Source organism: Phoca vitulina, unplaced genomic scaffold, assembly GCF_004348235.1.
Source record: "Phoca vitulina isolate PV1807 unplaced genomic scaffold, GSC_HSeal_1.0 scaffold79, whole genome shotgun sequence".
Taxonomy (NCBI): Eukaryota; Metazoa; Chordata; class Mammalia; order Carnivora; family Phocidae; genus Phoca; species Phoca vitulina.
Window position 1 is genome coordinate 4,498,206 of NW_022589782.1, and position 140,984 is coordinate 4,639,189.

The window sequence follows — 140,984 nt, forward strand, 5'->3', positions numbered from 1 at the left end:
AAGCAGACTCTGCCAAGGCACCTGAGCTGAAATCAAGAGTTGGATGCTTAACTGACTGAGCCACCCAGGCACGCCAGTCCCCTTTATTTTTTAAAACCATGTGGAGTTACATCTTCTGTAACTTGCAACTTAAAATATCCTAATCCTAACAGAAATATGTAGTCACTCAGCTCTTCTTCCCCCACCTTATGTTTTTCTTTTTAAACTCCTTTTACACTTTATAGAAATATATAAATAACAGCAAAGGAAAAGGCTATATTTTGCTATCTTAAGTGCTACTTTATTACTGTGCATTTCTATAAACACATAAAAACATGAATTTTATGTATTCATTTAAATGGTTTACGTAGATATAATCGTAGCATCTAGACAATTTTTGAGTTTTGCTCCTTTTAGTTTGTCGTAAGTGCTTTTCCTCTATCTAGTTTTAACCATTATCCAGGGATGCAATATAATGAACTCAATATTACTATTGGACATTTGTATGATTTCCTACTTTTTAGTACTATAGATAGTTTTGCAAGTAACATATTCAGAGCTTTTAGGTTTTTTTTTCGGTTGAATTACTTTCTCAGGATAAATCTCTTGGTGGTTTGTCAGTTCCTGAAATTCATGTGTTTCCGGCATTTTACTCCTCCCCTCTGTTCTTCAAAACCTCCAAGCATGAACCTTGACACTTACATTTTATAAATAGCATAGAAGAAAACCCTACTTAAGCCTAAGATCAAACACTGAATTCAAAAGTGATAGGAAGGATGGTATCTCCTGGGAAACTCGTGGCAAAGAATCTCTCCTTGGAGCGTCCCTAAACCCTCCCGTCAGCCCCTGAAACTGGACCTGTGCTATCAGCTTTTTACCTGCTGCAAGATCGGTTGACAGGATCAACCACCTTTTATACCATGATCTCCCGTCCCCAAGGGAATGACGGAGGCTCTATAAGGAAATGGGATACAGGACTTCATGGCTTCCCTTGCAACGAACAGCCCAGGAGGCTTGTTTACAATCCGTGATTTATTGGTCAGGAGGAGTTTTACAATGGAGGAAGAAAGAAGAACAGTTTTTTTTTTTTTTTTTTTAAGATTTTACTTATTTATTTGACAGAGAGCAAGAGAGGGAACACAAGCAGGGGGAGTGGGAGAGGGAGAAGCAGGCCTCCCGCTGAGCAGGGAGCCCGATGTGGGGCTCCATCCCAGGACCCTGGGATCATGACACGAGCCGAAGGCAGACACTTAACGACTGAGCCACCCAGGTGCCCCAAGAAGAACACAAGTTTATTTATTTATTTATTTTTATTTTAAAGATTTTTATTTATTTATTTGAGAGAGAGAATGAGATAGAGAGAGCATGAGAGGGGGGAGGGTCAGAGGGAGAAGCAGACTCCCTGCTGAGCAGGGAGCCCGATGCGGGACTCGATCCCAGGACTCCAGGATTATAACCTGGGCCGAAGGCAGTCGCCTAACCGACTGAGCCACCCGGGCGCCCTGTAACACAAGTATTTTTGTTGGAAGGCAAGGATCAAGTCTGTATTTGCTTACTATTGTATCAGTAGAAACTATTTTAGTGCCTAGCTCATAATAGATGCTCAATAAAAATATGTTGCATGAATGCAAGGAAAAGGATGAAATCTACCCAGAGGAAATCGATATCCTGGACATCACCAAGACACGGAGTCCTCCGGCCAGCCCCTGGGGCTGTGTGTTGCACCATTGGCCAGCTTGGAGCACAATGTAGCTTATACTTTGGAATTTCCACTTGGCCGTTACTGCCTTGATTACTGCCCCTTAAAGCAACTGTGTTCAGCTACCAGGTTAAAGGGGGTTGTCAGGACAGAACCTCCATTTCCTGATCACTTCTGAGCTGGTCTTGACCTGGTACACTGCTCAGCTCTCCTCACCCAAATGCTCTGTTACTCCGGTCACCAATACTGCAATTCACCATCAGTTGTGGTATCTCTCGAATGAGGGGATAAGCATACATATACTCAAAAATTATCTCTTGTTTATTTAAAATTCAAATTTAACTGGGTGTCTTGTATTTTTATTTGCTAAATCTGGAGATCCCATCTTCAGCCACCATCTTAATGCCTCTCAATTGAGATTCTAGTTTTCTGTCTTGGTTGAGACCAAGAATTAGTCTCACAATTGGAGTCTGGCCATCCCTCGGCTAGCAGTGCTGAGCAAAAGGAGCATCCAGCCCTGGACATTCAGTTGGGGCTGAATTGTCTCAGGACAACCACTGAGACATTTTCAGAAAAGAGAAGCCACCTGACAACCTGGAGAAAAGGCAGACAAGCAAGAAATTACAGGTGGGCTGATGGAGGATGGCCCCTCCATATAAAATACACATTTTGTGCTCCGCTTGTTTATTTGTAAGCCACACAGAAAGAGGGTAGAGAAGGACAAGGGACAATATTGTGAATGCCTTCTCAGAGCTGTGGGGAAGAAATGAATGGCACTTCGTGGTAATGAGGCAGGGAAACTGGAAAAAAACTGCTTTTTTGCTCCTTTTCCTGCTCCTATTCTTGCTAGGAGCTGCACTCCTGTCCTACACATGGCTTACAGTACCGATGATATATGTCCTTCTTTTAAAGGTCAAGGAGTTAATTTATTCCTTTGGAGTCTTCCAGCACAACAGATAACACCTATGAAGTGACCGGGTGAGGTCATTCTGTACATTTTCCAAGACTGCTGACTGCAGACCCCTGGACACCAAGACCCCTAGCTCCAGGGCACAAGTGACTTATAGAGGACACCGGAGCACTCCTCCTTGTTTTGACGTGTTCCTGGATGCCTGAGAGGACACATATGCCAGACCACCACGCTCAGTAAAAACCCCAGGCTGCTGCAAGTAAAGATGAGACTCATGTTCCTTTTCCATTCCAAGTGTCCAAGACACTCTGTCTGTATGTGCTCTCTCTGTAACTTCAATAAACTCTGCTCTCACTTCCTCCTGGCTTGCATTTGATTTCTATCCTGCACAAAGCCAAGGACTCTCTTGGCTGGTCCTGCGGGACCCCCTCTGGGTCCTCGGATCCAGCCTGCCTACATCAGTTAGTGTCCCAGAGTCACTCTGGACACTAAGTGAATTGGGACTGACACTGGACTCTGTGAGGCACAGACATGAGTGTCATTCCAGGAGGAGATTCAGAATGAGAATATTAGATGGGAAGTCGTGTAGGCATTAAGAGTATGAGCTCTCAGGAATCAGGCTTCCTGAATTTCAGTCCAGGATCCATCTCTTCTAGCTGTGTGGTTTTAGGCTAGTTACTTAACCTCTCTGAGCCTCAATTTCCTCATCACGTAACAGAATCTACCTCAAAGGGTTGTCATGAAGATTAAATGAGACAAGGCAGGCCTGTAAAACGCATTGGATCAATTTTGGCCACTAGTATTATAGTTAACAAATAGGACCCATACAGAAGAACAAAGGGGGAAGTATTTCTGGCACAAGAGGTTTGAGGTATCAAAGTTCTTTATGTTGCAAGTAATAGTAAGCCCACCTCAAACTGGATCAAATGACAAAGGAGACTTCCTGGCCTCTGCCACTGTCATGTTCAGAGATGAGGCAGGCTTCAGAAATGGTTTGAATCAGCAGCTCAATGGCATCATCAAAGACAAAGGTTCTTTTTGTTCCTCACTCTGCCACCCAAGTATCAGCCTCATTCCCCAGACCAGCTTTCCTCCTGGTGGTGGGATGGCTGCCAGCCACCCCTGGGGCTTCATGCTTCCACGATCACTTCCAATGAGAGGGGAATGGGGAGGTTTGCCCTGGCATTCCCAGTAGGAGTGCTGAAATTCACTCTGTCCGACCTGAGTCACGGGCTCCCTCCTGAACCAATGACAGGGCCAGGGGAACAGAATGCACCATTTAGTGAGTTAAATGAGGCCCTCCTGCCAAAGCTTCGAGGGGGATCAGTTTCTCCCGAACTAGGAGCTGCTGCTCAGGGGAGAGGAAGATTCCAGATGCAGACCTGGTAATCCTAGAAAGGGGCATGGATGCTGGGTAGGCACTCAGTACGTGGGCATCTAATAAGTTGTTGTATCTGGAATGATAGGAATATGTCAAAAGTGCCCCCCCAAACTAGATGAAGCCCAGAATGAATGAAAAGTGCCACTGTGAAAACACGAGCTGCTTAGTACATGGCAGGAGTGTGTGGTGGGTGTCCTTCGTTTCCAGAAGAAAGGCAAATCTATTAATAAAATTCCTTCCTGGCAGCTGCTCCTGGTGTAGAGTCAAGGAAATGTATATTCAAAGGAAGGGGGAGGAAATTTTAGCCACAAAAGCTGCAGTCCCTAGTGCTGCAAGGTCACCCAGAACGGATGCAGTTCCTTAGGATGAGCAAAAAGGTGTAAAGAGAGAAGAGGCAGAGGCTCTCCAATATCACGGGCCCGAAACAAAGGAGGAGCTGGCAAAGAAGACCAAGTTAGGGCGGCCAACCCACCTTGAGAATGAGGAAAGAGGGCCACCAGGGAAGCCAGATAGAGGAAGTGTTTGCTAATCTCTTCAGGGAGGCTGGAACAGGGGAGGCCCCAGGAGGGGCCTGGAATGAGCATGCCACGGGCTCCACGAAATGTCCCCGGAGAACCCCTCATCCTATCATCAGCACTGACAGTGGACCGGCCCACCAGCTTCTGATGGTTCCTCTGGGTCAGCGACCCACCAGGGCAACTCATCTTCAGAGCCCGGTACAGATGGCGCATCAGCGACCAGGAGCTCCAGAATCAGCAGCGTCAGTAGCCCACAAAGTCTGCAGCCTGGGGCAGGGGGACCCCTGAGCCTGCGGTGGCAGAAGCGGTTCTGAACACTAGTCCGAAGCAAGGGGACCGGGGGGGAGGCGTCTGGGATACGCAGTTTGTCGCACTAACAGTGAGGTGGTTTGTCACAGCAGCTGGCATTAATCCCCCTGGCTCTGATGGTGCTCCCCAAGAGTGGGGTGGGGCCCCAAGAGGGGAGCTTGCGCAGCTGAGAGGAGTTCACACTGTGCTGAATGCAACCTTCTTTGTTTTCCCATAACTGGACTTAGCTTGGCTCCAGTGAGCCACGTTCCAGTGGGGCAGTGAGTCTGCTCCTCCAAGCCTCCCTCGTGAGTCTCCCCTCCTTGCCCACCGCTCAGACCCTTCTTTGGGTATGCAAGAGGCTCTTAGTCCCAGTGCAAGCAGTCCCACTCTCTGGTTTATAGTGCAAACCATAAGCTTTTGCAATAATATTTTTTCCTTTCCAAAATCCCCAACTTGACACCAGAAAACTAGTTTGACTTTCGGACATTTGTCTTTTCAAAAGACAGACTGAAGTCTACATAGGAGGTTGAAAAATAGAGAGGTGGCTCTTTCAGGGCTCAATCTCTGCCCCCCCCACCTGCCCTTTCAGGACTCCCTCCCCCCACCAAGGACGTTGATGATGGGGGAAGAGCCGTGGATAAAAGGAATGAGAAGAGCAACTTCTCAATATCACAAACTATTTGCCACCCCATTTATTTACATCTCCCTGTTGTATTCCAGGCAGGACTGGAGCTGGTTTACACACAAAACAAGATAAAATAACTTTAATGTGACCAGAGGGAAAACAGTACAAAAGGGAAATGAGCATAAGAAAGATGAGGTGCTCCGAGGGCTGATCCCACTTCTGTCGCGGAAGCAGGGTGCTGGGAGGGGCTCCCGCTAGCACGTGGCTCACAGACCAGCTCTGCATTGCAACTTCAGTCCCAAGACCTGTGCCGAGGGCTGAGCAGAGAGGCCTGTCTGGATCTGGACATGGTGGCTGTTTCATCACCATTGTACTGCTAACACTCCCCATGGCATGGCCGTGGGATTTACTGTCCCAAAAGCTGCTCTTCATGCCACCCTCCCCTTCGAAGAGTAATCCCAACAAGCCCCCTCCTTAATTCACACCAGACCCATGGTCAAGAAAACCCCCAACTCTTGCCCTGTTTGTTGCTAAGCCAACTGTCCTCCTGTCCTGTTAGATTGAAATGACTGTCACAACCAACATCCCTGACTGTGGGGGCTGAGTCTCCACCCACCGTCTTCCCCAGCATCCCAACATTTGCTGGCCCCGTAGGAAAATTCGTGTCCTTATCTGTGGTAGAGACAACATCAGGTGTTTGCCACAGTGCCTCCTTTTCCTGGGCACAGGGGAAGACTATACATCTCAGGCTCTTTTGAAGTTCGTTCTGGGTATTGAAAAAGCGAGCAGACGAAATGTAGGTCACTTCTGGACCGGGCCTTTAAAATATTCTTGCACAATCCTCTGGCAATCTCCTCCCCTTCTGCAGGGACTTCTGGAGAAGCGACCGCGTGTTTAAGATGTCAGAGCAAGACATGGATCAAGAACCCCGTCTCTTTTCCTGGAGGAAGCCCTCACCCCAACCCAGGAGAGCCATCCAAGCCGTGCTGGACTGTGATGTAGCTGATAAATGAAATTTTATAGTGTGAAGCCACTGAGATTGGAGAGTGTTTGTTACAGCAGCTAGCATTAATCACCTTAACTAATACACTATCCAAGTTGCTGATGAAAGCCATAACCTGGCCCATGGCAGTCATCAAAATGCCCTCAAAATGCCATTATGTCATTGGTCAACTTCAGTTCTCCTGTCATGGGTATGGACAATCATCTGGACCAACCCCTCCATCCCTCCAGCAGGCTGTCACCTACCCCCCGCCTTTGTCACCTGAGGGCACCGTGCAGATATACTCAGAGGCTTTGGGTAGTAGGACATGACTGCAAGATATTGATGCCCAGCTTGGACTCTTTCCACTCCGTCCAGAGTGGCTGGATGTGTCAGGAGGGCTTGGCATGGAGAACGGACACCAGCCAGTTTTAAACTTACGTCTGGGTTTTCTCAGTCAATCCCTTTCTGCCCTCCTTGGCTCTCCTTGGCCGAGGCCACTTACCCAGCTCTCAACACATCCTGAATGAAAGAATCTTTTAGCCACACTCATAAAATTTCACTGTGCCAGTGCATTAGTTTTCTAGGGCTACCATAATAAAATGCCACAGACTGGGTAGCTCAAACAATAGAAATGTATTTTCTCTCTGTTCTGGAGGTAGGAAGTCTGGGATCAAGGTTGGGTTGGCAGGGTTGGGTTGGGTTCTCCTGAGGCTTGTAGATGGCTACCTTCTCACTGTGTCCTCACACAGTCTTTCTCAAGTGAATGTACATCCCTTGGTGTCTCTTTGTGTCCAAATTTCCTCTTCTCGTAGGGCAAGCAACCATGTTGGGTTAGGCCCCGTTCTAACAGTCTCATTTTTACTCCATCACTCCTTGAAAGGAGATACAGTCCCATTTTGAGGTTCCGGGGGCTAGAAATTCAACCAATGGACTCGAGGGGACAAATTCAGCCCCTAACAATCAGGATCCATTCTAAGGTGTTCACGGTCATATTTCTGTGGATTATTTAAGGGAGGGGGAGCCTATTCTCATGGAGGAGTCAGATCAACACAGTCTTAACAGAGCACCAGGGTAGGGCTGGATGTTCTCCAGAATTTTCTAGAAGAAAAAAATTGGGAGGAAATCTATACCACCTTGGGTTTGGTGATGAGTTTCTAGATACAACACCAAAAGCATAATTCCCCCCCCCCAAATCTAATAAACTGGACTTTATTGAATTTAAAAACTCTGCTCTGTGAATAGCACTGTTGAGAGAATGAAAAGTTACCTACTGAGAGAAAATATTTATAAATCACACATCAGGTAAAGGACTTGTATCCAAAATACACATGTAAAAAAGCCTCTGAAAACTCAACAATTACAAGCAAAAATTTTAATAGACAAAATATCTGAATAGGTACCTCACCAAAGAAGATGCACAAGGAGCAAATAAGCATATGAGAAGATGCTCAACATCATTTAACCTTTGGAAAAAAAAAAACAATGCAAACATCAGTGAGATACCACTACATACACACTAAAATCCCAAATAACCTTTACAACACCAGTTGCCTACAAGGATGGTGGAGCAACAGGAACTCGCATTCGTTGCTGGCAGGATGCAAAATGGTGCAGCCACTTTGGAAGCAGTTTGACAGTTTGAGGAAGCTAAACTTTGTCTTACCATGATACAACAATTTTACTATATATTTACCCAACTGATTGGAAAGTTAGGTCTGCACTAAAACCTGTCTGCAATTTATTCGTGATTGCCCAAGACTGGAAGCAACCAAGAGGTCCTTTAATAGGTGAATGGATAAAGAAATTGTGGTACATCCATACAATGGAATGACACTAAAAAAAAAAAAAAAAAAAAAAAAAGGAATGAGCTATCAAGACACAAAAACAAGGATGGATATTGCTAAGTGAAAAAAAGCCAGTGTGAAAGGCTACGTATTGTATGATTCCATTTATGTGACAATCTGGAAAAGGCAAAACTATAGAGATAGCAAAGAGATCGGTGGTTGCCAGAGGATGGGGAGCAGGGGGGTTGAGTGGATAAAGCACAGGAGCTAGTCTAGGGCAGTGACACGGTAATGGCAGATACATGCAATCACACACGTGTCAGAATCCATGGGCAGTTATGGCACAAAGAGTCACCCTCAATGCATGCAAATTTAAAAATCTGCAAGGAAATTGGGGCATCCCAAGATGAAAGACAGAATGTGACCAAGAGAATCTAACCGAATTACAAATGTCTAAGGTAAGCTCAGTGAGGGGGATGAGGCAAAAGGGAGCTGACCTGAGTAAATTCAGGAGCGGATGGAGACCACATGGCTAGAGGGGCATGTGTCTGCTTGCCGTCAGCCAGCTGGCGAGAAGCAAGGACATCACAGCAGCAGTGAACAACACATCCCATGCCCAGATCTTAGTTTCGAATATTATTCCCCCCTCAGGATAAATCAAAGCACATTGGAGAAATGGCTGATTCTAGGGCTGGGATGAGCCTGGACCAACTTGTAATGCCAGTTGTAAAACACACGTATGCACACACACACACACACACACACACAGAGCAATGGAGATTTGCCAAAGGGACATAGGAGTGAACTAAAGGAGACTCCACTTGCCAAAGATGGAACACTTTGAGCAACGAAATAAATAACGTAGTACTAGATGATAATCCAAAGTGTAAAATAAATATCTGTGAATCCATACTCGATCATAACTGATCAAATAAATAGGGGAGAAGAGACATATTTCCCATGCAGAAGGATTCCAAATAATTTATATAGAGCAAAACTCTACCTTCTTAAGTGGGGACTGCACACGGTGACTTCCTTCCAATGAGGACAGTATGAGGGGGTGGGGGACAGAGTACTTTATAGTGGAGAAACTGACAAACCCAACCTCAGGCAGGTGATCAAGGTTAACAGCATGTAAATCAGGGTGATAGCCTGTGCCATTGATATGACGTGATTTATTTATTTTAGAGAGAGAGGGAGAGAGTGCATGGGGTGGGGGGAGAGGAGCAGAGAGAGAATCACAATCAGACTCCACACTGAGTGCAGAGCCTGATGCAGGGCTCGATCCCACGACCCTGAGATCGTGACCTGAGCCAAAATCAAGAGTCCGACGCTTAACTGACTGAGCCAGCCAGGCGCCCCAAGAATAGCATTTTGCTTCTGTGGTCTTCCTCCCCAAAACTATAACCAGTCTAACTATGAGAAAAATATCAGGCATACCCAACTGAGAACATGCTGTGAAATAGCTAACCAATACTCCTGAAAACTGTCCATTGAAAAAGAGAGAGAGAGGGCGCCTGGGTGGCTCAGTTGGTTAAGCGACTGCCTTCGGCTCAGGTCATGGTCCCGGAGTCCTGGGATCGAGTCCCACATCGGGCTCCTGGCTCGGCGGGGAGCCTGCTTCTCCCTCTGACCCTCTCCCCTCTCATGCTATTTCTCTCTCTCTCTCTTTCTCAAATAAATAAATAAATAAAATCTTTAAAAAAAAAAGAGAGAGAGAGAGAGAGGGAGGGAAGAGGAGAACGAGAAGAACAAGAAGAGTACTAAAGATTGTATTTAATAAATTTGTTAAAAGCTATTAAAAAAAACCTATCAAGGTAATCAAAACCAAGGAAACTCCCACATATTAGAGGAGGCTAGGGTGACATGATAACTATGTGGCATCCTGGATTGGGTCTTGGGACAGAGAAAGGACATTAGGTAAAAACTAAGAAACTCTGAATTAGTTAATAATAATGGATCAATGTTAGTTCATTAATCGTGACAGAGTTACCATAGTAACATAAGATGTCAGCAGCAAGGGACATTGGATGTGAAATGAACATTGGATACGTATATGAAAACTCTGTACTGTCTTTGAAATCTTTCTGTGAATCTAAAACTACTCTAAAATAAAAGCTTATGTTTTAAAAGATGGTCTGTAGCTTTTGGGAACACAATTGAATTGTCAGAAGGACATAATTATAGTGAATATAATAATAATCACATAATGCATACCATGTGCCACACTGGGGGCCTTCCTTGAGATTCCCATAAGATCACTTAGGGTGGGTCAGTTGGTTAAGGTTTTGGTTTCGGCTCAGATCATGATCTCAGGGTCATGATCTCAGGGTTGTGTGTTCACGCCCTGCGTTGGGCTCTCCATTGAGCAGGGGAGTCTGCTTCCCCTCTCCTTCTACCTCTGCCCCCACCTCAAATAAATAAATAAATCTGAAAAAAAAAAAAATCACTTAGGGCAGCCTTGGGAGGAGAATGCACTTCCTTCTGTTATAGGGCTGGGACCTCAGGGTAAGGTTTATTAATGTACTCACTCCCTTTACAAATACTGAGCACCCACTATGCGCCAATTACTATTCTAGGTTCTATAGGTATAGCAATGATGAAAACAGAAATCTCTGCCCTCCTGAGGCTTGTATTCTAATGGGCAGGAGCAGACATGAAACAAGATAAATCAGCAAACACATGGCATGTGGATGGTGAGAAGTACTAGGAAGAAGCAGAAAGCAGGGAAGGGAAGAGAAATAGGATGGAACAGGAGACATCTGAACAGATTTGGGAGGTGGGGACAGATTCTAGGTGGAGGGAAGAGTTAGTGCAAAGGCCCTGAGGTCTGTGTAAAAAGTCAGAGAGGTGCAAGAGGCCTGACCGGGTAGGGTCCCACAGGCCATGGTGAGGACTTAAGCGATGGGTTGGGTTTTGAGCAGAGGAGTGACAGGATCTGACTTTGGATTGACCGGATCATTCTGGATTCTATGCTGACTGCAGGGACAAAGGGAAGACCAGTGAGGAGGCTGGGAGACCAGTCCAGAAGAGGGATCATGGTGGCTTGGACCACGGCGGTGGCAGTGGCAGTGGAGAGAAGCAGGTGGGTTCTGGTTATAATTCAAAAGTAGAAGGTGGCATCCATAGGATTGGATAGTGTTTGAGTTTGACTTGTACAACAAAGTGAGGAGTCAAGGACACCAGCCCTTCTCAGCAGCACCCACCCAAGCGTCTCCAGGGGTCTCTTTTCCCAAACCTGTGGACACCCCTTCCTGCCCCCTAGGAAACCCACAGCTTGGCTCAACCTTCTGAGACTGGGGTGGGAAATACCAGGGCACATTTTGAGCCTTTTTGTTCATCCTGGGCAAAGCCTTAAAGAAGGCAGAACATGAAACATGGAGCGAGGATCCAGGCTGGACTGCATTGTCCTTCTGTGGTCAATGCCAGGGTCCTGGAACTCTATGTCTTCCCAAGGGCTGACAGAGGGTGGAGGCTGGGGAGGGTCAAAGCCTACCTCAGCTGCTCAGAAGCCAGTGTGACTTGGGACAGGTCCCTTCATTTCTCTGAAGCTCTATCTTCTCCTCTCTAAATTGGAGGTAACAATTCTGACTTTGTTAGGAGAGCATAACAAACAAATGGGATTTAAAAATATATGAAAATTGCCAGCCCGTGATCGGGTCTGGCTCAGTGTGTCATTTCCTCCATCTCCTGTAAGTTACAGGATTTAGGAGTATAGCCCTCAAGTAATTCAAGTTTTAAAAATCAACTTTAGGGGTGCCTAGGTGGTGCAGTCGGTTAAGTATCTGACGCTTGGTTTCAGCTCGGGTCATGATCTCAGCATCCTGGGATCGAGCCCTGTGTCGGGCTCTGTGCTACATGGAGTCTGCTTGAGATTCTCTTCTCCCTCTGTGCCTCCCCCACCCCCATGCTCACTCTCTCTCTCTCAAATAAATAAATCTTTAAAAAAATAAAATAAAAATCAACTTTATTAAGGTATATACAACAAACTGTATACATATGAAGTGTACAAGTTCTCTCAAGGTCCTTTGCAGTTCACCCTTGCCTCTACATTGGCCCCAGAAATCACTGATCTGCTTTCTGATGTTACAGATCAGTTTGCATGTTATAGAATTTAATATAGGGGCGCCTGGGTGGCTCAGTTGATTAAGCGACTGCCTTCGGCTCAGGTCATGATCCTGGAGTCCCTGGATCGAGTCCCGCATCGGGCTCCCTGCTCGGCAGGGAGTCTGCTTCTCCCTCTGACCCTCCCCTCTCTCATGTGCTCTCTCTCATTCTCTCTCTCTCAAATAAATAAATAAAATCTTTAAAAAAAAAAAAAGAATTTAATATAAATGGAATCATAGAGCCTCTTGTTACCAGCTTCTTTCACTTAGCATAACGTTTTTGAGGCTCACTCATGTGTATCAGTAATTCATTTCTTATTATTATAGAGTAGCATTCCATTGCATAGATATACCTCAGTCTGTTTATCCATTTGCCTGTAGATCGATGTATAAACTGTTTCCAGTTTGGGGCTTTTGTGAATAGTGCTGCTATAAACATTCATGTTCAAGTCTTTACATGGACATACACTGTTATTTCTCTTGGGGACATAAATATCTAGGATGAGTGGTTTGCATGATAAGTGTACATTTAGCTTTTTTTTTTTTAAGTAGGTCCCATGCCCAACGTGGGGCTTGAACTCACGACCCTGAGACTAAGAGCCAAGTGCTCTACCAACTAAGCCAGCCAGACCATCAAGCAGTGTTCCATAATGGTTTTACCATTTTACATCCCCATCAGCAGGGTCAGGTGATGCCATTTTTTACCATCTAGAGAAACATCAGTTTGTTAATCAAGAAGACAAAAGAGGGGCGCCTGGATGGCTCAGTCAGTTAAGGTCTTGATCTCAGGGTTGTGAGTTCAAGCCCTGTGTCGGGCTCCACACTGGGCATGGAGCCTACTTAAAAAAAAAGACAAAAGAGCGTGCCAAGTAAAGCCACCCGTGTGAGTATCACTGTTTATGCATAATTACCATGCAGCACAACAACTACATGGTCTGGTAGGCATTTGGAGCTGTGCTCAAAGGGGTATTCTATTCCAGCATCAGCCAGTCTTTGACCATGCTCTGTGGACACTGGTTCACTCACAGTTTTGGGGGTTTTCTCCCAAAGAGGATATACTGTAAACTCCCTAGCGGAGTTTGTAATGTAAATGAGACTAGAGAACATACACAGACATCTCTCTCTCTCTCTCTCTCTCTCTCTCTCTCTCTCTCTCTCACACACACACACACACACACACACACACACACACACACACAGTAACTTGGAGCACCTTTGGGTAAGCAAACTCTGGAAAACATCCAGCTCAATTGTCATGACCTATTAAGAGTATCGCCCAGGGGCGCTTGGGTGGCTGTCGGTTAAGCCTCCGACTCTTGATCTTGGCTCATGTCCTGATCTCAGAGTTGTGAACTCAAACCGCGGTTGGATTCTGCTCTGGGTGTGGAGTCTACTTAAGATTCTCTCTCTCCCTCTCCCTCTGCCCCTCCCCACCTCTCTCTCTCTCAAAAAAAAAAAAAAAAAAAAAGAGTATTGTCCCATCCATCTGATCCCCAGCTCCCACAGCCTGGGATTTAATAAAAAAATTTTAATTTTAGAATAGTGTTGGGTGTGCAGAAAAGCTGGGACGGTAGCTCTCCGTTGCCCCACACCTGATGTCTCCAATATATTGCTGGCGTCTGACGTTACTATGGTACGTTTGTCACAACTAATGAACTAATGTTGATCCATTGTCATTAGTTAGTTCTGATTCCTCAGTTTTTACCTAATGTCCTTTCTCTGCCCCAGGATCCCACATTGCATCTAGTCATCAGGTCTCCTTAGGCCCCTCCAACTTGTGACAGTCTCTCAGACTTCCCTTGTTTTTGTTGACCTCGGCAGTTTTAAAAGTCAAGTATGTTTTCTCTGTATCAGTATGGACCGGTGGATATTCATTTTATTTGGGTTATAATCCAACACTATTTTATTGACTTTGTTGCTCAAATTGTTCCAGCACTGGCCCCTGGGAGCCCTTTCAGCTGGCTCCTATGTCCCTTTAACAAACCCCATATTTTTAGAATGTCCCTCAATTTAAGTATGTCTGATGTTTTTCCTCCTCATAGCCGGACTGGTTATGGGTTTAGGAGAGGAAGGTCACAGAAGCTAAGTGCCATTCACATCACATCAGATAAAGGGCACATGCCATCAACCTGATTTCTCCCCATTGCTGTTAACCTTGATCACCTGTCTAAGGTTGTGTTTGTCAGTTTCTCCGCTGTAAAGTACTGTGACCCCCACCCCTTCATTCTGTCCTTGTTGGAAGGAAGTCACTATGGAAGGAAGCCCACACTTAAAGGGGGGAAGTTATAAATTATTTGGAATTCTTCTGCATGGGAGATATGTCTCTTCTCCCCTATTTATTCAACCATTTGTTTACATCAGTATAGACTCATGGATATTCATTTTATACTTTGGGTTATAATCCAGTACTATGTTATTTATTTTCTGCTCAAATTGTTCCATCTTTGGCCAATGAAATCTCTCTCAATTTGCTCTTGTGTCCCTTTGACAAACCCCATCGTACATGGGTGCATGCACTTGATGGTGAGGGGGTGTGTGTGTGTGTATGTGTGTGTGTGTGTGTTTAGCACTTGTGTACTCTCTGGCGCTAGAAGATGCTCTAGGCTCATCCTGTGTCCTTCCTGCCCCAGGCCTAGAATCAGTCATTTCTCTAAGCATCCCGGGCTCCTTTTATTGGAGAATGATATTAGAAGCCAAGATCTGGCACTAGATGTGCTCATTGCTGCCAGGGTACCTTGCTTCCACGCCCTCTTGCTGACAGAATAAGCAGACATACGTTCATATACTAATCTATGCATGTACACAGATCTATAAATATTTCTATATGTGTCCATCTGCAGCTGTAGTAAGCTGAGCATGAGTTCATACTGACGTCCCCGACTCTAATCCAGTACCGCACGGATTATTCTAACCTTCCCCTTTGCTTGCCTGTAACCTCCCACTCCACCAGAGAGAAACCTGGCTGCCACAGTTCATTTACTTAAGTGTTCGACTCCAGCACGCACGTGTGATTTCAGAACTGTTAACCCGCACCCCGTGGGAAACAGCTTCCCCAGCTGGAGGCGTTGTGTGCAGCTCCACATGCCTTTAGTTTTGCAGATTCCACTCACTTCCAAAGTTACTTCGGTGAGCATCTTTTTGCCCATCCAAACCTTTTTTCCTGGGCTGGATCTCCCCTTCTTCTGACGATAAATCTGACCGTCGGGGCTCGGGCAGTGATATTCTCCGTGGAGACCGTGTCCCCATGCCCTCCTGAGTCTCATCAGTCCCCTCTGCCATCGCTGGACTGAGGGACACCCCCTCATCTCAAAACAGCCTAGATGAACCCTCTCGACCCACCTGCCAAGCTCCATGACCTCATGGGTGGACCCAGCCCATGGCCCAGCTCCAGCCAGCCTTCACTCCTGTCTGAGCATCGTTGCTTGCCCCCCAGGACCACTCAGCAGGGGCCGGCCACTCTGGGCCCTGGCCAAGCTGTCCAGCCATCCTGCTGCTCTGCCTGGTAACTGGGGCCTTCTCAGGTTACTCGGAGGATCACTTTGCCTTAGAAACTCCAGCTGTCACCTCGGGTGCATCAGTAACTGACGCCAAGGCCCTGAGCAGCAGAGGGCTGGCAACAAGCTAGTGTCCTCAGGCATTCCACAAGCCCTGTGCTCTGTCCCTGCAACCACTGAACTTGCCAGTGAGGAAGGTGAGCAAACCTGGGAGCGTGGGGTTCGGCCCCCAATATTCTGGGACGGGCGGCCCTGGGATGCCTCCCTCTCATGCCCTGAGATAGTCCATCAGCCCTGCCAGGAGCCTGGATTCCAGTTTCTGGGTGAAGGTGAGAGAGCAGAGAGCGATCCACACCAGGAGCTCGGGGTGGGTGGGAGAGGGCTTGAGTCACTCTGCAGGGCTGGGGACACACAGGAGGGCTTGACCTGGTGTAGAAGCCCAGCAGGGTCCGAGTGATGGCAGCCCCTTTGGATCCGTGGGCTCCACAGGCTGGGTGTAGAGGAGCTAGGCATTGTCTGCTCTGGCCTCTGAGAGGCAGCCTTGCCACAGCTGTGTCCCCAGCCCCAAATTCAGAGCTGCCAGCCCGCCCCTCTTTGGTTGTGGAGGAGCTGACTACTTCTCACGGTACAAGAACTGACCTCAGGCTCCTCTAAGACGTGGTGATGCCCCATCTGGGCCCAGTGCACCCAGGAGTCCAGCGAAGCCACCAAACGACAGAGTAAGTGTCCCCGAGGCCCTGGGGCAGCATGGCCACCTGGCAGAGGAGGACCAGGTCCCCTGGGATGGGCTCGGGAGGCAGCTGGCCAGCCTTGGGGTGTGACAGCCTCCACCACACCCAGGTGAGGAGTGTTCACACTGTCCTCTGGTGTCCCGGTGAGACCGATTCTCCCTGGTTGTCCCTTAAGTGTCCCTGGTTCTTCCTAGTCCACATTGCTGCTGGAACCCCGGGTCTCCTCCTCGCCCCAATTCCCCAGCCGCTAAGACGTGTTCAGGTGTCTTGGGAGAGGGAGCTATGGGCAGATGACTCCATGTGGAGGGCCTTCAAATCCAGCCCTCAGACGTTCTCTGAAGCCATAGTCAGGAAGTCCTCAGAACTAAGGACCCTTCCCCGGAAAACAGAGCCTTCACACCACATACAGCCTACAGTTTCAGAGGCTGTCCGTGGACTGTGAACAACCCCTGCCCTAAACAGACCTACAGGAACACACATAGATTGTTCCATCCAGGACAGTCACCCTCGCCTCCCTGGGCTGAGTTTGTTAACCTCAAAAATAAAAGTTATTTTTCCAGGAAAAATGGGTTAACCCAGGAATGGTAGAGAATAGCAATTCAGGACAAGCAAGCTATGGCAAAAGCCATAGACGAGTCCAACAAACAAAGGAGAGGAACTTTATAGAGAAGAACAAGGAAGCTGGAGGGGTGGTTTTGAACAGAAGTCCATTGGAGAGAAGCAAGAGATGGGGGTGATCATGGTTCCTCATTGGCTGAGTTGCAGGGGCAGTCCTTTTCTTGTAGGAGAGGCAATGTACATCTTTTCCTGTTGGACTTGTAATCGATGATTCTTTTCTGTTTGATGATTCTTCTGTCGGGCTTTGGAATAGATAATCCTTACTGTAATTGAGGGAGAATTATATGGCTCCCCCTTCTGGCCTCCTGACTCTGTTTTAGGAGGTCTCCCTTTATTAATGTTCACTTTTGTGTCTCCCGCCCACTCACCAGCCCACACGATCTGGCCTCTTTTGGAGGACAGAGGCACCCCCTCCCCTAGACCCAGGAGCTCAGAGACCTCCAAATCAGCCATACCATGCTTCCCCAAGGAAGTCAAAAAGGAGAGTCATACAATTCAAAAGGCAAATACCCGCCAAAGTCAGTAGGAATTTGTGAGCTCATGTCACTGAGAAGTCCTTTTGTCACATGGACGTAGGTGAATTTCAGGCACAGCTGGATCCAGGAGTTGAGACACTATCTTAAGACCTAATCCACCCAGAGGCAGAGAGAAGCAGAGGCCCAGACTGGCGCATCTCCTGGGTCTTTAAGCGGCCTGCAGCGCGGTGGACAGGGCCAAAATGAATCCGCTGTGCGGTCTCTCTCTCTCTCCAGCCGCACTCCCAGCGCTGCCATGCCGGCCACCAACGAGGGCTGGCCCGAAGACTTCGGCTTCCGGCTGGGCGGCTCGGGCCCCTGCTTCGTCCTGGAGGTGACAGAAGGGAGCAGCGCACACGCCGGGGGTCTGCGGCCCGGGGACCAGATCCTGGAGGTGGAGGGGCTTGCCGTGGGTGGCCTGAGCCGCGAGCGCCTCGTGCGCCTGGCCCGGCGCTGCCCGCGTGTGCCGCCCAGCCTCGGCGTGCTCCCGGGCCCCGACGGCGACGACCCAGGCGCGGGATCCGGCCATGCGTCCCCGACCCCAGCCCTGCGGCCCCGAGGCCTCTCCCTGGGCCGCGAGCTTCTGCGCCTGGCCCGCCGCAAACGCCCCGAGGCCGTGCACCGGGAGCGCAGGCGCAAGGCCCAGGAGTTCAGCCGCAAGGTAGGACACACGAGGGGTGGGGCGTGGTTGGCAGGGTCCCCCCGGCAGCTGGGCAGGCTCTTCTGGGGCCAGTGTGGGCCCGGAGCTGAGGAGTCTTCTCGGGACATACTTACCAGAAATATGACGTGCGAGCTTCAAGGCCCTGTACCTAATTTTGTGATTCTGTGGGGTTTTGTGGGGGTTGCTTTTCTCTTTTATTGAGATGCACAGGTGTACAGTAAAGTACATTAAGTGTACAGCTTACAGGATTTTACAGATGCCCTCACCCTTGTAATCACCCCCTGATCAAAATGCAGATCGACAGAATATAGATAGAGTGTAGAAAACAGAATGATTCCTTCACCCCAGAAAGTTCCCGCGTGCTCCTTTCTCTGTCCACCCCATGAAGAGGTAGCTGCTATTTTGACTTGCGTCGTTATAGATGACTTTTGCCCGTTTGTGAACTTTATATTACTGAATACACAGCATGTACTCTTTGGTGCTGAGCTTCTTGTGCTCAACACTTTGCTGTGACTTTCATCCACGTCGTGTGGCCGTGGGTCATTCCTCTTATTGCCTGTATTACTAACAGCGTCTTAGTCTGTGGTGGCTGCTGTAACAACATACCAGAGACAGGGAGGCTTAGGCAAAACAGGCATTTATTTCAGTGTATTTCTCACATTTCTGGAGGCAAGAAGTCCAGGATCTCAGGGCCAGTGGATTCAGTGTCTGGTGAGAGCCACTTTCGGTCCATAGCTGGGGGCTTCTCACTGTGTCCTCACATGGTGGAAGGGGCAAGGAAGCTCTCCGGGGTCTCTTTTCCAAGGGCACTAATCCCATTCATAAGGGCTCCACCCTCATGACCAAAGCACCTCCCTGAGGCCCCACCTCCTAATACCATCATCGTTGGGGCTTAGGATTTTAAGATATGAATTTGGGAGGAACACAAACATTCAGACAATAGCACATAGTGTTCTTTTTTTTAAAGAGCCACACTTGTTTCAGGCCCCCACAAAACTGGGATCTGGCCCTGCCTTACACAGTAGTCTGGCTGGCTAGTTGGCAACAGGAGGCCCTGGTTCGAGCCCCCTGACCTTCCAAAGGCATTTCCTATCAGACTTTGGCAGGAACAGACCCTGAGGGGTGGCAGGTGGAAAGTTAGGGCTTCCCCGAGGACTGAGAGTCAGATCCTGGAATGGCCAACATCTTTAGCCACAAGAGGAGTCCAAGGTCTGAGTCACCTACAGGAAGCAAACGGTGGCCACCAGGAGAGGTAGAGACCCAGAGCTGGAAAAGAACATCTGAGCATGGAGTTGTCCTCCGGCCAGAATCCTGAGCAATCCCCGATTTGCAGAAACCTGGCTCTTTTCTGGACAAATCCAGGGAAATCCAAGAAACCTGGATGTAACACAGTCAGGGAAGAGGCTGACCAGTATGGTCCACTGGGGCCCCCTGGAAGGTGTCACCACAGCAGCTACCTCAGGCCCTCCGCCCTCATATACCTGTCCTCCAGGGCCTTCAGATGTGGGTGCCCAGCCCAAGATCTTGGAAACTCAGTTTGATGACTGGGACACTTGAGTTCACAGACACCCTCCCTTGTCCTCCATGGAAAGGGCACTGCTCATTCGTTCTCTTGGCAGAGCGTGGCCATGAAGTTTTGGGGGGCAGAGGGCTGGGAGCCCTGCTGTTAGAGAACTGGTTCCCAGCCCACTGCCCAGGTATCAGATCTACATTCACCTGGCCTTCTCCAGTGCCCAAGCTTGGTCCAGTCCTCCCTCCTTCTAAACTGAACCCCCTCAGGAGCTTCACCTCCACCATGTACCCTGACATGACCCCTTGTCTGGGCAGGACCCCAGCTTGAGCCTTTCAGCCCATGGCCCCGGAGCAGGCCAGCCTCTGTAGCCAAGTATATGCAGTCACTCACACATACACACACGACTCAGCTCTCGCCTCACCAGTGTCCAGCTCCTCAGAAGATGTGGCTTTCTTTCTATCCCCAGAACAGGCTTTGCTGTTATAACAGACATCAAATATCTTGGTGCCTTTGCACACCCCACAGGTTTATTCTCCATCCACACAAAGTCCTCTAAAAGTTCAGGCACTCTCCAGGCTGGCTGACCTCTGCACGAGGCCTCAACATGCCAGGCGCCCCCATCTCAAAGTGCAGCTTCAGGAGTTTCTGTAGAGGAGGAAGAGAGCGTGGAAACGTGCCCATCAGCTCTTAAGGACTTCAGAGAGGGAGCAAAGCGCTGCACCTGCAGCCGGCGCTCGTTGGCCAGAACTACTCACACCACTGCTCCCAAAGGGTGCCGGGAAATGCCGTCTTCTGTGCACCCAGGGAGGGGAGGGGAGCTAGCAATATTGATGAGCATGAGTGGCTCAGTCCGTCCCTGCTGCTGTAACAGAATACCAGACTGGATGGCTTAGAAACCACAGGAATGTATTTCCCACAGCTCTGGAGGCCAGACGTCCAAGATCAGGGTGCCGACATGGTGGAGCGAGGACTCTCTTCTGGGTGGCAGACCTCTCATGTCCTCACAGGAGGGAAGGAGCTGGGAGCTCTCCGGGCTCTCTCTCATAAGGGCACTGATCCCATTCACAAGGACCCCACCCTCATGACCTCATCCCCTCCCAAAGGCCCCATCTCCTAATACCATCACATTGGACAGTAGGTTTGCAACATATGAATGGGGGGGGGCAGGGCACCACCATTCAGACCGCAGCAACTGGTAATGTCTGCTATAATTCCAGATGACCTGCTACAGAACCCAAGGCCTGTCCCAGACTCCATCTGACCCCTGGAGAGTTGGAAGGGGGCGCGGTGAGAGCCCCCAGAGGGCAGGGTGGATTGCAGACCTGGCCGCAAGGCAGGGCCAGGGTGGTGAGCGGCTGCCCAGGCCAGCCAGGATGTGTGTTCTGACAAGGGGGAGTGGGAGTGGTGGGTTCTGGTTTGAGCTCACCAAGCACCTCCAAAAACTGAGAGCAAATCCCCAGAAGAGACTGCCTCAGGACAAGCAAGGGCTTTCTGACAATTAGCTCCTGGGTTCTCACCGGCGCTCTCCCTGCCCCAGTTTTTTCTCCTTGAAGATTCTGATTTTTAAGAGAAAATCCATTAGTGTCCCGTGATGGTGCCTCACGCTTAGATGTAGGCTGACACCAAAACCACACTGTGGCACAGGCCCCAGGGGGGAGGAACTATTTTTTCCTCTTTCTTACATAAAAGTCTTTCCAGCTAGCCATGTTCTCCTTTGAATTGAGGCTGCCGCTGACTTTGATCGCAAAACCACTAACCTTCCTCGGCACAGTGGGTGCGTGAGGCGGGGGCGCTGGTGCTGCGGCCTGCCCTACTCACCACCAGGGAAACTGAGGTCAGCAGGAAATGCAGCGAGAGGACAGCCGGCCATCTGTGGCTCTTGGGTTCAGCTCCATGAACATTCACTGAGGGCCTACTATGTGCCAAGCCCTGTGCTTGGGGCTGGGCGGGAGCAAGACCTCAGGTCTGGGTCTCAGGCCGTCACGGCAGGTCATGCCAGATGGAGGAGAGAGACAGCAACACAGACTTTGTGGGGTGCACGTGCTAGGACTCAGACATGAGGCCCCCGAAGCCCCCTGCTTCTGTCACCGCCTCTGGAAAGCCGGCCTTAACCCCCTTGTGCAACTGTCTAGGAAGGAGTTGGACATGCAGTTCTGAAGCTCTGGGGCAAGCTCTGGGCTGAAGATCGAGGTCCAGAAGTCACCATTTGGGGTCCTAGCCCAGAGTGTTGCCATGGAGCGCTGCCACTAGGGGGCGCCCTGCAGTGGGTCAGGGCAATTGGATAGAAATAGCAAATGTAGACAGCTTTGGGCCAGGAAAAGTAAGAGGATGCTCAGGTTGCAGGGTAAGAAGGACTTTATGTACTCATGTATTTATAGGTTGGGAGAGACTCGAACATTTATATAAGCTGAAGGGAAGGAGGTAGTAGAGACACTGAAATCCATGTGTTTTGCCATCATTGATGATTGGACCTGTGATGCCCCGGGGCCCCGGGAGACAGCTGTGATGAGGACAGGCAGGGAACCTACTCCCATGCAGCAGGTGTCCCTATGGGGAAAAGCCAGCGAGAAAGTGGACAAATGTATAAACAAGCTATCTGGGGATCATGATCAAGGAAGTGAAGACATAAACAGGGAGATGAGAGAGAGAGATGGGGGCCGCTTGGCCACAGTGGTCAGGAAGGCTCCCTGAGGAGGTGACTTTCGCGAGCTGAGAGCCGAGTGGCAAGTAGGTGGAGGAAGAGAAGGTGGGGACGGGTGGGGCAGTGGGGTGTCTGTGGACTGGAGGGCCGACCTTGGCCAGGAAGGCGGAAGCTCTTCATCCTCTGACAGCGGAGGGTGGTGGGGAAGGATGCTGTCTGTGGATGCTGGGGGTGGATGGAAGGTGATGAATGTGGTACGAACAGCCCTAGCTCTGGCTGAGATTGCGCCCACCCTACCCTGAGAGAGAGGCACGGCAAACCCACACACTCACTCCGTCGCCCAGCCTCCCACCTGTGCTTCAGGGTCAGCTCAGGGCATCGGTGTCCAGCTACACCCCAGAACCCCTGACTATCAAGGGAGGGCTCTCATGGAGTACGGACAGACAATGCTTAACTGCTGCATAAACAAAAATTAACCATTTCAGACACAAAAGCCGCATACTGTTATGATTCCACTCACAAGAAGTATCCAGTAGAAGCAAATCCATGGAGACAGAAAACAGATTCGTGATTGCCAGGGGCTGGGGAAGAGGGGAGTGGGGAGTGAGTACTTCGTGGGCACAGAGTTTCCATTTGGGGCAGTATGAAAATGTTCTGGAACTGGACGGTGGTGATGGTTACACCACGCCGTGGCAGGTACTTAATGCCACTGAATTGTACACATTAAAATGGTTACAATGGTAGTTGTATGTTATGTGCATTTTTACCACAGTAAAAAATAAAGGGGAAAAAAAGGAACAGTGATAACATGCCTTCCTTTTCCTGACTGTATAAGTCATATAAGCTCACTATATATTTTTTTAAAGATTTATTTATTTATTTGAGAGAATGAGAATGAGAGAGAGTACATGAGAGGGGGGAGGGTCAGAGGGAGAAGCAGGCTCCTCGCTGAGCAGGGAGCCCGATGCGGGACTTGATCCCGGGACTCCAGGATCATGACCTGAGCCGAAGGCAGTCGCTTAACCAACTGAGCCACCCAGGCGCCCCCATATAAGCTCACTATAGAAAAGATGGAAACCATTGACTTATTTTAAAAAACTCCAAATTACTATAAAACTTAGTGCATATTTCCAATTCCTAGATATATGTGTAATCATATATGTCTAAAAATATAACACTGTGTATTCCATTTGTAAACTGTTTTTCTCACTTGCCTGTTTATCACATTTTTCTGTATATTTTATAACAGCTTTATTGAGATAGATTCACATATCATACCATCTACTCATTTAAAGTGTACAATCCAGTGGTTTTGGGTATATTCACAGATTTGTGCAACCATCACCATGATCAATTTCAGAACACGCTAGTCACCCCAAAAAGAACGCCCACACCCTTGGCCATCACTCTCCATTTCATGGTTTTATTTTTTATTTAAGATTTATTTATTTTAGAGAGAGAGCAGGGGGAGGGGCAGAGGGAGAGAATCCTCAAGCAGACTCCTCAATGAGCATGGAGGCCAGCGCAGGGCTCAATCCCAGGACCCCAAGATTATGACCTGAGCTGAAATCAAGAGTTGGACACTCAACCAACTGAGCCACTCAGGTGCCTCTCATGGTTGTTTTTTGTTTTTTTTTTTAAGATTTTATTTATTTATTTGAGTGAAAGAGAGTGAGCAAGAGACAGAGAGCACAAGTCGGCGGGGGGGTTGGAGACAGGCAGAGGGAGAAGCAGACTCCCCTCTGAGCAGGGAGCCCGATGCAGGACTCAATCCTAGGACCCTGGGATCATGACCTGAGCTGAAGGCAGATGCTTAACGACTGAGCCACCCAGGGGCCTCAGCCCCTCATTGTTTTCGATAAGTATCTACAGCATCATTCTTTCTGGCCAAAAAGTACCACATTGCATCAAATTGAAAACATTGTCAATTGAAAGACATCCCATTTTTTTATCACAAAAAGAGAAATACCCCTGGCAATAAACCCATGACACATACTTCCTTATCACCTACTTGTCAGTTAATTTAGTAGTTATTAGAAAAGGACTTTAGACTTATATGAACATATTTAGTACCAGCAATGCACATAAGTCAGTGTAAGTAACACCTACGACCACATCCATATGCATGGCAGCTAGCCATAAGATACATCATGATTTCAGAGATTTTAGAATATGAAAAAATGCTCACCCCAGAATCAACGCTATCTGGTACTACAGAGTATCAAGTGAACTTGGCTCTCAAACAACAGACATTGACTCTGCTAACTTAGTCAGGAAAGGGATTTGTGGGAGGAACAGTTTGCAGAATCTGCGCTGGAGATCCAGCCTTAGAACCAGGACAGGATCGGCAACCTGGAGCCCAGCTGTCCTTCATCACCCTGTCAGGAAGAGTCTGCTCAGGGTGCACTGTGGGGCTTGGCCACCACCCTCAACAAGCTCTGCTGTCCCCGCATCTCTGCATCATTTTTTCAAGAGCCAAAACTCTGGACCAGAGCCTCCAACTGCCCAAGGCTTCCACATAACTGCCAGGATCCTGCCTCCCACGTAGCCTGGGGTTTCCTTCTTTCTTAGCTGAATAGCCAGGACTACAAATATCCCCCAAATGGATGTGCTAAAATGATTTATTCCATATTATCAGATATCTCTATTGCTTCCAATGTCTCCGTATTATAAACAATGCAGAGGTGAGCCTCTTCACTCAAATATCATTGTGCGTCATCCTGTCTTTCAGGACATCTCTAGGATACATTTCTAGATCGTTGGGTAAGGTGATGGGTGCATTTTCAGGCTCTGGACGCACTTACCAAGGCTGGCCTCCAGAAACATGGTGCCTACTTGCATGTCCCTTTCCAACGGATGCATGGACTCCGCTGAGTAGATGTACCTTGATTGGTATCAGCTGGTTGGTACACACAGCAGAAGAAAACAGAAGTCCCGAGGAAGCCCTGAGGGAGTCCGAATTCAGGGCTAGGCACACACTCCAGGGCTTTTCTGTGGAGCCAGAATGTTCTCTGTGGGCTCTCTCAGCACACAGTGTGGTGGAAAGGAGTATAGTGTTATAATAATAGTAACTAGCAATTACTGAGCGCCTGACACATTGTAAAGCTCTTGTATTGATTCCTTTGATCCTTATAATACTCAGTAGAAGGGCTGTCTCTGAGTTTGAGTCCTGACCCCGTGGCCTTGGGCAGGTCGCTCCACCTACACCAGCCTCCGCGTGCTTAGATGTAAATGAAGATATTAGCCATGTCCCCTTGTCTGTCTGTTAGGAGGTGGGTAATGTGATTTGGGTAGAGAGCTCACCACAGAGCTCAGGCAGTGCTCCCATGTCAGCTGTCCCATGGAGGTAAACTGAGGGCGGAAGGGAAGGAGGTGAGCAGTGTTCTGCTCTGGTCCCCTGTGGTCATTCACCAGACCCTTCCGCGCAGGTGGATGAGATCTTGGGGGACCAGCCGACTGCCAAGGAACGGGTGTTCGCCGCCCTGAAGCGGTTTGCGGCCGAGCAGCGGGTAGATGACCTGGTGTGGGCGCTCACCCTGGAGCTGCCCCGCGAGGTCTGCACGCCACTCCTGGACAACCTCAGGTACCCCGGTTGCAGGGAGGGAGGGGCAGGCAGGGTGTGTCTCGCCCGGGGGTGCCCACTCTCCCACCACCACCCCCGGCACTGCGCATCCTGCTACCGGACGGGGCCCCAATACCGACCCACTCCCAGGGCATCGCTGTGAGTGAGAACAGAAGGGCTGCTAGATGCTGGGCTGGGACAGGCTGCAGAGAGGACCCACCTCCTGCGGAAAGGACATCCCCGCGCTAGAAACAGTGTGTGCTCTCTGCCCTTTGATGATGACAGCTGTGTGCTGGCATCACCAGGGCCCTAGAGGAGCACTCTCTGGCTGGATCATCTCGGTGCTATTATTATCCCCATTTCCCGCAAGCAAACTGAGGCTCAGAGAGGTTAAGAGGCTGGCCCAAAAGTCACACAGCTAATGAGTGGCTGTCACAGGACTGTGAACCCACCAGCTGTGCACTTTCTGTTCTTCTGCTCAGCTTTGGACCCTGTAAGTTTATCCTTTAGGAAAAAAAATTCCTGGTGAGTTGACACTTGGAGTGGCCCCTGAATCTCCCAAGCCCCCCCCCCACACCCACCCACTTTCCTGCCGGGGCATCACTGCCCTGCACGGCACAGCCTTGATCAGGCCCCCACTGGGCCTGAGTGAGGCCTTCCCTGTCGGGATCCTGGGTGGGGGCGCCTTTCTCTCCTCACCGTGCCTCCAGGGCCTGAGACTCCTCCCCCCTCCCCCTTCCTGGGCTCAGCCTGCCCCCTCCCCTTGCTGCCATTCACCCCGCAGCCTGCCCCTCCCTCTGGGCCTGGCCAATGTCAGGGACGGGGCTGGCCACCACCACCCCCCCACCCCCAAAGCCCGGGCGGGCGCAGCGGCTTGGCTCAGCAGCTGAGCACAGAAGGCCACCGAAAGAGGTCACCATGAGCTGCCTGGGGTGAGTTAGGGGCCTGCCCCTTGCTACGAAAATCCAGAGAGGAAAAAAAAGTTATTCCTACAGCCTAATTTGCAGTGGAGATGATGCGCTGGTGCTGAGGGCTCCCGGGGCCGGGGTGGGGGGGGGGGGCGTGTGATGGATGGACAGCCCCCCACCCCATCCATCTCTACCAGGGCTGGGCCAGGGGCGCGGGCGGCTGGCTGTCCCCTGGGAAGTTGGCATGCGCGTGTCGCAAGGCTGCTAGCAGCCGGACTCAGCTGGAGGCCCTCTCGATTCTCCTCATCTCCCTTCGGAGCTGCCCTGGCTTCGGTCTGTGTCGCCTCTGCTTCCCAGGACAGCCTGTCTGCCTCCCCACGCCTGCTTTCCCGTCTGCAGTTCGTCCCCAAGCGACCGCCGGCAGCGGGTCAGGAAGAGCAGGGTGGGGGAGGCGCCCCCTTGGGTGTGCTGGATTTAGAGCCTGGGAAGCGGGAACCCTGGACACCGGGGGATGCCCGGTCCCCGCAGCATCCCCGGGGCACTGCTGGGGAGGATGAAACAGCAACCTCTATTGTCAGCGTGTGTCAAGTGCGACAGGAAAATTGGGGAGGATGCTGGAGGGGGGGCGGCGCCCAGCTGGGCTCTGCAGGGAGAGGGGTACCTTGGCAGTGTGGCTTCAGCCACCCCAACCCCCACCTCCTTCCCCTCCATCTCCCCACCCCCACCCCCAGGCTCTGGTGGCCCAGATGCTGGGTTCCAGGGTTGCAATAGCGATCCCCATGCAGAACTTTCTAGGGGAGAGCTCTCAGGGGGCAGGGAGGAATCACAGGTATACAGTCATCTGTGATTCTGAGGGCTGAGTGCCAGCAGCCCAGGGCTAACTTAGCAGGGTGGCAATCGGGGTAGGCTCCCTGGAGGAGGCAGCAGGTGCCACTGCTGTGGCTCAGTGACCCTCAGAGTCTGTCTGGCAGGATGTCCTATGGGGTGGAGAGACAGACCCTAAGAGGAGTTCATCGGGGCCAGGCATCCAGCCACAGAAGTGGACGCTGCCACGGCGAGTGGTGCCACTCTGTACCCAACACTGAGTACACGACAGTACCGGGCTGGAACCACCTTGCCTAGGATGGGTGGCCACAGAGAGCGACAGTTTTGGCCTTAGGATACCCCACTGAGGAGAGACAGGGTTTACATGAGAGTGAGCGCAAACGGTGCGTGGAGCTGTGTGTGTGCATGCGTGTGCATGTGTGTGTGTGTGTGTGTGTGTGAGCTTGGCAGAGGCTGGAACCCACCCAAGTCACTGTGTGGCCTCCGAGAGGTGGTCCCAGTGGCCAAATCAGAAGGCTCGGGGAGAAAGAAGGAGCAGTGAGACCATGAAGCGCGGTAGCCACACGTGGCTTTTTAAGATTAAATTTAATGACTACTAAATCAGATTTGAAATTCAGCTTCTCAGTCTCACTAGCCACATATGACTCGTGGCCACAGTGCAGGACGGTGCACCTTTAGAACGTGTTCATCATCGAAGAAAGTTCTCTTGGACAGTGCTGCTGTGAGCGTAAGATTTGGGTCAGTGGTGGTAATGGAAGCAAAGGGTCTCATCTTCCTCCATGACGGCAGTTCACCCTGCAGCTCAGAGCTTAATTTGGGTCTATCCCCAAAGGGATCCGAGTTTGATGAAGTGACAAAATGACTTTCTAATTAGGCCAGGCCAGGCCAGGCAGCTTGGGAAGTGTGACGTGGTTAGGAGGGAGCAGGAAAGCAAAGGCAGCTGTGTGGTCTTGGGGGTTTCAGGAAATCTGGAAGGAGAGGGAGGAGCCGGCAGGTGGGAGGAGAAGGAAGCGCAGGGACAGTGCTGGAGGAACCTGGGGTCCGGAATCCCCACAGACCTCGGTCGGACCCCCAAGTCCACTCACGGGCTGTGCAACCTTGAGCAGGTTCATTGACCTCTACAGTCTGTCTGTAAAACGGGTGGGTCATCCTTACGTGTTCCCAGCAGAGTGCTTGGTAGGCAATCACAGAAATGGACCCTGCCAACAGGACACAGAAAAGAGATTAGCTGAGAATGGGGGGGGGGTGCGAGGGAACAGCTGTACCCCCTCCATCCTCCTCTGCTTTAGGGACCAGTGTCGGAGACACCATAATACAAAGTGATCGGGAGAACTCTATGAAACCGTGGGACATGGTATGTGCTCAGTTAGTGTGGGCTTCCCCTACGGAAGGTGTCTTTCTCCCTAGAGCAGGTTTCTCAGCCATGGCACTTTTGACACTTGGGGCCCGATAATCCTCTGTGGTTGGGAGTTGGCCTGTGTGTTGTAGGATGTTTAGCAGCGTCAGTCAAAACTGTCTCCAGCTAGTGCCAAATGTCCTCTGGGGGGCAAAATCCCCAACTGAGAGCTTCTGCCCCAGAGTGATCTGCCTTTGGTAGCACCCTCTTGCGGGGGCGGGCACTTCAGCAAACTCCATCTGTTGCTTGACCCCAACCCCCCCCCCCCCCCCCGTTGTCTTGGGCTATCTGATGCACCAGCTGCTCTCCCCTTCTGATGCCTTCCCTGTGTACTGGGGCGCTGGGACAGAGGGGTGCCGTGCAGTGCGGACAGACAGGGACAGGGATAGGGGATGACAAGGACACCGGGCCCCAAGGCAGTGTGTGCACTTCTGCCTCTGTCCGGATGCAGGCATGAGCATTTGCTCCATGCTCACTCCTCCTCTGCCCACAGTGAGGTGGACAGTCTTCGTAGCCTTTGGGCTGGCCTGGTTCTGGATGCTGGGCCGTCGCACCCAGAACCAAAGTACCCGAAGTGGCTCTGTCATGATGGGACGGCTGTGGCCTTGCAGATGTCAGAGAGCCGTATCACTGTAGAGTTTTCAGGCATTTCTCTCCCTGGCGGGGCTGAGGACAGGCCTGGGAGGATGCGGCATGCGTTCTGGTTCTGGCTTGCTGTTGCTGCAGGGGAGAAAAGCAGCCCTGGCTGATCATGGGAGGGTGGTGGTCTTGCTGGGCCAGGAACGCGGGGCTGAGGTGTGTTGGGCAGCGTGGTCTGAACTGAGCACCAGGTCTGACTGGCTGCAGGAACCTGTAGGCAGAACCACGTAAGATGTCCCTTTCTCCCAGTGACTGGGACAGAGGGAGGGTCCCAGGGTTTTCTGTCTCTGCAGCTCCTGTCTGTCTGGGTAATGGCCAACTCCTGGTGAGGAAAGAGCCTTGTGCTGATGTCCCCCCAGGAGCCCCTGCTCAGGAAGTCCTGGGCTGGCTCCCGGTATCTATGTGCCCTTTCCCGCAGGCAAGCGGGACAGGATCAGGGAGAAAAGGACAACACAGTGGGTTCCCTGGGGTCTACTCCTGCTCTGACTTCCGGGAGTAGCAGCCCCAGAGCCAGAGGAAGGGTCCAAACTCCCTTTCTTGTCATCCCCCTCTTCTCCCCTTAGCTCCCTCTCTCCCAGTAGGAGGCCCTCCGTCCACCCGCCCACTTGGGAGTTGCCCCAGCCCAGCTGCCCCTCCTCATTTCCACTCATTCACCAGATCTCATAGATCTCCTTTCCTCTGTGATTCCAGAATCTCACCTCGTCCCACCCCAAACCCTTCCCTCTTCCCCTCCCAGCCCCAAGCACTCCCCTGGTGCACCAAAACCTCTGGGGTCCCTCCTCCTCTCTTTAAATCCTTAGACCCTCCCCCCCGAGTTCAGTCTCAGCGGCTGGCAGTGGCAATGGCATTCAAGGCCTCCCTCACTAACCGCTTCTTGATTAGCGCTTCCCCCCGGGTAGGTGAGGGGGGCTTCCCCTCGCCGACCCACTCCCTGAAACCTAGCGCAAAGGCCACGCCCTCCGGAAAGCCTTCCCATGCTCTACAAAAGAAAGTCGGGGCTCCTTCCGAACCTTGGGGTTCAGTCTCGCTGCAGCCAGGGGCCGGGACTCGCCACGGTGCAGGGGACCTGGGCGCCCCGGCCCGAGGTAGGAGGCGAGACACCTGGGGAGGGACTGACGGAGGGAGCGGAGAGGAAGCAGCGTTGACAGCTCTGAACCGCCCCCAGTTCCCCCGGAGCTAGCTGTAGGGTCCCCCGTGGGGGCGGGGCGGGGCGGGGCGGGGCCACCGGAGGGGGCGGGCGCCGGGCCGCGGGCCGGGCGGGCTCGGGAGGGGGCGAGTGCGCTCGCCCGGCAGTGACTCGTGGAGTCGCGGCGCCCTCGCTCTGCTCGCGGGTTCAGCCACCCCTGCCTGTCGGCACCTGCCACGCCGCCGTCGCCGGCTCCAGATGGGGAAGGACCAGGGCTTCTCTCGGCACTTTCGGTAGTTTCCTTACCGCGCTCCGCGCCCCCGGGAACTGTGCGCCCTAGGCGCGGCGGACCCGCCTCGGGCGGCCTGAGAAGGGGTGGGGCTGGGGCACTGAGGTGGACACCCACCCGGCACAAGGGGGCGAGTTCCCCGCGTTGGATGCCTGGAACCTGCATGCGTCCCTGGGGGTCGGGATGGGGATCGGAGGGGGGACCAAGGGCTGGGACTGAAAAGCTCTCTTTCCTTCCTACAATTGGGCAGGTCGAGGGAACTGGCCAGAGAGCCGAGGCAGGGAATGTGGTAGAGAGAGAGGACCCTAGGGCAGCCCCTAGGAGGAATCTGGACACGGATTTACGCCTGACCCCACCAGGCAGAGGGAACAGAACTGACTGACTGGAACGTCATTGTGTGGCCAGGGAAGCGTCCTGTGGTCTCAGAGAAGCCTGTTGGCATGGCAGGGACCTGGGAGTCCTGGGGCAGCCATGCTGTCAGGGTCAGAGGAGCAGTGATCTGCCACAGTGGTCCACGAGGCCCCATTGTGCCTGGCTGTCCTGGGTTAGTGGTTTCAGAGCAGACCCAGGGCTGGGGTGCCTGGCCAGACTGAGCTGCATGGAGGGCCAACACAGGCCAGGAAGGGCATCTGGCCTCACAAGGCAGCCTTGGCCTCTGGCTTAGTCCCAAGGACACCAAGCAGAGAAAAGGCCACCAATCTTCTCCCACCTGTGCAGTTGGTGACTCACCATGGTTACCACCCTGGGGCGGGGGTGGGGGGTGGCGGGAGGTCTTTTCTAATTGCTGCTGGAGGGTGGAGCTGGAATGGTCATCTGGCCCCTGCCCAGGTTGGACCTAGGGCCTTCTGGAGCCTGGGGCTGGAGCCCAAAGTGTGAGGTGGACAATTTCTGGCTTGTCATCCCTCCTTTGCCTGGGCATGAGGCATGTGGTGGGTCTGGGAGGGTGTGGGGAATGTGTGGGTCAGGCAGATGGAGGTGTCAGGCTCCAGAGGCCTTGAGTGACCATTTGGGGAATGAGGCTGAGGCTCTAGATTTTCGGGAATCGCTGTGGGTGGACAAGGATGAGCATCAGGCCAGAATGCTCCTAGAGGAGTTGAGCAGACCTTTCATTTTGGCCTCCTGGTCACCTAGAACGTTCAGACCTGGAGCAGAGCTCACTGAGGGGCAACCCTGATGCACCCTCCTCCTGGAGGACCCACATCTCTTCCCTCCCACCAGGCAGCTTATTCTGCCTGCCTGGTCTTATTAATCCTACGCACAGAGGTCAGGGAAACCGATTGGGGGCCACTGGATGACCTCAGAGGGGTTGTATTTCAGCTGGCTGCAGAACCATTGTTCCCATCTTCCTCCCTCTTCCCCACCATGCCCTTGGCACTGGCTCCTGGTCCAGAGAACATGGAAGGGAACATTGGGATGCGGCCAGGGAGGCCTCACTAGACACCAGAACTTCAGAGGCCCTCAGCAGAGTCCTGCCACAGTGCCGAGGCTCAGAGGCTGGCCTTCTGGCCAAGCTGTGTCACCTGGAAAGTTACAGATCTCCTCTGAGCCCCCCGGATCCTCTGCCACAGACAGGGGAGTCCACCAGGATATTAACTGTGCCATTACTGGGAGGTATGGCTATGCTGTTGGTGGGCCCTCTGTTTACTGAGTCACTGAGTCCCCTGTGTCAAACCCTGACCGGTCACTGTGGCTCCCAGCCAAGCCACAGACTAGCCCTCAGAGAGCTTCCAGCCTCGCAGGAGACACCCACAGGCACCAGGGAATCATCCCAGGGTGTAGACCCCACACAGAGTCCAACCAAGCCTCCCCACTGCCTCTCACCACTTCGTCCTCTGAGAACAGGAACCACAGTGCCTTCAGCTTTGACCCCAAGGGCACGGACAGCAGGGTCTTACTGAAGCATGTGGGATTGAACTGAAGGAAGGCCAGCGCTGGGTGTTGAAGGGCGAGCCCAGTGTAGCCAGGAAACGGAGAGAGTGTGCGGGGCAAGGACAACAGCAGGGGCAAGAGTGTAAGAGGTAGGACTGGACGTGGCAGTCCTGGCAGATTCTGAGGCGGCAGCCGGAGAAAGGGCTGGCCAGAGAAGCGAGCAGGAAGGCGGGCGTGTGATGAGGGTCCGGGGGAAGTCTGGTCCCGGCCAGGCTGTGGCTTCATTTTTTTCCACCAGAGCTGCCTGGAATCAGGTAAGAAGATGGGTGGCCAGGGATCCCTGGCTGGCTTTGGCTGGGCAGGTGCAAGGGCATGAAATGAGGGCGTAGGGGAGAGGCCAGAAATGGGAAGAGGGAGGCAGGAGGAGGAACAGGTGCACGGACGGGCTTTGGGGGCATTGAGGTTCCCCAAGGCCACAGCAATGGGGATGGTCCCATTGTGACTTTCCCGAGGTGGAGAGCCGGGCACCGTGGTTCTGGTGTGGCCCAGGCCAGTTGGGGCACAAGTTCCGACACCGAGGGGGGAGACTGGAGTGCCGGCTGCTGATTCCCCTGTTACCCCTGTGTAGGGGCGCGAGAGCCTAGGGCGGCGCCCGCAAGAAGGAGCCTTTAGGCCGCGGTTTGGCACGATCGGGGCGCGGTCTGGGGGCGCGCCCCGACTCTGCGGTCCTCGCCGGCAGGATCTTCATCCCCAAGAAGCACCGGGCGCGCTTCGACGAGGTGGTGTCGCAGGGTCTGCTGGGCAAGCTGTGCCGCGCCCGGAGGGCTCAGGGCGCACAACGGCTGCGCCGGAGCCGCAGCGAGGAGCGCCCCGAGCGCCTCCTGGTGTCCACTCGCGCCAGCGCCGCCCCGCGCCGCCCCGACGAGCCGCCCCCGCGCAAGGCTGCCTCGCTGCTGGGCGGCCGCGCGGGCCCGGGGGGCACGCGCAGGTACCCGGGGCGCGCGGGCACGGGCCGCGGACCTAGTCAGTGGGCTGGAATGAAGATCTGGGCAGAGGGCGCGGGGTCGGGGCGTGGACACCTGGGGGTGGGGGTCAGGAGAGATTAAGGGGAGCAGGACACGGGACATCTCTATCCCCTACGCCCCCCAGCCTCCCTCTCCCCAGGGCAGGGCACGCTGCCAGCCCCCCACCCCACCCCTTCTTTCTCCCCAGGACAGTCCGAGTCTACAAGGGCAACAAGAGCTTCGGCTTCACGCTGCGCGGTCACGGGCCTGTCTGGATCGAGTCTGTCCTGCCTGGTGAGGGGTGGGCGGGTTGTCCAGGATGGGGTGAAGGACCCTCTTAGGCCCATACTAAGTAGCCCGTCTCCCCCCACCCCCGGCTCTGCCCCCAGGTTCTAACCTCATGTAGTCCGTGTCCTCTAAGTATCCCAGAGGGGACATCCAAGTTGAGGCAAACCCCCTCCAAGTTCAGGGTCACCTTTGAGCCAAGAGAGCCAAGTTCTCCATCCAGACCTTTCCTATGTCCCCGGGGAGGGCTGAGGGCACTGCCCCAGACACTGGGGGAGCCAGGACACACCTGACACCTACCCAGGCTGCACCCAGTCAACCTGCCCTGTGTGGAGTGCCCACTGTGAACTTGGCACTTGCTGGGCAGGCCAGACTCAGAGAGGCATCAGGCCCTCAGGGCCTCTGCCCACTATCCAGTCCCCTACCCCCAATCTGGTCTCTCCTCCTGCCCCCACCCAGCCTGCCTCTTTTTGCTCCTGGAATGGTGACATCTTAAAGAAAGCAGAGCCTTCTCCGTGCAGGAATTCTTCCTTCCTGCCTCTCCAGGGTGGGTGGGGGGGGGAGCGTGGAGAGAAACTCATTTCTTCCTGTGGCAGCACATTCCACTGTGGAAGGTCTCTGTGGGGCAGAAATGTCTCCTGGTGCTAAACTGAACTCTCCCTCCCGGTAACCACCGGGTCACCCGGGTCACCCACTCTCTCTGTCCTGCACCCATACCCTCCCAGCACCTGTGGATGATGCTCCTGGTGACACATCCCCATTGCTGAGTCCTTTCTACCCTCCCTCATCTCACACCTCCAGTGCAGGGATTTGTGGGTTGGACATCTTCTGATCTCCAGGAAAGTGCCTTAGTGCCTTTGCATCGTTGTTCCAGCCATCAGATCATTTTAAGACCGAATCCTGATGACTGATATGTTGTAGTTCTCCTCGGATTTGTGCATTACTAAGTTGTTGACCCAGTGTTGTAGGGAAAAGGCCCACGTTGGTCCTCTAGAAAGGAGTCATCTCTCCTCTTTGTCTCTTCCAACTGTGCCACCACGAGCACCACCAGTTCCCACCACCCCCATGTGGGGTGCAGCCAGGGATACTTTGCCTGGGGCCATGTTTAAGATCCAGGGGTGCTATTCTCCCCAACCTAGCCTCCAGGCTGGTAACCCCATGCCTTCCTTGTCATGGGAAGCCAAACGGATGCTTCAGTGAGAGCTTTTACAGATGGGGAAACTGAGGCCTTTAGAGGCCCTGGCAAAGCAAGGACCAGAACCTGGGATTTCCTGACTCCTGATCCAGTGATCTTGAATCCCCAGCTACAAACCCTCTGGCCCTTCCACCCCAGGCTGGCCCAAGCTTCCAGACAGGCCAGGTTGGATTCATCACCACCATCACCTCTCCCCTCCCCGCCTCTTCAGTCTGGGGGTAGGGAGGAAGGACTCCCCTTCCCCAGCAGGTCTTCCCTGAGCATCTCTCTTCCTCCCCTGACAGTACCCACAGCCTGAGAGAGTGCCTCACAATCTGAGAGTACATTTTCTTTGGGCATTTGTCACTTACCCCACTTGTTTCCCAATCAAATTTAGAGGAACAGCTGACAAAAGAGGCAGAAATCCACAAGACGTTCCACAGGAGCAAACTACCAGCCCCATCCCTAGGTGTTTGGTACTGGGTTAAGTCTGACCTTCAGCGCCACCAGGGCAGAGAATCAGCTGCTCCTGTGTGTTTAAAACGCAGGTTTTACCATTATTATTCGGGTATGGTGAGGCCAACAGATCAGGAGATGATGGCCATTGGAAAAAGAGTTTGTCCCTCACAGCTCCCAAGAGGAGGGGGCGTGGCCACACGGGGGAGGGATCGGGCAAGGCAGGCTGAGCAGGTACAGGATTAGTTGGAGCAGGCTCTGAGGCATAGGAGCTGTCCCCAGTCAGTCTGCAGGTACCTGGCCCTGGGAGCTTAGGGCAGGGAGCAGTCCTGGCCCAGGGCGTGAGAGCTCCATAGGGAGGGGCGTTGGGTGTGGGCTCTGGACTGGTTGGTTTGCATACAAGAGGCACTCTTCAGAGCCAGTTATTTACCACGTAGGGCTTGGCTAGCCACCGAAGGGCAGTGTTTCCAGGGTCAGCAACGGCCCCAAGATGCCAAAGCCTCAGGAAGTACAGAAACAAACAAGCATGATTAATACACCATGTTTCCCAGCCTGGGGGAGGAAGCTCCCTCCCTGTAGGCAGGTGCATGATTCTCCTGATGACAAAGGCACAGAGGAATCTAGGATGTGAGCCGTTATGGGTGGGGCAGAGAACAGTATGGAGCGGGCTTCTCAGCAGGTGCACAGATGGCTCCCAAGACCTTCTTTATTTTTCCCCCTTCTCCAACAGCTCAGGGCTGACCAGCGGTCCACACTGAGCCCCAAACCCTCCCACCCCCACCCAGGGGCTCACTCGCTGCTCAGAGCAGCTGAGAGCAGAGGGGTGCTGGGTCTAATGTGGGATCTGCTGGCCTGAATTTGGCTCTCCTTGGCCACTCATCCCATTTGGCACCTGTAAAATGGGTTCACAGAGTGCAGCCCTGCCCAGCTGACCAGCACATGCTCTCTTCTGGCTTCTAGGGAGCCCGGCTGACAATGCGTCCCTCAAGTCAGGCGACCGGATCCTCTTCCTCAATGGACTGGACATGAGGTCAGAGGCTACTGGGGACATCAAAGCTTGGTGACAAACCATCCTCTGAGACTCCTGGCTCTTGGGACACCTAGGCCGTGGTCCCGATCTCCTATGACCAGTTTGTCCCCAGGATCTGCCCCTCTTCCTATGGGATCTCTTGAATCTGTACCCTCAGACTAGACAGGATGTCAGTTTAGCCTTCCAACTAGAAAATACCCCAGCTCCATGCAAGGGACACAGAGGGTTTTTTGTTGTTGCTGTTTCGTTTTTGTTTTTATTTTTTTATTTTATTTTTTTAAAGGACTCTTTTTTAAAAAAGATTTTATTTATTTATTTGACAGAGGGAGAGAGAGAGCGAGAGCAGGAACACAAGCAGGGGGAGGGGGAGAGGGAGAAACAGGCTTCCTGCCGAGCAGGGAGCTCGATGCGGGGCTCGGTCCCAAGACCCTGGGATCATGACCTGAGCCACCCAGGTGTCCCTGTTTTTGTTTTTAAAGATTTTATTTTTAAGTAATCTCTACACCCAACGTGGGGCTTGAACTTACAACCCCAAGATCAAGAGTCACATGCTCTACCGGCTGAGCCAACCAGGTTCCCAGGCAACACAGAATTAAATGGACCATGAGTGTCTTGCCCTTGAGGGGGAGCCCTGCCTAGGGCTGACATGGGCACAACCCCTCTGCACCCAGAAGTGTCCAGCTTGTCCTGGGCCTGGAGCTTCTCCTGCAGAGAAGATAAATGAGCAGGAGAGGCAGGGCCCCGGCTGCTGTGCACTGCTGAGCAGCCTCCACAGGCCGGACAGGGAGATCTGGTGGGTGGCCGTGGACATCGCTCATCCTGGTCAGGCCCTCCTGGGCCATCTCTTCTTGGCAGGAACTGCTCCCATGACAAGGTGGTATCCATGCTTCAAGGCAGTGGCGCGATGCCCACACTGGTGGTGGAGGAGGGGCTCGTCCCATTCGCCAGCGGTGAGACGCCCACGGCCACTTGGCTTTGTGGCCCACAGAGACCCTGCCAGGGCCTCCACATGTGGGACTTACAAGTCTGCAGAGGACTCTGCTTTTCCCCCAACCCTGCAGCTTCCCTCCCCAGGTGGGGCTGTAGATTCCAGTGGGGCAGCCTCAGGGCCCTGCCTGGGGCTGTCCCATCCCCGTCCCCAGCTCCGGGCAGTAGGTGTGCCTCCCAATGCCCAGCACTCACCCCAGCTGCCAGAGAAACCGCATCTGACCCGGGATGCTGGGTCACCTGTGTCTCTCCTGCCTGTGGCCCCGACAGACTCCGATTCCTTGGATTCCCCCAACCCGTCCTCGGCGCTCACCTCCCTGCAGTGGGTGGCAGAGATCCTGCCCTCCAGCATCCGGGTGCAGGGGAGGACTTTCAGCCAGCAGCTGGAGCACCTACTCACGCCTCCCGAGCGCTATGGGGTCTGCCGGGCCCTTGAGAGCTTCTTCCAGCACAGGTGGCTGGGCCAGAGCGGTGGTGGGAGCTGCCCTGGGTGGGCCCCAAATCCTGCTCAGACTCACCATTCGGGTCTCCCTGCCTGTGCCTCCTGGGAGAGACTCCTGGGAGAGACTCCAAGAAAGCAGCCGCTGGTACCAGGGGCCCCCGGGTGGTGGGCAATCAAGGTGCCCTACCACAAACCCTGACTCTGAAACCCCCTAGCCACGTGACCTAGCCTCTGTCAAGTGAAGCAGTGACCTCCGCAAAGTTGTTTGTGGGAAGGTCACAGGACTACTAGCCCGTGGGCGTTTGCCACCGGCCACTGAGCCTGTTGGGGTTGGTTTGGTGTCTTCCTTTTTGTACCTGAGTAGCAGCAGCCTGCGTCTGTCACACTCCTGGGTCTGTAGGGTCATTGTCATGGTCTGTGCAAACCCCTCACCCGTTCACGCCCTTTTCCTTTTTTGTTTAAACAGCTTTATTGAGGTATAATTCACACACCCTACGTACAGTGCACTGGATTTTAATTGACAAATCTGTGCACCCATCACCACACTCAGTTTTTGAACATGTTCACTCAAAAAGAAACCCTGCAGCTCTTCACTATCACCCCCTCCTCTTCTGCCCCTTCCTCCCCCGCACATCCCCCCCCCCCCCAACAACAACCACGAATCTACTTTAGTGTCTCTGTGGCTTTCCCTATTCTGGGCTTTCATGTGAATAGGATCCTATAGTATGTGGGCTTTGATGTCTGGCTTCTTTCACTCAACATCATCCAAGTTTTCAATGTTCATCCAAGTGATAGCATCTACTTCTTCCCTTTTTCATGGCCAAATAACATTCCATTGCGTGGATAGACCACATGTTGTCTGTCCATTCATCCGTGATGGACACTTGGCTTGTCTCCACCTTTCCTTCCCTTTTAGCTCCACTCCCTCTTCTGTGTCCCTCCCCTTCCCAAGGTCACCAGTCCGATGAGTTTAACAGGGCTCCTTTTGTCTGACGTGTTCTTGAAGTGTGGGCATTGCTGTTTTGTAGGATGTGTTTTTTGTTTTTTTTTTTAAGTTTCATTTATTTAAGTAATCTCCACACCCAATGTGGGGCTCGAACTCATGACCCTGAGATCAAGAGTCAAATGCTTTTCCTATGGGGCCAGCCAGGTGCCTCCCATGGGATGTATTTTTGGTCTACATTAGAATTGTGGCTATCCTGTGCACATTCTGTGACTTTTTTTCCCACCAAACCCTATGTGTTTAGATCTGTCCATGTTGCTCGTGTACATGTAATACATTGTTTACAACTACAGCCAAATTCCTGTGGATCAAGGGTCCAGGTCTGATCTGTTTACCTGCCAGTGACAGACACAGGCTTGTCACCACTCTCTTCCATCTTGATAGCAGTGATGAACATCATGGTGCACATTTCCCCGTGGTGCTGTGTACAATTCATTTGGAATTTATATCTAAGAGCTGCATTGCTGGACATTAAGGTATTTGTTTATTTAATTTGACTAGGTCATCCAAAATTGCTTCCCAGAGCACTGCTGTCTCTCACCTGCAGTGCACCTGGGCTCCCCATCCCCACGTCCTCACCAACACTGGGCACCATCCAGCTTTCTACTCATGCTAGTCTCTTAGGCATAAAGTGACGTCTTATTTTATTTGGGGTTTTGAAATGACTATTTTAAACATCTTTGAATATCCTTGTCAGTCTTTTCTGTTTCTTTATCTCTAGATTACCTGTTTAGACCCTTTGCCCATTTTCATTTTACTGGGCTTTTTTGTTCTTGTTGATTTGCAGGAGTTCCTTGTATATTTTAGATACTGAGTCCTTGTTGATTTTAGACATTGCAAACATCTTCTCCCATTTGTTACTTGTTACTACTTCTGTTATATCTAATATCATTGTGTCCAAGTTGGGCTTCTTTGAACAGATATGCTTGCTTTTATAAAATCAAATTCAATATGTTTTGGGCCTTATGGCTTTGGCTTTTGAAATTTTAAGAACTCCTTCCCTACCCCTAGGCCAAAAAATATTCTCCTACACTGTCTTCTATTAATTTTACCATTGTATTTTTCATACTTTGTTTTTTATCCACCTAGAGTTCATCCTTATGTGTGGTGTTAGTTTTATTTTCTCATATAATGCAAGGATCAGCAAACTACTTCTACAAAGGGCCACATAGTAAATATTTTAGGCTTTGTGGGCCATATGGTCTCCATAGAAACTATTCAACCCTGCCGTTGTAGCTCGAAAACAGCCATAGACAATATGTAAACACCCAGTCATGGCTGTGTTCCAATAAAACTTTTTTTTACAAAAACAGAAGGTGGGCCAGATTTTGGGCCGCGGGCCATCATTTGCCAATCTCTGCTATAGTGAGTTGGTTTACCCAATACACTCTGTGTGTTTTCATCATATAGCGACTCTGTGAGGTAGATGCTATTTTTATGCACATTTTACAGAAGAGGAAACTGAGGCACAGGGGAATTAAGTAACTTGAGAATGGTCACTTGGCTGGTAAGTGGCAGAGCCAGGATTTGAATTGGGGGGAGGGGAGCCCATCGCCAGAGCCTGCCTTCCTACCTTCCCCACTTCTCTGTCTTGGCAGGGGTGGGTTCTGTGGCCTGGAAGAGCCCCCTTGTCCATCTCTCCCTCCCCCCCATGGTGAGCCCCTGAGTCATGAACGCCTTGCTCCTGCACCCTCCCCCAGGAACATTGACACCCTCATCGTGGACGTCTACCCGGTGCTGGACACACCTGCCAAACAAGTTCTCTGGCAGTTCATCTACCAGCTGCTGACTTACGAGGAGCAGGAGCTCTGCCAGGAGAAAATTGCATGTTTCCTGGGCTACACGGCCATGACAGGTAAGCAGCCTCTCCCCCTGCCCAGCCCACCCGGTGAAGAGCCAGACCCCTGTCCTCAGATGACAGCCGACCTGGGCCTCTCCCACAGACAGATGCGCCCCCGGAAGCCTGCAGACACATGCCGGGCGCACCCAGGCCGGTCGCACACTTGGCCCCACAAATGTGCCTTCCCCGCTCGATGCTTAAGTAGCATCTGCCACATTACCTTAGACTTTAGACACCCCACCTATCCGCCCGGAATCCCTGGCTTTGTACCCACAAAACGGGAGTGGTCTCAATGGCTGTGCACTGCACGCCAAGAAACATGTCGCAGATCAAGAAATTCACGTGGTTGCCGTCCATAGAGCTGGAGGGCAAGGACACAGCCAGGTCGGGCCTGGCTGCTGGGCCTTGAGGCACACAGACGCCCACTAGGGCCTGCCGGGCCATGTGCGGCCTCAGCCTCCCACTGCTGCCCACCTCTTACAGCGGGCCCCACGTGCCCAGAAAACCATGCACTTCACCATTTAGGCCACAGGAATCGGAAGTGGGCCAGACACTGTGCACTTGTTCTAGGCCCTCTGCACCTGCTGCGTCGCGGCCTACACATCTCCCGTGAGCTGGCCCTCGGCTGCCCACCATCCCTCGTCCTGGGGACCCACAGTGTGCTGGGGGAAGCTCAAAGGTTTTAGCAAGAGGCTCAGAGTATAGGCTGGCCAGCGGATGTTCCATACGTCTGCCTAGACCCAGAATCTTCCATCTCAGGCCACATGGGAGGCAGGGCCTGGGGTCACAGATTGGTGCAGACAGTGGTTGCCCTCACCCGTCCTGTGTTTGGAGGCCCTTTGTCTGGCTGAGAGGACAAGGGGCCCATCTCCTGTTCATGTCACACTGCAGAGCCGGAGCCCGAGCTGGACCTGGAGCCCGAGCCCGAGCCCGAGCCCGAGCTGCAGCGGCGGAGCTCCCTGAGAGCCTCGTCCATGTGCCGCCGCAGCCTCCGGTCCCAGGGCCTGGAGGCCAGCCTCAGTTGTGGTGAGGCTCTGGCCTGAAAGGCGGGACAGTGTGTGAGGGTGCCACCAGGGCTCGGTCTTCCCGCCTGCAGAATGGGGTTGGTGGGAGGAGAAGTGCCCAAGAACAGGTTGGGCAGGGCTGAGTGATGGCCCTCCTGGGGCTACGGGGCTTGCTGGTTCTTTCTTGATGGCTGCCCATGGGGCCTGGGCTGGAACCCAAGCCTTAGAGCTCAGAGGGGTTACTAGATCTCCCCATGGTGGACTCCACCCTCCCCGATTCCCCTGGCAGGTCCTGGCGACTGCCCCGAGATGCCTCTTCCTCTAATCCCAGGCGAGCGCCAGGCGGGCGACGGCACGTCCCTCCCCGAGACCCCCAATCCTAAGATGGTGAGACCCCATTGTCTACCCTCCTGGTGGTTCATGTGACTCCTGGGCATAGGTGTCCCATGGGGCTGGGGCAGATGCCTGCCCCCCAGATCACCCAGGCCTGGCCTCTGAGGCCATGTGAGGGCCTCATGGAGGAGGTAACGGTGGGCTGGACTCACCCTGGCCTCCTCTCCCTGAAGATGTCAGCCGTCTATGCGGAGCTCGAGTCCAGACTGAACAGCAGCTTCAAAGGGAAGGTGGGGACCACGTCCAGATCCCGTGCCTCCCCACCAGGGCCCAGCCCGGCAGGCCCAGCAGGTAGGGGCTCAGCCAGCCCTGGTTCCTGGGAGCAGCACTGGCCTCTGGCCTCTGGGCTATCTGTCTGGGTGTTGCCCCCATCTGGGGCACATCCTTGGAGCCTCCCCTTTGCTCCGTGACCACATGATTGAGTTGTGGGGAACCTCAGCAGCCTGCATGGCAAAGGTCCATAGAGGTCAGGGTTGTCACAGGCCTTCGCATGCCCCCCTCTGATCCTTACCCCTACTGCAGATTTAGAAAAGCAGAGGTCCTCCCCCAAAGGAGCCCCAGGTGAGCCTGTGGCTGTTGGATCAACGATTAAGTGCATGCATTGCTCTGTGAATGGCACAGCTAGGAAGATCGTTTCTCTGCAGTTCAGAAGGCAGGACCCCTGGGCACCGTTCCTGTTAGCCAAGGGCCTGTTGGGTGTGGGAGGTGCCTCATGATCCTTGATCTGGGACCTGGAGAAGGCTCCTCTGCCCTTTCAGTTGTTGAAAGTTGAAGGGACCCCAAAGTCCCTTCCAAGATGAGCAGGGGTCTGGCCTCTCCTGGGGCTAAGTAGTGTTCCCCCTCACCTACTCTGACCTTTGATTTCCCTCAGGGAAGGGCCTGGGGTGGAAGGGTCATCTAGGGTCTTCTTGGCTGTATCCAGAGAGGGAAAGGAAGGTGCGCAGGGACACAAAGCCAACCTGCCCCAGGCCCCTCCCCTCCAGCCTGCACCTGGAACCCAGGTACTGACTGAAGAAGGGTCCTCACACTTGATCCCCCACCCCAGGGCCCAGGACCCTGTCCAGCGTCTCGTGGCCCAGCGAGCAGCTCCTGCCCTCCCCCTGCTACTACCCACTGTGTTCAGGGGGCCTGGCCTCCCCCAGCAGCTCTGAGTCCCACCCCTATGCCAGCCTGGACAGCAGCAGGGCGCCGTCCCCACAGCCAGACCCCGGGCCCATCCGCTCCGACAGTCCCCCCAGCCCGGACCCTGCCCGCCCGCCGAGCCGCAGGAAGCTCTTCACTTTCTCCCGCCCCGTGCGAAGCCGGGATACTGACCGCTTCCTGGATGTGCTGAGTGAGCAGCTGGGCCCCCGGGTCACTGTCGTGGATGATTTCCTGAGCCCTGAGAATGATTATGAGGAGGTGAGCACATGCCAGCAGATGTGGAGGGCCAGGGGCCCAGGTGTGACATGGGGGGTCTGGAAGGGGAACAGGGCTCCTGCAAGAGGCCTGTTGCCCTTGGGATCTGCCCCAGGCTACTCCTCTCCCTGCCCCAGTCCATCCTAGAATCTGTCCCAGGCTACCCCACTCCCTGGCTGAGCTATCCCACCCTTTGACTCAGCTGTAACACCGCTCACTCAAGGCTGTCCCATATTCCTTGTCTCAGGTTACCCCATTCCTTCTCCCAGACTACCTGTCAGGCCATCCTACCCACAGCCTCAGGCTATCCCACCAGACTAGCCTGTCCTTGTCCCCAGCTAGCCCACCCCCTGCCCCAGGCTATCCCACCCTCCCTCACCTTGCTCTGCGCCCGGCAGATGAGCTTCCACGATGACCAGGGAAGCTTTGTGACCAATGAACGGAGCAGCGCTAGTGAGTGCATCAGCAGCAGTGAGGAAGGCAGCTCCCTGACCTACTCCTCCATCTCTGACCACATCCCCCCACCCCCGCTCAGCCCCCCGCCTCCACCACCTCTGCCCTTCCATGACCCCAAGCCCAGCTCCCGCACCTCTGATGGTCCCCGGGGCCCTGCTCAGGTGCTGGCCAAGCCCCTCACCCAACTCAGCCACCCAGTCCCTCCCCCGCCCCCGCCACCCCTGCCCCCACCGGTGCCCTGTGCACCCCCCATGCTGTCCCGGGGCCTGGGCCACCGCCGAAGTGAGACCAGCCACATGAGCGTCAAGCGCCTGCGATGGGAGCAGGTGGAGAACTCGGAAGGCACCATCTGGGGTCAGGTAGGTGACCGGGGGCCTGGGGGTGCCTGTACCAGGGGAGGCTGGCCTGGGCAGCAGCACTGAAGACAAGACCCTGTCCAGTTTCTAGCCCCTGGCATTTCCCTGCTTCCATTCCCCCAGCATCGGAAGCCCAGGGCAGCTCCGGTGAACTCACCCCCTGCAAAGGACCCCTCAAGACAGGGCCAGGCCTCTCAGCCACCTCCTTAAGCCCCCTTGGTTGGCTGCAGCCCCTTTGCAGTCCCTTGATCCCCCTGCTCCAGTGCAACTTGCTGCCTCCTGCATGGAGTGTTCCAGGTGTGTGTGCCTTATTGACCTCACGAGGAGGCGGCTCACGAGGAGGCGGCTCACCGCCTCATCACTTGGATGATTTAGCTTCTCCTGCAGTCTCTTCTGGTCCTCAAGTTTCTCCCAGGGCCTGATGAGGGCTCTCCCTTGGTAGCTCCCCAGGTGGCTTAGAGGATGGGGGGTCTGGGGGGAGGATGGCAGTCCAGCTGCCAGTGTTCCTCATCCCCCTGAACCCCCCCCCCCCCCCGCCCATTGCAGCTCGGGGAAGATTCTGACTATGACAAGTTGAGCGACATGGTGAAATATCTCGATTTGGAGCTCCACTTTGGCACCCAGAAACCTGCTAGTGAGTGGCCTTAGGGCCCTGGGGGAACCCTCATACCAGGCCCTCTATGGAAGCCCACCTGCTGCCTTCTGTGGCATCCCAGGGCTTAGAGTCCTAGAGGTCTGCACTGACTGCCATTTACTTCCTGTGTCCCTGAGTTATTTAACCTCTCAGAGCTTCAGATTTCCCATCTGAAAGTGGAGATAATCATAGTAGCTGGTATTTATTGCATGCTCACCAAATGCCAGACACCCCCGTTTCTAAATTAATCCTGTGACAATTCTATGAGGTAGGGACTGTGATTGCCCTAACTTCCTGATGAAGAGGCACAGAGAGGCTAGATAATTTGCTCAAAGTCACACAGCCAGAATAAGGGAGGAGGCATCCATATCTAGCCAACTAGATGTCCCCTCCAATCTCTCTGTCGTCCCCGCCCTTCTCTGGGTATCTCCCTAGAGTCGTTAGGTGGGGCCAGGCTGCCAGGGATACTGTGTGTGGAAGGTGGTTGCAGGATGGAAGAGAGAGGCCTTGTCCATCCAGGAAGCATCTGCAAGGTGGAGAGGTGGTTGGTTCACCTTCCTTGGGCAGCTCAACCCCAAGGGCCCAGGGGAGAGAGGATGGGGGAGAGGCAACCACCATGCATGCTGAGTATGTTACATAGGCCGGAGAGTCCCTGAGTGGGAGACTGAGGAAGGAGGGGACTGGGGACACCTGGAGCTGATTCAGTTAAGGCCGTATCAGGGGTTGTCTGGGCTGGTAGGTGTGGCCACCCCCTCTTGGGCCCTCCCACCAGCCTAGCCTCCTCTCATTAAACCATTTTCCCTTCCAGAGCCGGTGCCTGGGCCTGAGCCCTTCAGGAAGAAAGAGGTGGTGGAGATCCTGTCTCACAAGAAGGCCTACAACACCTGTGAGGGGTTGGGGAGTCCCAGGGGTTGTGGGGGACAGGAGGCGGCCCTCTCTCTGGGCCGCAGAGCTTTGGATCCACTTGTGTGGATGACACATTAGGTCTTGGGGTTCCGACACCGGCTGGGTGAAGGCGGCTTCTCGGGTCCTAGATCCCACCCAGGTGCAGCCTCCACCCTCTCGGGCCCCGTCCCTCCTTGGCCCCGCCCCCACGTGTGAGGGGCTCCCGGGTCCTGGCCACGCCTCCAGCCATCGCTTACTCTCCCGCTCGCGGTCTCCTCCCCCGTTTCCAGCTCCACTCCCACAGGCCCCACCCGTATCTAGGTGTGTCCCTTCGAGAACAATTGCCCTCACCTTTATTCGGCCGTGGGAAGGACCCTCTCCACCTCTGGGCCGGCTCCTGCCCCGCCCAGGTTCCTTGCCCCTCCCAGGCTCCACCCAGTCGCCCCGGGGAACTTCTGGGCCCCGCCCACCGTCCGCCTGGCCCCGCCCCCGGCTCACCCTCGCGGCCCCGCCCGCAGCCATCCTGCTGGCTCACCTGAAGCTGAGCCCCGCGGAGCTGCGGCAGGTGCTCATGAGCATGGAGCCCCGGCGCCTGGAGCCCGCGCACCTGGCGCAGCTGCTGCTCTTCGCGCCCGACGCCGACGAGGAGCAGCGCTACCAGGCTTTCCGCGAGGCGCCCGGCCGCCTCAGCGAGCCGGACCAGTTCGTCCTGCAGGTGCTGCGGCCGTGACGGCCGCCGGGGGTCAGGGGGTGCTGCCCAGCGGCCTCGGCCGCCTCCGTCAGGGCTCTCGTTGTGACCGGGGCTTCGTGGGTCCCGCTCCCCTACCGCCACTGCGTCGCGCCTCTGAGTCCCAGTGTTACACCTTTAACGGCCAGTTCCCACCTGGGGCCCAAGGTAGAGGGGATTGAGCTTATTTTTTGTGCTTATGTTGGGGTTGTGCTTATTTTTCTTGAGGGAATGTCCGGCAGCCAGCTGAGCCCCACCCCAGGCTGCGGTGGGGCGGTGGGTCCCCTGGTGGGGCGGGTGAATCCTGGCCTTGCCTTGGTGACAGATGCTATCGGTTCCCGAATATAAAACCCGCTTGCGCAGCCTCCACTTCCAAGCCACCCTACAAGAGAAGACAGAGGAGATCCGGGGCAGCCTGGAGTGCTTGCGCCAGGCATCCCTTGAGCTCAAGAACAGCCGGAAGCTCGCCAAGATCCTGGAGGTCAGGGTGCACCCCCTCTCTGGTCACCCCCCCGGGGCTTCCAGTCTGGAGACCCATCCTGAGAGTGGTTCCAGGGGGTGGGGCGAGGACCTGGGCAGGAACGGTCCATCTTCCTTTCCACAGTTTGTGTTGGCCATGGGCAACTATCTCAACGATGGACAGCCCAAAACCAACAAGACCACAGGCTTCAAGATCAACTTCCTGACAGAGGTGAGGGGACCAGTTGGCAGTAATTGATGAGCTTGCTCTACCGTCAAGGCTGGGAAGGCCAGGCCCAACCCAAGTTGTGGCAGAGGAGAGGAGAGGATATCAGGACCACGGAGGGCCCCTCCCCCAGGAGGAAAAGCTGGCTGCCGGAAGGCCAGGATGTAACTGCTGTAAAGGTTGGGGTGGGGGCTTTTCCAAGCCGAACCTCAGGATCTGGAAAAAGGGAATGTGGGGGGGCCAGGGAGAGAAGACTCCAGGAAGAAGGAGGGAATCCCACCTAGTAGGTTCTGTGCCCTTAATACCACCACCACTGCCAAGCTGTCCTACCCCCAAAAAAATCTAGGATCTGAAAAAGGACAGCGCGAATATCCAGCCTTCCCGCTCTTTCTGGGACCTTTCCCCAGGGTACCTTTCGTTGTTTTAAAAAGAGAGGAAGAAAAATTCCATTTGTAGATATGAATGTTTTAGGATGTCTGAGGCACAGATGGGTCACAGATGGTTCCCGAAAACCACAAGAGCGAAGATATGTGAGTGGTGCTCCCCCAGAGGTCAGAAAATCTTGGACTATATCTGCCGACAAGGGCATGCTCCCAAGGACAGGACACCTGGTGACCTCCTCTAGCTGGTGGCTATGGGCTGGTTCCTGGGTGGGAGCAGGGGGCGGTATCTCAAAGATCTGGGCCAGGGAACCTCCGAACGCCTTGGGGAGGCCTTTGGGCATCCCAGCAGAGCTTCACAGTGAGGAATACTAGCAACTTTGGAGTTGGTGAGTGTCAAGGGCCAGGAATTGCTGCCACAGTCCAGGAGAAGTGGGGCCAAGAGTACCCAGACCCATGTGATCAGGAATCTGATGGGGTCCTTGAGGAGCATGTATGTTGGGCATCACTTGCAGCTCAACTCCACCAAGACTGTGGATGGGAAGTCCACATTCCTGCACATCCTTGCCAAATCGCTGAGCCAGCACTTTCCAGAACTCCTGGGCTTTGCTCAGGACCTGCCCACTGTGCCCCTGGCTGCCAAAGGTAGGCTGAGTGGATGGGCAGTGGGCGTGGAAGCAGAGGCGTTGCTGTCCTGGGCTGGGAGGTCAGTGCTCATGCGGCTCTGTTCCCTTCCCTACAGTGAACCAACGGGCCCTGACCAGTGACCTGGCTGACCTCCATGGCACCGTCAGTGAGATACAGGCTGCCTGCCAGAGTATGTCCCCCTCCAGTGAGGACAAGTTTGCCGTGGTCATGACGGTATCCAGTGAGCAGCCTGTCCGAGCACCAGGGTGGACCCTGGGGTAGCCAAGTAGAACTAGCTGTCACTCCAGCGGCCACCGCAGACCCCGTGTCCCGGCAGAGATTCTGGGCAGAGGCTGCTGTGGGTGGGTCCGGGGGTCCCGGCAGAGGGTCCATCCTGGTGATTTAGAAGCCAAGCACTTACACCAAGTCTGTGTAACTGAAGAGGAGCTTTTTTGACTGTCCAAAAGCCGCTGCCTTGCCCCATCTGTCCTCGTGGGCAGGAGAGCCCAGGTTTAGGTCACAGGATAAAGGGAGTGACCTGCCAGGCCTTGGCCAGCCAAAGGCAGTCAGGAGAGGGGCACGTTGCCACTGAGCACAGTTAGGGACGAAGGCTACAGGGAAAAAAAAAAAGCAGAGATCAAAGCCAAGAGAGTGCCAGGGGGCCACTGTAAGTGGGTGTTGGAGGAGGGGGTCATGGCATCTGAGAAGAGCCCAGGGTGGGGAGAGGGCTGCCCTACAGAGAAGGCAAGTGGACGGCCTTGGGGCTGCGCTGGATGCAGCAGGCTCCGGGAGCAACTGAGAGGGCAGTGTGCCAAGGCACTGGAGCCCCTGGACACAGCCCAGTTCCCGGCTGAGCACAGGGCACAGGGCAGGCGGGAGCCGGGCAGCTAGGGAACCCGAGGGCACCTGGCGGTTTCCTTAACGGAGGCCGATCAGTCCTTCCTAGAGACGGCCCAGCCGGTGCTGCGGGCCCTGGACGGGCTGCAGCGCGAGGCCATGGAGGAGCTGGGCAGGGCGCTGGCCTTTTTCGGCGAGGACTCCAAAGCCACCACCTCCGAGGCCTTCTTTGGCATCTTCGCAGAGTTCATGAGCAAGTTCGAGGTGAGCCATGATGGAAGGCGTAAGGGGTCTCTTAGAAGTCCCTCCAGAGGTCAAATGCGGGGGCCTCCATGAAGCCCAGATCGGGAAACGGGCTCCAGCAAGTGTGATGTGACCCCCACGGGGCCAACAGGTCTCTTCCCTGGCTCTCTGGGGAGTGGGGGGAGGAGATGAGGCAGGGCAGGGATCAGGGGCTCCTGGGACCACTGACCAGCCCCTCCCATGTGCCCCTTCCTCCCCAGCGAGCACTCAGTGACCTGGAGGCTGGGGATGGCCCACGCAGCTCAGGGATGGTTTCACCCCTGGCCTGGTGACCTGCGGAGCCCGTCCTGCCTGAGGCCCGTCCCAGTGGCCTGGAGCAGCCCAGAGCGGCCTGGGTGTGGGAGATGGGGCCCGGCCTCCCCGTGTCTCCAGCTACCTCAGCCATCAGGCTCTGGGCACCGGGAAAGTGCAGGGTCCGCCGGGTTCCCCTCTGTGGGCCTTGGCCCTGGCTCTGGCACCCACCGGGGGCATGGGGCAGAGAGAGGCGCCAACTCCCCGGGGAATGTGAACCTCGGCTGCCCACCGGCGTGCTCCCACTGGGAGGCCTGGCTTTGCCCCGCCTCACTCTGGGCCTTGGAGCCAGTGCTGGCTGTGCACACCCTCCGGACCCTGGTCTGGTCCCAGGGAGGGGTGGCGGGGCTGCGACCCGCCAGGGGACTGTGGGACGGCCCCCGCCCTGGGGCAGCGTCTGCTGTCTGCCCCACTGAGCTTGGCCAGAGCCCGCTCTGCCCCAAGCAAGGACATCCGAATCTCCTTTTGGAGCCTGCTTCCAGTGGGCTGGAGGGACACCCTTGCAGAACATGTACTCTGGAGCCTAGAGAAGGTGACAGACGCCCTGGAACATGCCAGGCCAGTGGGCACAATAGGCCTTGAGGTCTCCCACCCAGCCCCGGCCTCCTGGGGCTGCTTGGAAGAAAGCAGGAGAAAGGACAGCCCCAGGTGCAGGGACCTGGGGGCCTGTGCACCTAGCCTGGGTCTTGGAAGCTGGAAGAAACTGCAGTTGGCTGCAGCCCAAAAGCAGGGCCGGCAGGACAGGTGCCGGGCAGGGATACAGGGGAGGACTGGATTGGGAAGACACGCTATGTCAGACTGGAGAATTGAGGGTTTTTATCCAGCAGACAAATTTAAGTCCAGTTTGGGGAGCCTGAGAATGGGATGGCGTGGGCAAGGTAGGGGCAGAGAGAACGGGAAGATGTTCAGGTGCTGGGTGAGTAGGACTTGGGCGCTGGTTGCCTGGCTGGGTCGTGGTGATGTTCCCTGGAATGGGTCACATGAGCAGAGCAGGTGTTGGACTGGATGACACAGTGGGACATGGCTGGGATCCCAGAGGCTGTTTCACATGTGTATCTGGAGGCCCTGGTGAGGTCGGGGGGTAAAGGAGACAGGGAGCAGGGGAGCTGTGGGCGGGGAGGATGGGTTAATTTCCTCCATCCTTCCCATGCTCTCTTTGGCAGTTTCGGGCATCAGGTAGATTCCTGTTGCCTCTTTCCTTAACTTTCTTCCAGAGAAGTCTGAAACGGGCTTAAAACTTGTCTCTTGGATTCTTTTTCTCTCCCTACGTTCAAATGTCTAATGCTGCTCTTGGACAGTATTTGGGACCCGTTCAGTTCTTTTTTCAGTCTCCCACAGACTGCTCTTTGAGACCATGTATGTTCTTTCCTTGTGAGTGGGGAACTCACAGCCACCCTGTAAACCTGGGGCGCCGGGGAGGGGGCTTAGTGGGTGAAATGTCTGACTCTTGATTTCAGCTCAGGTCATGATCTCAGGGCCGTGAGATCGAATCCCATGTCAGGCTCCATGCTGGGTGTGGAGCCTGCTTAAGATTCTCTCTCTCCCTCTCCCTCCGTCCCTCCCCACCCTCGCTAGGCAGCTTTACTAGTCATGCAGGTCTCTCTCCCACGTGTGGGGCCTTGGCTGGGACAGCTGGGATGACTTCATGTGGCCTCTCATCCCCAGCCAAATAGCCAGGATGGTTCCCATGGTGGAGGCAGGGGTCCAATAGAACCAAAGTCACAGAAAACTCCTTGAGGTCTAAGGTCAGACCTCAGACCTGGCACACCACCATTCCACCACAGTCTCCTGTCAAGTGACAAGGCCAGCCCAGATTCTAGGGGAGGGCTAATAGGCTCCACTCTTGATGAAAGATGATGCCAAGTCACATGGCAGGGGGTGTGGATTCAGGAGAATCGGGGCCATTTTCGCATCCGTCTACCACCTGCCTGCTTGGCCAGACATCCCGGTACAGATCCCAGCCTCTAAATCCTCAGTGGTCTCGGTCCTGCCAGCTCAGCTCTGGTTAGCCATCTCACGATTCCTCCTGGTGGCATGCTTCTCCCTCCCTCTTACCTAGTCACCCATTACCTGTCTCCTGACTCTACTCCATCCAGTGGACAGCAACGCTCTGCACCTGCCTAGGCTGATTAGTCTCCCTTCTGCTGGGGAAAGCACCCTGGTTTTCATTTGGGAAATTATCCCTCCCCCACTCACAGGCCCTGAGCAGTGCTGATGGGACAAGGATGGTCTCGTGACTCTGGCTGGGTGGCTCAGAGTCCAGTTAAGACTCAAGTTAGCACTGTTTGGAAAGGGAGGCTCCCTCTCTTCTGGATAAATCGTTGGATGGATAGAGGGTAGAACCCTGGATGGGGCCGCGAGGACCACTATGTGGAGGACACTTGCCTGGGTATAAAGCCAATACAGGGAAGAAGAGGAGAGAAGACCACTCCATACATCTCTCTGTCCCTGAGTCCAACCATGCCTGAAGCAGACTTCCGGACTTGTCAGTCTCTGAGCCAATACATTTCGCCTCCATTTGTAAACTTTTAAAATTTATTTTAGTTTTTTGGGTTAGGCTGGTTTGAATGGGTTTCTGTCACTTGCAACACTAAGAGGGTTGGCTAAGAACACCCACAGATGGTTATGGATGTTCACTCTTTTCACATCCTCAATGAGCGCTCTTCATAATTGCATTGGCCAATACTTTTTGACTGCCTACTATGTGCCAGGCATCATACCGAGTACAAACACCTTGTGGGTCAGCCTCTCTGAGTTTGGTTTTCTAGGGTTCTACATCATGGTGATTCTATACCCGGGTCGGACAAAGCCCTCTATGTGAGCCCGTATGTGCGCCATGTCCCCCCAGCAACTCCTCACCAAGTGACAAGCTGTGAATGCAAACATTTATGCCCCAGGCATCATTTACTTATTTCTCAATAATACTACCCAAATGACATAGCCTAATTACATGCCGCCTTTCCTCATCACACATGTTTACTAAGTAATGTGCCCAACATTCTACATATTTCGGCTCATTTCACGTTCACAGTAACCCTCTGAGATGGGTTTTTGTCCTCTCATTTTTACAAATAAAAAGTGAAACTCAGGAAGGTTTGTGACTTTCTGCATCAAAAACTCAGCCCTACATGAAAGCCCATCCTCTGTGTGGAAATGTCTTCTTTGTGTTGCTCAACACAATTTTACAAATATATATATATTTGTAATCTCGACCTGCTATCTCCCTGACAGGAAGCCACGGGGCATGCTTGTTGTTCTTATCTTAACTGACCTTTATTGAAGCAACACCGGGCACTGTTTGCCCTCCCTTGGCAAATTCTCACACACCCAGGCTCGGGCTACCAGGTGTCGAGGTGCACCAACAACCCTGTCATCAGCTTGATTTCCCACTGGCCCGGCTGCTTCTAGCCTTTGCACACAGCGAGCGCTCAATCATTGCCCATTAAATCAAACCACAATCACATCCAGATTGGGATCACACAGGGCTCCCAAACTGCTCAGGAAAATGACCACCTTCCTCCTGTAAGATGGTTTGGCTGCATGTATCTGAAGCTCTAAGACAAGGGTTGCAAAGGAAAAGTCCACAGAGGCCGAGCAAACAAGGCAAACACAAGAAGTGGGCAGGTGCAAGAAAGCGACACAAGACCAGGGACGGAGGGTAGTTGACATGGAGGGACAGGAGAGAGCATGGGGGCGCCGGGGAGCAAATGCCTGTCTGCAGGGGGAACCAGCCCGTGGACTTCCTTGTGGGGAGGCACACTGTGTGATGCCGGATCTTCAGTCTTTCTCAAAGGAAGCTAGAAATCCAGATTTTTTTATTTACAATGTCCTGGTGAAATGTGGGCAGCCAGTGTAAAACTGTAAGGAAGAGTATCAGTTATGAGCCAAAGAAAACATGTGAGCCAGATAGAGCCCAGCTGTGAGTGCGCAACCCCTGAAATAGAGCATCCGCGCCAGCTGGCACATTCACACTGCCCTGGGGTACAGTGGGGGTACCCCATAACAAAGGACTTGATTCGTTTTTCAGTTTTAACAAGGGAACTGTGTTTGAGGCTAGTTGGCAGTTCCAGTTTCTGGATGAAAAGATGCTGATTACCTTGTTTTGAAGATGCCCTTTGTTTGAGGAAATTCACCCGGTGGGTCCTTCATTCACAGGAAGGCGAGACCCGCACAGTGTTCTGGGGGGGAAACCCGTGAGCTACCACGAAACCAAATGCTGGTTCCACAGACCAAGATGTCAAGGATCTGTTTAGTTGTGCAAATTAGCTACCTCTTTACCTTGACAGTGTCTTTAAAGGAAAGGGAAAGTGTTTTCTCTAAAGAGAGTTTGACTGGATTCTTAAAGTCACCAGCATTGAATAAACACAGTGATTGTGTGTTCTTAGACAAGGTAGGGACAGTGTGGGGGTTTCCACAGAAGGAAATGGATGCCTGGCTTGTTGTGCATCCATGGGCAGGAAGGACTGTAGGATGCAGAAGGGGAGAGCCCACTGGGGTGGAGCTGGGGACCCCCCAGTAGCAAGAGGTGAGTTGGGTCCTGCCTCATGAGAGCTACAGGGACAGAAGCCCTGCCTCCCCCACTGGGTGCTGGGTGGACACCCCGGAGGCGGGCCTTAGTTGCATTGGCAGAACTTAAATGTGTTAGGAGGGAATTGGTTCAGGGATACAAACGGTGGGCAGAAATGGCGGAACCGGGCCAAGGTTCAGGCAGCCACCACAACATGTGGCACATGGCCCCATCCCTAAAGAATCCCCCAGAAGCTCTTTGAGGAGGGAGAACCCAAGGGAAAGATCAGAGCTCCCACCAGCTCGAGCCAGAGCAATCTTAGAAGCATTGTGCTTTGAGCAGTTAAAAACCCCCATGGCGTCATCGCATCCCCCAGTCTGGTGAAATGGGTGGTGATATCCGTCTTAGGAAATTCACCGCACAGAAACAGTCAGGAATGCAAATAGACATCGAGGCACCCAGTTGTCCGTTTGTATGTGGAGTTGATCTGAAGCAACAAGGATGTCCAAAAACAAAGGATTTGTGAAAGTATACATAACAGTCATATGTTGGAATGGAACATAGCAATTAAAATGTGGAAGAGGTGTTAAGTCATGGGAGAATGCTTATGATATAATAAGTGAAAAAGAAAAATACAAAATTGGATGTAACAAGACGACCTTGGCTGAAATGAGTTTTTTGAAGCCAGGATGAGGGGAGGAGGAGAAGGAGCTGAGCTGGCCGGGATAACCCGTTTGGTCTGGCTTGTCCATGTCCGCTGCACAGCCACTCAGAACTGAGTACTCTGGACACTGGGGGGGTGCCCTAATGCTAACTTCCATGTGATCGCCTTTCTGGGATATGGGTTTTCTTCTGATGGAAATATAAATTGTACCATCAGTCATCCTCGAAAAGGTGAATCTCGGGGCCTGAAATGAATCAGAGCAAGCTTTAGACTGGGCTGAAGATGACCATTCTTTCTGGCTTGACTTCTGAGGCCAGAAGATGCCTGGAATGTTTTTACAGGAGCCAGAGAGCCTGCCCTTGACCCATGGAGTGTGGTGGGCGGCTCTCTTGGTTGTCTGTGCAGACCCCACCCAATGCCCCTCCTCCCAATAAACCCAATGGGCCCTTGGCGGCCATTTCCCACAGTATGTCTTTGCCCACTTGGCCAGTGTGTCGGACTTTGAGTGGACTCCTGGCCTAAGCTGAGCCATTCAGAACCCGTCCCAAGAAGATCTGAAATAAATATCTAGAGATTTCAGGCTCATTACAGCTGCTCTCTGGAACAGAAGAGATGTAAACTTGCCAGCATGGGCTAGAGGAGCATAGACCAGTCTGCAGAAAAAGAAGAGCAAGGTGCATGCACTCAATCTGTTTTGCCATTTTTAAGTGTTCTTGGCCATTTCATCTAATCCATGAGAAATTATCCTCAGATTGTCAAGGGTTTTTAAGCAATCATTAATTTATTTTTTAAAAGATTTCATTTATTTATTTGAGAGAGAGAGAGAGAGAGCATGAGCCAGGGGAGGGCAGAGAAGCAGCCTCCCCACTGAGCAGGGAGCCCGACACGGCACTCGATCCCAAGACTCCAGGATCATGACCTGAGCTGAAGGCAGACGCTTAACTGACTGAGCCACCCAGGTGCCCAGCAATCATTAATTTAATCCTCACTGGAGAAGGAATCTGCAGAAAGTTCTTGTCTCCAAATAATTTCATATTATTCAAAAGTATACGTATGCGTGTGTACGTGCGTTGAGGCACACGTGTATATATATGTGTATACACACATAGAAAATAATTCATCATTCTTCTGAAGACATCATGGACTCAGATACATAATATGCAGAAATAAATCTCAGGCATAACCTCATTCGCATTCAGAGATTTGCATTTTCACAGCAAACTTGCACGCAAAAAGAGAAATGAGAAGAGATAATGAAGTACAATTTTATATCATTACATTATGTAGCAAACTGAAATGTGTGCACAAGGTTTTGATGATGCTTACTTAAGGCTGAAACTATCTCATAAGCTCTACAGAAGAGTCAAAAGAAATTATAAATCTCTTAGGTGTTATTGTCAGTATGAGCCGAAGTGCTATAATTTTTTACCAAAAAAAAAAGTTCACAAAGCTGACTCTATACAAAAAAAGGCACACACGCTATATCCCAAATGGAAGGAGAGATGAACAGAGGACAGCTTTTTCAAAGTATTTGGATACTTTCAGTGCTTAACTTTGTATTGCCCTAACAGGAGGCTGTTTTATCTGTCTGTGGCTAGAAATGAAAAGTGGTTGTGTGCTTGCTCTGAATCTTTTTCACTTACAAAAAACAAAAACAAAAACAGAAAACAAAAACAAAAACAAACAAACCAAAAAGGAATAGGTGATAGGACCCCAGGCCCATTGCTGAAATATACAGGTGTATGAAGTATGTAAATATTTACACAATTGGCAACATTGTACTATACAAATCAATTTGTTTTGCAACGTTTTCCAATGAGTGAGCCAAATCAGAAGCAACCAGGATGTCCAAAAATAGGGGATCAGTGAAAAAATTATGCTTGCCAATGAGTGACCCAAAATATTAAGACCTGTCTTGGATTTTTACTTACCAGTTGGTAGAAGTACTTGAAATACATAATACTTACAGAAAACACACTACTTAGTTACCAAAAATGATCTAAACTTCCCAGAAATAAATGAGAATATTTGTACCTGCATCAATGAGAGCCATTTCTCACGTGCTCGAGAAAGTCACCCCAAAACCTTGGTTAACCTTTCTTTATTCTAAGTACTGACTGATATCTCTGAAAGAGGCTGTGTAAATGGACACCAATTAATACAATGCTGATTTGGGAGATTAACTGCTGAGTCACAAGGGATCACTGGTATAGGAGATATTTTTAATTTTGTCAGTTTTTTTCTCAGGCGTGGTGGAAAACTCCGTCCTGGGAAATAATCAGGCCCATTGATTGTCTCCTGGATAGAGCTTCTGTCCTAATGCAGGGCTGGCTGCTGAGCTCTTGTCTTATTCTGGGTCTCCCAGTTTCCACCACTGAAGAATTCTTATCTTCACATTCTTCTCAATTGTTATCCCTTCTTCCTTCTTGGGATCACTTTCACTCTTCTCAAGTACATGTCTTACTGTAGAACTTTAAAAAAATTTTTTTAAATTTATTAATTTAAGTAATCTCCACATCCAATGTGGGGCTCGAGATCAAGGGTCGCATGGCCTTCCAACTGATCCAGCCGGGCGCCCATACTTAGAACTTTTTGTAGTGAGAGCCTGTTGGTAGTAAATTCTTTGTTTTTTGTATCTAAAAATGTCTTTTTGAAAAATATTTATTCATTTGAGAGAGAAAGAAAGAGCATGAGTGGGAGAAGGGGCAGAGGGAGAAAATCTCAAGCAGAACCCCCGTCCAGCATGGAGCCCAACTAGGGGCTCAATCCTGTGACCCATGAGATCATGACCTGAGCCCAAATCAAGTGGGCCGCTCAACTGACTGTGCCACCCAGGTCCCCCTGAAAATGTCTTTTTATCACCCATATTCTTGAAAGATGGCTTTAGGGGCGCCTGGTTGGCTCAGTCGGTTAAGCGTCTGCCTTCGGCTCAGGTCATGATCCTGGGGTCCTAGGATCAAGTCCCGTGTTGGGCTCCTTGCTCAGCGGGGAGTCTGCTTCTCCTCCCTCTGCCTGCCACTCACCCTGCTTGTGCTCTCTTGCACTCTCTCTCTCAAATAAATAAATAAAGTCTTAAAAAAAAAAAAAGATGGTTTTCGTGGGTACATGGTTCTGGGCTGACAGTTACATTTTCTCATCAGTTTGAAGATACCATTCTACCGCTTGCTGACTTCCATTATTGGTCTTGAGAAGTTAGCTGTCAGTCTAATGATGATTTTATTGTAAAAAGCAGGTGTATTCATTTCCCAGAGCTGCTGTAAACAAATTAACACAAACTGGGTGATTTAAAATAACAGAAACGTGTTCTCTCACAGTTTGGAAGACCAGAAGTCTAAAATCAAGGTGTTGGCAGGGTCAGTCCCTTTTGGAAGCTCTGAGGAAGAATCTGTTTCATGTGTCTCTCCCACCTTCTGGTGGTTATCATCACTCCTTGGCGCCCATTGGTTTATAGACTCACCACTCCATCCTCCACCATCATATAGTGTTTTCCATGTGTGTCTCTGTCTTCAGATGGTGCTGTGTGTGTGTGTGTGTGTGTGTGTGTGTGTGTGTGTATCTGCATCTCTGTTTTCTCTTATAAGGATAACAGTCATTGGATTAGGACCCATCCTAATCCCATATGATCTCATCTTAACTAATTACATTTGTAAAGATCCTATTTCCAAATAAGGTCACATTCTCAGTTTCCAGGTGGATATGAATTTGTGAGGGATGAGGGAACACTATGCGACCTAGCACAGCGGGTTCTATGTATTTTCTCTGTGGTTAATTTCAAAATTTTCCCTTCCTCTTGACATTCTTCTGTGTCTAGAAGAGATTTTCTTTTCTTTTTTTAAAGATTTTTTATTTATTTGACAGAGAGAGAAAAAGAACACAAGCAGGGGGGCAGAGGGAGAGGGAGAAGCAGACTCCCCAGTGAGCAGGGAGCCCAATGTGGGGCTCTGGGATCATGAACTGAGCCGAAGGCAGACGCTTAACCAACTGAGCCACCCAGACTCCCCAGTAATGAAAAAAATTTTTAAGACTTTATTTATTTGCCAGAGAGAGAGAGAGAGAGAGAGCACAAGCAGGGGGAGTGGCAGGCAGAAGGAGAAGCAGGGTCTCTGCTGAGCAAGGAGCCCGATGTGGGACTTGATCCTGGGACCCCAGGATCATGACCTGAGCCGAAGGTGGATGCTTAATGGACTGAGCCACCCAGGCACCCCGAGATTTTCTTTCCTTTATCTCACTTGGGATTCACTGGTATTCCTGAATCCAAGAATTCAGATATTTCATCTGTTTTGGGAAGTTCTCAGTAATTATCTTTCTGAATATTGCTTCTCTCTCATTCTTTCCATTTTTTCTTCCTTCTGAAATGCCAATCAGACATTTTGTTTCTTACTCTATTTGCTGTCTCTTTCATAAAATTTTCCATCTATTTGTCCCATAAATTCTGTTTAATTTCTTCATATCTAACTTCTAGTTCATTAATTCTCTCTTTAGCTGTGTTTAATCTGTTTTATTCACCTACTGAATTTCTAATATCAATTATTATTGTTTTTATTTATAAAAGTTCTATTCGGGGGGTGCCAGGTTGGCTCAGTCCGTAGAGCATGTGACTCTTGATCTTGGGGTTGTGAGTTCAAGTCCCACATTGTGTGTAGATGGCTTAAAAATAAAATCTTTTTTTTTTAAAGTTCTATTTGGTTCTTTTTCAACTATGCCAGATCATTTTTTATAGTCTCGTGGTTCCCATTCATATTTTTTTCTCCTTTTATCTACATAAACATGTTAAACACATTTAATTTTTTATTATGTGTCTGCTAATTCTAATACCTAAAGTTTCTGCAAGTCCGATATTGCAGGGTCTCATTTCTGCTGTTTCTATCTCACAGTGGCTTTCTCCTTGTGTGTGGTTTTTTGCTTTTTGTTTGTTTTTGCAATATTGTATTGAGAACTCTTATTCTTGGAAACTTGCCTGTGGTAATTCTTTAAAGTCTGGACTTAAAGTGCATTTCTGGGGTGCCTGGCTGACTCAGTCAGTTAAGCACCTGCCTTCAGCTCAGGTCATGATCCTGGGGTGCTGGAATCCAGCCCCGTGTTGGGCTCCCTGCTCAGCGAGGAATCTGCTTCTTCCTCTGCCCCTCCTCCAGCTCATACTCTCTCTCTTGCTACCTCTCTCAGATAAATAAAATCTCTAAAAAAATAAAGTGCATTTCTCTTGGTGGTTTTGTTTTGTTTTGTTTTGTTTTGCCACACAGGTACTATGAATTTCAGCCTCAAACTCATAGGTGGGTAGGGTTGTGTTAAGAATTTTCAAGGGAGGGGTGCCTGGGTGGCTCAGTTGTTAAGCATCTGCCTTCGGCTCAGGTCATGATCTCAGGGTCCTGGGATCAAGCCTACATGAGACTCTGAGCTCAGTGGGGAGTCTGCTTTCAGGATTCTCTCTCTCCCTCTCCCTCTGCCCCTACTCCCCCCCTCAAATAAATAAATAAATCTTTAAAAAAAAATTCTCAGGGAGACTTTTTTATTTTTGCTCCCTTCACCCAGACCCAAGGCTAAATAAAAGAAGCCCTTCACCCTCTTTGATTTCCACTCTGATGTAAATACTGAGCGTCCCACCTCTTGAGGGCCCCACTTTATATGCAGGTCTCCAACCCTAACCCTCTGCCATATTGTACAGGCTTTTTCTCCTGTGTCCTTCTGAGCCCAGAACCATCAACACAAGCCTCCAGGGCTGATTCTAGATCCAGGCCTTCTTTTCTTCTCTGGATTCTTGCTCTTTTGTCATTCTGGCTTTTGACAATATTTTACCTTTCTTCCAGCTCAGCCATGCTGTGTAGGTCTCTCCCCATATCCTGGCCTCCCCAGCAGGTAGCTGGAGCAGCCCAGGGTTCCCAAAAACACATTTCCCAAGAGACAGGACGGGGAAACTGCCAGTCCCCTTGAAGGCCAGGCCCCGAGTCAGAACAGCATCCCTTCTGTTTCATTGTATGGGTTAATGTGAGTCACAGGCGCATCCCAGAACCAGGCAGAAGAGACCTCACAAGCACACGCCTACCAGGTGGTGTGGTTATTGAGGGTTACCACACATGGTCACGCTCCCCCGTATCTTGCCAGTGCTGAGGCTCTGCCCAGCCCTGGACTCCATCTGCTGAAATCCCTCTGCCACACCTGCCAGTTGGTCTGCCTTCCCTCCCACCTGGGAGCTGGGGGATGGGGGACAGAGCCTGCAGAGGTCTCCAGCCACATCCCCCAGACTTATAACCACTCGGCATTCTTTGTGAGGGAGAAAGGTGAATAACTCACCTTGCCACCCCCCGCCCCAGGTTTTATTACATCAAAGAGCCACAAAGCAAGAATGGCTAGTACCCCAATTACAGACTCCAGTGGTAGAGCTGTCCCAGGCCTTCCACCTAGATCTTCCTGCTAGGATAACTAGAGGCAGGCTGTTCTAGTAGCAGCCTCTTCTTCCTCGTTCCTCTCCTACAGGGAGCCCCCTCAGGGACTCACAGGATTCTCTGGAGCTGGACTCCCATTGCTTCCCCCCAGTCTTCCCAAACAAGTCCATATTTGTAGAACACCCAATTCAGGACATGGTTTAGATTCCCCCCAACCCCACCCCACAGTCGGCAAGACTCTGTAACTCCGGCCCTTCCCTGGGAATTGGGGTGTTGTCATGCAGGGACCCCCACCCAACACTGCATCTTCTCTGAGCTTTTGCCGTGGAGCAGACAAGGTCTCCATTAACTACTATTATCTCTAAGTTGTGGACTTACAGGTGATTATTTTTTCACCTGTTACTTTTACCTTTTTCGATTTTCAAATTTCCAATAATGAGCATGCATTCCTTTCTATTATAGAAGGGGTATAATAAAAGCTTAAGTTCCATGGAACAGTGGTGTTCAGAAAGAATTAATGATGAGAAAGAATGATTATACTGTTTTAAACTATTACAAACAAGATGCAATTTTACATTATATATGTGGCATATATATTTAAAAAAAAAAAATAACAGGACAAATTGTCCCCTGGCGTCTGTTGACCATGGAATGAGTGAAGCTGAAGCTCTGGGGCCCTCACTTACCCAGGCTGCTACCAAGACCCTGGCAGGGGTGCTTCTAACACTGAATTCACGGGGTCATATGCCTTTGCAAATTTTGCAGAAGTGAAATATTTGAACTTGCTGTCTCTACTCTACCTCTCTTTCCCTCACATTCTAAGTGTTCCTGGCGGCACCACGGGCACTTTGGGGTCTGGCTAAGGGGACGCTGCATTGCGTATATGTTTGCTTGAAGTTCAGTGGGGCATATGTAGGGGACCCACAATCCTCTCCATGTAGTTATGTGACTGCTCGTTGTCCCCGTGGGTGAATGCTTCCAGAAACACCTGTACCAACTCCCTTGGTGTAGGGACAAGGTCATGAACCAAATATGTCAGGGCTCGTCCTGAGAGGAGCACGTATTGCCTGGTGTGGAGAGGCCTTTACATGGCCTTCCAGCTCCAGGGAGTGCTAGCTCTCGGGGGAGGGTGGGGAGTGCGGCATGGCCCCAGGCTCCGAAGTATCAGGGTAGCCCTGGGAGCTAGAAATGGTTGAGGCCTCCACCCAAATACCTCCAATCTATGTGTCTGGATTCCAGGTTTTTTCAAGCAAGGCCCTACCCTTGACATAACAGACTCGTCTTGGTTGGGCAAGTTCACTAAGTGCCTTTCAAGTTCAGCCCCTGGTCTATGATGGTTTGGGCTTGAGCCCTGACTCCCCCTCCTCCCACTGCAGGGGCTGGGGGGCTTCCCTGCACACAGCCATTGTATCCGGCGTTCTAGCCTGCCTTTCAAGGGACTGTTAAACTTGTTCTCACCTCTTCATTGTCTTTCTGTAGATGTTGAGTAGCAGTGGCTTGCAATCCCATCATCCTCCTTGTGCCTACTATTTTCTCCACGAAGTTCACCTGACATTGTACCCACCAGTGTATTCTCTTGCACTGACACACCCTCCCAGTCCACCACCAGCTAAAGCTTTCCTGATTGAATGTCTGCCTTCTGTTAGGGGCTCTCTGTGCTCCACCCACCAATGGGGTAGCCACAGCCAGCCGGCTCCAGAGCCACATCTAATCACCCGCTTTCTTGTGACCCCTCCCTGTTCCAACTGTCACAGGATGGGTTCTCCAGAAGCAGCCACTGCCCAGACAGTTGGAGGGAACCTATACAGCGAATCTATACTTGTGGAAGGAAGAAGAAGAAGCAGGACTGGGCGTGGAGAAGGCAAATGGTTACACAGGCCCAGCAAACTTCCGGCCACCCGATGGGAGTTCTGGACTAAGTGCAGGCTGCTAGAACGTCCGAGGTGAACTGGCCAAGCCTTTACGATCACCGGAAGCAGATATGGGTTGCCCCGTGGTAGGGATGACCTTGGGTGAGGTGGCAGGCACCCTGTAGGTGAGGCCAGCCCTGAAGATGCTGACGGGTGGATCTTGACCACACTTCCTACAACTGGGCAGCAAGCCCTTTCTTGAAAGGGGATCTGGGGCACGGGGTGGGGGTGGGGGGTGTGCATCTCTGTGCGGGAGAAACAAGTTGTGAGGGTAGAGGGCCAGAAGCTAGTCTGCAAAAAAATCCTTCCAGCCAGTAAAAGTGTAAAAGGGTAAGCGGAGGAGTGAGTTCTCCACAACGCCATATCAAAAATAGAAATTCTCTCCTGCGTGAATAGGCACGGTGATCCAGCTTATACAATTATGGACACATGACTCATTTTTGTTTTTACGGAAGTCCAGGGAAATAGAATGATCACAATTCCTCTGTACCCCTGGGTGAGGCATGAGCCCTGGTGGAACTCAAACATCTTGTGTCTTTGGATGAAGTTGCATGTTTTATGCATCACTCCTGTATTGGTTATCTGTGGCTGGGTAACAAATTACCCCAAAACTTAGTATCTTAAAACAGCAAATATTCGTTATCTCAGTTTTGGAAGGCCAGAAATTTGGGATTGACTTAACTGGCTGCCTCTGGCTCAGGAAATATCATGAGGTTGGGTAAATAAAAATCTAAAAAAAAATTAAATCCCTGGTGCCAAAGGGGAAAGATCCCCCCACACACACACACACATACCTTTTCTTTCAGCATTTCCTTTAAAAAACCTGTAATCTCCAATCTTTTCTGTCTCTTTCAGATGTATATAAATCTTTTTAAAAGCTAAATAAATTTCTTGCCAGTTTTGCATCCTAGTCTTTCTTGGGGGGCTCTGCAGCCATCTCTTTGAAATGCGAACACCAAGGTGGATGGCACCTTGTCTCCCTGTCTCTGTGGGAGTTTAGCTTATGTGCCAGGCTCCAAGTTATAACTTTCTGCTTGTTGGAAAGATATGAGATGGGGCGTCTGGGTGGCTCAGTCGGTTAAGCGACTGACTCTTGATCTCAGGTCTTTTATCTCAGGGTTGTGAGTTCAAGCCCAGCGTGGAGCCCACTTTAAAAAAAAAAAAAAGATGGCAAGTTTTCTTTTTGCTTCTAGACAAAGACAACTCACATGTGTGTAACGGCTTGTATCTACTTGGCTATACAAAAGGGTGAGGTTTCTTTCTATCTTTGAAATTTCTTTAGCAGACTGCCCATGACTCATGTCATAGTTTGGTTTGATACTTATCCAATATTAAAACTGTTTCATTCTTTTTTTACATTTTGAGCAGAGGTTTTACTGTGTTGACAGGAGATTTTATTTATTTATTTATCTTAAGATTTTCTTTTTTAAGTTATCTCCACACCCAACATGTGGCTCGAACTCACAACCCCGAGATCAAGAGTTGCATGTTCTACTGACTGAGCCAAACAGGCACCAGGAGATTTTTATTTTTAATTATATTTCCCCAACAGGTGCAGTGAAGACATCAGCTGAGGTTGCATTCATCCAAACGCTGGGCTGGGGCTGGAATGCTGCTTCCAAGATGGTTCGATCACAAGGCTGTTGGCAGAAGGCCACATGTCCTTGATGGCTGTTCATAGGAAGACTCGGTTTCTTACCACGTGACTCTCCCCATACAGCAGCTTGAATGTCCTCACGGCCCACAGCTGGCTTCTCTTAGAGTGAATGATCTGAGAGAACAAGGAGGACAAAACAATACCTTTTGGGACATTGTCTCAGAAGGGACATGATATCACCTCTACCATATTCTTTTTTTTTAAGATTTATTTATTTATTTGAGAGAGAGACAGCACGAGCACACATGAGCAGGGTGAGGCAGCAGGAGAGAGAGAATCCCAAGCAGATCTACCAAGCGCAGAGCCTGGGGCTCGATTCCAGGACCCTGAGATCATGACCTGAGCCGAAACCAAGAGTCAGATACTTAAGCAACTGGGCCACCAGGTGCCCTTGCCATATTCTATTTATTAGAAGCAAGTCACTAAATCCAGCCCACATTCAAGGAGAGAGGCATTAAACTCCCCTCTTAAGGGAACCATCAAGTCATTTGTGGACATATTTCAAAATCATGAAATATAACAAGAAGTGCCAACAAGCTGGTTAATTAGCGTCACTAATTCAAAAAGTATCACATAAGTCCCTGCACAGGAAAAGTAGAAATGCCCCGAAATCTTGCAGCTTTTACCTGAAGTAACTTGAGGTTTTCCCAAATGTGACAACTGTCCTAAAAATTTCCATGATATTATCCATGACCATTTGGGAAGATGAAAGAAACATTTCCAAACAATCATTTGAACTATTTTTGATTGACTGAAGTATTTTTCAATCAATTATGCTGGAGAAAAGATCATTTTCTATTCTCTCTACAGAAAATACCTTAAAATTATTGTCTGGGTCGGAGCGGGAGAAATGGGTGAAGGGGGTCAAAAGGTACAAATTCCCAATTATAAAATAAGTAAGTCCTGGGAATGATATTTAAAGCACAGTGACTATCGTTAACAATACTGTATTGTACTTTTCAAAGTTGCTAAGCGAGTAGATCTTCAAAGTTCTCATCACAAGAAAAAAAATTGTAACTCTGTATGGTGACGGATGTTAACTAGACTTATTGTAGTGATCATTTCATAACACATACAAATATTGAATCATTATGTTACATACCTGAAACCGATATAATGTTATATGTCAATTATATCTTAATACAAAATAGAAAAAAATTACAGTGTTCTGCACTATTAAGTTTTAATCCCAACACATAGACACACATAAAAATCATTGGCATAAGAAGAGGTGTCCAAAGAGTATACACTGAAAAAAGGAGGTAAAGGGTATTACAGAATTGTACAAGGTCGTTTATTAATAAAAATACTGTGATATTGTCAGGATTTTGTGCTGTTTGCCGTATCTGTCAGCAGGGCTGAGTTCATGAGGGAGCGACCAATGCAGTTTCACAGGGACAGATGGACCCCACAATTAAGATTTAATGCTCTGTGGTCACTGTCTTCAAATTCTTAATAATTTTATCTTTGAATTTGTGTTTTGCTGGTGAGGTCCAATGAGACAATGGGACATACAGCGGGGACTTGGAGCCTTGGCTCCTCCTGCGTGGTTCCACTCTTGCCGCCTCCTTACCTCCTTAAGATGGGTTCTAGGCTGTCTGCTCCCCTGTGCCCTGGGTCCTCTCTGCTCCTGACAGTGACCACTGCCACGCTCCACTTAGGTAGGGGCCTGGGTGCAGGTATGGGTGGGTCTGGCTGGGTTGGAGTGGGTCTGGCTGAACTCTCGAGCCCTGTGTCCTCTCTGAGCAGGTGGCCATCCCACCGCTTAGTGGGTAACTCGGCCGGGGCAAGCCTGACCGTCCCCTGATCCAGGCACCTCATGTGTCCTGGCACTAAGGTTCCAATACCCTTGAGGGTTGCCCTCTGCCTATGGGTTGTGCATGGAAAGGGGAGCTTCCTGGCTGGACCTCCCTGCCCCAGAAATATCAGCTGGTTAAGAGGGAACCAGCAGCCAGCCATCAGGCCCACGTGCACACTCCACTGGAATCTAGAGCAGACGTGCCTCATGGCACTAGCTCATCCAGTACCCCCATGCCCAAAGGAGTGCTCGCCGGCCTGCCCTGTGTCTGGGGGGACCGCCTCTTCATCCCTCCCCTCTTCCTGGGTCTGGCCTGTGTCCATCTCTAGGACAAGCCCTGAAATATGAATCGTGTTCTTTCAGCGATTAAGCATTGGACTTAAGCGTTCCGGTGTTTGCATTCAAAACTGACATGGCCCAATAATAAAGACAATCTGTGAAACTCTTGATCATAATTTAAGACTTTTTCTTATTCACAGCATAAAATAGCAAACAGAAAACACCCCGAGACAGACTGCAAAAAGAAAAGAGAAAGCTTTGTACTTTCGCACTGTTAACCAGCCCTTTTTGTTCCTTCTTTTGAACTCGGGACCCCACGTTTTCTTTTCTTTTTTTTTTAAAGATTTGTTATTTTTTATTTGACAGAGAGAGGGAGAGTACAAGCAGGGGGAGCGGCAGGCAGAGGGAGAGGGAGAAGCAGGCTCCCTGCTCAGCAGGGAGCCCGATGTGGGGCTCGATCCCAGGACCCCGGATCATGCCCCAAGCCGAAGGCAGACGCTTAACCGTCTGAGCCACCTAGGCGCCCCCCACCCCACGTTTTCAATCTGCACTGGGTTCCGCAAATTATGCAGCGGATCCAGTTTGTCAGCTTTGTTCTGCTTGTAATTTCTTGTGATTTCTTTTCTCATCCTACAGAAATGTTCACTTTTCCACCAAATTTTGCACTCTCAAAGAGAGTCCCCAGGATGGTAAAAGCTTCAAGCTCCCCCCGCCCCACAGAAGCCGCATCCTCCCGGGCACCCCCAATAACGACCGTATCTTGACCGAACCCGCCGCGGATTAATGTTTATTTTCCTCTTACACTTTTTCATCCAGTAAGCCTGCAGAGCGCTTAAGATCAGTGGGGGGGGGGGGGGGGGGGATCCCTCACAAGGGAGTGTCGTTTCAAAAATTTAAAGGAAATCGCTGGCACCCGAGGGAGGCCGGAAACCGGCCGGGGGAAGTTCGCGAGGGGTCGGGGTCCTGGGGAGGGAGCCCCTGTGCGGGCGCTTCGGGCCGGGCCTGCGCTGGGCGCGTCCCCTTTAAGGGGCGGGGCCCGGCAGCGGCTCCCCCCGCTCCCAGACTGCCCCGCGCGCGCCGGCAGTTCGGCCACGTCCCTGGCCACGTCGCGCCCGCTCTCGCCATCTTCGCCGCTTCCTCTGCGGGGCCGCCGCCGCCGCCTGAGCTGCCGAGCCCCGGGCCGCCGCGCCGACCGCCGCCGCCATGAACATCTTCCGGCTGACGGGGGACCTATCCCACCTGGCGGCCATCGTCATCCTGCTGCTGAAGATCTGGAAGACGCGCTCCTGCGCCGGTGAGCGGCGGGCCAGGTCCCGGAGAGGCTCGGGCGCCAGGCCGGGTCGCCCCGAGGAGCCGCCGACCTCGGCCGCCCCACGGCCCGCGGGCCTGCGGCGCCCGCCACACCCCCTCGCCTGGCCCGGCAGGGGATCGGCCCCGGCGGGGGGTACCCTGCGGCCACTCGGGGTGGGCGCCCAGGCCAGGCAGGGTGTCGCGGCTCTGGGCCCCGCTCGGCTCTGGGTCGGCTCCCGAACTTGAGCTGTCGGGGCGGGGGAGGCGCCAGCCAGACTGCGCGGGGCCCCATTCTGTCTGAAAAGTTTGGATGGGGCGGGGGCCGGGGGGAGTCCGGCCGGCTTGCCCCTCGGCCCTCGGCTCTGATGGGCGCAGCTCCGCGCGCCTGGGCGCCTGGGCTGCGGGTCGGGAGGTGCGGGGCGCCCGCGAATCAATGGGACTGGAGGGAGGAGGATGGGCAGGAGCGCGGCCCGCTCGGCCTGACGTGGCAGCCAGGCCAGCCCGGGAGGCGGAGCGGGCTCGGGGAAGTCACCCCGCTCCCTACCCTGCCCCTTCGAGGACTGGCCTTTAGGTTAGGGTGTCGGGTCCCACCTGACCCTAGAGTTCTGTGGGCTTCACCCCAGCTCTGGGATCCAGGATCTCGCCTGCCACGGGGGTGTGTGTGTGTGTGTGAGGAGGTCCCTAAATGAATTTCTGGGGGACCGTCAGTGCTGCTTTGAGAAACGAGCTAGTTTGTCGAACTCGAAGTGTCTCCATCTAATAACGGGTTCTCTTCAACCTGCGGCGCCGGGTCCCGCCGAGGTGTCGTGCGGTCTCCTGTAATGCCTCGCTCCACGTCACCAGTGAGTTGGCGACTCCCGCCTCTGGAGTACGCATTTCATGCATGCATTGCTGGGAGGCAGTGGGACCAATCTTCCCCAGATAACAGCTGTGAAGTTTTACATTTCATTAACCCTAAAAGCTTCAGAGGGGCAAATTTTTAAATGATTTCTTGAAATGCAGTGTCTTCTTTAAACTTCTTTTTGATGCCGTGGCCTCAGTGAAATAACTTTGGAATTCAAGAGCTCAGTTTCTGCACAGGCAGTAAAAGATCCCATTTCCCTGATCAGTTTCTAAAGATTTCCATATCTAGGGTAACACCCCACATCACTGACTGCTGTCTTCAGGACTCACCTATCTCCCCAGAACACACCTGAGATCGAGGAAGTAAGCAAAAACAAGAGACCTTTGAGCAGTCAAAATGGATGTTACAAAGTCCATGTACTGAAACCAGTGTTGTCTGGCTTGGAGGTGATCTCTCATTTTGTACATATTCTGAGAGGTTCAGTTGTAAGATTTACAATTATAGCAAAGTAACTGCAGCAATTGTGAGAGCTGACAATTAAGCACGTGCTGGGTGCTAGGTAGCGCACTAAATGCTTTCTATAGCTTTTTCCACCTGGTCTTTAAAATGACCTTAAGAGCTAGGTGCTGTTGTCCCCATTCTGTGGAGGAGGGAACTGAGCCTTAAGGGAGGTGAGGAAATTAATGGTAGAGCCAGGATTGAAACACAAGCAAACTCACAGTTAAGGATTTTGAATCAGCATCTGTCTATTTTGGTCTAAGTAATTTTAGTTTAAACTCTGATGCCAGACCAGTAGTTTAGGTCATCTTTTCATTGCACTCAGGAAATTTGTCACGCCCCCCCCCCCCCCCGCTTTATTGAAATATAATTGACATATAACATTGTATTAGTTTCAGGTATGCAACGTAATGATTTGATATATGTATATATTGTGAAATGATCACCATAATAAGTCTAGTTAACATCCATCACCACACATAGTTAACCATTTTTTTTCTTGTGATGAGAACTTTAAAGATCTGTTCTCTTACCAACTTTCAAATACACAATACGGTGTTATTGACTGTAGTCATCGTGCTGTCCATGACATCCCCAGGACTTACTTTATAACTGGAAGTGTGTACCTTTTGACTACCTTTACCCATTTCACCCACCCCTCACTCAGAAAATGTTACTTTTATCTTGATTTTTGCTCCAAAATTTTTGTATGAGTCTCTTCGTTTTCTTTCGTGTATTTCTCAGAATCCCGTTCTCTGTCGAGTCCTTAAGTATTGAAGCATGCTGTCTCTTAAACACACATCTAAATTAAGATGTTGGGGAGAAGCTAGTATACCTCCACGTATAGAATTCTTAAGGGAACCTTGAGTAATACGGAGAAAGTGAGAGGGTTTGCTATTTTGTTTGTTTTTTAATATTCACTATCTTCATTTGGGAGATTTAGGAGCATTTAGGAAAATAGAAAATACTTCAGCCAAGATAATAAGGAAGATAAGTAGTTAAGTTCTTGTGTATTTGTCAAGTATTCCTACAGTTAACCTGAAGTTATAGGGCATTATTAAACTATTCTCTTTGTCAGACTGAAGATCATTTTAGTTCTTATACATGAGATTTCCTGGCCTTTTAAAAATCAAAATCACCGAGATCATTTATTCAGAATTAAATGCTAAATTTGATTGGCTGCTTTGTTTTTCCATTCTAAATTATGAAAGTTGTTTAGAGGCTTTTGAAAGAGAATTTGATATGAGTTTCTCAAATAACTGGAATAAGAGACTTGTACGTTCAGGTTGTGTTTCTCACTTTGACAATACTGGTATTGGGGTTCATTTTAGGATTTGGGCACCTGTTTTGAACATGCCTGCAGCCAGAACCATGGGGCTTTTTTCCCTTAGGGTAAGGGATGAGACAGGTTAGTGAGGAAGCTGGAGATTCTGTTTTCCTGACCATCTAATTTGAGAATGACCACCTTAAAGGGCCTGTTTTAAAGTGAGGGCAGGAGAGCTGATCTTGGTTTAGCTCTGTCTTTGTCTGCTGTTGTCATTACAAAGGGGTGCCCAGATGAAGTATGACTTTCTCATATCCCTGAACTATCGTTGCAGCTGGACCCACAGTACACTCAGGTTATCACTTTATCCTTGTCCTCTACACTGGCCTGGGTAGCCTTGGGAGAACAAGCCTTGGTTTGTAGATGAAGAACTTCTTATCAACATTTTTCTGTAGGCTGGCTGATAGTTATTAATAGTGCTGTTATCTATTGTGCTTACATTACTAGTGGAGTCCTTTTGAGATCCATGACTCCCAGCCGCCCTCTCCTAGTCTCTCCCCTCCTCCCCCATCTATTGCTTTGATTGTTGTTAGCTGTTATGTTGGTTTTATTGTAGACTTTTTATCTTTCCATACATGATAGGAACATCCAGTGTCCCCTGCTTTTCTCATAATTGGACAGCTTATAATTTTGAATACAAAATCTCCTCTTTTATTGTGGTCATTGAGTACTTCAGGAAGCTATTGTATCACATTCCCAGCTCCCTCTTTGTAGCAGCTGTCCCCTCTGTTCTTTTGAGTGCCAGTCTGTTGACTAATCATTGCTCTCAAACATCTATTGACCAGGGCGCCTGGGTGGCTCAGTCATTAAGCTTCTGCCTTCGGCTCAGGTCATGGTCCCAGGGTCCTGGGATCGAGCCCGCATCGGGCTCCCTGCTCGGGGGGAAGCCCGCCTCTCCCTCTCCCACTCCCGCTGCTTGTGTTCCCTCTCTTGCTGTGTCTCTCTCTGTCAAATAAATAAATAAAATCTTAAAAAAAAAAAAAGAATCTATTGACCACCCATTGAGTGCAAGGTACTGGGGACACAATTTAGAACAGCAGCTTATAGCTATCAAAGTCTCTGCTTTCAAGAAAGTTGCAATTTACTTGAAATAATAAGACATATATAAAAAGATAAAAATAAAGGGTATTAAAAATAAAGGGTATTAAATGCAGGCAGTAAATCCTGTGGATGTGAAGTGGCTAGAAGGATCCCAGGGAAGGCTCCCATGACTTCCCAGCAAGGTGTAGGTAAGACCTCTGTGAAGAAAAGTCTGAAACTTTGTTAATGGACATAGAAGATGACCTGAATGTATCTTCGTAACCGTGGTTCTGAATAGGACCAGATAGGCTGGTAAGGAGGCAAGATGATTCATCTCCCCAAATTAACTTACCGATTCAGAATATCATCAAAGTTAAAAGCCAATAAGCTGAGAGAAATAATCTGCAATATATCTTAAGTGACAAAAAGCTAACATACATAATAAAATAATCCTATAAATAAAAAGGATAGAAAAATGGGCAAAGTTGGCAGTTCACAGAAGAATAACAGAAGGCCCATTAAGCGTGAAAGAATGCCCAGCCGCATTAATAGTTAGGAACTTGGACAGTAAAACAGCAATGCATACCATCATTTCCTCACTGGGTGAGAAAAGTAAGGGGTTTATAACATGTAACATAGGCAAGGGTGTGAAAGGCCATTCTCATTTGGTGTTAGTGAATATGAAAATTGGCACAGCCTTTCTAGGGGAAATCTGACTGCTTATCAAAACTTAAAGTTGATGTTCATATATTTATACCAGCGATTGTAAGGAATCTGAACTACAAAAATTGCCATATGTGTAAATAAACTATAGGTATAAAGATGTTCCTTGTACCTAAATAACTATAAAACACTGTTTATAGATAAAAAGATGTTCATGTAGTATTCATAAAAAAGTTGTAAACAACCCAAATGTCCGTTAATGGAGTGGTTGTGCAAATGTGGTATGGTTACACTATGGAACACTATGCAGCCATTAACAAGAAGGAGCTAGAAGTATTAACAGGGGAAGATAAATCTGAGAGGTTAAGATAAAAAAACAAATTGTAGGGGCACCTGGGTGGCTCAGCTGGTTAAGCATCTGCCTTCGGCTCAGAACATGATCCCAGAGTCCTGAGATCGAGCCCTACAACAGGCTCTCTGCTCAGCAAGAGGCTTGCTTCTCCCTCTCCCTCTGCTGCTCCCCCTGCTCGTGCTCTCTCTCTCTCAAATAAATAAGATCTTAAAAAAAAAAAAGCAAATTGTAAAGCAGAAGATTCTGTGGCCCCACTCTAAGGGGCAAACATATATGCAGGTACATATACAAACACATATATAGAAAGGAGCTTTTATTTTTATTTTTTAAAGATTTTATTTATTCATTTGAGACACAGAGATACAGAGAGAGAGCATGAGCAGGGAGAGAGGCAGAGGGAGAAGGAGAAGCAGGCTCCCTGCTGAGCCAGGAGCCCGATGTGGGGCTCGATCCCAGGACCCTGGAATCATGACCTGAGCCGAAGGCAGATGTTTAACCATCTGAGCCACCCAGGCGCCCCATAAAGGAGCTTTTAAAAAGCCTGGAAAGTTGCATTTAAAATGGAGGTGGGAAGGATGTTAAAAGGTCCTTTTGTTTTTATTCCTTATATTTTAGCCCAGTTGGAATTTTTAATTAAATAGCATTGATTTCTTTGAAAACAAGAAAAAACAACAGAACAGTACATAGTGAGAGCTGTCATTTATCAAGCATTTGCAATGTGACAGGTATAATATAAAGCACTTTTTCTTTAGCAGTCCCACAAAGTTGTCATAATTTGTCCCCATTTGAGAGATGCAGAAAGTGAGGTTGGAGGTGGGGCGCAATGTATGTCATGGGCCCAGGCTTACCCTGGGTGTTCAGGGGCTGAGCTTAAACCCAGTCTGTCTGGCTTCAGAGGCTCTTTTTCCCTAGGTCCCAAGAGTTGTGTTACGAGTCAGTTCCTGACTATTAGGCTGCTGGTTCCAGGGAAAGTTAATGGCCTTTAGGAGAGTGTCCACATCCTTAGAGACCATGGGCTGGAGCATGGTGCCTGGGGCCCTTGCTGACAGTGCAGACTGTCCTGGTGGTCTAACCTACGGGACTTGGTTGCAGCTCCGCTGTTACCAGAACAAAAATAATTCAGGGAAAGCTTTTCTGTTTGGTCAAGGGTTCTGGTCTGTAAACCACTGGGAATATAAGAAATGCAACTTTTAACCTGCAGCATAATTTAGAGTAATATACACTGTAGTGTATAGTTGTAGGGTTTTATTAAACCTAACTTGGGCCAATGTAAAAGATAGGAATGGTGTTAGGTTTAATGACTGATTTCCATTTAATGTGCCATACTCCTTAATATGGATATTTGGTGCATTTGGTATTGGGATGGCCATTTCAGAAACATTTAGAATGAGTATTCTTGAGAGCTTGTTACCTGCCAGCCTTCACATGCTTTGGTCCCAAACAGGGAGAAAGTGACTGTGGGAGCCCCTCAGGCTTTCAGGAGGTTCTCTCCCTGGAAGGAGATTCCTGCCCCTGCCCTCTCTGTCTTCAGCTGGGATCTCTGCCATCTTGTGAAGACTGGAAAATTTCTCTGTCTTAAAGGAAGAAGCTGCTACTTCCTAATCAGGATCCCAGTCCAGGAAGAATAGGGTAGAACTGTATGAGCACACTTAGATTTCCAGCATGGCAGTTCCTACATGGATTCTGCACATGAGACAAGCTGCAGGCCACACACTGCCTGGCTCTCGCTCTTCTCCTGCTCAGGGGCTCTCCCACCCTCTGGTCGGCAGTAAATTAGGACAGAGCCCACAGAGCATCGCCTATTGACAGTTACAGAGACACAGTATGACTTAGAAACTTCTTGGAAATGTTATCCCAAAATACCACAAAATGAGAATTTACGCCATGACATGAAAATAAAATGAATTCTGTCTCTTTTTTTTTTTGACCATTTGTTCATTCATTCGGCAGATATTTTCTTTTTTTTTTTTTTTTTTTTAAGATTTTATCTATTTGCGAGAGAGACAATGAGAGACAGACAGCATGAGAGGGAGGAGGGTCAGAGGGAGAAGCAGACTCCCTGCTGAGCAGGGAGCCTGATGTGGGACTCGATCCCGGGACTCCAGGATCATGACCTGAGCCGAAGGCAGTCGCCCAACCAACTGAGCCACCCAGGCGCCCCTCGGCAGATATTTTCTTAGCCCTGCTGCATGTCAGGCCCAGTGCTGAGCACAGAGAATACAAAATGGATAAGACATGACCCCAACCTTTGGAGATCTCAGTGTCTGTTGGGGAAGAGGGAAGACAGGCAACCGGATAATTGCAGTGTATGTTGTAAGATCATAACAGGAGCTGGGGCAGCAGCTGGTGGGAAGTAGTTTCCAATATGTATTTGCTGAATGATAAACAGTACCAAGGGAGGGTGTCTTCAAAGACGACTTACCAGAGGAAGTGGTATGTGAGTTGGGTCTCAAAGGGAGTGGTAAAATTGATATGATAGTCCTGGATTTTTAATATAGGGATGCCGAAAATGAGGAAAAATCGCAAATCTGTCTGGCTTCCAAAGTTCCATTAGAATAAACCCTTTATAACAAATTTGCCTGTATGTACCCTATAATTTTTTTATTTAAAATATTGGAAAGAACCAGATGGGAAAGGAACTGGGAATTTCTCTCTCAAAGCTTCAACCAATATCAAATGTGAGTTGCATGCTCCTTATCCTTTTCCCCTTCATTGTGTCTTCTCTCTCTCCCATGTCTCTATGTGAATGGCAACCTCATTGTTCTCCTTTGGAACATTGATCTCTGATAAGAAAATAAGTTCCCCATATCTGGGGAAAACTGAAAGGAGCAGACTGTCTGTATCTCCACCTTTGACCCTTGAAATTGGTTACTACTGATGTATCCAGAAGGAGAGAGTCAACTTTTTCTTCAGGTTCTGTTTAGGTATTTTTGTGAATAGACTAGAACTGCAATTATTCATATGTAGAAAGTAACATTCTTGTATCCAGGCTTTTTTTCAGTTTCAACAGCCTGCAGAATTGTGTTATAAAATATCATTTAAAAACAATGTAATTTTCACATTCCATAGGAGCATGGCCAGTAATTTGGTGCAGCAACATTTCTTTAAAATGCATGCTTACTGAAATGTTTAATGGTGTGAAGTTTGCAACGTAGAGGAAGGTGGGTGGGTTCTGATGTGTAGGAGGATTCAGTTTCCTTCATGAATTTGCTCAATCTTCATCTGAAACCCATAGTTCACATCCTTTGTCACATAAATATTTGGCCAAATTTAGATGTCAGAAAAGCTGAGTGCACATGCTACGTGACCATTGACACTTCGCGGCTGATCTCCACATGCCGCAACAGTGCTCTGGAGGTGGACTGGTGGTTGGAGGTGGGAGCAGATTTAAGGTGTTTTTTTTTTGTTGTTGTTTTTGTTTTTTTTTTTAAAGACTGCTGCTTTTGAGGACTGACTATAGTAGTAGGTTCCCACCCTCTTGTTGCCATGGCATCCAGAGCAACATTTTTATGGCTGTGTGATGAATCTAAGACATGGAATTTTTAAAAACCTTAACATGTCCAAGAAATGCTGCCCTCACAAAATAAGTTGCCTTGGGAGGCCATACCACTGTTCCAGGGTGGTACGCTCAGACTCTTCCCTGTAGCAGTGTTCCTCTCTGGGTTCCTCATCTCCTTAATCAGATTAGATCCCAAGGCCATGAAGGATTTGTCACCATGAGATACACTGTTTTAAAGTAGAAAGAAAGATGCTAAAGGTAGCAGACAAGTTATAACAATAGATACCAGCAGAACTAGTGAAATTATTCTTGCCTGAAGCATATATTTGAAAAATACAGTGTTCAGGGGCACTTGGGTGGCTCAGTCGGTGAAGCGTCCCGATTCGGTTCAGGTCAGGATGGTGTGGTGAGATTGAGCCCTGTGTCAGGGCGGAGTCGGCTTGGTCCTTCTCCCTCTGCTCCTCCCCGACCTGCACTCTCTCTTTCTCTCAAATAAATAAATAAAATCTTTTCAAAAAAAAGAAAAATACTCATTTGAACAGAACATCCTGGTACAGTGGCGCTGGCATGATTAAGGCACTTTCCCATAGTCAGCCAGCAGGGTAAGACCGCAGAGGTAGAGCCTCCCTGAAGGAGCATGTTCAGGAGTGTTAAGTGAAAGGAAAACTACGGCCGCTCGCGTTTAGGGAGTCATCGCAGACATCAGCCTTTGACCCTGGGGCCCACTTCCTGTATCTGCACTTGCCGCGGTATTCTCTGCGGGAAGCGTTCAGCTTCTCTAAGACAGGCTTTTCTAATATGTTCCTTTTGTTTCTTCAGGTATTTCTGGAAAAAGCCAGCTTCTCTTTGCACTGGTCTTCACAACTCGTTACCTGGATCTTTTTACTTCATTTATTTCACTATATAATACATCTATGAAGGTATGGTATGGCATCCAATGGAATGCATTTTATCCATAATTCACAGGCCTATGGAAACTATTAAGTTTGTGTCAGTTGTGTACTTAGACATCTTCTAGAATAATGTCTAAACATGCTGTTCTCGGCCTAAGCACTTTTAGACCACCTTGTACATAGAAGTGGGAATAGCATTATCATTAAGCACATTTTCTGTTTCAGAGGAGTATCTGTTTAATTAAAGTGCTGTGCAGTTAGAGATTTTTTAATCTTAAATTCCTTGAGTATGATAAACTTCTAAAGCTCTTGATAACCCTGTAAGAAAGAGGGATAACCATTATGTTTTCAAGCAGTGCGAAATTACAGACTCCCTGGGAAACCCAGCAGGTTGGTTCAGAAGGAGGAATGAAAGCCAGGACTCCTCGCTGCAGTACCTCGTTTTGCTGTTGTGGGAGGGATTATGTGTAGGCTTCTACTTCTTTTCTTTCTTTTCCTGCTAAATCCATGTTCCATAAACTTCTTTGTGTGCCCTCTTTATTACTCTTTCCATGCCTAAATAACATCTGTACCATAATTCGTTTAATGTGTTTCTAAAACCTTTTAACTTGTGCTAAGCATTAGTATCCCTGGCTTTGGTGTCCTATTTTTTCTGAATCCACATGGAAACAAATGTGTAATTATTAAAATGCAGGATGTCTGTGTACCACCTCACGTCTTGTGGGCCACTGGGGGCGCACGCTCCCTGCTCGCCAAGGCCTCGGTTTCGCACCGTCATTGAACTTAGACTTACTGAGCACCCACGGTGCCGGGCACTCCCCTAGCTCTGAGGACAGGGCCGAAAACGAGCAGAAGGCTTAGTGTCTGGTTGGGGAGAGTAGACGGATCATCCCAGTACTCCGTGAATGACGGCGGTTTGTGCTGGGTGCTGGGAAGGAGTATGGGGCTCTCGGTGTGCAGTGGGAGTCTCGTTTCTTTCATCCATTCGTTCTACATAGCTTACTGAGCACCTGCACGCGGGCCAGTGTTGTGGGCACAGCTGAGGAAGTCATGTTTAACCTGAAGCCTGTTGGTGTGGTGCTTAAAAAGCAATTTTTATAAGCACAGGTCAGAGTAGACAAAGCCATATTTGGGCCTGTAGTCTTTACTAAGAAACAAATTTGAGTTACCTATAATCATTTCATTCTTCATCGCTAAGTGACCGGAGCCTCGTATTCAGGAAATAATTAGCTTACTTAAAATGGGTAGGTCCCGGGGCGCCTGGGTGGCTCAGTCGTTAAGCGTCTGCCTTTGGCTCAGGTCATGATCCCAGGGTCCTGGGATCGAGCCCCACATCGGGCTCTCTGCTTAGCGGGAAGCCTGCTTCTCCCTCTCGCACTCCCCCGGCTTGTGTTCCCTCTCTCGCTGTGTCTCTCTCTCTCAAATAAATAAAATCTTTTTTAAAAAATAAAAAAGGGTAGGTCCCTGCTTGTTGTCCAGGCAAGTTAAAACTGCAGGTTATTACAAGCGTGTGAGCAAGAATCCCCTCAGGATCCTTGGCTTTCAGAAGATCCTTGCTTGGTTCTAGTTCCCAAGCATGTCCTGAACATCAGAGGAGTGAGAGCCAAGTTTTATGTGCTCATTGCTTTGACTTTAAATGCCAGGCACAGGCGAGGGGAGAAAAGCAGCTGCTTACCTCCGTGGCTGCCTAAGCCTTTAGGGACAGAATCTTGGCTGGCCATGTTCCGGGTGCTGGGGAGGGACCCTCCCAGCTACCACATGCCTTGGCCAGATGTTCTGCTGGAGGAGACTCTGTGTATAAATGTATGTGTTTTGTTGTTACATGTAGATTTATATGTTATCTTATTCATATACATGTATACATATATTTGTATGTGGAGAGAACTCTAACAATATAAGATACTAATCTTGATTTTTTTTTTTTTTTGGTAGTTTGGTTTATGGTTATGACCAACAATTTTAAGACCTTGTCAACTGTTTATTTGCAAATATAACTTCATGATGAGGTGCCAGGGATAGTCTAGTGTCTTTGTTCTGTTTTTAAGCATATTGAGGACTTGAGGAGTGCTCTCATTTTCCTAATAAGCCTAGATGTTTTCCTGTAAGTTTCATAAGGTGGTTTTCCTGAGGAGTAGTACTGGGTATCCCAACTGATATCCCACTTGTTTCCATTCAGAGGCTAAACCTCCCCTTTGGTTCTTGGGCCTAAAATTCTGCATTTTGAAAATTGCTATAATTTCAGAATAACAGACTTTTCCTTTGGGTTACATGACTATATGGTGTTTGACCTTTTGAATGTGAAAGAACGTAACTCGACTGTAAGCCTTTGAACAGCTGTACTGCTATGTGAGCTCCCTTGTAGGCTTTGACAAGTTATCCCTTCCTTTTGGTTTTGCTTTTGGTATGCTACCAGACAGAATTTCATAGAAGTGATCTGAATGTTCTGTGTTAAAGTAACACAATGTAAGTAAAAATGATCATAAAGTTAAATGTGGGCTACATTGTATCTTCTCTTTAGAAAAGCACTAGCTAGGGGTGCCTGGGTGGGGCTCAGTCAGTTCAGCCTCCAAGTCTTGGTGTCAGCTCAGGTCATAATCTCATGGGTCATGGGATTGAGCTCCCCGCTTGATGGGGAGTCTGCTTGAGATTCTCTCCTTCTGCCCGTCCCCTCACTCTTTCTCTCTCTCTCACTGTCTCTCTCAAATGAGTAAATACGTCTTAAAAAAGAAAGAAAGAAAGAAAAGAAAGGCACTAGCTAAGAAATAGCCTCATGCTGGAGGGAGGTGCACTGGGGTGGAACTGCGCCCCTAGGCTGCTAACTAATGGTTTAAAGTGAGATTACAAATACATTCTTTGGAGGGGGTTGGGAGGGATGGGGTGGCTGGGGGATGGACACTGGGGAGGGTATGTGCTATGCTGAGCACTGTGAATTGTGTAAGACTGATGAATCACAGACCTGTACCCCTGAAACAAATAATACATTATATGTTAATTTTAAAAAATGCATTCTTTGGCAGTTTCTTATAAAGTTAAAGGTACACTTTTAACATATGATCCAGCAATCCCATTCCCAGGTATTGACCCAAGAGAAATGAAAAGTTAGGCTCATACAAATGCCTGTATATAAATGTTCATAGTAGCTTTATCTATTGTCCTCCAAGCTGGCAACAGCCCACCTGTCCTGAAGGTAGTATGTGGATGAACAACTGTGCTGCACCCAGACAGTGAACTGCTCCTCGGCAGTAAAAAGGAACCAGTTGTTAATACACACAGCAACATGGTTGGATCGAGAACGCATTATGGTACTTAAAAGAAGCCAGTCTTGGGGGACATACTATATGATTCCATTTATTTGGTATTCTGGAAAAGGCAAAAACTGCAGGGACCAAGAATACATCAGTTATCAAAAAAAAAAAAAAAAAAAAAAGGAAGAAGAAGAGATCAGTTATCGCCAGACTTTGGGCCTGGGGGAAGGGCTTGACTACAAAGGGCAGCATGAAGGAGGTTTTTGGGGGGGGTTACATGATAGGACTATCCTGTGTCTTGATTGTGGTGGTGGTTATATGACTAGTAGATCTATATACCCCCCAGAAGTTAACTTTTATTGTATTTAAATTTCAAAATAAAGAAGCTAAGGAAAAAAATCTTGCTTTTGTGAGCATATGGATGATGTAGAAAGCCAAGGGAGTTGGAGCCATTGTAAAGTATGGATGACCTGTGCTTTTCTTCTGTCCTTAGCTCATCTACATTGCCTGTTCCTATGCCACGGTGTACTTGATCTACATGAAATTTAAGGCGACCTACGACGGAAATCACGATACCTTCCGAGTGGAGTTTCTGGTGGTCCCTGTGGGAGGCCTCTCCTTTCTAGTCAATCATGATTTCTCTCCTCTGGAGGTTAGTTAAGAGGTTATTTAGGGAAACAGACATGTTTGCAGATAATGTGGGTGGTTCTGGCTTGTTTGTTTGATTTGGCAAGCTTCTGGTGCAGCATACACTATTTGGTTTAAATAAATCACAGACAGGAATTAAACCCCCAGGTATTTGCCGGATTCTTCTCTAGAGAATAAACCAGGCTTCTGTGGTAGCAAAGACAGTGCCTTGCCCGTCCAAGTGCTTGAAGAACACGGTTCTTCACGTAAGGGTGTTGCACTTTGATACTGTGTGCAAATCCCCTAAGCAGTGTTGCTACGCTGGGTGTGTTGAGGAAAAGTGGTTTGCATAGTGCCCTGCACTCCACAGAGCCCTGCCTCGCCCTTCCCTTAACGTCCTGGGGAAGCCGCTGCTTGTGGATTCAGAACACTCCCAGGGCTACCTGCAAGGCCTTCTGTCGTCCACGTGAATCAAGTTGGGCAGAGTGTTTACGTAATTGCAATTCTCGTTACTTACCCCTTTGATTTAACCACACCAAGAAAGTCCAAAGAGTAAGAAACATGGTGAAAATACTGAGATAGTCTGTGAAGGAGACCAGCTGGTAAGGAAAAGCAGCAGTGGGAGAGTAGAAGGCCCTGGCTGTCGGCCTCATGCACCGTGGCGGAGAGCGCCCTAGATTCGGAGCGGGACAAGCTTACCTGGGAGAAACACATATGTAGATTCACAGAAAATTGTACCAGGAAGGAGGTGCTGGAGAGATGGGTAATGAAAATTCACAGAGGCAGAGGTGTGTGGGTTACCCAGCTTGTCATTGGGAATGTCGTGCCTCTTCAATGTAGCTCAAGTTTCTGAGATTTATTCCATTGCCGAGCTGCTCTGGTTTGTCCTCCGATGCCTAGACTCCTCACTCTTTGTGCTGCTCCACAGTAAAGCGGGAGTATTTCCTGTGAACTCACGGTGGGTACTGGGTGCTGACTGAAGCCTGTGGTTTCTCTTACAGATTTTGTGGACCTTCTCCATCTACCTGGAATCAGTGGCTATCCTTCCTCAGCTCTTCATGATCAGCAAGACAGGGGAGGCGGAGACCATCACCACCCACTACCTGTTCTTCTTGGGCCTCTACCGCGCTCTCTATCTTGTCAACTGGATCTGGCGCTTCTACTTCGAGGGCTTCTTTGACCTCATTGCTGTGGTGGCCGGCGTTGTCCAGACTATTCTCTACTGTGACTTCTTCTACCTGTACATTACAAAAGGTACCATGGGCTGCCTTCCTCCTGCTTTGTTCCTACAGCTGTGTGTTTTTAGGAGCTCCCTCCCTGTGTGTTTTTAGGAGCTCCCTGCTCTTAATCTGGCACTAGCTCATCAAGCACAACTGGTTTCAGAAAAACATTTTAATGACTGTCAAAAATCTGGGTCAGGGTTTTCAGCCTTTTTCTTTTCTGTGGCTTTATTGTTTTTCTATAATAACATGTTTTTAATGTAAGAAATTTAATCAGCTTTTATAATTCTGAAAACAATCACCTGAAACCCTACCACTCAGAGATGATCATAGTTAATGTTTCGATAAGTGTAATTCCAGATATGTCTATGCATATGCACAGATACACGAGTTAAGCTATACATGCTGTTCTATATATAATCTGTTCCCCCTCCTCACATTTTTTCAAGTCAGGAGATAGAAATCTCCATAGTTTTCAGTAGACAGAGAATGTTTCATTATGTGTATTACCATAATTTACTTACTCAGCCCCCTGTTCATGGGTGTTCAGGCTGTTACTGATTTGCTGCTATTAAAATCCAGTGCATGGGGTGTCTGGGTGGCTCAGTCGGTTAAGCGTCCAGCTCTTGATTTCGGCTCAGGTCATGATCTCAGGGTCATAAGATTGAGCCCCGCGTCGGGCTCCACACTGAGCATGGAGCCTGCTTAAGATTCCCTCTGCCCCCACCCCGCAGCTCGCACATACTCTCTCTCTCTCAAAAAACAAAAACAAAAACAAAAACTGCTTAAATCAGTATCCTTGTATATGTATATTTTCACATTTATGTGAGTATAGGACATGTGAACGTCACAAAAATCTGATGAAAACTGTGGTCCTTGTTCAAAAAAAAAAAGCATATTAATGCATGTGCACACAAATGTATGCATATAGTTTTAGGGGATTCAGGAGCCCCTGAAACCCAACCATAGACAGGCCAAGAACCCTTGCTATACATTATAATGCCTAATGGTGGAATTGCTGGCTACAGGGGCATATGTATCTTCTCTTTTTTAACGTCCAAAATTTCATAGACCTCTGTACATAATAACAGTTATATTTTACTATATGTTGATTAGGGGAGAAAGTAATGAGAAGAAAATGCTGTTGTGAATTTAGTGACAATTTCAATCGAATTTGTATTTCTTAAATTCAGTTGCTGTGACATCAAGGAACATGAAGAAAATTCAAATATGTGTGTGTGTGACATACTCATAGTTCAGGGGGTTTATTTATTGACACCAAAATCCAATGACTCGTGATGCCAAAGGCTTGTTTCCTTGTACCTTATTCTGTGCTGTCTTAAGTGTGACAGACCTCTAGGAACAGGAAGAAAGAAACGATAAGCTTGTCAATACCAGTAACCTTTTGTTTTCTCTTCCTCTCCTAAAATTCTAGTACTCAAGGGAAAGAAGCTCAGTCTGCCAGCGTAAGTGCCAAAGACCATCCCCAGCCTCTGTCCTTCAGGGTGCTCGGACAGAATTCTTACCACAGCAAAGGCACAAGATGCGTGATGCGGAAAATCAGAAACTTAACTCTTTTGTTGCAGATAGTCATCAGTGGCTCTGTAAGAACCCAGAGGAAAAGAACCAGAAGGTTTCTGTTTAATGCATCTTGCCTTATCTTTTTTTATTACTATGTACAAAGATTTTTTTACACAAAGAAACTTAATGCTGTATTAATAAATTCAGTGTGTAGCTTCAATTGGGGTAGTTCCAAAAGTGAAGATTTTGTGAGGAATAAGTGCAAACTTTTTTTTTTTTTTAATTCTTTGAAACTGTTGATTCTTGGTGTCTGCAGTGAAATTGTACTCCTTGACAGTTGGTAGATTGTATATTCTTCCATCTATCAAACTTGCATTCCACTATATTTATTTTTTGCCAAAAGATGAGTTCTATTTGTTTGAAATCTGAGACACTATGTTCAATTTGATCTATCTTTGTTCAAATCTCTTCCCACCTAATGTGGAAATCCTTCCTTGGGCATCACAACACTACATGTAAAGCTGGTAAGGATGACTCACAAGCTTATGGTTTTCATTACCAAAATTTTGGGGTTCTGAATATAGATGGAGTCTCGTTCAAGAGTCACCAAAGGTGCCTGCCCCCCTCTCCCGCTAAGAAGAGTGAGTTTGAGACTGTCCCAAGGGTGTCAGAGAACTCAGTGGGCAGGGGCTCTGGGCTGCTTGCCATCTAAATGTGGGATGTGAGGGACATTTAATGATTATGTTGGATCTAGGACTATGCTCCTCTGAGGAATGGAATACAAGTTAGTCACCTATCACTTTAATTTACAGTTCCAAAAGCTTACTACAACCATGTCCGTGCTCAGATTCAAATGGTTTTTCATATCACTTTCGGGTAGTAAAATGATTTACAGTTTTTTTCTTAATTGGCAGCACCAATTGCCATTCCTTACACTCTTTGATTTTTTTTTTTTTTTTTTTTTTTGGTTTTTGTTTTGTTTTTACTGAGCTCTTGCATGATTTATCTTGTGTTACCATCCTAAATAAACATTTTATTAAATGTAGAATAAATTGTCCTTTTTTTGTGAATTAGGCTTTTGGAACATCCTATGTCAGGATGATTTTTTCATTTTTCAATTGGCAATAAAAGCTCCATATAGGGCCGCAAGCATTTATTGTCCACAAATTAATCTAAAACTTTCTGTATTTTGAGGGAAAATTGGAATTTTTCCTCCTGATTTTGCCATTTTATTGATTTGCTACATTTTTTTGATTTGTGCAAAAGCATATGACTTTGTTTTTACGTGATGCACCATAAATGTTAAAGTGTTGAATACTAACAGTGCTTACTACAAGAAGGATGTAGTATTTTTGCTTGCTGCATTAAAATATCTTGTGGAAGAAGGGAGCTAGATGGGTTTTATTTTTATCTAGTGTGTCTCTTAACATCTTTCTAAATTGGCAGTGTGACTGCATAGTTGAACCTCTTGTCTTGATCTTTTTGTTGCGCCCCGTCCCGTTGCCCCCCCAACCCCGCCACCGCCCTGCCTCATGGTTGTCCTTTTGTGTATCTGTATCTTCCCAGCGTTCTAGTCTTGGTTTAGTTTCTGTTTTCATCCTCCTTGGAAGATTCTGAGAGCGTGGAGGAAGGGTGGGAAATCTCGGTATAGTGGAGCAGACTGCTGCCCACACTGGGGGCGGGGTGGGGGGCTCACACTGTTTCTGTGCATGTAAATTAAACACAAGCTGGGATCACTGTGGGAGAGCACAATGCAGACAAGGATCTGGGACCTCAGCAGGCTGCCTGACTTCGGAAGTATCAGTGTCTTCCCTAGTCATTCTGCCCATGTAAAAGTGAAACTGGCTAAGATGTTACCACCATTTTGCGCCCAACTAGGATGACATCTTAATAAATAGGGTGGCTGAGTGGGAGTGCGGGACTGGGGCAGCGTCCTCACACACATAGGAAACAAAGGCCTTGTATGATGCACTGTTTCAAAGTTCCTTTCACTTCTCCAATAAAGGTTATCAGGTAATTAATACTTTTTTATCCAGCTGTTTTATTCGTGTGAATTTTTTTTAATGAAAGCATGAGGAGAAATAAAGTTCTACTAAGTGGGCTAAGTTGGCTGCTTACAGACACCAATCCATTCCCCATCCAGTTCAATCACAGTGTCAGAATAACGTTTCCTGCTTCCTTACAAGCTGATTGAGAGAGGAGTAGGTAGAGAAATAGGCGAGGGGGGACGAAAAGGTTGCAGGTGGAAGGGAGAAGATCCAGCCCAGCCTTTCCAAAGACATCGCTAGGTTGGACGACTTCGTGGAAAGGTCAAAGATTTCGTTTCAATAGAAATCATGAGTGGTTGGTGGGAACCCTGAGTAAGGAAAGCACAAGCTTTGGGGTCACTCCTCACACTCTAGCTCCGTGACCCTGGTTTAACATGAGTCTCCATCTCAGTTTCCTGCAGAGACTCCTGCCACAGGAGTTTTGTGAGGTGTGAATGAGCCCATGTTAGTGAAGCTCAAAGTAGAGCCTGATGCACACACATTAAGTGCTCAGCACCGGCGTGACCCCTTTTCCCCTCCCTTTGTGCTTAGTTTGGGACAGTTGCCTCAGAAGCTGGCTGGAAACCACTTCTGGCGGGAGACCCTGTGACCTACTTGATGATATTTGTGAATTTTGCCCTTGTTGGGAGAGCAATGCATCTGTAGACATTGACGGCTAAGTACCTACCCCAAACCACCTGAGGGACGTCTGCTGAGGGCTGATTGGACTGGGGCTCCAGGTGGGGTTTTCCTGTGTGCTTCGCCCTCTAGTGATTGAATATGGAAATAGCAAGGAACCCACACTGTGCTCAGTACCCGCCGCACTCTTCACCCCTCTGAGCTAGCCTTTGTTGTATGGAGTCTTGTGTGGGTGCTCTGGGCGTTTCTCCTCGGGTTCTGAAACCATTCCCTCTTATCCCTGCAATTCAAAAGCAAGTTGCAGCATAATGCAGCACTAATGTCTTAAAACAATGACGGGGATACTTTTGTATAATACTAGGATGCGCCAGGTCTCTACCTCTAGTTTCCCCTTGGGCACTGAAAAGGTGAGAGTCTCTAGGCAGGTACTACGCTACACTTGACTCTGTTCTAACAGAATGGAAATATGGAATGTATTTATTCCTCTAATAAGGGATCTAACACAATAACTGATTGGGTAACAGGGAAACTGGTGTGCCCTGAAACGAAAAAAGTCACTTGTTTACTTCGAATTCTGAGAATTGAAGATCCCAGGGCTGTAAAGAAGGGCTTAGAGAAACAACTCTCCAATTTCCTGAAAGATCACCTGGCTAACACTGCCCCACCCCCACCTGACAAAGACTAAATGCAAGGATATTAACTTTACTCAGGACACAGGCATTTTCTCAGATCAAAGAAAATTAAGTCCCAAAGGGAGAAATAGGGGAGGAGATGAACCAACTGATTTGGAAAAACGAAAGAGTAAAGATCACAGTTTCTCCCAAGTTAATATGAAGGTAAAATGAAAAGCCAAGAAAGTCTCTGAAGAATACTTACTGTACTTTGCAAATACATAGTGAAATTAACCTGAAAGAACAAGCAGAGAAGGATACCAAAGATTTTTTTTTCCCCAAAATTCAAGATAGAGCATCTATGGCAGGATGTTATCCCTTGTTACATCTGGATGGTAGATCCTTAGGTGTCTGGCATCTTCTCTGTATTTGAAAATTTTCATCATTTAAAAGTCATGATGGCCCATTTACCTTTTCAAGAGCTGTACTTTGACTTGGATATTTTGGAAGTAGGAAATACAGTTGATCCTGAACAACATGGGTTTGATATTGTGTTCAATAAATACAATACAGAACTGTTCATGTATTTTCTCTTCCTTATGACTTTCTTAATATTTTCTTTTCTCCAGTTTATTATAAGAATACCGTATATAAGGGCACCTGGTTGGCTCAGTTGGTTAAGGTCCAACTCAGGGTCCTGGGATTGAGCCCCCTGTGGGGCTCCCTGCTTAGCGGGGAGCCTGCTTCTCCCTCACACTCTGCCCCTCCCCGCTCCTTGTGCTTGCTGTCTCTCAAGTAAATAAATATTTTTTAAAAAGAATACAGTAGGGCGCCTGGGTGGCTCAGTTTCTTAAGCGACTGGCTTCGGCTCAGGTCATGATCCTGGAGTCCCTGGATCGAGTCCCGCATCGGGCTCCCTGCTCGGCAGGGAGTCTGCTTCTCCCTCTGACCCTCCCCCCTCTCATGTGCTCTCTCTCATTCTCTCTCTCTCAAATAAATACATAAAATCTTTAAAAAAAAAAGAATACAGTATATAATACATATGACATTCAAAATATGTATTAATCAACTGTTACTGGTAAGGCTTCCAGTCAACAGTAAGGTATTGGTTAAATTTGGGGGAAGTCAAAAGTTGTACTCAGATTTTCAGTTGTGTGGGGTCGGCACCCCTAACCCCCACAATGTTCAAGAATCAACTGTACTTATTTTTAAAGATAAATCTTTTTAAAAGATCTATTTATTTTTTAAAAGGTTTTATTTATTTGGGAAAGAGCGAGAGAGAGTACGAGCGGTGGGGAGGGGCAGAGGGAGAGAGAGAGAGAAGCAGACTCCCCTGCTGAGCAGGGAGTCCGATGCAGGAATCTGCTTCTCCGTCTGCCCTTCACCCTGCTTGTGCTCTCTCTCACTCTCTCAAATAAAGAAATAAAATCTTTTTTTAAAAAAACCTATTTTTAATAGAAAATTGAAAAACTTGTCTAAAATAAGGGAATTAATATGCTTTGTATGAGATACCCACATGATGGAATAATGTTTTAAAACAGCTCTAATTCAACAAATGGAATAATGTTACAAGGAAATGGCAAGGGGCGCCTGGGTGGCTCAGTTGTTAAGCGTCTGCCTTCGGCTCAGGTCATGATCCCAGGGTCCTGGGATCAAGCCCCACGTCGGGCTCCCTGCTCCGCGGGAAGCCTGCTTCTCCCTCTCGCACTCCCCCTGCTTGTATTCCCTCTCTCGCTATGTCTCTCTCTGTCAAATAAATAAATAAAATCTTAAAAAAAAAAAGGAAATGGCAAAACATACTCTGAGAGATTAGAATTACATAAAATACAGGGGCACCTGGGCGGTTCTGTCGGTTAAGCATCTGACTTGGTTTTGGCTCAGGTCGTGAGCTCAGGCTCCTGAGATCGTGGCCCCCTGTTGGGCTCTGAACTCAGCGCAGTCGGCTTGGATTCTCTCTCACTCTCCCCCTGTCTCTTCACCCCCCCCAAATAAATAAATCTAAAAATAAACTATACAAAACACATTTCTTTTATTTTTAATGTGTATGCTACCTGTTTGAAATCATAGTTTTGTGGGTTGTTATTGTTTGTAACATTAAGTCATCAGTATCTTCTTTATCTTTACTAACAAAAGCTTATATAGAAGAATTGTCTTATTGCTAAGCCTTACAAATCCTGTTTTCAAAAGGGAACTATTACATTTGAGAATATTCGGATCATAGGCACAGCCCTTTAGCTTCTGAATCACTCTCTTCCACTGACTTCCTATTCTTCCTCCAGATCTCATTTTATTTATTTAATTTTTTTTTTAAAGATTTTATTTATTTATTTTGACAGAGAGAGACACAGCGAGAGCAGGAACACAAGCAGGGGGAGTGGGAGAGGGAGAAGCAGGCTTTCCGCCCAGCAGGCAGCCCGATGCGGGGCTCGATCCCAGGACCCTGGGACCATGACCTGAGCCGAAGGCAGACGCTTAACGACTGAGCCACCCAGGCACCCCCCCAGATCTCATTTTAGTATCTTCTTTGGGGAAGTCTTCTCTGACCTCTCCGATTAAGTCACTTCTGGCCACACCAAGTACCCAATGAATACTTATTTTATAATGAATCGTTCTCTTTTCTATAGAAACCTTGTAACTTCCCCATCTACAATTCCCTGTATGATTTCCACAACCATCAATATAATTTCGATACTATTTTTAACTCTGAAATCCTGCCCTTTAGCAGATCCCTGAAGGAACTTCAGACTTAGAAAACCTTGACATTCAATTAGTTTGTTTATTCATCAAGTATTTAATAAGTGCCTGTAATTTGCTCCATTACGTGCATAGCAGTAAACAAGACCGGCGAAGTAAATTGCTTATGCAATTTACACCCTAAGGTGGGAGGAGAAAGGTAATAAACGTGGTACAATGTCAGGGAGTGATTAAGTATCAGGGAGGAAAACCGAAGCAGAGTGAGGGAATGGGAACAGATGGGTGTGCTGTTTAGATAAGGTGGCCAGGGAAGGCCTCTTTGAAACGGGGGCACTTGAACTGAGGCCTGAATGACCTGAGACAGAGACATGGAAATAACTGGGGAGGAGCATCCCTGGCCGAGGAAACAGAGAATGTAAAAGTCCTGGGGCGAGAATGAGCTTGATGTATTTGGGGGGGGGGAGGCGGCAGGCAGTGAGGTGATGGAGAGAATGGTAACCCAAACCCAAGGAGACAGAGAAACACGCATTGACAGACTTGTGGTGTGTGACTACCAGGGAAGAGCCTTTCCCGGGGGGTTGGAGTCAATCTCATGCACAAAGTGCAGACTTGCAAGATCCTAAGCGGAGGATGGGCCTGCTCTGACAGTTCAACAAGGTCGCCCCAGCTGCTGCTGCAGGGGAAATGCATTGTCGGGGGGCGGGGGCTGGGAGGCAAGGGCAGAACGAGGGAGCGCAGTGGGGAGACCCGGGCTGGCACGAGACGAAGGGGGCTCAAGGGGGCTCGGACCAGGGTGGGGCAGAGTGGAGGTGCTAAGTGCTCAGTGCCATAGGCTCTGAGGATCAGGATCTTCCCCACGCCCCAGCCCCAAACCCTGAACTCGAGAGGCGTCCTAACGCGGCACTCCTGACCGCGGGTAGCACCGAGGGTGAACTTCGTCACACGCCTGGAGGCCCACAGACCTGGGAGGAGTCCCAGATCTGCCATTAACACCCGTGGACCTCTGGAGGTGCTCATTCCTCCGCGCCCCGAAGACTCCTTATCTACAACACGGGAATGTTATCAGAACGGACTTCGCACACGTGCAAACCACCTAACAAGCCGACCAGCGCCTTCCGGGTCAGCGCCTCGGCGCAGGCGCGGAGGGTCCAGCGGCTGCGCGGGGCTCAGTGCGCGTGCGCCGGGCCCGACCCTCGCGCGCGCCTGCGCCGAGTCGCAGTCAGTTTGGCGTTGGATCCCGGAGGGCACGGGGTCCGAGTGGCCACCGGCGCGCGGCGGGCCGGCGCGAGGCCGGGCAGCGGGGCCTCAGCCATGCCCGGGATGGTGCTTTTCGGTCGGCGCTGGGCCATCGCCAGCGACGACCTGGTCTTCCCGGGGTTCTTCGAGCTGTCCCTGCGAGTGGTGTGGTAAGGGCGGCGGGCTGTGCGGGCGGGCGGCCGAGGCGCGGAGGGAGCGGGTTCAAGCGGCCCGGGAAGAGTGGCCGTGTCGCCGGGTTCGTGCGCGCGGACGCGGTGCCCACGTTCCCTCGTCTGGGCCTCTCCACCGCGCGAGGCCTCCGAGGACGGGCGTGCAGCCGCTCTCCCCATTTCTCGGAGGGCACACTGAGGCCGGAGCGGGGAGGCCGGGCCCGGGGTCCCCCAGGGGGTCTCCCGTCGCGTGCGACCCGGAGGCCTGGCCCCGGGAGCCCCCGGGACGGGGTTGCCGACCAAGGGCCGTGGCCTCCGGGAACTGTTTCCTGAAGCCAGGAACAGCCACTTGCATCATTAGGGCGCTCGGCATGGAAATTCAGGGCATCAAGTGTCAACCAAAGGAGAGGATGGGAAAGAGTAGCCTGCCTGTCGTTCTGGAGCCGGTTGTGGCCGCATTCCCCGACGAGCAGCCAGGCTTGGCACAAAGTGTGCACCCGATGGGCAGTGGAGTGGGGCGCCTCACGTCTGCTCCCAGAGGGGCTGGGCAGGGAATGAGTGCGTTCTCGAGGGGAAAGGAATGTAAGAACGTGAAATACTGAAAGCGGCTCAGTAGTTTCATAGTTTTCAGAGCCAGGTCTCTCCGATATCATTTCCCATTATTTCCAGACCCAAAGTCCTAATACCACAAAACTGACAAAAGCATAAAATGTTCTCTAGTCCCAGTTCCACACCTGGGCTTGAATCCTTAGTAACAGCGTTCTTGCCAGCGATGTTCAGCCCTTTGCTGAAACGCTTCTGGTGACTGGTCACTGTTGCTTTGAGGTGTTTGGTGCTGTCTTTCCTTGTTCTGCACCGAGTTACAAAATATATAAATAAGTCTGCAGTACGTGGGCTTTCAAGCTTATCAGTGTTCACCGTGGAACATCTTGGCATAACTTGATTACCACCTCCTGGTTTTTGCATTACACACAGCAGATGGCAAAAAGTGTTTGTCAATTTCTTGTTAATCCCCAGAAGTGAACATTATCTTGTTAATATTTTAGCAAGCAGGTACTTTGTTGGTTTACACTTGCATGTTTCTGAGTCATGGTAGGGCTGCTGTTTTTCATCAGCCCACATTATAGTTGCCTGCTTATGGCATTAAATGCCTCTTAGATATTAGAGCAGGCAGAGAATTAGGAACAATCATGTAAGCACAGAAAGGATAAAACGCATGTTTTAAAAAAAGGTCATGCTCTGTAATTGACTTAGTAGATTTTTTATTGTTTTCTTTTAGTAGATCTTTTATCGAAGAAAATTATATTCCAAAGCAAACTTCGCCTTGCTTTGGGAAATGTTAGCTTTTTAAAAATTTTTAACTAAAACTTTTTTGTTTAATATTAACTCCTTTTATTTCATTCTGTAATGTTTTATAATGTAGTTCCTTGGTTTGCATTTCTGACCCTCCCTGTCTCTCGGCAGGTGGATTGGCATTTTGACTTTGTACCTCATGCACAGAGGGAAGCTGGACTGTGCGGGCGGCACGCTGCTCAGCAGTTACTTGATCGTTCTTCTTGTTCTCCTAGCAGTTATTATATGTACGGTGTCCGCCATTGTGTGTGTCAGCATGAAAGGTAAAGGGTAGCCTTTTCTATTTGATACCTATTCTTTTTTAATTGCTTTATTGAGATATAATTCACATACTATACAGTTCACCCATTTAAAATGTACAAGTCCATGATGTTTAGTATATTCACAGAGTTGTGCAGCCATCGCCACAATTTTAGTACGTTTTCATCATCCCCCAAAAAATCCTATGCCTATTAGCAATCCTCCTCATTTTTCCCCAATTTCCTCAGCCCTAGCCATCTACTAATCTACTTTGTCTATAGATCTACCTATTCTGGATCATACGGGTGGAATCATCCACTGTGTGGCCGTTTGGTCTGGCTTCTTAAACTTAGCATAATGTTTTCAAGGTTCGTTCACCTTTTAGTGTGTGTCAGCTCTTCATTCTTCTTATGACTGAATAATATTGGCTCAGTCGGTTAAGCATCTGCCTTCGGCTCAGGTCATGATCCCAGGGTCCTGGCATCGAGCCCCACGTCAGGCTCTCTGCCTAGTGGGGAGTCTGCTTCTCCCTCTCCCTCTGCCCCAACCCCCTGCCTCAGCTCCTGTGTGCACGCTCTCTCTCTCTCTCTCTCATAAATAAAAAGTCTTTTTAAAAAATTACATCGAATGGTTTGCCACGTTTTTACTTATCCATTTGTCAGTCGGTGGACATTTGGGTTGTTAACACTTTTGGGCTGTTACACATAAAGCTGCTATGAACATTCGCTTTTGTGTTTTTGTATAGACAGAGGTTTTCATTTCTCCTGGATGTGTGCCTAGGCGTGGAATGGCTAGGTCATGTGGTAACCCTGTGTTTAACCTTCTGGGGAGCTGGCAGGCTGGTTTCCAAGCAGCTACACCATTTCTCTTTCAGTTTATAAAGAGTTTCCATTTCTCCCCATCGTCAGCAGCACTTACCTTTGTCTGACTTTCCGATCCTAGCGGTCCTGGTGGATCTCACTGTGGTTGTGATTTGCAGTTCCTCGATGAGCATTCTCTCGTATGCTTACTGGACATTCGTATATCATCTTTGGGGATGTGTCTACTCAGATCCTTTGCCCCGTTTTAAGTTGGGTTATTTGTCCTTTTTTATTAATGAGTTGTAACAGTTCCATCTATTTTTAATGATTTTTTTTTTTCTCCATGTTACAGTTTTCTGCAGTCACTTTGCTGAAAATGTTGGGAGCCTCCCTGTATGAGTGCTCAGGTTCATAGGAGGAGCCGAGCATCATGGAGCATTAGTAACTAAAAACTGCAGTCAGAGGCAGGGCTGAATGGCATGCGGCCCTCCAGCACATTTCATCATTGCTTGAGTGGGGATGTGGGAGGCACGCTCACACACTCCAGGTGATGGGGAAAGCACTGGGAGGGAATAGCTGATTCACTGGGTGGCAGAATCACGATCTTGACGGTGTGGAAATGACCAACTGAAACTTAAAAGATGGGGATAGCTCATGGGGAGTGACAGAGAAATGTTAGTTGCCAAGTGTTTCTTGGCCCTCAAGAGAAAGACCACAGGGTTCTGGATGACCAAGAGGTGTGGCATGTGCCCAGTTAAAGAGAAATATATGGAAAAGAGAGCTCTGTGTAATTTAGCATGCCCCTGAAAACATGAATGCATGCATGAATGTCTAGAGCAAAGAAGGCCCCAGTTTTGTGATCTGTGTCAGTCCCCTCTGTGTGGCTTTAGCACTGTGGAGTTGTGGTTTTGGTGTGGTGGTGGTGTTTTTTAGAGAGTGCGGCGGGGGATGCAGAGGGAGAGAGAGAAAATCTCAAGCAAACTCCGCACTGAGCATGGAGCCCGATGCAGGGGTTGATCTCGTGACCCTGAGATCATGACCTGAGCCGAAACCAAGAGTCAGATGCTTAACCGACTGAGCCAGCCAGGCGCCCTAGCACCGTGGAGTTTTTCCATGAAGTCTGAATTTCTGAAAGAAGTATTTAGGTTGGTGTCCCTTCAGCTATGGTATCATCTCATTTATTGGCCCTTTCTGTTCATTTCCTGTTCTGGTTAGAAGACCCAGTATGCTGCTTAATAGTGGGTTCAGATCTGAAGCAGGAATGTAAGCTTTTTTTCCCTTAAATGGTTTTCTTCAGGTATTTTTGGTGGTGTCAGGGCACGTACACCGTGATGGATGGCCATGTCACTGAGGCTCCCCCTCGTAAGCACTTGCCTAAGGCCTGCCCCATCTCACACTCACAGTCAGAGCTCAGAAAACATCTGACGGTGTACGTGTTAGGCGTTATGCGCCAGTTGTTTGTGTTATGGGTGGGTTGCCTATCCAGCAGCCTCTTCCAAACAGAACCCAGTTTTATTTGGGACATCCCCCATCCCTCACATATGAAGTCAGTGCGTCAGAGAAGCCAACTCTCCACCCAGCTCAGGAATGATCCTCATGTGTCAATGATTGGTTCCGGAATGGACGTGTGACCCAGTTTGAGCCAGTGAAACTCAGGAGTTTTTTGGAAAATTCTGGGGAGTCTTTCCTTGCTCCTCTAGGAAAGATCCAGAAGCAGTAGGCTGTTTTCAGTCTGGGTGATTCTGTGGAGGGAGGAGCTGCTGAATTCCTGCCGTATGTCCACTCACTGCCAGGACGAGCTGACACAGAGGAGAGCAGAGCCGTGAGGGGCCAGAGAGCCGTGGCGCCCATGCCAGCTCTGCATTTCCAGTCCCCGGAGTCAGGGCAGGTCCCAGGTCCTTCCCGTTTTTACTTTTGTTACTTGTGGCTAGAGATACCACAACTGACCTAAAAACAATATTTTATAACTTATGTTAGTTTAAATGCCAACCCCGAGATCATGATCTGAGCCGAAATCAGGAGTCGGATGCTTAACTGACTGAGCCGCCCAGGCGTCCTTGTTAGTTTTATTCTTGATCCGTGGATGACTTCTGTTGCCCTTTTGTTCCATAAGGCATCTCAGTAATTAAGCTGTCACTTGTGCAGAAAGGCCATGATTTGTAGCTTTGCGCTGGTATTACTCTCCAAAGGAGACACCACAGGCTGTACGCGTTTGGGACCAGTGGGGGTCAGTCATCTTTACCCAAGACACTGATGCTTGTGTATTTACCTCTGCTCTTTTTCTTGGTCATCAGTGTAGCGTAGTTGGGAAGAATCTTGATATTGTGGCAGTTTCTAGTTTTGATTTGAGAACCTCCCTGGTGAAATTCTACTGTTCCTACCATGTAGGAGGTTTAATTAGGGGGAGGTCCAGCCTCATGACTACCATATTTTCCTGGCAGAACACCCTCAGCCTCCAGGGTGTGCCATTCGCTGGGTTTGATCGTGATTCTGGGAGGTTTCCTTGCATCGCCTCCGTATTTGTGCTGGGAGCTCATTGCTCATCTCACGCCGGGGAAGATTGCTGCAGTGTGTAGAGGTGTTGAACCAAAGATTCTGTGACGCAGGCCTGCCTTTTGTGGTCTCTGCCCAAGTGGTTCTGCCTAATGAAGATGCGGGCTGCGCTGAGGACATTCCGTCCAGCTCGTCAGTTCTGGGTTCTCAGCGTCACCGCGCCCCCGGGAGCAGCCGGGTGCACGCCGGTCCCCTCTTTGCCTTGAGAGGAAAATCTCTTATCTAAGTAAATGACAATGTTTTCAATGGCGGGTATGACTATATAAAGGAGGTTTTTTTCAGTATCTTGATTTCTTTTTGGAATCTTAGAACTCCGTTTTCTGCTTCCTAATTGCCGACTTTATCCCGTTCCCGGAGCGTCGGGCCCAGGTGCTGTTGGCGTTCCCGGCGCCAGCCCGGGTCGGGTTGCCTGTTTCACGGGTGATGGGCTGTTGTCAGCGGGCTCCAGAGAGCGCCGAGTTTGTGTGTCTGCACTCGCTGTCCTCAGAGACAGAGTGGTGCTCTGGTGACCTTGTGTTTTGTCTTCGTGCCAAACATGAAACCAGAGAGTGTCTTAACATTTTAAAATGTGACTCTGAGTAATCCATTCTAATCCCAAATCATTCTTTATGTCTTAGAAATGTCTTCACTCACTGTTTCGGGTTTTGGGGTTTTTTTCACTGTTTTTGTTTTAACCATGTGGCATCTTTATGTTGCTTCAATTAGTATTTATCACAACTTTTTCCCAGAGGGAGAGAGTTGATGTTTTACATCAGGAATTAAAGCACACGGACCTCAGTGGGATGCTTGGGTTTGTTTGAGACACACGGTGAAAAGGTTGCGTCTGCATGTTAGGTTTCTTCAAGCGTTCTCGCGCATCAGAATAGTTCACTTCCCAAGAGTGCAGACGTTGGTGAGGCGGAAAGCCGGGACTATGCAGACCTGGATTGTGGGGTTTTTCGTTGTTGTTGTTGTTGTTAAGATTGTATTTATTTATTTATTTGAGAGAGAGTGTGTGGGGGGAGGGGCAGAGAGAGAGGAGGGGGAGAGAGAGAATCTCAGGCAGACTCCCCGCTGAGCACAGAGCGGGATGCAGGGCTCGATCTCACGACCCTGAGATCATGACCTGAGCTGAAATCCAGAGTCGGACACTTAATCGACCCTACCACCCATCATGCCACCCTCTGGGTTATGTTTTAGAAAGTAGTTACTAAGCCCAGTTGGCCTCAGTTTCCTCCTTTGTAAAATGGGATGGTGACTATCTTCAGAGTCGTGAGGATTACAGAATAATGGGTGTGAAGTGTTTCACATGGTGCCTGAACGCCATAGGTCTCAAGCAGATGGTGGAGTTATGTTCTAGAACTCAGGTGACCGTGTATCTCTGTTGGCCTGGGACAGCTCTGTTTTGTGCCGGTTGTCCCAGCATAATTTTTAATAGCACCTCCTTCCTCTCTCAGAAGTGTCCCAATTTGGACAATGATTATATGGTCATCCCAGTTAGACCCCTGAAGTATCTTGAAACCCTAGTAAGTCTAGGAAATGAATCTGAGGCTTTTTGTCCTGTTTCCACCCCGCCCTTGGCTACTTGCTCTCAGCCTTGGGCATTGATGTCCAGTTACGAGCAGAAACCCCCAGCGCGCCTACGGTACTAACATGCTCTCCGCGCTCCGTGTCTGTGGGAAGCAAGTCTCTGAGGAAGCCAGGTGCCCGGGTTGAACATCTTCTGTGTTTCAGGAACCATCTGTAATCCCGGACCACGGAAATCTATGTCCAAACTGCTTTACCTCCGCCTCGCGCTCTTTCTGCCAGAGATGGTCTGGGCTTCTCTGGGGTCCGCCTGGATAGCAGACGACGTGCAGTGTGACAGGACGGTGGTGAATGGCGTCATTGCCACCGTCATCATCAGGTGAGGTCTTCGTCTTCTCTCTCAGTTCCTTGTCTCGGATGCATTTGAGATGTAAGGAAGCAGACCTTTCTGAGTCACTGCAGATAGCCCCAAGTCATGCGGGCTTCCTAAAATTGTTAAGTTGCACCTTTTTGAGTAAATCATAAAAATTGAGAGACATGGGTTAATATATAAGAAACAATTCATCTCCTGTTAACGCATTTATTGATATCATCTTCTTTCTTGCTGGTTCTCATTCTTCTGCATTCTATCCCTTCTGTTTTTTGTTTTTTTTGAAGATTTTATTTATTTTTTTGACAGAAAGACAGCGAGAGAGGGAACACAAGCAGGGGGAGTGGGAGAGGGAGAAGCAGGCTTCCCACTGAGCAGGGAGCCTGATGCGGGGCTCGATCCCAGGACCCTGGGATCACGACCTGAGCCGAAGGCAGACGCTTAATGACTGAGCCACCCAGGCGCCGCTATCCCTTCTGTTTTAAGAAGGAAGAAAACCCAAAGACCAATTCAAGGGCAAAAACTAAAGGCAGGATGAGAAGAAACGCGGCGTCAGGAATCGTGACAGGGACTAATGCACGGGATCGGGTTTTCGCAGTTTCCAGGCTCACGGTCTTAGGACCAATCCGGGGACTCGTGCTGATGCCGCCCGACCCACGCCACACGCACGCGGGCAGCAGATCCCCTTCACAGAGGTGCGTCTTCCCGTGGCACACGTGTCCAGGAACCGCAGTGTCTGGCATGTTGTTCCTCACATGTATGAATGAAAGACCCATCAGAGTTTCCCACGATGTGGCACAGTTCTTTCGGTTTTACTGAGAAGAACCCCAAGGCACTGAGGAGTAAGGGCCTGGGTCATGGCCAGTGGACCATGGAGAACAGGTTCCAGCTACTTCCGTGCCCAGGCTGCAACTCTGCCTACCAAGCATCTGCTTTTTTCTTTTGTGATCTTCACTTCTAAGGCTCTGATTTTTGTGTGGCCTGGGCCAGCCACAGGCTCATAAAGAACTTTCTAGGGACACCTGTGTGGCTCAGTCAGTTAAGCATCTGCCTTCGGCTCAGGTCATGATCTCAGGGTCCTGAGATCGAGTCCCGCATCGGGCTCCCTGCTCGGGGGGAAGCCTGCTTTTCCCTCCGCCTGCCACTTCCCCTGCTTGTACTCTTTCTCTCTCTGACAAATAAATAAATAAAATCTTTAAAAAAAAAGAACTTTCTAGAAGAAACAAGTTGCTCACCTCAACCTGGTTCTGGGAGATCCGCATCTGGATGTGGGACCAGGGTCATCATGCCTTCTCTCTCTGTTTTGCAGTTGGATTATCATCGTCTCCACTGTGGTCACCATCATCATCGTCTTTGACCCCCTCGGGGGGAAAATGGCTCCGTATCCCTCCTCTGGCCCCAACCACCTGGATAGTCATGAGTCGAGCCAGCTACTTAACGGCCTCAAGACAGCAGCTACCAGCGTGTGGGAAACCAGAATCAAGTTCCTGTGCTGTTGTGTCGGGAGAGACGACCATACTCGAGTTGCTTTTTCGAGTACGGCAGAGCTTTTCTCAACCTACTTTTCAGTAAGCTGATGGGGTCTGCTTTCGTCTCTTTCTCCTAAGTAAATGTCTCTTCTGTTAAGATGAATACTCTCTTTGGAGCTGATGGCTGATCCCCCTGTTCACGTCAAAGAGCTCTTGCCCACGTGTGGTCTGTGGTGTGGCGGAGTCGGGGGGAGACTAGGGGGCGTTAACCCCGGGCCCTGCGCTTGCGGGCCCCGTCTCTCTGATCGGTACGTCCTGGTGTTCCCACCTGTTTGTTACACTGTCAGGATTTTTAGTTCATTTTTAAGGAGCTAAATAATGGAACCTGCATATTTTGGGATGATTTGCCAGTTGTCTGAATCGTCTGTCCTCCATCCAGCTGGTCCTCTGCAGGCGCCAGGTGTGGGTGGTGTCATACATCCAGGGTGGTATCAGACCTTGTTTACTGCTTTATAGCATGATAGAAATGATAGATTATTCTGCTTTTGAAGGAGAGTTTGAATATGTTATTACAATGTAGGAAGGCATCTTCGTTCTAGAGCAGTTTCTTCAGTGATTTGGAAATACTCATTTTTCTTTCACATCCAGCGTTTTCCTGTAATGTTGTCTGGTAAACTGTTGTGTTCAGCACTGAGACCAGGTAAGGGAGACGCGTTCTCATGACGTCCTGCACGACTGCCGGTCCCTCCCTGCTCTGGGCAGAGTCTGTGTCTGCAGGGCCCAGGGCCGGCCCCGTAGGCTGGTAGCAGTCGCCGCAACAGCCTCCATGTCAGGACTGGAGAAGTGTGTCTCCCTAAAGTAACCTTCAAGGAGAGCTTCAGTGTGGCCTTCAGCAGCTGGGAGAGCCGATGGCTCAGAGGCCGAGTGGGCAGTGCCGGGTCCGTCCCTGTGGGGCCGGAAGTGCCTGGAGGCAGCAGAGGAGTCTGCCTGAGGGAGAAGGGGGAGGCAGGCACCAGAGACGCCCTCTGTTGCTGTCCTAGTTTGAGGTTCTTTTGGAGGCTTGCTGTAGCCGGTGAGTCTAAGTTCAGTCTCTTAAATCTCTACCAGGGACTCTGAACAAAACCAGGGCACCTTGAGCAAGAGGGTAAATTTGGGCTAAAATTGGCCATTACTACAAAGATGGTGAACTTACTCATCCATTTGCTCCCAACTATACAAAAGCTGTGAAGTCAGTTAAGTTACTTGAAATGAAATTTGAAAATAAAAGCTCAGCAACATTTCTGTGTTCTCTAGTGGATTTGTCTGAGGGCAGGATAGTAAAAATCATCAAGCTCACATATAGAAGGAGTCTTGAAAATACTTTTAAGGAACCTCTTTACACATACCTGCGTGTGTTGCGCGTATGAACTGTAGAAAATGGATTTTAAAAAGGAACTCCTGGGCCGTCCCTGCTGAGTTTGTGACAAGCCACTGTTTACATCCAGGACACAGACCTGGCGCCCAGCGACATTGCGGCGGGCCTCACCCTTCTCCATCAGCAACAGGACAGTATCAGGAGCAGCCGGGAGCCGGAGGGGGTGATGGGCCATTCCCCGGGGCCCCCCCAGGTAAGCCCCTTTCTGGTGGCTTGTACGGTTTTGACATTTACTCCTATTAATACATCTTCAAAAAACAAAACAGACTGGCCAGCAACAATTTCAGGACAGTTGGCTTGGAATCTGATGTGTGGCTTCCGCTAGTTGTGGTCCCTCGGGTAGAGGGAGCCCATTCCTGGCCACTTCACCCTCCATTTTATTTTTTATTTTTTTAAAGATTTTATTTATTTATTTGACAGAGACATAGAGAGCACAGATAGGCAGAGCGGCAGGCAGAGGGAGAGGGAGAAGCAGGCTCTCCGCGGACCAGGGAGCCCGACGCGGGGCTCGATCCCAGGACCCTGGGATCATGACCTGAGCCAAAGGCAGACGCTTAACCGACTGAGCCACCCAGGCGCCCCTCCTCCATTGTATTTTTAAAGCATTCTCTTTTAGGAAATTGGCTGAAGTCAGCATAGCAAAAATTCTTTCTGGGATGGGCCTGATTCCCCCTGGGCGTGTTTGCTCTCTTCTCTGGGCCAAGGGAGCAGAACAGTTGGGTTTTGCTGGAGGAGTTTTCCTGCCACAGCTGTTTAGGCTTCTGAAAGAGAAGGTTGCACGCGGATGGATGGATTTCTCTGCCCCTCACGCAGGTGCCCGGGCCTTCCGACTCTGCTGCCGCAGGGGCCTGGCGCTCTGCTTGTCCTCATGCGCTTCCAACTCAGTCCCTGGCTCATTCCAGCAGGGGCCACAAAAGTCAGCAGGGATTTTTGCTGTTCATTTCCACCGTACTTGCTGCATTCCTGTAAAGTGAGGGGTTCTAGTCCGCGTTTAAAGACGAGTTTCCCCTGTGGAAGTCTGCTGAGGTCTGTTCAGTGAGGAAAGAAAGGGGCATCAGGAGTTCGAGTTCAGGTTTATGATCTTCATGAGTTGGTCTTGTCCGTAATGGGTTCCCTGAAACAAAAAGCTGTTTTTCTTCTCTTCAGGAAGCTGATTTGGACGCCGAGTTAGCCAATTGTCACCATTATATGCAGTTTGCAGCAGCGGCCTATGGGTGGCCTCTCTACATCTATCGGAACCCCTTCACCGGGCTCTGCAAGATTGGCGGGGACTGGTAGGTGGGCGCGCCTGGGCCCCTGCCTGCCTTCCGCCCATCACTCCGACGGCGCCCCACTGTAGTTTCTAAAAATAATCCCGTTTCCCTTTTCCCAAAAACGTTCTGTTTTGAAATACGTCAAAACTGCGTGTGCAGTACCGAGAAGGCCCATGGATCGTTTATCTGGAGCCACCAGTCGTGACTCGTGTGGTCACATGTGCTGTGTCACCATCGCTTCCTGCCGGGCTGCCCACCCAGAGGGCACGCCCCCACCCGCGTTTCCTGAGGACGAGGGCCTCCTTTTACGGACTCCGCACGTCCCGCACCAGCGCAGCTCGCGTTAAGCAGTAGCTCCCTTAGGTTGTGGCCAGTTTCCCACTTGGGCCGGTAGGAGCCTTCAGAGCAAGGTTTCCTCCACGTGAGGCTCACGCGTGGCGCCTGGCTGGCTGTCGAACAGTCCCGTGGTATTTCCGGTCTTGCGTGCTGGTGACATTGCCTTGCACGGTAGTCTCCGTATTTTGTGAACGGCCCTCAGTTTGTATTTGTCTGATGGTTTCTGCTCGGTTGGAGTCAAGTACACATTTTTGGCAGGAATTCCTCGGGAGGAACGTCCTGCCCTTCTTGGTCCATCAGGAGGAAACAAGGTGCCAGTTTGTCCCATTCCTGGAGATTTTAACGTCTCTCCCGTTCTTAATATAATTTATTTTTTGAATATGTAAAACATTAACATGACCCCAGAAGTCAGAACCATAGTGAGAGGTGTGCCCGGAAATAGTGCAGGCCATTCTCCTGGAGCCAGAGGAAGGGCTGAACGTTGTGAGCCCGGGGCTCGCGGCTGCTGGGGAGGCGGGGGGCGGGCCTGATGTTCCCTGGTCGGTACTGTAACTGACACGTTTGCCTGTGTGTTTAGTTGTCGAAGCAGGACGACGGAATACGACTTGGTCGGAGGCGACCAGCTCCACTGTCACTTCGGCTCCATCCTGCACACGACGGGCCTGCAGTACAGGGACTTCATTCACATAAGCTTTCATGACAAGGTCAGTACAGCGGCGCCTCGTCCCTGCTCTGGGGTCGCGGGGTCCTTCGAGAGTGTGATGGAAGTTAGAAATTATCTCCCCCAGAACAGTGCGCATAGACGCACGCACACACACACACGCACGCGCGGTTTGCATGCCGGTTCAGGGGGGTCCCAGGCCCTCCCATCCCAGAGATGGAGCCGGAAGTCCTTGTAGAGATACATCGTGGGTTCTTACGCAGCCCACCATCTGTGGAAGAACAGCCGGGCCCCACGGCTGAACTGTGAACTGTTAGAGACGCCGGGCTGGCCGAACTCGGCCCCGTAGCTGCGCGCTCTCACTGTCGAGAACTCATGCTTCTTTCCCTCGCCCTCAGGTCTATGAGCTTCCCTTTTTAGTGGCTCTGGACCACAGGAAAGAATCTGTCGTGGTAGCCGTGAGAGGAACCATGTCTCTGCAGGTAAGGGGCCTGATGCTCGAGGCCCGGGGACAAGGGGTGGGGCGAACAGCAAACCGCGGGTGCCAGGAGACCCGCCTTTGCTGGAACGGAGGGTAGAGCCCTCGTCGGTTAGGGCAGCAGGTGTAGCCGGAAACACCAGGATAGAAAGTGCAGAAGCAAACCTAGGGCTGTGAAATGCTGCCTTTGGAGAAATGGAGGGAGTCGTTTCCCTTCCACCGAGAAGTGTCAGAAACAGACCAGCAGGCTTGGGTTCCCCGCTGGAGGACTTCCTCCAGAGGCGCCCGCCTGACTCTCGGGGGTGCGGGGCCTGCCGTGTCTGTCTGTCCCCCCCGCCAGCCAGCCCTGTCCTGGCCGGCCCGTCCCCGCCTTCTCAGCCCTGTGCGGATAAGTGGGCAGCCGCTGCCCTCCTTCCGTGTCATGCTCTCTGGTCTGTTCTTGGCCCTTGCTCCATCTCATTTCCTGGTCCTCACTTCCCTGCTGACCCAGAAAGTGTAGCGAGACGCCACAGTGTGAGCCCTCGGCGCCCTGCGGGGCAGGGCCTGCCGCTCGGGGTGTTGGCGGGGACTGTGCACCTGCCCAGGGCCCTGCCCGGGGCACCGAGGAAAGCAGACGCCTCACCTCCTCTGGCCCCCATTTCGAGTAATTCTGCAGCATCCCCCAGCTGGCCCCTGAAGGCACCGTGGAGTGGTCCTCGCTTTCTCTCCTGGCTTCCTGCCCGGTCTCTCTGGCTGTCTCTCCATTTACGGCCCCATGGCCCCCATTGTGGCCCCGTCTCCCCTCCCAGGCCTGGGAAGCAGTTTTCTACCTTGGTCCCTGTCTCTGCTCTCTTATCTTTCCAGTCAGTCCTCATACCGTCCACAGAGAACTCTTTCTAGAACGTGGGTCAGATGTTATCACTGCTTCTTAGAAACCTCCCTCGGCCCCCCCATTTACTTTTTTTTTTTTAAGATTTTATTTATTTTTTAGAGAGAGAGAACGTGTGAGCGGGGGGAGGGGCAGAGGGCGAAGAGAGAGGGAATCTTAAGCAGGCTTCTCACCCACTCTGAAGCCCGACACGGGGCTCGATCTCGACCCTGAGATCCTCTGACCTGAGCCGAAATCAAGAGTCAGATGCTTAACCGACTGAGCCACCCAGGCACCTCACCCCATTACTTTTTTTTCTTTTTTAAAGATTTTATTTTTATTTATTTGACAGAGACACAGCGAGAGAGGGAACACAAGCAGGGGGAGTGGGAGAGGGAGAAGCAGGCTTCCCACCGAGCAGGGAGCCTGACGCGGGGCTCGATCCCAGGACCCTGGGATCATGACCCGAGCTGAAGGCAGACGCTTAACCAACTGAGCCACCCAGGTGCCCCCCCCATTACTTTTTAATAGAAAATTCACGTGTCTTATCACAGCTCTGTTGATACTTTGTGACTTGACCCCAGCCTGCCTTTCCGGTTCCCGCCCAGAGCTCAGCCTGCCGGTGGTTCTCCAGTGGGCTGCAGTCCCCTGAGCTTTGCAGGGTATCACTATGGAGTCCCATCCCCAGCGGGTTAACTGCACTGGGTCCTGGGGATGCACCTGCCTCTCGGGCTCTGCCCGCGGCCCCTCTGAGCACCCATGTGCCTGGCCCTGTGTCTCCTTCCTGTGCTCAGACGCTCTGCCTTGGGTCCTCCTGGCCCCTTAGGTGGGGTTGCCCACCTCTCTCTGTTCCCTGAAAGCAAGTTTTCCCTTTAGTCTTTGGCTTAGGTGCCACCTCCTCCAGGAAGCCCACCCCACCCCCGCCCTGCAGCACACACCCCTCTCCCCTCTGATGCATCTCTTACCCTCCCTTAGCTTTCAGTGAGCCGTTGATAGCCCCTTGAGGACAGGAAGCATGCTTTGTTCAAAACCCAGGTACAGGGCTCCGTGCTTCATGGGTACTTAGAAGAGGTGTGCAGTGAGGGAAGGCAGCAGGTGTGTCTTAGCCGCGTCCCACACCCCCTCCCTGCCGACCGTGGGTCCCTCGGGAGCTTCCTAGGCGCCTGGGTTTCCCTCCCAAGGTCAGGTGTCAGGTTCAGTCCTCAGCAGTCTGACCCAGGAGACCGTAGCGCTCCGCGGTCCTTCAGAGGGACCTGCCCCCCGGCCGCCGTGCACAGCTCGTCCCAACGGCCTCTCCCAATGCGCTCTTTGTAGGACATCCTCACGGACCTGTCAGCGGAGAATGAGACCCTCAACTTAGAGTGTGGGGTGCAAGACTGTTCGGCACACAAGGTACAAGCCCTGGGGTGTGTGTTCAGGAATGTTCTGTTAAGGTGAAGCTAAAAGGGGTCAGGATTTTTCCAACTCTGACTCTCTCCCGGGAATGCTAACCATACAACAGGTAGCTACCAGGTGCCAAGTGCTGTGCAAGTAAGTGCTTTTCATTCTTTTCGTAGAAATTCTCATGACAACCTTGTGAGGTTGCTTTGGTTTTTTAAGAGAAAGGAGCAGGTTCAGAGCCATCGAGGGACTTCCCGGAGGCCACACAGTTATTGGAATAAGTGTCAGTTGGCATTTGAACCCCAGTCGAACGCTCTTCCCTTGACTGAAGTTCTATATTGTGGAGAAGAGAAGCTTCAGCTGAGTACAGGACCCCCGCCCGGGAGCCCCTCCCACATCCCCCCATGTCCCCCACGGCCCCCCGAGCGGCAGGCGCCCCCAGCACTTCCCTGTGGCCCGGCCGGTTCCCTCCGCCGGTGTCACAACACACGGTTCTCCTTTCGGTCTTACTGTGCGGGACAGAAACGGCCTGCCTCAGACGGACTTGTTTTCTAAAAGGGTTTTAATTATGTAACATGATGTTTATCATTGCACCCCTTTCCCTTTGTAAGCATCCGATTCGGCGGCGGCAGAGACTCGCAGAGGCTCTGTACCTTCTCATCATCCCAGACATAAACTCCGTATCCGTGAGCGGTGGCTCCTCCGCCCCACGCCCAGCCCCTGGTAACCTAGTACCCCCAGGGCGCTGGTTCTCGGGACCCCCCAGAAGTGGAGTCACGCGGCTGTTTGTCCTTTCACTGAGCACAGTGTCCTCGAGGTGGATCCAGGTGGTAGCACGTGTCAGAGGCCCCTTCCCGCTGTGGCTGAGCGACGCCGCGCTGTGTGCGGGGACCACCTTTGTTTGATCCAGTCGTCCGCGGAGGGACGGGGGGTCACGCCCAGGCGTCGGCTGGTGTCAGTGCTGTTGCTGGAAACAGGGACGGACAGACAGCTGTCCGAGTCCCTCCTTCCCGTGCTTTAGGGAACCTGCCCAGAAGTGGGGTTGCGTGTCTGGTGGTGTTTGCCGCGTGTAACGTTTCGAGGGACCACCGGGCTGTGTTCCAGCGCAGCTGCGCCACCTCCCGTCCCACCAGCGAGCGGCCAGGCCCTCGTTCTGCACGTGCTCGTTGCCGCTTACCTTCCGGGTTTCGGTGCTTCCAGCCGGACGTGCTAGCGGGCGCGAGGCGGTATCTCCCTGTGGTTTGGGCTCACGTTTCCCGGATGACGAATCAGCTTGCAGAGCAGAGCGTTTGCACGTTTGAGGGAATGATTCGGTCCCAGACGTTCCAGCAGCTCCTTCCGGGGAGAGGGATGTCGGGGTGGAGGGCGGTGGGCCTGTGCTGTTTTTATATACTTTGTGTGTTTTTTAACCAAAACCCGTATTACTTCTGTGGTGATCATGTTTTAAGTAAAATGTGTAATCTTTATAAAAATGTGTGTCCGAGCCAGAGCGTAGCTGATGGAGCCCCGCGGTCCCACCTGGACGGTTTTCAGGACGGGGCCAGACTGGAGCCAGACTGGAGGCTTTCGTTCTGCCACCAGTTAGAAGTGGGACAGTCCTGAGAATGTGAATTTTCCCCTTTAACCCTTAACTGTCTTTTTGGGTCTCAAGTCACAGAAGAGTCCAGTGTCACTACTGGGCACGTGTGAAGAAAAAGAGAAATGTTCTACTTTCTTACAGAGACACATCAACTCGCCAACCACACAATACCCAGCAGGATCCCGTGGGCTGGGCTGCGGCTGTGTTCTTAGAATCGGCCCGCAGCTCGAGGCTTTGTGCGTGCACGAGGTGCGCTCTGGGCCTGGCCCCCTCCAGCCCGGTTCCCGCCGGGGGCAGCTCCCTCGGGCCGGGAAGGCGGTGGTGGCCGCGGCGGCGGGCCTGAGGGCAGAGCTGTTCTCCGCCTCTGATCCCGGTCCCAGCAGTTGGAGCTCGAAGCTGTGCCGCTGACCGCAGTCTTGGCCCTTCCGGGGCTGGCGGGGGGAGTGTCTGTGTGTGTGATGCAGGCCAGGGCCTCTGCCACGGCCGCTGTGTCCAGGTCCCTTTTGGCTTCAGCTGTCCCGAGGCGGACACGTGGTCGGTCCCCGCGGCGGGTGGGAGGTGGCTGCACGGCCGGCCGCGGGGGAGGCCGGAAAGCGTGGTGGTCCGTCGGGAGGTGCTCTTCCCAGACGGTAAACCCGTCAGACCTCCTCTTAGCTTCCCTTGGATGTGGCCGGGGTCAGCCTTCTCCCACGGAACTCGATAGCGACCGACTCGGGAATTTGCAGGAGCTTTCGAGGCAGCCGCGAGTCTCCCATCTCGGCCCAGGATCTCTCCCGCTCGGTGCCGGGGGAGAAGACAGGCCCGTCTCGTCCACGGGGTGCTCTCTCCTCCGTGGAGACGGCTTCATTTTCAGGAAGCCTGGTTCTTAGGACAGCTATATTTGTTAGGTTTTATGTTTTATTTATTCTCTGAAATTAAAACCTAACCTCCCTAGAACTCAGCTTCCAGTGGCCTTCGTTTTGCCTCTGCAGAAACCGGATGCTTAATCAGTTACCACCGATTCAGAACTTTATGTTTTACCGTCTTGTTAAAAGATCAGTCATTTATCATCTAAATGGGACCGGCCATCGGGACCGTGGTCTGCGCATACAGCAAAATACCGTGTGGCTGCAGAAAAGCCACAGAAAGATCCGTTGGCTGGAACGGTGTTGTGGGTGTCACCCATTCCTTCGTTCCCGGAACTAGTCCCGGAGCACCCACTCCACGCCCATCCCTGCGCCGGGGACCAGGACCCCGGCGGGGCGCAGTAGCTGCGGCCGCCGATCCCCCGATGCTCACCTCGGCTCTAGGGAGACGCAGAAGCGTGCACGGCGTAGCCCTGTCACGGGGCCGAACCTGCCTCGTCCGATGACCAACAGCCGCCTTCTCTTGTCTGCATTTTTAGGGGATTTCTCAAGCCGCCAGATACGTTTACCAGCGCCTCGTCGACGATGGGATTTTGAGCCAAGCATTCAGCATCGCTCCCGTGAGATTCTAATTTGTCTTTTCTTTCCTTGTCTGTCCCGCGTCGGCAGCTTGCTCCTTTGCCCTCACCGTGCCGCCTTCTCTGTTGGCCCGCAGGAGTACCGGCTGGTGGTGGTGGGCCACAGCCTGGGGGCGGGCGCCGCGGCCCTGCTGGCCATCATGCTCCGGAGCGCCTACCCGCACGTCCGCTGCTACGCCTTCTCCCCGCCCAGGGGGCTGCTGAGGTACGTGCGGGTGGGCCGCCCTGCCGCCGGGACCGGCCCGGCCTGTGTGAAGCCCCGTTCCGGGGGGGACGGACTGAGGAGCCCCTCCCGGCTCCGTGTGAGCGGAGCTCCGCTCTCCTGCCGGTGCGGCGGGCGCCCGCTGCTTCTGCGAGCGGAGGTGCGGCCGGCCGGGGCCGGCGTTAGTGCCAGGGGCGCGAGGTCACCGTCTGGCGCCCCGACTGCCAGTAACGCAGAAGAGCACATCTGTCGCTTTACGTGCTGACGGAATTCGGGTTTTTTTCTTGTGGTGAGAACCTTGAAGATTTTTTCTCTTGGCAACTTTCAGACGCGCAGCAGGTGCACTGTAGTTGCCCAGCTGTGTATTCTGTCCCCGTCAGTGACTGTGACTTATTTATAACTGGGAGTTTGTGCCCTTTGACTCCCTTCTCCTGTCCCACAGGCCCCACCTCTGCGACCACCAACCCCCAGTCTCTAGATTTGTGAGCTTGGTTTTTGGTTTGGGGTTTGTTTGTCTTTTAGATTTCACATGTAGGTGAGGTCCTGCAGTATTCGTAAGGATAAAGACGTCTGTGTGACTGATCTCGTGGAGCATAATGCCCTCAGGGTCCATCGTGTTGTTACAAATGGCAGGATTTCCTCTGCTTTATTCCGTTTTCATTCTTTCATGGCCATCGTGTGCGTATACGCACACACAACCCTGTCTGATCCGCTCACGTGCTGACGGACACTTACGTTGTGCTTTGCACGGGCTGGCTATTGCAGATGACGGTGCAGTGAACACGGGAGTGCACACATCTCTTCAAGTCGGTATTTCGTTTCCTTCGGCTGCGTACCCGGAAGTGGAATTGCCGGATGATACGGTAGTTCTACTTTTCCCTTTTTGAGGAACCTCCGTACTGTTTTCCCCAGCAGCTACGCCTACTTACATTCCCCCTAGCAGCACATGAGTGTTCCCTGTTCCCCACGTCCTCGCGCACACTTGACATATCTGGGTTTGGGGGGCTTTTTTGTTTTTGTTTTTGATCCTAGCCATTCTAACAGGTGTGAGGTGAGATCTCACCGTGGTTTTGATTTGCGTTTCCTGCTAAGTAGTGATGTTGCGCACCTTTTCACGTCCCTGTGGGTCGTGTGCGGGTCTTTCTGGGGAAAATGTCTATTCAGATCCTCCGCCCATTTTTTAATCTGTTTTTTTGCTGTTGGGTTGTGTGAATTCTTTATATATTTTGGGTATCAACCCCTTGTCAGAGGATTTGCACATTTCCTCCCATTCCTTTTGTTGGGGGTGCCCTTTGCCATGCAGCAGCTTTTCAGTTGGATGCAGTCCCTCTTGTTTATTTTTGCTTTTGTCGCCTTTGCTTTTGGTGTCAATCTAAAAAATCATCACCAGGACCAATGTCAAGGAGCTTACTGCCTGTTTTCTTCTAGGAGTTTTCTGGTTTCAGGTCTCATATTCAGGTCTTTAACCTGTCGTTGAGTTATAATTTGTGTGTGTGTGATGTGAGCTGGGGGTCCAGCTTCATTCTTTTGCACGTGGCTCCAGTTTTCTCACCACCGTCAATTGAAGAGACTGTCCTTTCCCCATCGTATATTCTTGGCTCCTTTGTTGTCAGTTACTTGGGTGTATTTCTGGGCTCTGCGTCTGTTTTTCTGCCAGTACCATACGGTTGTGGTCACTGTGGCTTTATAACCTAGTTTGAAGTCAGGGAGCATGAGGCTTCCAGCTTTGTTTTTCCCTCTAAAGATGGCTTTGACTATTTAGGGCCTTTTGTGGTTCCACATAAATTTTAGGATTATTTGGACTATTTCTTGAAAAATGCCATTGGAATTTTGATAGGGATTGCACTGACTCCGGGTTGCTTTGGGTGGTTTGGACATTTTAACGGTATCATTCTTCCAGTCCGTGAGCACGGGAACATCTTTCCATTCATTTGTGTCTTCAGTTTCTCTCATCAGCGTCTTACTGTGGGCAGGTCTCCACCTCCTTGGCTAAATTTATTCCTTCATATTTTTTTGGTGCAACTGTTAAGTGGGAATGCTTTCTTATTTTTCTTTCTGATAGTTCGTTATTAGTTTATAAAAAGAACAGATTTCTGCACACAGGCATACCTTGTTTCATTGTGCTTTGCAAGTACTGCTTTTTCTTTTTTTCTTTAAATAAATTGAAGATTCGTGGCAACTCTGCCTTAAAAGCAAGTCTGTCGGGGCCCCATTTTTCCAACAGCATTTGCTCACTTTGTGTCTCTGTCTCATTTAATAGTTCTTGGCAATATTTCAAATTTTTTCATTATTTCATATTTTGTTATGTTGATCTGGGACCCATGATTATGACTGACTAGCTGAAAGCTCTGATGGTGGTTGGCATTTTTTAGCAATAAAATATTTTTTAATTTAAGTATGTACATTGGCTTTTTAGACAAGTTATTGCACACTTAATGGACTTCAGTGTGGTGTAAACATACCTTACATGCACTGGGAAAGCAAACAATTCATTTTTCTCGTGGTGTTGCAGTGTTTGCTTCACCGCAGCAGCATGGGACTGACCCTGCAAGACTCCCCAAGTTGTCTCTCTTGATTTGTGTCCTACAGCTTTACTGAATTTGTTTACTGATTATTTTAAGTTTGAAAAGTACATTTTTCCTTTCTTACTCAACATACTTAACCCTGTATAATCTTTGCCCTGATTATAAAAGAAATTTGTGCTACAATTGAAAAGAAGGAAAAAAGGGGGGAAAAATAAATTTGTATCCAACATAGAAATTTTGGAAAATATAAAAAGGCTGAAAGATCAAAGATCTTCTACCCAGAATTCACCACTGTAACTATTTAAGTTTGTTTACTTTCAGCTGTGTGTGTGTGTTTTACAAATTAACATAATATTTTATATACATTATATCCTTAAATATTGTTTGAGAACATTTTTTTTTTAGAGCTGTTTAGTATTCTGTCATCTGGTTATGCCATTTTTATTTAGTGTACTGATGGATATTTACATTCATTTTTCTCATTGTAAGTCTGTTATATTTATATATAAATATTGGTGTACTTTTTAAATTTTTAGAAGTTCTTTTTAAGTTTTTTGGTTTTTTTTAAGATTTTATTTATTTATTTGACAGAGAGAGAGAGCACAAGTAGGCAGAGAGGCAGGCAGAGGGAGAGGGAGAAGCAGGCTCCCCGCCGAGCAGGGAGCCCGACGCGGGGCTCGATCCCAGGACCCTGGGATCATGACCTGAGCTGAAGGCAGCCGCTTAACGACTGAGCCACCCAGGCGCCCCTCTTTTTAAGTTTTTTTAAAGATCTTATTTATTTGAGAGACAACACGTGCAAGAGAGCAAGAGTGGAGGGGGAGGCGCAGAGGGAGAATCAGGCTCCCGGCTAAGCTGGGAGCCCGATGTGGGGCTCTATCCTAGGACCCCAGGATCATGACCTGATCCAGAGGCAGATACTAACTGAGCCACCCAGGTGCCCTTAAGTTCTTTTTATTTTAAAATATATACTTGTACATATGAAAAGACATGAGTGACTTTAAAAATACTTGAATTTATAAATTGTGAAACAACATAAGACATATTTTTGAGACTAAGCAGCAAACAGCCATACAGCTTGGATGCATTTTGCTGTCTGAAAAAAGCCCTACACAAAAGATCTATTGTAAGATTCCATTTATGTGACCTTCTAGAAAAGACAGAAGTACATGATGACAGAAAGCATACCAGTGGTTGTCTGGGGTTGGGGGTGGGATTGATTGCCAAGGGACACAGGGAGCTTTTTGGGGGTGATGGAAATGCTCTTTTATCTTGATGGTGGTGGTAGTTAAAACAGTTATATGCATTTGTCAGAACTCATTGTACACTTACAGTGGGTGATTTTGCGGTGTGTACCTCAGCAAGGCTGATTTAAAAATATACACACATCGGGGCCGCCTGGGTGGCTCAGTCGGCGAAACATCCGCCTTCAGCTCAGGTCAAGCCCCACATGGGGCTCCCTGCTCAGTGGGGAGTCTGCTTCTCCCTCTGCTCATGCTCTCTCAGGAAAAAAAAAAAAGTCTGTACCCAGGTTGAGAAACGAGCAGTCCGTGCCTTCGAAATTCCCCAAGCATCCTCTCCTTTCCTGTCCACAGAACGTCACCATCCTGATCTTTGTGAAAATTCTTCCTTTGCTTTAAGGTAGTTTTACCACCTATATGCAGGTCTCCACATAATAGTTTGGATTTGTATGGTTTTGAAATTTATTTTTTTGAAATTTATAGAACTAGAATTGTACTTAATTTTATTCTGTGACTTCCCTTTTTTGTTCCCCATTGTTTGATGCCTGTAAGACGTGATTCTGACCGTTCTGGTTCTGTCTTGTTGTACATCGATCACAAATGGTCTGTGTCACTGGTTGTTTGGACGCCCTGTGGTTGTAGAAGGAGGTGGGAATTCCTAGCACGGCGTGTGCACACGCTCCCCCTTCGCGTGACACACCCGTGTTCCTGCGCCAGTTTACGTGTGCCCTCAGTGAGTTCGCCCCGCTCCACATTCCCACCGACCGTCAATCTCAGACTTAAAACTTTTTTGCCAGTGCGATGGGTGTGCAGTGATGTTTCATTGTGGTTTGATTTGCATGTCCGTGATTGCTAATGAAATTGGGGCTCTTTTCATGTATTTATTGGCTGTTGGGTTTCCACTTTTGTGATGTTCTTTTTGGCTAAAAAGCATGTTGGCTATTCTTAGCCCTTGACGCCTCCATGTCAATTTTAGAATCATTTTGCAAGTTCCATAAACAAAAAGCTTAGCCTTTTTATTTCAGCTGCCTTTATTTTCTAGTTCAATTGAGAGGTAAGTGACGTATTACTGAATTTTCCCACCTTTGAACATGAAATCACTTTTCAGATATTTAGGGACTCTTGAATTATCTTTCAATTTTTTATGATTTTCTCCATAGTCTTACACATCTTTTGCTGACATATATCAATCTCATAGAAATTTGTCTTTTGATCGTGTATCCAACAGCCTTGTTAAATTTGCTTATTAATTATAATTCATCTGCAGATGCTTTTTTTTTTTTTACTGTATAAACTAATTTCATGAATGACAGTTTTGTCTTTTTGCCTTTCGGGGCTGATAGGATCACCATTAAAATGTCCTGTGTCCCTTTGCCCTTGGTCCCTTCCACCCACCCCCCAGGTGCACAAGGATTTTTTTTGTCACTATAGTTTTGCCTTTTTCAGAATGTCATAAAAATGGAATCCTACAATATGCATGATTGTGTTGCATTTTCTTTTACTCAGTAAGATGCATCCAGGTTATGTGAGTGCTTGCTTTAATCTTAAGTGTATGGTCTTCAGTGTTCTCGATTGAAAGTTTTAGATTCTCAAATCTATGAAGGCCTAGACTGCCTCTTCTCTGTTCTCCCACTTTCAGAGCCTCCCATCAGGCATCGCGCCCCCTTGCTCTTGTTTCGCATCTCCAACCTCTCGTTCATACCTCTGTATCTTTGCTTTTAGTGCTACGATCTGGATAGTTCTTCAGGTCTGTTTACTAGTTCACTGATTCTCTCTTCAGTGCTTATGATGATCTGTTAAAACTATTGCCTTATAATGGAATTTTCATACAAAAATTAAAAATTTAAACCAAAGTAAAGAGAATAGTATAATAAGCCACCATTTCATCAGCTTCAATAATTTGTTAACATGACTGACCAATCTTCATGTACCCCACCGTATTGCCCACAGATCCCCGTGGCCAGAGTACCTTGAAGCAAACCTGAGACCTATCATTCATCTGTAAATACCCTAATATGTCTCCAAAGCATAGAGCACTTAAAATTTGATTCCAATAATTGATCATGTTCTCCTAATTATCTCATAAATGTTTTACAGTTGATTTCTTTAAATTCCAAACAAGGTTGGATTGGATGTCCTGTGTCCCTTTGCCACTGGTCCCTTCCACCCACCCCCCAGCAGTGGGTTTGTCTTGGAACTGTATTTTTGTTTTTAAATCAGATTTAAAAGCATGTGTACAAGGGATCCACACAGACACGGAAATTCTGTAACTCTCCTTTAATGTATAGATATTTCAGTTCCCTCTTTATTTCTGAAACCAGGTTAGTTCTGGAAAATCCACATTCTGGATTTCTCTTGCATATTCACCGTGTCACTTAACATGTTCCTCTGTACTGTTGGCTGTATGTCCTAGAAAACACAGACTGATGGATCAGTTTCAAAATGACTGCTGAAGGCAGTTTGAGATTTTTTTTTGCAGTTTGTTTTGTTCTTATGTAATACTCCCACTAGGGATGTACAGCCAAATTTCTGTTGTTGTAGTCACTTGAAATAATTCTTCTGTTTGGTTAATAGTACTGTTTAGGTTTGTTTGTTTCATTTGGCATTTGATTTTAGGAATTGCTTTTAATTTTTACAATTATATAAACCAATGACATAGTTCCACAGACAACTCTATAAACAAGTTACATTCAGAAATGTCCCTTTCTGTCCTTGTTCCCTGAGGTAGCCATTAGTGTTTGACTTAGTTTTCCATTAGTCTCATTTATATATGAAAGCAAGTATGTGTATCTTTGCATCCCTTTTCCTGCATACCCTTCATGCCCTTGTGCATCTGCTTGTTTTGACTTGACCACACATCCTGAGATCACCCCCCACCGCACACTGCAGCCGTGAAGGACTCGGTACTGTGCGGGCGGCCGGAGTTTGTGAATTGAACTGTTCTCCACAGATGGACATTTGGGGTTGGAGCCTCTGCTATGACAAGCAGTAAGAGCTGCAGTGAATAGCCTTTTGCGTCTTTTTACCATTTTGCCAGAGCGTCTTTGTTAGATTCCTCCAAGCAGGGGTCGCTGGGTCAAAGGATGCAAGCACAGGCTTGCTCCGTCTGCCATCTTAATCTGGTTGGTGGATGTTGTGGCTTTACTAGAATCTGGCAAATGAGTTGCTGTGATCGGAGTATCTCCATTTTACTTCTCTTTTCCTTTAAAGGGTAGAGAACAGTTTTATACTCTGAAAACTTACCTCACTGACCTGGCAAAGTGACTTGATTTCCCTTTGGAGTTCTTTGTGGGCAATATAATCCTGATGAAACTTCACTAATTTTTTTTTTTTCTGAAATTTCAGCAAATCCCTTTATGAATACTCTAAGAACTTCATCGTGTCACTTGTCCTAGGCAAGGATGTCATTCCCAGGTGAGTCAGCTGGATGCTTCATCTGGGCTTGCAGCAGCTGAAAGACCAAGTACTGAGCCTCAATCTGGTCTTTTGCTAATAAACAGGTTAAGTGTGACTAACCTGGAAGATCTGAAGAAGAGAATCTTGCGAGTGATTGCTCACTGTAACAAGCCCAAGGTAACTTGCGGGGCCCCGTAAGAGGATCTAAGGAGGTTGAGGCTGTGTGTGCCAAGGAGAGTTTGTTTCTAAATTCAGAGCCTCTCTGACCGGGGCAGCTGATGCTGTTGCCTGGAGCTCGTTCGACCCTCCATACAGGCTTCTGTCTGCTCGTCTACAGATGCTGCTGAAGAAAGCACACGGCCGAGTCGGTCATGAAATGCCAGTTAGAAAATACTATAGTAGAACCATCCCTGTTCTAGTTAAGTGATTTGCTTTCTGTCATACTCTCTTAGCCCTGTCTTGTGACCAACAGTATTTTGATGCTTTTGGTCCCAAAGCTTAGAAAATAAGGCTGCCGAACAGAGTTTAAGAAGTACTAGTGTATGTATACTGTGCAATATTATGGTCGTTAAAAATGGTGACGTAAGGTTTTGTTTACCACTAGAGAAAGATAGCAGTGATGTATTGAAAAGGTTTTTTTTAAAGGGCAGGTCTAAAAATGATTCTTCAGGGATCTATCCCCTAAGGCAGGGTATATAAAGAGTTTTTAGAAGTGATTTTAACCAATTTTCTGACATTTTTTATTGTTGTTACTCAAATTCTTTTAAAATAAGCTGCTCCTTACCCCCAACTATCCCCCCCCCCCCTGAGTTTTAAAAATTAATAAATGTCATGAAGGGAAAGAGTAAAGCTCGTCGGCAGGATTTGGTTTTTACGTATCGCTTCATGTTTGATATGGCTTCATGGCCCAAGAGATGCAGGAGTTTAGGCCACTGACCTCCACGGCCCTAAGATCCAGGATTTAGAAAGACCATTGGTCTGAGCTCTGAGGGTCACCGTCCTCCGGCACGAGCTTCTGGGGCCGTGGTCTGTGTTGACAGTGAAAGCGTCACAGAGTAACAAGCAGGCTGCCTTCTTGGGTCTCTCGGCCAGTACCAGATTTTGCTGTACGGGTGTTGGTATGAGCTGTTCGGAGGAAGCCCGGATAACTTTCCGACGGAGCTGGACGGGGGCGCCCAGGGAGACCTGACGCAGCCGCTTCTGGGGGAGCAGAGCCTGCTGACGCGCGGGTCCCCGACCTACAGCTTCTCCAGCGACTCCCCCTTGGAGTCCCCCACCAAGTATCCCCCTCTCTACCCTCCCGGCAGGATCATCCACCTGGAGGAAGAAGGTGCTTCAGGGAGGTAAGTGCAGGCCGCGTGGGCACGGAGCTGACGGGGCTCAGTCCACACAGATCGAGAAAACACAGGTTTCAGCCTAAAGGGCCGCTCGGCTAGTTCACCTTCTGTCTTTCCCAGGTTTTGGCGTTCTGCTGCTCAGTACAGTGCCAGGTGGTCACACGAATCACAATTCAGCAAAATACTCATCGGTCCCAAGATGTTGACAGACCATATGCCCCACGTCCTGATGAAAGCCTTGGACAGCGTGGTGTCGGACAGGGCCGGCTACGTCTTCTGCCCAGCCCGAGGCGGCTCGAACGTGGACATGGTGTAACCGGGGCTCATGCAAAGTGCTCCGGGAAACAGCCTGACACTTCTGTTGTTAAACTGACAAAAATCAGTGATTCCCATGATGCCAGGACCTTGGATGTCCATTGGTAGAAATTGGATGGTCTTCTAAAATCACTGAATAATTTGGGGAGTCCTTTTGATCCCAGTGTTAGCAGGATCAGTTATCAGGAGAGAGCACGGAGAGGATGGGGCTCACGTAGGAAGCTTCGGGAAGCTCCAGGGCCATTCCTTGGTGATCTGAGAACTGCCCCCAGGAAAGGGTGGGAACCCAAGGGCAGGTTTAAGACCCTGATGGATCCGTAGCTTCCCACCCCTGACGCCACCTTGTCACTGACGGGGTCTTAACCACTGTTGAGAGGAGTCTGACCTGGGCATACAGCTGTGCAATTTATTTTGCAAACTGGATTTTCCTGGCTGCACAGATGGGCTTTCTCCTGGGTGGCCCTGAGGTCGGGCTGCGAACTGGGACCCCTGCCCCTGAGCACTGAGTCTCCACATCAAGCTCACTGCTTCATTTGCACATAATAATCTGGCTTTTGGAGGTCAGCCAGTGGATTCAGAGGGAGTTAATAAAGCACTTACACGTGTCCTTCGTGTCTGGACAGTGATGTACTCGTCCACCGGATGTTTCCAGGAGGGTCTATTTTACTGGGTAGTTGTATAGCAATCCTGTTTTAAAAGTTTTCTATCTACTGTAAACAACAAAAATGCAACCTTAAGCTTTCTTGGAGCTCTGGGCTGAAGGCTGGCCATCACACAGGCATCTGATTTAACCCCACTGAAGTGCCAGAAAATGACAGTAAGTGGATCTCTTTAAAAGCATAAACCCACAAGGATGGGGAAAGAAGAAAAGGAATTGGTTGACTAGAGGTAAACAGAATCCTAAGTGGAGGAAAGACCAGAACTACCCTGGTTTACAACTCCGACCCCCCCCCCCAAGCAGAGCAGGGGATCAGTGAAAGTGAGGTGGCTTACTTGAAAGCTGGAGGAAGTCTGGCCCTTGGTTCGCTCTGCGGGGAGGGGGCCCTGGACAGCAGTGCAGCGGGAGGCAAGGAGGTGGTGCTCCTCAGCTTCTCACACTTAGAGAAGATGCCAGACCTCTAAGATTCTCCAGGGCAACCTGACCTCTAAAAACCCCTCCCTCGGGGCCTCTCGGCCGTCACACCAATACCACCTTAGCCTCTTGAGTACCTGCAAAAGCCCATTTAAAAAACTCTGACTGAAATGCCATGGTGTCCAACTGCCACAAGTTTTGTTTCTAAACAATTCCTGTACATTCCTAGTGGCAGAAAGCTAAGCGATCTCGGACACCCCTTGACACCACCATGGTGCCCAGTTTCCAGTCTCGCCCCCGCCCCCCATTTTTAAGATTAATGTATTTTAGAGAGCAAGCATAAGGAGGAGGGGCGGAGGGAGAAAGAGAATCCCAAGCAGACCATGCTGAGCAGGAAACCCGACGCAAGGGCTCAACCCCAGGACCCTGAGATCACGACCTGAGCCAAAATCAGGAGTCACTTAACCACCTGCACCCCCCAGGCGCCCCTGCAATCTGCTTTTATGGGCTCTCAACCTTAAGCATGAGCCAACGACTATTGGGCACACGCAGAACAAGGGACTGGGAGAAACTACTGGCTACCGCTTGGGAACAGAGAAAGTGTTGTAATCATAAAACAGATCCTGAGCCTGAAAAGTGGAGAATAAAGAAGAATGCCTGAAAATTAAAAGCATGACAGGTGGACCTCCAGAGCAGCTGGGCGGCAGATAGCTGCATGGTGGCAGACGGAGCCCACCCAAGCACAAAGGAGAAAAGCAGCCCAGGATGTGCAAGACGGGAAAAAAAGCCCACAGAACTGATCAACAAAAGTTCACCCCACATAACAGCAACGGCCAAGGAAGATCCAAGTGAGCTGCCTTCCAAGCTGAGGGGAACGCATTTCCACCCCGGCATTTCCAACCAGACAGAAAGGACCAGGGAAGAACAAAGTTATTTTCAAAGACACAAGGGCTGAGAAACAGATTCCCACACACTTCTCAGGAAACTCTTGGAGGAGTTGTTGAAGATGAAGAAGCAAATTAAAAAGGAGTCGGGCACCTGGCTGGCTCAGTCAGTCGAGTATTCAACTCCTGATCTCAGGGTCATGAGTTCGAGCCCCACGCTGGCCGTGGGGATTATACTAAAGATCAGCACATTGGGAAATGGTGGCCAGAGGATTCTGAGACTCTAGGAAAATGAAAATCGGTGAAACACATAATACAATCATCTTGAGAGATTTACACTGCAGATGGAAGTTCACTTAAATCATTAAGCACACAGGAAATGAAGCAAAAAAGTATAAATTATCCCTAAAGAAACCAGAAGTTTGTGCAGCCAAATTGTTATTCCACGGCTTGGCTAGGAATATTCACACAGTAACAGATACTAAATAGTGACCACCAACCCAAATCATTCTCTTGTGTCGGGGGGGAGGGGGGTGCTGCCATGCAGAGATTATCTGTGGTAACAGCCAAAACTGAAAATGCAACCAGCAATAAAGTGACTTAGCCTGACCCCCAGGGAGGGGAGAGGGGCTGGAGATTGAATCAAACAAACCGCCTGTCATTTAATAAGCACGGCTATGTAACAAAGCCTGCAGGAAAAAAAGGGGGGGGGTGGGTGAGCATGTGGAGATTTGGGGAGGGGGCTCCTGGAGAGGGCGTGGAGGCTCTGTGTCCCTCCCCCATACCTGACCCTAGGCATCTCTTCCATCTGGCTGTTCGAATTCTATCCTTTCATAACAAACTGGTGATCTAATAGGTTAAAAAAAAAAAAAAAAAGATGTCACTTAGGCATATGGAGGTAAATAACAAAGATTAGTTAAAAGAACTCAAATTGGTTGCCTTTGGGGAAGGTGTGAAGGGAGAAGGCTGATGTTTTTGTAGCAAACCTTTGGAACTACGTGGTCTTTAAACTGCGTATTTATCTTTAAAAAATGCTCAAAACTAAAGCAATCTTCAGAGCAATAAAAAGGATAATACAGAAAATTGATTCTAACATGACAAGTTCATAGTACAGTTTCAGACTCTAGAAAGGATCTTAAGGTCATACTCAGCCTCCTCCCTACCTCCCAAAATCTGCCTCTTCAGCCCAGAGCTCGGGCCCAAGATGTGCGCACACATGTGCCCCAGTGTGGATGTCACCACCTCCCCAGCATTCAACAGATGCAAAACCCAACCTGCCCCCCAGCACCAGTGCTTGCGGACTCCTCCAGCTCGCCCCCAGGGGGCCCCTCCCCGTCCCCCCAGCATGAAAAACATGCGCTAGAAATTGTTTCCAACAACCCAAGATTTTCAGGTGAGACAACCGAACACATACCCCAGGAGGTTGTTCTCAAGAATTCAAGTATTACAGTCATATGATTCAAGGATTTATTAAGTCATACATGCAAAACATACTGCTAACTGCATTAGCAAAAGATCAATGTAAAAACACTCCACGATTCTGCAACTGTCAATTTAAAAAATGTTGTTCTAGTGGTTGAGAGGTCCAACCTTATATTCTTGCCAGTGGGTAAGTTGTACAGAACTTCGTTAGCACAAGCACGGGCTTACAGAACCTCACAGACCCAAGGGAACATGGTCAGGCAGAGCGAGAGGAAGCGTGTGTCCAGGGAGGTGAGGCAGAGAGGAGGGCCAGCATTAGTCAGGGTACAGTACTGGTGATCTGGCAAGACAGTGATGTTAAGAAAGTTCATAGTTTAGGAATATCTAAAATATTTCAAAAACCGTAAAGCTGCAACACATGATTTTTACACCTAGTTACTAGAAAACTAAGGAAAGCGCTTATTAGCTCTGAATAAAGTAACAAGGAAACAGGAATGCACTTTTACTAATCTAAAAAAAAAAATTTCTAATGCATTATCAGAAAGATTTTATAATACAAGGAGGCATATTGCTCATTAAGAAGGGGTTCTATAAGAAAAGCACTAAGTTAGCAACTATGGGAACGACCAGTTCAAAGATGAATTAAATGCCCAATTTCAGGAGGGATGGCAGGTCTAAGAAAAAGGAAAAGCTTAAACAGTGATAATACCAACCTTTCTTCATCATTTACTGCACTGGACAGAAATAAACCTTTAATATTTTACCCGTGACACTTTTACTCGGTTTAATTAGGACGTGCACAATGTAGTGTAAATTAACCTCCGTATTTTGTCAAAATACTGTCTTCATTCTTTGATCGCGTCACGTGCTGCTCACCCCCCCGGCCCGGGCGCCCACAGCTGGAGCGGACACTTCGCCGGGGGGACACGGGAGGAAGAGGTCTGTTCAGAATCTCAGCAAAAGCGAATACATTAACTTTTCAAAAAAAATCTCACTACAAAATCAAAAAGATTGATTCGAAGAGTTGAGTCGTTACACTCACTCCGCGAGGACGTACAGTACAGTGTTAGGGGAGGGCGTGGGGTCAGATGGCCTCCTGGTGGCAGCTGGGGAAGGACGCTGTGCCGCCTTCCTACCAGAAAGGAGCGTGGCAGCGTCTGCGGGGGCAGACCTGAGACGCCGGCTCTTCTGAAAGACACAGCTCTCGAACGGTTTAGTGCTTAGTGTTCTCAGCACAACGCAACTTAGTTCACAAGGTATTTTGGCAACTCTTAATCTGAGCAAGAATAGGGGCTTTTGAAAAATAAGGCTTTAAGAAAGCTTGCCATTTTAGGGCTAAATTTTAATATAATGTGAAAGTTTGAAATCTTACACTTAAAACCTAAAAATTACTGATTGGTTCAAAATGGTTTTATGGAATTCCGAACTAATCTGTAACAAAAACTTGGCATTGAGTGCGAAGGCTCCACCATTTTTGAGCAAAGCGTACAAAGGTTCCGAGGGGGACGGGGCGGGGGCGGGGCGGGCCCGGACATTTACAACAGCAGGCATTTTCTCTTCCTCTTCTTGACGGGAGGGGGGCAGAGAACCGCTCGAATCGCTTCATCAAACACTGTCTTGAGGCCTCGCTGCGTGAGTGCCGAGCACTCCAGGTATTTTACCGCACCTGCCGAGAAACACAGCCTCGTACAGCCACCCGGCCACGTACACCCACGCGCAGAGCCACCCTTCCAACCACCACGAGGGCGGGAAGCGGCTCCCCAGGCCCTGCCTCCTGCTGACCCACTGCGTGCAGCAGAACAACCCCTGACCTGTGCCCGGCTCCTGAAGGCTCACACCGAGGGCCTTGCCTCGCTGGCTCCCCAGAAGTCAACAGGAGCCTGAGTCAGAAAGACTCACTTTCTACCTGCCCAGACTGGACTCCCGTCTCTGCCACAGAAATAAAACCATGTGCAAAGCAGATGTGAAAATGCAGATTTCCTACCGATCTCCTTAGCCATGGCCAGACCCTGCGGGTAGGTGATGGGTGTCAGCTTCTTTTCCTTCAGCTTCTCGATCGTGTCTTTGTCGTCCCTGAGATCAAGTTTAGTCCCCACCAAGATGATGGGGGTGTTGGGACAGTGGTGTCGCACTTCGGGGTACCACTAGATTCAAGAGAGGAAAAAAGTCACGACACACTCCCTCCCTGATGAACATCCTTCGCCTAAATTCCATTTCCACGGGCGCCAAACTGTGTCAGCCGCCCCCCCTTGGTCCCTCAGCGGACACGGCACCCCGCCCTCCCGCCCTGCTCACCTCCCCTTGCAGTACCTTCCAGTACCACAGGCCTACCTGTGCGCATTCAGTTAGCAAGCTGGGACTCCCAAGACTAACGAGCCTACTCATCAACAAGAGCAAGGGGAGAAGGGAAGGTCCCCCTCCCAAAACAACTACCTTTTGGTAAAATGAGTCAAGTTCTTAGATTATCTCCGAGAATCCTTCCTAAATCCAGTGAAGAGAGTGAACTCCATCTGGACTGAGGTCTCAGCTCTGCCACCATGACCCCCACCGAACACATCCCTGATCACCACAACTTAAGGACATCCTGCCCGTGTCATGTTTCACTAGGAAGCATGTGAGATGCAGGGGTGCAAAGTCATGGTCGCCATTTTTATTAGACGACCCCATCAGACTGACTCCAAAGTGCTTGTTATTTTAACAAGGACACAGCATTTCTGAATCAGACCCTGAAACTTTAGAACTCTACATAATAAAGTCCTATACTTCAAAAATTGATTTGCTACCTAAACAGAATTACAAGATCAATTTAAATAATTAAAACTCCTATCACTAAATGGTATTTTTGCCTCCCAAGAATGACATTATGTAACAAAATGTTTCTCTAAATCGGGCGCCTGGGTGGCTCAGTTGGTTAAGCGACTGCCTTCGGCTCAGGTCATGATCCTGGAGTCCCGGGATCCAGTCCCGCATCGGGCTACCTGCTCAGCAGGGAGTCTGCTTCTCCCTCTCCCGCTCCCCCTTCTTGTGCTCTTTCTCTCTCTCACTCTCTCTCTCAAATAAATAAATAAAATCTTTAAAAAGAAAAAAACAAAACAAAATGTTTCTCTAAAACATCCCCGCTTACCTTTGCTCGAACATTTTCAAATGATGCAGGACTCACAAGAGAAAAGCAAATTAAGAATACATCCTATAAAAAGGAAACAGGGAGGCGTTTAGAAATGGTCTTACAATGACAAATGCACTTTGCTCTGTAAATGCTGTTGGGAATGAATCATGAGACAAAATGCATGTTATGTACCAGCAGCTTGTGTCTAAAGCTTACTCCCTCGTTAGCCCTTCAGTTCTGTCAGAAGGCTCCCAAAGCAGAGCCAGCACATGAAGCAGCCAATTACTTGGGAGAAGAAGGGAGAAGATTTACTGGAATGTGCTAGAATTTACTGGAGGCCAGGGAGGCCTCAAATCAGACCCCCAAGAGGCTTCTTTTCCATCATTCCCAACTCCCACTAGGAACTTAATGGCCCTATTTACATAGAGGGATAAAATCAAGTGTCAAGATACCACTGCGGTATTTCTGTAAAATGTGGTCTCAGTTTATCAAAAGCAGAGTCTATTTTAAAACCATTTACCAATGGCGTGTTTTCAGTAAGCTCCCCATGTGCACGTTCAATACACGTTTAGTTGACCACTGGGTTGCAATTAAACTGCTTCTTTAAGAACTGCCACCGGAGTCCCTGGCACAAAGTGGGGCTCAGCTGTTTGCTACGTGAGCACATTCCACCGTGAAGGAGGACGGTCTAGCGTGTGAGGGGCATCCTCCTGGCTATCAGCTTCTCAAACCCAAGCAGGGTCTCTGGAGGACTTGCAGCACAGGGCAGTAGCAGCTGAAGTAGAGGTTCAAAGGAAAAGTCGGTGCAGAGTAAATACCTGGAAGAATTTCTGACTGAACGTAAACCATGTGTCCCACTCTGTACTGGGTAAAAAGCTGAATTTAAAGATTTACCTATATTTTTAAATGCCTAGGAGTTTCTAAAATGCTAGGTTTTTAAGACATTTTCCTGGAAAAAGGCAACTATGCTACTTTGTGAAATGTACCCAATTCCCAAGCTAACACTTTCAATCATCCAGCTGATATCTTGTACCTGGAAAGGGAGAGAAACATCCCACACAACAGCTTTTTATAAATGACATTTTAAAAATGCTAGCGCATGCACAGGCTTGTCCAAGAATCACCATGGCATTTGGGCACCTGATTACGTCATTTCAAAGCAAGGTTGAGTTAGCTCCCCAGCACCACATAGCCATGCCCCAGACAGGCCCGCTGCACCGGGACACCAAAGCGGGGAGAGGGCCTGGCAGCCACGGTTAGTCCCACTCCGGCTCAAGCACACGCTCCGGGGTGGAGCCTCCACGCCTCCATCTCCAACCCACCCAGAAAGGCCCCTTCAAAGGAGTTCCTCCTTTCCCTCAGGAGGAGGGGAGCAAGCAGTTCACAAACTGCTTTAATTCAAGCTAATAGGTAAACTGCCTCGCTCTACTGAAAGCACATTTGGTCAAGCAAAACCCAGCCTTGAGTGAATTAAATACAGAACACTCAAGGAACGTGAGGCTCAATAGGAAATCCTGGGAAAACTAAGTGAAACGAGAGAACAGATAAAGCTTGAAACTGAAGTCGACTGAAAGTTTTACATACGGCAATCGGCTTGTCTTTGCCCCTGGAGGTTATATCCTTACCATACGTTTCTGCAACCTAGTAATGCATGAGAACTTTGTTTGAGTTTAGTAAAAACTGAGGAAGATAAAAGTCAACAAATCCATTATTTCTTCATCAGAATTCTGTCTCAACCCTCCCAAAGGATCTGACAGCAGATGATTATCTAACAACTATGATGCCAAATACCACCAAACACCCCATCAAACCCTGTGAAGGTCAACGATGGTGAAGACACGAGGTCAGGCAAATACCGGGGGGAGGAGTAGGACGGAGGCGCTCTTGTCCACCCGTGGCAGCACGCAGAGTGCTCCTTGTCCAGCAGAAGCTACGACACGCCTGAGGAAGCACACGGGCCACGGCCAGTCAGGACTGTTAAGGAAGTGTCCTTAATGAAGGTGCATCCCTAGGCGTCGCTGGCACCCGCCAGCAACAGGCCCACCTGTCAAAGACCTCCATCAAAAAGCTCTGAGACATGAGCCCAGCTGAAGCCGCCGCAAATGGGAAAGCATCTGTCTGTAAAAACAGGCCTCTGAGAGGAAAGGCTCCCCAGGAGCACGGCCAGGTCGGAGAGCCCTGAACGCCGCAAGTCTCCCGTACAGACGTGCTGGTCCTCTCTTCCCCCAAATGCTGGGAGTGCGGTTTGAGTTTAGGGACCTGCATTACTGGAGTGAACAGCACTGACGCACGGAGACCTTTCAATTCCCCAACCCCCCAGCTTTGGACAGGACTGCCCAGAAGGGACAGCATTTCTAGTGTTTACCACAGTGCTTTCAATTCATTCCTTTGTTCCAACAAAAATCGAAAGACTTGCTCTTCAAGCAACATAAAAACCTACAATTCTTTTAAGAGACAATCGGACAAGAGAATTATTTTAATTTCACCTCACTCAAGCTTCTGGGATCTACAGTTGTGAGAATATTAAAATTGCTGTAACTATCCGGGTTTAATCTACGAGCTACTTTTCAAGATTTGTGCCCCCGACACCTTGACGTGATGCCAAATCTTTGTGACACATAGACTCATGGGCATCGGTCACAAAAATGCAGCCTCAGTTCAAAATACCCTCCAACCACATCTGTTCTACCCCTTTCATTTTTTAAGAACATCTTTTTTGATGAAGAAACACGCTTTGTACTACATTAACATGCCATCTGCCTGTTCCTTTCTCCTTTCTCCTCCCAGACAAAATACGGCTTTAAAAAATACTTCTCGGGGCGCCTGGGTGGCTCAGTCAGTTAAGCATCCAACTTTTGATTTTGGCTCAGGTAGTGATCTCAGGGTCGCGGGATCGGGCCCCATGTCGGGCCCCACATCAGGCCCCGCACTGCCTGCTTAGGATTCTCTCTCCCCCTCTGCCCCTCCCCATCCTCTAAAACAAAAACAAACACAAACTAGCACTTCTAAAAAATAAAAATAAATAAATAAATAAATAAAATGCCTTGTATTTCTGATACTTCTCTCTTCTAGTAGTAATTTGTTCCAACCTTTGCCTTCTAACCCAACACTCCGAAGAGTCCGTGCTGCTCAGTATTTACGCGGCATCTCCAGGTACACGCCCGTCCTGGTAAACCCCAGAGCTCTGCAGCAGGGCCACCGGGGGCCGGGTATGGCCTGGCCTGCTCAGCCTTCCTCCCGGGGTCACCGTGTGTCCCGGAGCCTCTTTATTCCACCTGAGCTGTCCTGGGTCACAGGCTCACCTTTCCTCTGGCTGGGACACCGCCTTCCCCAAGCTGGCAGGACATTTCCAACCACACAGGCTCCCATTGTGCCTTCAGTGACTTTATTACCTGTGTATCACAAAGCAGCTCTCCCTCACCGGTCAAAAGCACTGCCTCCCCTGAATGTGTGGAGGGCACCATCAAGAGACAAGTCGGCTCCTAGCAGAATGGCAGCGGGCACTTTGGGCTCTCCCAGCTCTGAATGCACCATCCAGCGCTGCTCTCTCCTCTCCTCTTCCGAAGACCTTCCACCTGGTTTTACTTCAGGCTTTTCACTACAGGCATTCTCCAAACCAGGAAAAGGAACGGGATACATACAAACAGGGCAAAGACACTGTGCCTGTGGCATCCACGGGGAGCTGCTAAGAAAACAAGCTCTGGAGAGACAGGTGCAGCCTGACCCCTGGGAGGCAGCCTGTGACCAGGCTGGAGTGAGACCAACGGTAAAGCAGTAAATAGAAGACCACTTCACAATCTTGTCTGACCACAGAGAAAGGTCACCGTGCAAACTGTAAAAACACCAAACATCCCCCTCTCCCAGCCAACGAGACTGTGTGCCTATGTCTGCACCAGTCACAGCTCTGGCCACACTTCATCCCCACCTTCTACAGGACATGGATTAGAGCACCCCTAAAACTACCCTGCTTCCCGCCAGCACCCCATCCACAGCAAGCCCTGCCTTCTCGAGCCCTCACCCGAATCGCACACCCCAGAGCCCCGAAGGTGTGTGTCTTGCTGGGGACAGAGGGACAAACCCAATTTGGTTTAGCCACAGGTGTGTTCCTAGTGACCTTTGGCCAGAGGACACAGATCCTGTAAAAGCCAACTTAATAAAGTAGAAAGCCATTTGAAAATCAAAGCAGCCAAGCTAAACGCTACTGTTTTTCCTTTTAACCAATGTCGAACAGTCTAGCCCTTTCTCCAGATGAGCTCACACAGAAGGCGCCCGGCTGCCCAGGACAGGAGAGGCCCAGTTTATCAGCGGACAGGTGGGGCACTGAGAGCTTCTGAGAACCCACACAGAGCTCAGGCCTTGTGACTCTGGCAAGTCACCTAGGTTCCCACTCACACCACTAAATCCTGGAACAAGAAGACAAATACGGTGGGCCTGACACAATGCACAATGCTGGGCCTGAGCACTGCTCGGACCACACCGTGATGGGGAGCAGGCCACCGAAGGTGAGTGTGCAGAACTCAGGGTATTTTTAAAAAAGAGCGTATTAAAAAAAAAAAAAAAAAAAAAAAAGTATAAAGGTAACTTATTCAAGGATGGAAGAGGCTGAAGGATTACTTAATTGAAAAAAACAAAAATGTGAAGGACAGTTTCTACTAAAAAGTACCACCTGCTTGTTATCTTTTGGAGAAGAAGCAGAAACAAATGCCTTACACAGATTTAACTTCGCTCCCCAGAGCCACCCCACAAACAAGGACAGCAGCGTTAAATGACCACAGGAAACAGAATGTCTGGTTTTTGGGTCACAAAGCCCTAAGTAGTGGTGAGATCTGGGTAAGAAATAGCCCATGGGCCCTTCGGGAGAGGGTCTGAGCCCAGTCATGGATGAGCCACGTAACTAGGCCTGTAGACCAAAGAGTCAACAACCAGAGACCATGTTCCAGTTAGTGCAAAGTTTAAAGGCGTCCCCTCTGCCAAGATGCCAGCCTGGAACCACCAGGCCCGCTCCTCTGGGTAGGATGGCATTTGGGGCCTGCCCCCCAGGAGCCAAGAAAACTTCCTCATCCCCAAAGGAGTCCAGCAGGCACATCTTTAACTGCCAGATGGCTGCTCTCCCCTCTTTGTTCTAAGCACCATGACACCCCCCCGTGCCGGTGCGTGGTTTGTTACACACAACATGTGGGAGCCACCTGAGCAAGAATCCTGCCTTAGCCCCTTTTAGACGTCCAAGTATTTGACAGGAAAATAGCACCTTACACAGATGGGACATAAATAGTTTAAGTCCTGCCCCAGAAGGATAACACCCCACCCAACACCCCATCCGCCTGGCTGTCAGGCCTCATACCCTGTGGCTTGCTTCAGTCTGTTACTTTATCTATGCGTTCTCTAGTGTGTTCTCTAGCATACAGAGTGGGAATCTTGCCAAGTCACCTTTGACTTACCGTGAGTGACTCCCTCAGAGAAAAAGGCCGCACCCTGCCTGGACCCCTTGAGTCACAGGAGGTGGTTCTCATTTCTCAGAAGTGATACCCCGCCCTTCTAGATGTATCCAGTGGGTTGGAGACTCCTACTCTACCAGTCATAGGTTAGCAAATCCACTTAAAATCTGGAATTATCAAGCACCCACTGGGGTTAGAATAATTTCCTAAACATACTGAAGACCTCAAACCATTTGGTGATTCCGAGCTGATTTTTAAAACTTAATCACAGTTAATTTTTAGCTGGAGAGATTAACTGAGACATCACTCATTCAGACCTCCCATTTTATAGTCTTGGTCTTTGTTTAGCACTATTACTATAATTCAGCTAAAGGACAATCAGCAAAACTCCACAGCTCAAAGAGATTGTATTTGGCAATTCCTCCAGCAGGAAATAAATAACAAAAGACAATGACTATTGCATAGAAAAGCTGTATTAAAAACTAAAAAAAAAAGGGAGGGCACCTGGGTGGCTCAGTCCAGAGTGTCCTGAGCGTCAGACTCTTGATTTTGGCTCAGGTTGTGATCTCAGGGTCATGAGATTGAGCCCCAAATAGGACTCTGCACTCAGTGGGGAGTCGGCTTGAAGATTCTCTCCCTATGCCCCTTTCCCCCATTTGTGCACGCGCAAACTAAGTTCAGGGGCACCTGGATGGCTTGGTCAGTTAAGCGTCTGACTTTTGGTTTCAGCTCAGGTCATGATCTCAGGGTGGAGCCCCACATCGGGCTCTGCACTGAACGCAGAGTCTGCTTGGGATTCTTTCTCTCCCTCTGCCCTCCCCCACTTTTGCCCTCTTTCTTTTCTCTCTCAAATGAATAAATCTAAAAAATAAAAAATAATTCTAAAACTATCATTTACTAAATAAAAGTTAAGTTTAAAAACAAAAAACAAGAGGCGCCTGGGTGGCTCAGTCGTTAAGCGTCTGCCTTCGGCTCAAGTCATGATCCCAGGGTCCTGGGATGGAGCCCCGCATCGGGCTCCCTGCTCAGCAGGAGGCCTGCTTTCTCCCTCTCCCGCTCCCCCTCCCCCTGCTTGTATTCCCTCTCTCGCTGTCTCTGTCAAATAAATAAATGAAATCTTTAAAAAAAAAAATAATAATAATAAAAAAAACCCAAGATTTAGATAGACTGGAAATGATTGGTTATTTTCACCCACACTACACCCCCCCCCCCCCCCCCCCCAAGACCGTGATGTCAAATCCATCCAAGGGTCAACACCTGCCTTCTCCGGGATGTCTCCTTGACCCTGACTCTCTGGTCATCCCGGCTTGCTGAGAGCATGTACAGCAACTTCCATTCATTTGGGCCCAGTCAGCTCTGACCTGAAGAGCTCTCCAGATCTGTGAATCTTCACAGCAGCTACACTGGTGTGTCTGTGATGTGCCTGGGCTGTTCTGTGCGCTTTATACAGACTGCTCATCTAATCCTATGAGGAAACAGGTCATGACTAGAACCGTGAAGAAACCTGTCAGGGTCACAGAGCTAGGAAGTGAGAGCACAGGATTTCAACCCGAGGAGTTCACGCCACTGCCCCTGGTGTGTATTCCTTTGACCAGTGAGTCACCTGAGTCTCTTTAAAAGTCTTTAAAATACTTTTAAAATGATGAACAAACATGTAACAAGCAAATGGTACAAATAAGACAATTACTTATTTCAAGAAAAGGGCTTCTCAGCATATTTTCACCAGCTATTGATCTGATTCGCTTTGTATATACATCATTTAATTGTCTAAAATGGAAGCAAAACTAATCTAGAAGTTTTTCTGACTGGACACAGTGGACATATTTTTACAAAACTGAAACCTGAATCTACACTGAGATTTAGGTACTAAAGCCATAAAAGATGAGCATGTTTTATAGAAAAATAATACTAAACCCAAAAGACAAGTCATTAACTTGATTTTTAAAAACCTTAATCTTAACTGTTTAATTTGACTCTATGGTACCAAACTGTTACAAAGCAAACTGACCTTGAAACTAATTACTGTTGAAACTGGTTTGCAAGAATAAAACAGTACCGGGGCACCTGGATAGCTCAGTCGTTGGGCGTCTGCCTTCAGCTCAGGTCATGATCCCAGGGTCCTGGGATCGAGCCCCACATCAGGCTCCCTCCTCTGTAGGAAGCCTGCTTCTCCCTCTCCCGCTCCCCCTGCTTGTATTCCCTCTCTTGCTGTGTCTCTTTCTGTCAAATAAATAAAATAAAATCTTTAAAAAGAAAATAAATAAACTATTTAAAAAAAAAAAAAAAGAATAAAACAGTACCTATTTCATATGGCTGTCCTGAAACTGAAATGAAAGCATGTAAAATGCATAGCACCACAATCAGTAACTGGTAATGCTACCAAAAAGAAAAAAAAAAAGGAAACAAACAAATCCTTGGTCCGCATCTAGGAGGACATTCACTATTGAACTTAACCTTGCTACTACTTACGCCCTTGAACAATGCAGGAGGGTAGGGCCACTGCCCCCCCCAACGCAGTCCAAACTCCATGTATTACTCTGATTCCCTGAAAACTTTTAATAAACAGCTTGTTGTTGACTGGAAGCCTTACCAATAACATGACCAGTCCATTAATATATATTCTGTATGTTATGTGTAAAATACACTGCATTCTTATACTAAAGTAAGCCAAAGAAAATGTTACTAAGAAAATTCTGAAGAGGAAATATACTTACAGTACTGTAATGTATTTATGGAAAAAAGTCCTGGTCTAAGTGGACCTCTGCAGATCAAACCTGTGTGTTCAAGTGCCAACTGTGTAAGCAAACCCATAGGCGATACCCAATTACACAGTCAAAATAATATATTCCGAAGGACACGTTAAAAATCATTCATGATCCTTACTGTTTGCGGATAGGATAAGGGACGTAATCGGTCATAATCTTCTTGTCCAGCTGTATCCCATAAGCCCAGATTCACCGGTTTTCCATCTACCATAACATTGGCAGAGTAGTTGTCAAAGCTGTAGAGTGGAGAAAACACGGTCAGTCCGCAGCTCCAGAACATTAAGCACAGACTGGGGGCTTGAGTTACTGTTGTGGCGAGGGTCCCGGAGGTGTGCCAAGGCTAGGAGTATTCAGGCTTCCAGGGCAGCAGATGCACCAGCACGCAGGCACGAGGAGCCTGAGGAGCTAAAAAGTGGAGGGAAAACCGGCTGCAGTGTAAGGAGAAAAATATGCACCTGAAGAAACATGCCCGAGAAACAAAGGACAAGCTATTCCATTTAACTGAAACAAATTACTGTCAGCAATAGAAAACCTTCGCTTTTAATAAAGAGAACATTAAGATTTTTCTCCCATGGGGCACCTGAGGGGCTCAGTTTTTGGCTTATTTAAATTTAAACTGGGGGGTGCCTGGGTGGCTCAGTCGTTAAGCGTCTGTCTTCGGCTCAGGTCATGATCCCAGGGTTCTGGGATCGAGCCCTGCATGGGGCTCCCTGCTCAACGGGAAGCCTGCTTCTCCCTCTCCCACTCCCCCTGCTTGTGTTCCCTCTCTCGCTGTCTCTCTCTCTGTCAAATGAATAAATCTTTTAAATAAATAAATAAATGAATAAACAAATAAATTCAAACTGGTTAAGTGTCTGCCTTTGGCTCAGGTCACGATCTCCAGGTCCTGGGATGGAGCCCTGCATCAGGCTCCCTGCTCAGTGGGGTGTCTGCTTCTCTCTCGGCCCCTTCCCCTGCTTATGCTCTCTCTCTGTCCAATAAAAATAAATACATAATTAATCAATTAAAAAAAGAAAGAAAGAAAGAAAATAATTTTTCTCCCCAGGAAGAAATGAAGTATAAAATTAGTCCCTCTTTCAAACCCCACTGCTGACTTTTTTGTGTACATATCGGACTCATCTTCAACAAGGTGGCATACCACAGAGCCACACCGAAGTGTTCCAGAACACCCGCACTGAGTATAGGGTGAAATTAGTCAAGCCCTGGTCATCCAGGCCTGCAACCAAAGGGACATGGTAACACAAAGCAAACCTGATTTGAAAAGCTATAGTGTAACGTTTCCAGAGTGAGTGTACCAAATTACACACATAAATTAACATGAAGTTGCTACACAAAAAGTAGTTACTGATAAAAAGAGACAGTCCAGAAAAGCCTGTCTGACAGGCAGAAAATAAGGTGGACCTTAAAAAAAGGCGGGGGGCGCTGGGTGCTCAGTTGGTTAAGTGTCTGCCTTGGGCTCATGTCATGATCCCGGGGTCCTGGGACTGAGCCCGGAGTTGGACTTTCTGATCAGCGGGGAATCTGCTTCTCCCTCTGCCCCTACCCCCCACTCATGCACTCGGTCACGCTCTCTCAAATAAATAAAATTAAAAAAAAAAAAATCATTAAAGTACCACCAAGTACTTCATTAAAACGAAAATCTGGCATTGCAATTCAAACCTGGGCAAGTACCAAACAGGACACAATACATCAGCCTGTAAGATAAAATTCAGAATTCATTTTCACATACTCTCAACACTAAAACTTAGGGTCTTGCTGCATTGCAACAGCAAAATGAAGGTCTGAGTAAGCCTGCAATGTAGCTTACAGAATGGAATGACAACTAGATTTCATAAAGAAAAAGCCTCATGTCTTGCAAATCTGCTTCCGTGAGAAAAGGAAAAATTATTCAATAAACAGTATCATGTTTTTCCATCTTGGAAAAAAGAATCAGATGCCTGCCTCCTACTATACCAAAAAAAAAAAAAAAATTCTAAACAAATTTAAACTTTAGCCACAAAAAAATCTAGAAAACCTACTAGAGGATATTTTTGTATCACTGAAGTAGGAATGGTCTTCCAAATAAGACATAAAACTCCATGAAGGTGGAGTGGTATATTTACATAAAAATGCCAAACTTCTTTATGGCAAAAGACCCCATATAACAAAGTTCACAGACAAATGAGACAAAGGGGTTAATACTCCTTATGTACAAAAGTCCCACCAGTAAGAAAAAATTTCAGTAGAAAAACAAGCAAAGGATTTCCACACGCCATTCACAGAAGCCTGCAAATGGACAGTGAACATTCATGGAACCTTAACCTCACTGGTGATCAGAAATGCAAATGAGAAGGTAACTTTTTTCAACGCCTGTTGCCCACGGTCCAAGTTGAGGGGGCCACTTCAGTCACAGCTGGTCCAAGTGACAGCCTTTTTGGCAGCAACTGGGTAGTATCTATCAAAAATTTAAATATCCATTCCCTGTTGACTCAGCACACTTCCACTTCTAAAAATCAATCACATGTGCACAAAGGCATGTGCAATGATGTTTTTAACACATGAAAAAAAAAAAGGCCTAACGACCAGTGGTGTTATCAGGTATTGTAGTTCAAAGTCACTGACAACTGACAACGATTTAGCTCTACCTATGTGTAGATTAGAAAAGTCCCCACCATAAAACCAGAACATGGACAGTATGATCCCACTTCTACAGAACCGTGGAGACGCCTGCAGCATACAGCGCTATGCGTGCCGAGGTCAGCAGAGGCGGGACCCGTGCTGTCTCCTCTCCTCCAGCACGGCAGCCGTCAAGACGGAGCTGACACCACGGCTGCGGGGCGACACGTTACGAGGCTCGGCTACGTGGGGCTCCCTAGTAACCCCACCAGCAGAAAAGCACTTTTCCATCTGCACTCAATTCTGCTGCCAAGAGGGTTTAAGCAGCTCAGCAGCCAATTCTGTCCTCCCATAACTGCCCCCAACACACACCCTGGTTTCACTTTGACCGCCTGATAACTCAACAGTGACATGCAACCATCAGATTCCTTGCCAGAAAAGGCCAATTACAATGTAACAGCATATTTCATGTTCCAGTTCTTTGATCCTTCATACACAGAGCCCAGAGAGCCAAATTTATCTGAAACTCTTATATTATCCAGTCTTCATACTTCAGTTAGTTAACTTTGTTTCCTGAATGTCTAAAAACCAATTAGGAAAGCTGTGTGTTTCGTCACAACGTAGAAACTTTACATTAGATTATTTTTAAAAAGCCCAAATAAATACCTTATAATTAGACTTTGGTGAATGTTTGGACGGAAAATTAATTAGATCTCTTCATGTGCAAATTAAGAATGCCTTTATGGCAAAAACAATGGTCAAAGGTGAAAAAAAACAAAAACACATCACAGACAAGTTAATTCCCAGTTTAACTGGATACTTACACAGTGGGGATGTACTCTCCAGGAAATGCATTGGTTGTGTAACTGATCAGTAGGCAAGTTTTACCTACAGCTCTAAAGAGAGAGAAAAAAAAAATGGTGTAAGTTGCTTAGTCAACATGAACGTAATCCTTTCATTATTCTGTTAAATTTCTAGAAAAATCAAGGAGTATACACCAAGTACTTAGCATTGAATGGTTTCTATAATCTTTTAGTTAACACTACACATTTTTATCCTGAAATTTATAGTAAACACAGTTGAATTTCTCAAAAAGGAGCCTTCATGTTCTGTTTAGGTGTACAGCATTAGCATTCATGGTCAGAAACAGCTGTTTAATAAGCCAGGTTGAACAGGAACAAGATTTTTAAATTGAAAGTCTCTTCTGTGAACATCTGTACCAGTCTTTCATCCAAGAATCTTCAATTCTATCCTCAAATCATTTTGGAACACAGCCTTCCTCTACAACTTCCACTTGGTTGCTAGGTTATATATTTTGCTGCCTCAGAGTGGTAGCTCAAACCCACCACCTTTTAAAGCCTTCCCTCTGGCATCAGTAATGACTGTTCTCTTAATAGAGTGCTTAGTCACTAACCACACACACAACTGTGAACCACAAAGAGCCACACAGAACTCACTTTAATTCATCTGTATTCATTTGCCACCTCCCCAACCCCCATCCTCACATATCACCATAAGCTTTTAGAGCAACTAACACAATATATTCCAGACATATTAATTAATGGCTCAGGGATGCTGGCATAAACTTCCAAGCAGCTGCAAAGAGGAGAAAGTAAAAAAGAATCGTGTAGAAATCCTCCAGAGACAGAAGGGCCTCCTGCACAACTGGTAATGGGTACAGTGTACCATCAGGCAGAGATCAGAGTGGTGGTTCAAAGTCTCCCAACTGCTTGAAATGTTTTTTCATGAGAATGTCCCCTACAAATTAAGATCATTGCACCCTTAGCCAAAAAATGGTTTCCAAATTTTACATTCTTACGGTGACTTCAAGGGCTTCTGAAAGCCTGTGTCCCTGGCTTAAGGATTCACTAAATGCTCTCCCTAAAGGAGCCCGAGATCTCCTGCTGTCTTCTCTTGCCTTACCAAGGTCATGTCTATCACACAATGAAGTTCTGAGCTGTAAGATTTTGTTGTTCAATCTCAACTACTATGAATTAGGATTCACCATAAAGAAGTTAAGTGCTTTTCTATCTTTGTAGCACTCTTAGCTGAAGGCAAAAACCTCTCAGCTAGGACAGATTACAGGCCTATCCAGTCGTGCCAATACTCGTTTTACTCATAACATTATTAAGGGCTTAAAAGTTGGAACTCCCCCACCCCCAAAGACCTCACGGAGTCAAACATTACATCATCAGGAAGTAGCTTCCAACTCCTAAAGGCTTTCTAAACAAAATGACTCACTGGCCACACATTTTGTTAAAAGCTTACAATGTCAAACCTGTGTGAGCAGGAGGCTGAGATCTGCAGTCGTTACCCTGGATTTGAGACCCAGAGCCAGCTCTTTATCACTTATTGGCTGGAATTGTTAGTAGGTTTCAACTTCCTTATGCCTCAGTTTTCTCAACTGTAAAATGGATGCAAGAGTACCAACTCCATCACAAAACTACTGAAGGCATTAATTCTATTTCAATCTATACCAACAAAGTGTATGCTATGCAAGGAAGAATAGTAGGTGCTGAAGATATTGCAATGAACAAGACCTCATGGAATCTGTGAGGTTATTAAAGTAAAAAATGAAGAATGCTGTCACTACATAAAATTATAGGTGTGGTAAGTGTATTAAAGATGCTCTGGAGGGGCACCTGGGTGGCTCAGGTCAGTTAAGCGGCTGCCTTCGACTCAGGTCATGATCCTGGAGTCCCAGGATCGAACCTCGCGTCAGGCTCCCTGCGCAGCTGAGAGGCTGCTTCTCCTGGTGCGCTCTCTCGCACTCTCTCGTGCTCTCTCATTCATAAATGAATGAATGAATGAATGAATGAATGAATAAATAAATAAATAAAATCTAAAAAAAAAAAAAAATGCTCTGGAAATGTACGGCAAAGGGATCTAACCTAGTCTTGGGAGGCCCACAGAGGAAGCTGCAATGTATACAGAAACTTAGAGGCGTGGGGCCGTGACAGAAGGAACATTCCAGGCAAAAGCAACAGCATTTATGGGGGAAACCCAGTATACCTGAAGAACAAAGAAGTAAGGGGGAAGCAGCAAAGGAAAATATGAGGAAATTGTCATCTCTTCTTGTTAAGGGTATGGGACTTGATCCTACTTGGGAAGTTCCAGAAGATTTTTAGTTGCCGAGAAACCACTAAATTTGCATTTTTAGAAGCAGCCTCTGACTGCAGTGTGGAAAGAGGACAGAGGAAGGAAGCTGGGACTGGAGGCAGGAAAACAAGAGTGGTGTGAACCAATGAGGGGGCTTCACGGTGAAGAGAAGTGGGCCATTTCAAGAGCTTCCTAGGCACAAGGCAGAACAAGACAGCTCAGCCACAGGTTGGATGTGGTAGCTGAGGGAGGAGTGGAGTCTAAGGCCATCATCAGTGAACCTCCTCAAAATTACAGATGTTGTGTAAAAATGTTACTACTTATTGCCTCTTAATGTCAACAACAAGCAACTATGAAGGTTTTAATGGTTATGTTAAAATGTCATAGTAGCACTTCCCTAAATCTCTTCCATATGTATGAAGAACAAAGCCATTACTTAAAAATACGACCAACTCTGTTTTAAATGCTCTAAAATTTTTTTCCTGAAACTTCACCTTTAGCTGAGCATTGTCTTTTGAAAGGTTTAACTGTAAAGGAATTCAAGGTCCTGGCATAACCTGATATTGACTGAAAAAAAATTTTTTTTTTTTTAAAGATTTTATTTATTTGACAGAGAGAAAGACAGCGAGAGAGAGAACACAAGCAGGGGGAGTGGGAGAGGGAGAAGCAGGCTCCCCGCGGAGCAGGGAGCCCGATGCGGGGCTCGATCCCAGGACCCTGGAATCATGACCTGAGCCGAAGGCAGATGCTTAACGACTGAGCCACCCAGGCGCCCCTTGACTGAAATTTTTTTTTAACAATCATTACAGTATTTGCTATAAATCTAAGTTCTGTAAGAAATTATTAAATTATAAAATTCTGACCTTTTATTTTATTTTATTTTTTTAAGCAGGCTCCACATCCAGTATGAAGCCCGATGTGGGGCTTGAACTAATGACCCTGAGATCAAGAGTCTGATGCTTCACTGACGGAGCCACCCAGATGCCCCAAAATTCTTTTTAATTAAGTACATGTCCAACCTTTGATTTAAACATTTACTTAGTTTTTAAGAAAAGATAAAAAGAAAAAGGAAACGGTTATTTACCTCCCATTAGTGTTACTTATTCACTCCTTTTAAATACACTCCACAAACAAACTCTAGAGGCCAAAGTCAACACAGGCTCAGGCAGTCAGAGCTCCTCACACGGAGAATGGAAGCCACGTTTGGTCACAGCCTTGCCTGAGGCTGCAGCAGAATCGCTGGAAGTTGCTATCTGCTTTGGAGTTTCCAACTTTATATATACTTACCTGCTCAGTTCAACCTCTTTTTAAAAATCTTTGAAAGCTGCCACATTAAAAAATAAACATGAGTCTACTGGAAGAAAGTTCACATGAGCACATTTTTTTTAGCCTATCTGTGCCTGTCCTGCTCTATCTTGTAGAAATAACCAAGATTAAAGCCAGTAACTTATGTTCCTATTATGTTCTTTGTTTTTCCATTAGCAGAACTTTAAGGAAACTTTTAAAATTTTGGGGGTAGATCTCAATATTACCAAAATCTATAAACCAAAACTTAAAAAGCACATACAATAGGGCACCTGGGTGGCTCAGTCGTTAAGCGTCTGCCTTCGGCTCAGGTCATGGTTCCAGGGTCCTGGGATTGAGTCCCGCATTGGGCTCCCTGCTCTGTGGGAAGCCTACTTCTCCCTCTCCCACTCCCCCTGCTTGTGTTCCCTCTCTCACTGTGTCTCTGTCAAATAAATAAAATCTTTAAAAAGAAAAAAAAAAAAAGCACATACAATCAATAAATCTGGAAACACTGGCAACTTCCTCATGTTAGAAAAGTAAAGGAGGGGTGCCTGCTGATTTGACTCTTGATCTCAGGGGTGTCAGTTTGAGCCTAAGCTGGGTATAGAGATTACTTAAAAATAAAATCTTTAGGGGCGCCTGGGTGGCTCAGTCGTTAAGCGTCTGCCTTCGGCTCAGGTCATGATCCTGGGGTCCTGGGATAGAGCCCCACATCGGGCTCCCTGCTCGGCGGGAAGCCTGCTTCTCCCTC

At 49.3% G+C, this 140,984-nt stretch overlaps 4 protein-coding genes across 8 annotated transcripts in view; 3 read left to right on the plus strand and 1 right to left on the minus strand.

The window, feature by feature from the left end:
- The first annotated feature begins 17,892 nt into the window (after positions 1-17,892).
- On the plus strand, positions 17,893-51,672 carry GRID2IP (Grid2 interacting protein). The gene is made up of 22 exons (XM_032394265.1): positions 17,893-18,297; positions 25,880-26,034; positions 33,805-34,053; positions 34,278-34,363; positions 36,945-37,014; positions 37,870-37,964; positions 38,272-38,455; positions 41,147-41,301; positions 42,178-42,312; positions 42,580-42,677; positions 42,857-42,974; positions 43,729-44,084; positions 44,480-44,896; positions 45,440-45,527; positions 46,336-46,413; positions 46,931-47,127; positions 47,465-47,620; positions 47,744-47,830; positions 48,720-48,849; positions 48,947-49,065; positions 49,768-49,932; positions 50,172-51,672. The coding sequence occupies exons 1-22, from the start codon at positions 17,893-17,895 to the stop codon at positions 50,241-50,243; spliced, it is 3,615 nt and encodes a 1,204-aa protein (XP_032250156.1). The 3' UTR covers positions 50,244-51,672.
- A 16,890-nt stretch (positions 51,673-68,562) lies between these two features.
- On the plus strand, positions 68,563-88,258 carry KDELR2 (KDEL endoplasmic reticulum protein retention receptor 2). Of its 2 annotated transcripts, XM_032394177.1 has the most exons (5): positions 68,563-68,751; positions 77,767-77,867; positions 81,579-81,737; positions 82,714-82,966; positions 84,368-88,254. In XM_032394177.1, the coding sequence occupies exons 1-5, from the start codon at positions 68,661-68,663 to the stop codon at positions 84,400-84,402; spliced, it is 639 nt and encodes a 212-aa protein (XP_032250068.1). In that variant the 5' UTR covers positions 68,563-68,660; the 3' UTR covers positions 84,403-88,254. The 2 variants fall into 2 exon arrangements, with proteins under 2 accessions (XP_032250068.1, XP_032250069.1); XM_032394178.1 differs by lacking the exon at positions 82,714-82,966 and having other exon boundaries at positions 68,569-68,751; positions 84,368-88,258.
- A 3,370-nt stretch (positions 88,259-91,628) lies between these two features.
- On the plus strand, positions 91,629-119,173 carry DAGLB (diacylglycerol lipase beta). Of its 4 annotated transcripts, none has more exons than XM_032394133.1 (15): positions 91,629-91,830; positions 93,295-93,446; positions 98,490-98,661; positions 99,962-100,220; positions 101,606-101,728; positions 102,682-102,809; positions 103,702-103,828; positions 104,184-104,267; positions 106,425-106,502; positions 109,454-109,534; positions 109,630-109,757; positions 116,866-116,934; positions 117,021-117,093; positions 118,224-118,259; positions 118,374-119,173. In XM_032394133.1, the coding sequence occupies exons 1-15, from the start codon at positions 91,736-91,738 to the stop codon at positions 118,674-118,676; spliced, it is 1,908 nt and encodes a 635-aa protein (XP_032250024.1). In that variant the 5' UTR covers positions 91,629-91,735; the 3' UTR covers positions 118,677-119,173. The 4 variants fall into 4 exon arrangements, with proteins under 4 accessions (XP_032250024.1, XP_032250021.1, XP_032250022.1 ...); XM_032394130.1 differs by having other exon boundaries at positions 118,009-118,259; positions 118,374-118,658; XM_032394131.1 differs by lacking the exon at positions 106,425-106,502 and having other exon boundaries at positions 118,009-118,259; positions 118,374-118,658.
- Positions 119,174-121,977: 2,804 nt separating this feature from the next.
- Positions 121,978-140,984, minus strand: part of RAC1 (Rac family small GTPase 1) — a 25,654-nt gene continuing 6,647 nt past the window's right edge. The window contains exons 2-6 of the mRNA XM_032394100.1: positions 136,672-136,743; positions 133,371-133,488; positions 125,071-125,133; positions 123,931-124,090; positions 121,978-123,612 (exon numbers count right to left, since the gene is read on the minus strand). Coding sequence (XP_032249991.1) covers positions 123,482-123,612; positions 123,931-124,090; positions 125,071-125,133; positions 133,371-133,488; positions 136,672-136,743 — 544 coding nt within the window. The 3' untranslated portion in view covers positions 121,978-123,481. The remainder of the gene's footprint in view (positions 123,613-123,930; positions 124,091-125,070; positions 125,134-133,370; positions 133,489-136,671; positions 136,744-140,984) is intronic.

Excerpts from the sequence above, each read along its gene's own strand:
- GRID2IP (XM_032394265.1), top strand. The coding sequence starts at position 17,893 with ATGCCGGCCACCAACGAGGGCTGGCCCGAAGACTTCGGCTTCCGGCTG. Across the intron at positions 44,085-44,479 it reads CTGAGAATGATTATGAGGAG|ATGAGCTTCCACGATGACCA; the intron begins GTGAGCACATGC and ends TGCGCCCGGCAG. Across the intron at positions 47,621-47,743 it reads AGCTCGCCAAGATCCTGGAG|TTTGTGTTGGCCATGGGCAA; the intron begins GTCAGGGTGCAC and ends TCCTTTCCACAG.
- KDELR2 (XM_032394177.1), top strand. The coding sequence starts at position 68,661 with ATGAACATCTTCCGGCTGACGGGGGACCTATCCCACCTGGCGGCCATC. Across the intron at positions 68,752-77,766 it reads GAAGACGCGCTCCTGCGCCG|GTATTTCTGGAAAAAGCCAG; the intron begins GTGAGCGGCGGG and ends TTGTTTCTTCAG. Across the intron at positions 82,967-84,367 it reads CTACCTGTACATTACAAAAG|TACTCAAGGGAAAGAAGCTC; the intron begins GTACCATGGGCT and ends CTAAAATTCTAG.
- DAGLB (XM_032394130.1), top strand. The coding sequence starts at position 91,736 with ATGCCCGGGATGGTGCTTTTCGGTCGGCGCTGGGCCATCGCCAGCGAC. Across the intron at positions 91,831-93,294 it reads CTGTCCCTGCGAGTGGTGTG|GTGGATTGGCATTTTGACTT; the intron begins GTAAGGGCGGCG and ends GTCTCTCGGCAG. Across the intron at positions 103,829-104,183 it reads ACATAAGCTTTCATGACAAG|GTCTATGAGCTTCCCTTTTT; the intron begins GTCAGTACAGCG and ends CCTCGCCCTCAG.